We start from the raw sequence: 144,179 nt of genomic DNA on the forward strand, positions 1-144,179 counted from the left end.
AAGGAAGAGGGACTGTCCTTTACTAGGCCAGAAGGACTTGTCTGGGTGCTGCAAAGGTGGGAAGGTTGTTTACAGAACAGGTAGGAGACAACAACAGGTAGGCTGTTTACAGACAGGTAGGAAGTACGAGGAAGTTGGTCGTAAGAAACAAAGAACGGGGAACTAAAGCTTTTTGAAGATTAATTATCTTTGACATTGGGACAACTGGGTGTAGGGTGGGAATTTCCAGGTCACAGGTAGACAAGAGACAAAGGATTGCACTCCTTTGAGTCTCTGATTAGCCTTTCACTGAATATGCAGTTTACATGTGAGAGGATGGTAGAGGAATAGTCACTTACGGTTTAGTGAAACAATAGGGCAGAGGAAGCAGTCAGATAGGCATTTGTCTCAAGTGACAATTACTTGAGACAAATGCCTATCTGACTGCTTTGTGTCCTGTGTCCACAAGTAATTTCCTTCTCGGTAAATTGTGAGGGAGGTATGTAGCTTTTTTTTGTTGTTGCTGTTGTTCTTAAATCTTTGTAGTTATGTCATTTAGAAATAAAATGGGAGGCAGGTTTGCCTGACATAGTTCCCAGCTTGACTTTTCCCTTTAGCTTAGTGATTTTTGGGGTTCTGAGATTTAGTTTCCTTTCACACAGTTATCACTATAAATAGAGTCTGAGGGCAGAATCTATCAGATTGGACTGAAATAAACAAACTGTAAAGGAGACCATATGAACCTCACCCAACTCTACCAAAGTAAGAGCTCCCAGATTCTTCCAGCTCTGATATAACTTGTGTGTTTTTGATTTTTTTTTTTTTTTTTGAGATGGAGTCTTGCTCTGTTGCCCAGGCTGGAGTGCAGTGGCACAATCTCGGCTTACTGCTGTAACCTCCGCCTCCCGGGTTCAAGCAATTCTCCTATCTCAGCCTCCTGAGTAGCTGGGACTACAGGTGTCCACGACCATGCATGCCTGGCTAATTTTTGTATTTTTTGTAGAGATGGAGTTTCACCATGTTGGCCAGGCTGGTCTTAAACTCCTGACCTCAGGTGATTCACCACCCCGGCTAATGTTTTGTATTTTTAGTAGTGACGGGGTTTCACCTTGTTAGCAAGAATGGTCTCGATCTCCTGACCTTGTGATCCACCTGCCTCGGCCTCCCAAGGTGCTAGGATTACAGGCGTGAGCCACTGCGCCTGGCTGTGTGTTTTGGATTTTTTTGAGGGTCTGAACTAAAAGAGACTTTGGAGATCTAAATCCTCTCATTGTAGTTGAGGAAACCGATTTAAGAAGGGAAAGCTACTTATTCAGGGTTACATATTAAACGAGAGCCAGGGAAACCAGAAACCAGAATCTCCTTCCAATCCAACAATTTTTCCTATTCACCTGAGATTCCTGATTCGTCAAATGCAGGACATAAGATTAGTCTAGAGCAGATGTCACTGGTAAGGGGTCCCAATCCAGACCCCAAGACAGGATTCTTGGACCTGGTGTAAAAAAGAAGTGAGAGCAAGTTTATTAGAGAAGGAATAAAATATGACTACTCTGGCTGGGTGCAGTGGCTCACATCTGTAATCCCAGCACCTTAGGAGGCTGAGGCAGGTGGATCACAAGGTCAGGAGTTTGAGACCAGCCTGGCCAATATGGTGAAACCCCATCTCTACTAAAAATACAAAAATTAGCCAGGCATGGTGGTGGGTGCCTGGAGTCCCAGCTACTCAGGAGGCTGAGACAGGAGAATTGCTTGAACCTGGGAGGCAGAGGTTGCAGTGAGTTGAGATCACGCCACTGTGCTCCAGCCTGGGTGAGAGAGCGAGACTGTCTCAATTAAAAGAAAATAAAAAAAAAAGAATGACTACCCCATAGGCAGAGCAGTGGCACGGGTTGCTCAAATGAGTATATTTATAGTTATTTCTCAGTTATATGCTAAACAAGGGGTAGACTATTCATGAGTTTTCTGAGAATTCCTGAAACTGAGCATTTCTTCCCCTTTTAGACCATATAGGGTAATTCCTTGGCGTTGCCATGGCATTTGGAAACTGTCGTGGTGTTAGTGGAGTGTCTTTTGGCATGCTAATGTATTATAATTAGTGCATAATAAGTGGTGAGGGTGACCAGAGGCCACTTTCATGGTCTTCTTGGTTCTGGTGGGGTTTTGGCCAGTTTCTGTAGCGCATGCTGTTTTATCAGCCAGGTCTTTGTGACCTGTATCTTGTGCTGACCTATCTCATCCTGTGAGTAAGAATGCCTTTATCTCCTGGGAATGCAGCCTAGTAGGTCTCAGTCTCATTTTACCCAGCCCCTGTTCAAGATGGAGTTGCTGTGGTTCAAATATCTCTGACACAGACACAGAATTTCCTCAGATTTAAAATTTTGCCTCACTTTATTGACAATAAAAAACCAATGATGGGGAGGGCATACTCCATTCTCTGTTGAAAGTGCGGAGTGGTGAAACCTTGAAAGCAATCTGTCAGGATTCTACACAGATAAGTGCCCTGAAAAGCCTGGAAGAAAATATACCCAACTGGTGAGAGTAGTTACCTCCTCAACAGAAGTGTTCCCGCACCAAACAGAGGGTCGGGCTGCTTATTCTTGTGGCCCAATAACAAGATGCGGATGAACTGGGAAAGAAGGGAATTTTTATTTGGGTAACTGGTTACAGGGAGAAGGCCTGGAAAATATCACCAGACTAACTCAAAATTAGAAAGTTTTCCAGAGTTTATATACCTTCTAAGCTGTATTGTTATGCCCAGACCGTTTGTTCCCCAAAGACCACCAGAGTCCAGAGTCAAAGCCAAGCGGCAAGGATCTTTACTGCAAGTTCGAACTTGGTCCCTCCATTCCACAGCATACAAGAGGGCCTCGAACAATGCGAGTGCTTGCTTTTTATAGCCCGATGTAAACAGGATATGCAAAGTTACAGGGAACAAGGTAATTCTCTCGGTTACAGCATTACAATTGGTTAACATTCTACATTTAGCATTCCTTATCGGAGATCTCCCAGGTGATGTTTTTCTGAAGTTTGAAAGAAATATGGAGGAATGTGTTTGTGCTGGGCTCAGGAAGTTGGGAGATATATGGGGGATGTGCCTCATTCCTTTCATTCCCCCCTTCTTTTCAGGTAACTCTAGAGCCAATCTTGGGTCTTAGAAGTCTGACTCTGTTTCAGCGTCTACAGGTTGGTATTGGGCTCTGAGGACCATGAGCTGAACGGTGTCAAACCTTTCTCTGACAAACTGCAAAATTCTGTTAACAACACAAGGTCCTACGGTTAGCAGAAATAGTAGACTTAGCAGGGGTCCAAGGAAGGGGGCTAACAGAGAAAACATAGAGGAATTCCACCATTGGTCTGCAGCTGAAGCAAACTGCCGTGTTTTTACTTCAGTGCTTAGCTTGCGTAACTGTTGGACCCGGTCTTCTACAAGCCCTGATTCATTTATGTAGAAACAACAGTCTTCTTTTAGAAACATACATGTACCACCTTTTTCAGCAGTGAGTAGGTCTAGGGCCCTCCGGTTCTGCAAGGTTACCTGAGCTAGGGACGTGAGCTGCTGCTGAAGGGATGCAAGGGACTCAGCTGACTCCTCCATAGCAACGGCAAATTGTTGGTACAACTTGTTGCTTTCTATGAGGGTGTGACCTAGGGCTCCCCCCGCCGTCCCGGCCACAATGAGGGATGCGGTGAGGGAGATTCCTGCAATGAGGGGGAGAAATATGGCTTGTGCAGGTCTCGGTCTAGGGACTGGGTGAATAGCAGTACTAGTCCAGTTACCGGTGTACCCTAGGAACTCGCCAGCAGTTAGTAGAGTCAACCGGGGAACCAATGTGACAGGAAGACACAGTAGGTTGCTAACAGAGGGACTAGATAGGTCCTTAGATAATGTCCCATTACACCAGAAGAATATGCCCGGCAGAGCCCTTAGGGTGATATTAGGGGGCACTGCAGTGATGCTGCAGAGGCTGGAATTGGTTCCTGAGAAGCAGTAGGGAAACTTTTCCTGACTGGGGTTTAGGTATAGTGGTACGTTTAGGATAGGGGCATATGAGAGGTTTCGGAGGTTGTTAGCTTGGGCAGAGGTAGAGGATCCCCATGGCAGAGGGACAGTGGTTAGCGGTGGACCCCCTAGGGTGGCACACAGAAAGCAGCCAGACAGGCTGTGAAGTCCTGTAAGGTTAGCAAGCTCTAGTCCTTCTTGTAATAATTTTAACCAGGAGAAAGGACATAAGTCTTGTGTTAGTCTGTTTTCCTGTTGTTGGATATCCCCATGGACCAGGGGCAGTACTTGCACTAGGCCTCGCCACAGATAGAGGTGACTGCTAGGCCATGTGGAGGAGGGGGAGTAGTATACAGCCCCATGTTGAGGCATGGTCCAGTGGGAGTTCCAGGGGTCTCTAACTATCCATGTATATGAAAAGTCTCCATCCCGTCTACGATGGAAGGGCCACTTAGGGTCTAACTGTTCTTCCTCTCCCCAGTAACGGGACCTATGGATGTTACAATAGTTATAAGGACAGCCGGCATTTTGGTGCCACCAATAGTGTTTACAATTGTATTCAGTCTGATCAAACTCAAAACATATTATTGGTGTCACTGGTTTGGCTATTTGAAAGCCAGTAAAATTTAGTAAGATTGGGCTATTGCACCCTGAGGAGGGGCAATCAGCACTGGCCAATAATTTCCCGGGCTTATGAGGTTGTCCAGGGTGGGTTTGGTCATTAGTATCAGTCCACCACCCCTTCTGGATCTGTTTCAGGGGAAGTTTGTCAATCCACTGGAGATCTTGTTCTGAATAATCAGGGGAATATGGCAAGTCCCGGGGGCCCGGGTCAGGGAGCTGGAGTGCAAGGAGTCGGCTGGGAGCCTTTGCCACATTTCTTGCAGTTTGGTCTGCCAGAAAGTTGCCTTGAGCAGTTGGAGTGGTTGGTTTCTGATGCCCTGGGCAATGCACAATGGCTAACTTTTCTGGCTTCCATAGCGCTGTTAACAGGGCTAGGATCTCTTGCTTGTTTTTTATCTCTTTTCCTTCAGCCGTTAGTAACCCTCGCTCCCTGTAAATGGCCCCATGTATGTGCGCCGTAGCAAAAGCATATCGGCTGTCTGTATATACTGTCAGCTTTTTCCCTGCCCCTAAGATAAGAGCTTAGGTGAGCGCTATCAGTTTGGCCTTCTGGGCCGATGTCCCCGGGGGCAGGGGTTCCGCCCAGATTACCTCAGTCTCTGAAGTCACTGCCGCTCCAGCGTACCTCTGGCCTTGATGCATGAAGCTGCTCCCATCAGTGAACCAGACAAGGTCAGCGTCAGGGAGTGGGCGGTCCTGCAGGTTCTCTCGAACTCCGTATCTCGGTGCAATCATGGAGTGGCGCGTCCAGGTCCGGGTTGGGCAGCAGCGAGGCAGGATTTAAGGTCGTTGGGGGCAGGAAGGTTATTCTGATAGGATTTAGTAGTAGTCCTTGGTAGTGGGTGAGCCGGGCGTTACTTATCCATCGACTAGGTGGCTGTTTGAGTACACCTTCGATGGCATGTGGGGTAACGACCCGCAATTCTTGACCTATGACAAGTTTATCAGCATCTTGTACCATCAGAGCCGTGGCCGCAATTGTTCGGAGACAAGGGGGCCACCCGGCAGCCACTGGGTCTAACTTCTTTGACAGGTAGGCAACCAGCCTCCGCCAGGGGCCTAAGTTCTGAGTTATTACCGCCTTGGCGACACCCTTACTCTCATCCACGTATAAGTGGAAGGGCTTGGTGACATCAGGTAGTCCCAGTGCAGGCGCGGAGAGTAGGGCGGTTTTAATCTGTTGGAAAGCCGACTCGGCTTCGTCTGTCCAATTAAATGGCTGCTGCCCCCATGTTGCCTGATACAAGGGTTTAGCCAGTTCTGCGAACCCAGGTATCCATAGTCTACAAAATCCCGCCGACCCCAGGAATTCCCTCACTTGTCGCGTGGATTGTGGCCTGGGGATCTGCAGAACAGTCTGCTTCTGAGCGTCTGTTAACCAGTGCTGCCCTCCTTTTAGCAGGTACCCCAGATATGTTACTTCTGATTTACAGATTTGAGCTTTCTTTGCCGAGGCTCGGTAGCCTAGATTTCCTAGAGCTTGTAAGAGACTTTTGGTCCCTTGAATACAAGCTTCTTGGGTCTCAGCAGCAATCAGGAGGTCATCAACATACTGTAGTAAAGTTATTTCAGGGTGTTTACGTCGGTACTCACCCAGGTCTTCATGGAGGGCCTCATCGAACAGGGTAGGAGAGTTTTTGAATCCCTGCGGCAGCCTGGTCCATGTCAGTTGGCCACTTATGCCCCTTCCAGGGTCATTCCACTCGAAGGCGAAGAGCTTTTGGCTCTGAGGGGCTAAAGGCAAACTGAAGAAAGCGTCTTTCAAATCTAAAACAGTGTACCATTGATGTTTAGGGTTTAGGGTACTCAGGAGGGTATACGGGTTAGGCACAGTTGGGTGTATGTCCACAACCCTCTTATTGATTTCTCTTAAGTCTTGTACAGGTCTGTATTCTCCACTATTAGGTTTTCGTACTGGCAACAATGGAGTATTCCAGGGCGAGTGACATGGGCGAAGGACCCCTTGGTCAAGGAGCCGGCGAATATGCGGGGCAATTCCTTTCTTGGCCTCTAGGGGCATCGGGTATTGGCGTACCCACACAGGGTCTGTCCCAGGCTTAAGTTCGACAAACAAGGCAGGCCGGTGTTTTGCTAGTCCTAAGCCCCCCGTTTCCGCCCAAGCTTCTGGATATTGCTGGAGCCAGGTTGCTATGTCCTGGTCAGGGGCCGCTTGCTCCTGGTGGAGCCGGTACTCATCTTCTAGGGTTATAGTCAGGACGGACATGACGGGCCCCTCAGGGAGGAAATGGATCTGTGCTCCTATTTTAGTTAGCAGGTCTCTCCCTAACAGGGGACAGGGGCTCTCAGGGATGACCAGGAAAGAATGGGTTACATTCCTGGCTCCGAGGTTTACTGTTCTTTGTGTTGTCCATGGGTATTTCTTAACTCCTGTGGCTCCTTGTACCCACGAGGACTTGGAGGATAATTTTCCATTAGTTTTAACTAGGACTGAGTGCTGTGCTCCTGTATCAACCAAGAACTGGACTGGGGACCCCTCCACTTGCAAAGTTACCCTAGGTTCGGGGAGGGGGTCCGAACCCCGTCTTCCCTAGTCTTCGTCTTGAGTGACTAGTACGGGTGTAGACCTAGGGGGTCCCTGTCCTTGTTGTTTCTTTTTGGGGCAGTCTCTTACCCAATGGCCAGCTTCCTTACAGTAGGCACATTGGTCTTTGCTCAGATTATTATACCTGGGAGGCCGCCTAGGTTGGGTGTTCTCTGGCTGTAGATGCTCTTTCTGTACTACTGCTGCCAGGACCTTGGTCATTTTTTCAGTGGCCTTTATTTGCTTTTCCTCTGGGGTATCTCTGTTATTATAAACCTGCTGGGCTATCTGAAGGAGGTCCTGAATCCGCTTTCCCTCTAAGTCTTCTAATTTCTGGAGTTTCCTTTTAATGTCTGGGGCTGCCTGATTTACGAAAGACATTACAACAGCTGCCTAACTTCCTGGAGCCTCTGGGTCTACGGGAGTATACTGTCTGAAAGCTTCCATTAATCTTTCTAAGTAGGTAGCTGCGCTCTCTGTCTTTCCCTGCAGAACAGAGTATACTTTAGCCAAATTAGTGGGCTTGCGAGCAGCTGCCCGGAGACCCGCCATTAGAGTCTGGCGATAAAGGCGTAGCCGTCCCCTACCTTCTGCCGTGTTGTAGTCCCACGCCGGCCCGGTCAGAGGAAAAGTCGCATTTATGAGGTTGGGGTTGGCAGTCGGTTGACCGTCGTCCCCCGGGACCAGCTTTCTAGCTTCTACCTGTATTCTCTCTTGCTCCTCCGTTGTGAACAAGATTCGGAGGAGCTGCTGACAATCATCCCAAGTGGGCTGGTGGGTGAACATGACACTATCCAGTAAAGCCATTAAATCTTTGGGGTTGTCTGAAAACCGAGCACTCTGGGTCTTCCAGTTATACAGATCACTGGTGGAGAATGGCCAGTACTGGAGCCTGGGGATTCCTGTGTCATCTGGGGGTCCTATTTCCCAAAGGGGTAGAGCCACTGTGGAGTCAGGTGGCTGGGGGGGGGCTAGCCTGTGAAGTGCGCCCTCGCGTCCGCCCCGCCGGCCCTTCAGAGTTACTTTCACTCTCAGCGGGTCCGTGTGTGCCGGCCGCCTCCCGTCCGCCTGCTTCCTCCCGTGGCTCAGCTTGGGGGGTGGGTCCGGGTGCGTCAGCCGCCTCCTGTCTGCCTGCTCCTTCCCTTAGCTCAGCCCGGGGGGCTGGGGCCTGGGGCCCGGAGGGGTACGGAGGGGGTTCTGTGAACAGTGGGTCCCCGCTATCAGGTAGAACAGGATGGGGGGGGCAGTTGGTTGCTTGGATTTTAGCGGCCGAGCAACCAGTGCCTTACAAGGTTCAGGGGCTAAATGGAAAGGTGACAGCCAAGGAGGCGGGTTCTCAACAAGGTCCTGCCATATGAGGATATATGGGATTTGATCAAAGTGGCCCGCGCGCCCAGGTAGGAAAATCTTGGACTTTACTCTAGTGATGACAGCAAGTCGGAACGTCCCTTCAGGTGGCCACCCCACATCAAAGGCAGGCCATTCGGAGCGGCATAGGGTAATGAGCCTTCCCCTCCTGATTTCCAAACTAAGATTATGGCCCCTTGCTCTTACATCTTTGAAATTACTTGTAAGGAGAGATAGGGGAGTGCTCTGGGTATTACCCATGCTGTACTAATTTGTAGTCTCTTCCTGTAAAGGAATATGGGTTAGAATCCCTGTAAAGGAAATCTGGCTTATTAATAATATCTAGTCGCAAGTGCGCTCCGGCAGTCCGGGTCAGAGTCAGCTGCTCGGATTACAACTGTGCTCCGGCAGCACCGGTTGCAAGCGGCTCCGGCAGCCCAGACCGCAAGCGTGCTCCAGGAGCACAGACTGCAAGCAGCTCCGGCAGCCCAGACCACAAGCGTGCACGGTAGCCCGGGTCAGAGTTAGCTGCTCGGACCGCGATCGCGCTCCGGCAGCCCAGACCGCAAGCGCGCACCGGTAGCCCCGGTCAGAGTTAGCTGCTCGGACCGCGATCGCTCTCCGGCAGCCCAGATCGCAATTTAGATCAGACGAGAGCCAGGGGACGTCTGCCACCGGTCTCCGCTGGCTGTCCTATAGCGCGTCTGCCAGGACGGCGCCAGCTCCAGTTTCAGACCTCGCGAGTCACAGATTCAGATTCAGAACAGACACAGACAAACGGAGACGAGCCGGCTCACCTATCAGTAGATCGATCCTAGTAGATCCGTTGACCAGGGGTCTGGTGGGCTTGGGGAATCCCGGACGAGCCCCCAGATGTTATGCCCAGACCGTTTGTTCCCCAAAGAAGACCACCAGAGTCCAGAGTCAAAGTCAAGCGGCAAGGATCTTTACTACAAATTCGAACTTGGTCCCTCCATTCCACAGCATACAAGAGGGCCTCGAACAATGCGAGTGCTTGCCCTTTATAGCCCGATGTAAATAGGATATGTAAAGTTACAGGGAACAAGGTAATTCTCTCGGTTACGGCATTACAATTGGTTAACATTATACATTGAGCATTCCTTATCGGAGATCTCCCAGGTGATGTTTTTCTGAAGTTTGAAAGAAATATGGAGGAATGTGATTGTGCTGGGCTCAGGAAGTTGGGACATATATGGGGGATGTGCCTCATTCCTTTCAGTATGTCTACATGTAAGTGTGTATTTATCTAAAGATATAAGTGATTAACTTTTTTTTCTTTTTTTGAGATGGAGTCTTGTTCTGTTGTCCAGGCTGGAGTATGGTAGCACTATCTTGGCTCACTGCAACCTCTGCCTCCTGGGTTCAAGTGATTCTCCTTGCCTCAGCCACCCAAGTAGCTGGGATTACAGGTACGTGCCCCCACGCCCAGCTAATTTTTGTATTTTTAGTAGAGACAGGGTTTCACCATGTTGGTCAGGCTGGTCTCGAACTCCTGACCTCAGGTGATGCACACACCTCAGCCTCCCAAAGTGCTGGGATTACAGGCTGGAGCCACCACACCGGGTTAACTTCTTTTAGTCTGTAACTAAGATCTCAATCCTGAAGACCTTCCTCTGTAAATTTACTTAATCTAAATGGCTCCAGGTGCTGGGGTGATTACCCTTATCTTGTCTCCTGCTAAATCATGGAGGTTTGGGGATTTCCTTAGTCTTGATAGGACAAGAGTACCACCATCTTAACAAGACTCCACCACCTTAAAGTATCAAGTTTCCATTTCTCAGAACTGTCCATTGCCACCTGACCAAACCGCAAAAGTCAGCCCCACCTATATCTTCTACAGAGCATAACAACCCTAACCAAGCATATCAAAGTCCCCAGCAGTCTCCAACCAGCCAGCACTCCCCTAACCCTTCCCCAGTAGGACCACACCCAGAGCACACTTCCCCCACTGGGCCCTTTTTAAACTCCTCATGCTGTAAGAGAAGTTTGCCCTTGATCCTGCTAGCCAGAAGCCCTTCTCAGGTTTACTCTCAATAAACCTGTCTCAAGTGTTTGAGCCACTCTCTTGTTTCGTTTTCCTTCTCGTCTCTCCCTCTGCTCTAATAGGACCCCCAGTAAACTTCTTTTTGAAGGCCTGGGGAGTTTTTTCAGACCTCCCAATAAAACTTGTTTAATCCTAAACAGGTCCCATTAAGAATTCCTTCGTTATTTTGTCATGCTTTATAAGGCCCAGGAAAGGCCTAGGCAAAACTCTTGATGGGCTTTTGTTACATTCTAGCCTTTCAGTGCTGAAACAGTTGTTATGGAGGCCTGTGTTAGTGAGACCTGGCCTGCCATGGAAAGACTGAGTTGGGAGTGAGTGGTGCTAAAATGAGACTTTTGATTTTTTTTAAGTGCTGTATTTATAATTTTCTATTGGGAATATGATCACATATTGTGATTTTTTTAAAAGAGGCTGCCGGGCGCAGTGGCTCACGCCTGTAATCCTAGCACTTTGGGAGGCTGAGGTGGGCGGATCACAGGCCAGGAGATCGAGACTATCCTGGCTAATTCGGTGAAACCCCGTCTCTAATAAAAATGCAAAAAAATTAGCTGGGCGTGGTGGCAGGCACCCGTAGTCCCAGCTACTCAGGAGGCTGAGGCAGGAGAATGGTGTGAACCCGGGAGGCGGAGCTTGCAGTGAGCCGAGGTCCACAGCACTCTAGTCTGGGTGACAGACTGAGACTCCATCAAAAAAAAAAAAAAAAAAAGAAAGAAAAGAGGCCAAGCACACCTGTCATCCCAGAAAATCAGGAGTCCAAGGCAGGTGGATTGCTTGAGCTCAGGAGTTCAAGATCAGCCTGGCCAACATGATGAAACCCCATCTCTACAAAAAAATACAAAAATTAGCCGGGCATGGTGGCACACATCTGTAATTCCAGCTACTTGGGGGGTGAAAGTCTTGCTTGAACCTGGGAGGTCAAAGCTACAGTGAGCCAAGATTGTACCACTGCACTCCAGCTGGGGCAACAGAGTGAAACACCCTGTCTCAAAAACCAAATAAAATATATTTATATTTTAATATATGTATCTTTATATTTTATATATATAATATTTAACATATATCAATAGGAGATGGCAAATCACTTAGAAGTAGTCATGGAGGTAAATATATATATCAGTTATTTATATATATAATAAAAATAAAAAATATATACATTATATATAATATATAAAAATACACCAGGCGCGGTGACTCATGCCTGTAATCCCAGCACTTTGGGAGGCCAAGGCGGACGGATCACAAGGTCAGGAGATTGAGACCATCCTGGCTAACACGGTGAAATCCTGTCTCCACTAAAAATATAAAAAATTAGCCAGGCGTGGCGGTGGGCCCCTGCAGTCCCAGCTACTCGGGAGGCTGAGGCAGGAGAATGGTGTGAACCTGGGAAGCGGAGCTTGCAGTGAATCAAGATCGTGCCACTGCACTCCAGCCTGGGAGACAGCAAGACTCTGTCTCAAAAAAAAAACAACAGACTCAACGTATATAATATATATGTATTATCTATAATACATATTATATAAAAACCCAATATATATATTTATAATATATTAATATATATAAATATATAATATATAATTTAATGATATATAGCTTTTATGTAATTATATATTGTTATATATCTTTTTTATAAATAAAATAAAAGATATATATTATGTAATATTATGTAATATATATCTTTTATTTATTTTTAGTATATATAAAATAAATAAGATATATAATAAAGTGCTATATAAAATAAATGATAATTATATAATATATATCTTTTATTTATTTTTATTATACATAAAAATAAATATAAAAATAAGTGATATATATATTTATTTCCATGACTACTTCTGAGTGACTTGCTGTCTCCTGTTCACCTTCTTGTCTCAGTAAATTAGCAGTTAGGAAACAAGGTCTTTTTCATTCTCCCCCTCCCCTAGCCTTTTTGCCTTGTCCTGAGTATTTCACGTTATCTCATTGTTGGGATTTTGCTCTGACTTGGTCTTGAAGTCTCTCTCAGGCGAGGATGTATAAACTCTAGACCTGTCCTGATGGGGCTCCAGGGGAAGTGGGCATTTGGACAGTGCCTTTCATGGGATTCTTCTTTCTCTGGTAGACAACCTGAAGCCTGTGTCCAACTGGTTACCAGGTGTCCCTCTCCCAGGAGACTTATTTGTACTGGCAGGCACCCTTTTGCTCGTGTCTGACCTGTGTCCAGTTTGTTCTTACCAACACAGCCACTCTCTGGGAGGAGAGCCCTGACCAGGAGGAGAGTCAGGCTCAAGTGTGTGGGTCAGGTGACACAGAGGCAGCAGTGCAACAAAACACAGGAAATCACAGCAGTGCTTTCTTACTCACAGATTCAAGGAGAAGAGTGGTGACCACAGGGTTGATGGGATGTTCAGAGGCAGCTGGGAGCTCATCCAGTGGATGGGGAGCAAGAGAGAGAAGGATCTGCAGGACTAAAGCCTTTACTCAGGTCCAGAGCATCACCACAGCAGGTTTCCTGTGGGGAGTTCCCACTGGTGGCTTTAAAACAAGCTTGTCCAACTCACGGTCCACGGGCTGCATGTGGCCTAGGATGGCTTTGAATGTGGCCCAACACAAATTCATAAACTTTCTTAAGACACTATGAGATTTTTTTTGCATTTTTTTTGTGTTTTTTTTAAGCTTATCAGCTTTCATTAGCATTAGTGTATTTTATGTGTGGCCCAAGATGACTCCTCTTCTCATGTGGCCCAGAGAAGCCAAAAGGTTGAACAGCCCTGGTTTAAAGCAAGCAGGCACGGGTTGGGCTGTGACTGAAAGGTGGTCACTGCGGCATACCTGCACAGCACTTGCAGTCTGTGAGGTTTACTGGAGTGAGTCAGGAAGATTGTATCTAGCTATCCCATGGGGAGGTGGTCACCGGGATAGGGCAGACATCTGCATGGATGACACTGAGGAACTGGGAGGAGGTGGAGAACTGCAAATTGGAATTAAGCCCTGCTTCTGGTACAGGAAAGTGTAACTTGTATTCAAAATGGAACCATACAAATGCAAATTAAAACCACAATGAGATTCCACCTTATTTCTGCAAGAATGGCCGTAATTAGAGTCAAAAAACAATATATATTGGCATGGATGTGGTGAAAAGGGAACATGTTTACACTGCTGATGGCAATGTAAATTAGAACAAATACTTTGTAAAATAGTATGCCTCAAAGAACTAAAAGTAGACCTACCATTTGATCCAGCAATCCCACTACTAGGTATCTACACAAAGGAAAAAAAGTCATTTGAAAAAGACACATGCATTCATGTTTATAACAGCACAATTTGCAATTGCAAAGATATGAAACCGACCTACATGCCCATTGACCAAGGAGTAAATAAAGAAAATGTGGTATATATATACCATGGAATACTCAGTTATAAAAACGAACAAAACAATGTCTTTTGCAGCAACTTGGATGGATCTGGAGGCCATTACTCTAAGTGAAGTAGCAGGAATGGAAAACTAAATACTGTACATTCTCACTGTTTTGTTTTTTGTTTTTTGTTTTTTTTTTTGAGATAGAGTCTCACTCTGTCACCTGGGCTGGAGTGCAGTGGGGCAATCTCACTGCAACCTCTGCCTCCCGGCTTCAAGCAATTCTCCTGCCTCAGTCTGCCAAGTAGCTGGGATTACAGGTGTGCGCCATCAGGCTAGGCTGATTTTTATATTTTTAGTAGAGACAGGGTTTCACCATGTTGTTTAAGCTGGTCTTGAAACCCTGACCTCAAGCAATCCACCCACCTTGGCCTCCCAAACTGCTGGGATTTCAGGCATGAGCCACCATACCCAGCCAAAAAAATATGAAATGCTTCACGAATTTGAGTATCATTCTTGCACAGGCGCCATGCTAATCTTCTCTGTATCATTCCAATATTAGTATATATGCTACCAAAGCAAGCACTGTTTTTACTTTTAAGTGGAAGCTAAGTTATGAGGATGCAAAAACATATGGAGTGATATAATGAACTTTGGGGACTTGAGGTGGGCTGAGATTGGGAGTTGGGTGAGAGATAAAAGACTACATACTGGGTATAGTGTATACTGCTTGGATGACAGGTATAATAAAATCTCAGAATTCACCAGTAAAGAATTCATCCATGTAACCAAAAACTACCCATACCCCAAAAACTATTGAACTAAAAAAAGCAAACAGAACCATAAAACTGTAAGAATTTACCACACTGATTTATTCCTTACAATGGCACTGTATGTATCTATCAGGATTCTTAGTCTTACTTTTTTTAAATTTTTATTTTTTGAGACAGAGTTTTGCTCTTGTCACCCAGGCTGAAGTGCAGTGGCATGATCTCAGCTCATGCAACCTCTGCCTCCCAGGTTCAAGCACTTCTCCTGCCTCAGCCTCCTGAGTATCTGGGATTACAGTTGTGCGTCACCACACCTGGCTAATTTTTTTTTTTTTTTTTTTTTTTTCCAGTACAGGGGGTGTTTTGCCATGTTGGCCAGGTGGGTCTCAAACTTCTGACCTTAGGTGATCTGCCTGCCCCAGCTTCCCAAAGTGCTGGGATTACAGGCATGAGCCACCACACCTGGCTTAGTCTCACCTCTTAATAGAAGAAGAACCGATTAATTATGGAAAAAGAAATGGAGAAAAAGAGGGAGAAGGAAGGAGGAAAGAAGGGGGAAAGAGAAAAGAGAAGGGCAGAGAAGGAAAGGAAACTGTTACAAAATGTAGGCGGCCAGTACTGTCTACATTTTGCACATAGAGAAAAAGAAGGCTCAGAGACATAAAACATGTTGCCTAAATCAGTTAAGTGTTGGAACTGACTTTCAGACCCAAGGGTGTATTTGTGAAGTCCATATTCTAGCACACACCAGTGAATGAGATATGCTGCTTTCCAGGATAGGTTGGGAAGCTACTGCCCTCCTCAACTCCTCAGAGCAAGGTTGCTCTTCCTGTGTTCTGGGAGTCCCCATCATCTCAGGGAGGGAGCCATCGAGGCTATAGAAAGTTAGAAATAATTTTTTGGTGCCACAAAAGAAATAGCACTCGAACATACATTTAATTTTCTCAGCAAGGCAATTTTACTTCTATAGAAGGGTGTGACTCACGATGGAGCAATGAATGGCAAGAGCACACCTGAACAAGGGAGGGGAAGGGTTTTTTATTCATGATGTAGGTAGCCCCTACTGCCGTGTCCCCTATTGGCTAGGGTTGGACCACACAGTCTAAGCTAATTCTGAATGGCTGTTTTAAAGAGAGCAGGGGTATGAACTGGAGTGGTGGGGTGAATAGTTTGGCAGGAAGGGCGTTTACAGAACAGGTGACTCAGGATGACTCAGGACAGAGCAGGTGACCAGGGGTGACTCAGGACAGAGCAGGTGACCAGGGGAACAGATATGAACTACTGATTAGAACTGGTGGAAAAGGTTGTTTATTGAAACTAGGGGCAAGGAGAACGAGGAAGTTAAACTTTAAAATGGAGAACAAAGAACTGAACATACTGACATAATGATTCTTTGAAGAGAAATTTAGAATTCACTATATTCAACAACTCCATCCTCTTGAATTTTACAGTTCTTTCTCTTCAAACTTCCCTAACATGTCTTGTCTTAGTTGTTCTGCTTGATTCTCTAAAAGAAGAAGCTTCTCTGAATAAGGTGGAGGAGAGTTAAGGGAGGTTTTAGTAAGTGCTATCTCTATGAGTCTCTGCACCAGCCCATGGATGCATGGTACGACACAACACCCAACAAGAATGAGTACACCTATTACAGCTGCAAGAGGAGTAAGAATTGAGGCTATGATTTCTTTCCATTTACTGAACCACCTTTCTAGCCACCCTGAGAAAGTGTTATTTATTTCTGAGTTTTTGGCTAATTCATTGGACAGAACGGTTAGACTTTGCAATGCCTTGGTTATACTTCCATCAGGGGTGGTATTGTTTGGGATGAAGGTACAATACTGAGTTTTAATCATGATGCAAACTCCTACTCTTTCTGCTAATATCATGGCTAAGGTTATTCTATTTTCCCAAGCCATCTGGCTAGTAGCCCCTAATTGCTCAGCTATTCCTTTAACAGCATCTCTAGTGTAGTTAATAAACCGCTGTTGGTTGTAATAAGTGTAATTTATCCAATCTACATTCTTATTGTCACCCACCAAAATATTGACTCAAATCCTGCAGATATTTGATCTTGGGCTTTAAATTTATCTAGTGTTCCTCATGGGACTCTAGTTGAATCTAAATAAACATGAGGGTTGAAAGACCCTTAAAGGGCTTCCCTTGTTTTATGATGTTATATTTTCCCTCTCTCTGGTTGATGAAATGCCAAGGTGAAAGGGATAGCCAGTTGGACTAGAGCACAAGTGCTGCTCCAGTTACTTGGCAGAGTGTCCAGTAAAGGCCCACCACAATACTGCCACACATCTGCTCAGGGATGAACAAGGGCTGACTGGTAAGCTGCTGAAAAGTCTTAAGCTCAGTGCATCCTTTCAGGTCTCCAAGGAATGCTAAGTTCCCTCCTTGTCATGAGAGACACGAAATGAACTTAGTGTCAGGAGATAGAGGTTGGATGGCCCTCGTGGGCTGACCCACAGGGTATCAAACTTTGGGATATAGCAGAGAGACAGCTTGGCATGAATTGTTACCCCAGGCAGTGGGATCCTGGAAAAGAGCTACTGTATAGCCCATGCCTGGTCGACTGGAGGACCATCCTAGTGGTAAGGGGACAATCTGGGCCCCTGGCCTGCCGTGAGCACAGGCGTAACAATTGCTTTGTTTAGCATGCGAACAGAATATTGGATCCATTCCAACCAGGCATTTGCATCTCAATATCCTGTCTCTATTGCTAAAGTTTATTTTAAATGATTTACTTCCTCAACGTCTACTTTGGTCCTATCACTGCGTATATAACGAGAGAAGGTTTGGTTAGTGGAGAACTTAGGGGAGGGAGAAGGCAGTGCAGGAGGTGAGGAGGCAATGAAGCACATTTCTAAGGATCTTATGGGATCCTTCTCTGAGATTTCTGTTCCTATAGCATAGAAACAGCTTAATGAAGGGGAAGACCTCTGGGGAGAAGAGATGGTAACCTGTACTGGATTACACTGGTTCAGCTGACAATGGGGAGCGGTAACTCCTTTAGTAAAACAAATATATGGTTTCAAGAAGCTGCAAGTACTAGTTGGGGCGGTCCATCCTTGCTCTTTAGTATTTTGTAGAGCATTGGACCAACTTTGTCAGAGAACTTCTGCTCTAGGAGGACAAGATTCCCAGTTTATACTGGAATCTTTTTTTTTTTTTTTTTTTTTGAGACGGAGTCTCGCTGTGCTCCCAGGCTGGAGTGCAGTGGCGTGATCTCGGCTCACTGCAAGCTCCGCCTCCCGGGTTCACGCCATTCTCCCGCCTCAGCCTCCCAAGTAGCTGAGACTACAGGCGCCCACCACCACGCCCGGCTAGTTTTTTGTATTTTTAGTAGAGACGGGGTTTCACCATGTTAGCCAGGATAGTCTCGATCTCCTGACCTCGTGATCCACCCGCCTCAGCCTCCCAAAGTGCTGGGATTACAGGCTTGAGCCACCGCGCCCGGCCTATACTGGAATCTTCATCAAACTCTACCCAAACTAACTTATCCCAGTTAACAGACTTCTAGTCTGAGGAGAGCTAGGAAGGATAAAAATACTTTTCTGAGGTGGTGAGTTGCCTCTGGTTTGGCAAATCTCCACAGGGTATCACAAGGCAAGCATCAAAAGTAATAGTTTGGGGTGAACTTGACCTAGTTACATTAATAACGAGAGGACTAGCAATAGAAGGGGAAAAGAAAGAGATGCAATATAAGAAGATCAAACCCGTTTTAGCTGTAGCTTGGTTGGAATTGGCCCTGGAATAGCTATCCATGATTTTGGAAGGGGTGTTGCTCTTTTGACCCAGGTGTGATGAGTCACTTATTCGAACTGTGATCTTGGATGGTTAGAAGCACTAGATAGAGTCCTTCCCAAGCCAGTTTGAGTTTTCCTTCCACCCAACATTCGACGAGGTTGTGGTGAAGTGTGCAACTCGTGGGTGGAGCAATGGTGAGAGCCCACCTGAACAAGGGAGGGGAAAGGGGTTTTTATTCTGACACAGGTAGCCCCTACTGCTGTGTCATTCCCTTATTGGCTAGGGTTGGACGACACAGTGTAAGCTAATTCCGAGTGGCTATTTTAAAGACAGCAGGGATACGAGCTGGAGTGGTGGGGTGAGTAGTTTGGCGGGAAGGGCGGTTACAGAACAGGTGACTCAGGATGACTCAGGTCAGAGCAGGTGACCAGGGTGACTCAGGACAGAACAGGAGAACAGAGCTGAACTACTGATTAGAACTGGTGGAAAAGGTTGTTTACTGAAACTAGGGCTGAGGAGAATGAGGAAGTTAAGCTTTAAAATGGAGAACAAAGAACTGAATATACTGACATACTGATTGTTTGAAGAGAAATTTAGAACTCATGGTATTCAACAAGACATATCTCTCATGGAGTTAGATTTGTTCCTATGCATGAGAACTGGTAGAGAAGTCCACACAAACTGTTCCTTTTGTGTCTATTGTGAAGCCTGGAGTCACCATCAGTCAGCCAGGCAGGCTGTTGGGGAGGAAGGATGGATGTGGTTGGGACCAAGTACAAACTGGAACCTGTGTCACCAATCCCACCTTGACGCCATGGGAATAATGGGCTGTAGGAAAAACACACAGCAGCACCCATACGTGTCCTGTACTTGGATAGGCTAGAGATGGCTTTGATGGCAGCTGCAGGAGCTGCAGGTCCATCAACTCGCAGATCAGCAACAGCGCACATCAGCTGCCTCATTCTGATGTCCTGCACTGCCCTTCGGAACCTAAGACATGTAATGTCATTTCACTTCTGCTCTTCAAATCTCAGCATAATGTCTTGTGATCAATGCTAACCTTGAACCAGCCAGGGAAAGAAATTCTGGGTAGGTAGTTCTAGCTTAGCTACAGGACACAGTGCAGAACCACCACACTTACCTTGTGTACACCTCTCACTGAAGATTAGAAATACCAGAGATTTGCTTCTCCAATTCACCTTGCAACTTGAACGTATGCCCTAGGATAAGCCAATCAGATGCTGGGATTTCAATCTGGAGCCACAAGGCAGCAGAGTGTGAATTCTAACTGTTCCTTCAGTGTAGTTCCCACAGACAGCAGAGCATGGTGTACACAGCATGAATCAGAACCATGTAGCTGGTTTTGAATCCCGACTGTAGTTATTCCCTGGGCCTCTGTGACCTTGCACCAGTCTCCTAAGCTCTCTAGGCCTGTCTCTCCATCTTTAAAATGGGCATAAAATGTCCAACGTGTCATTATGTAGAATGTGAATTGCATAAACTGTATGAGGTTTGAAACTTGGTTGGGTTGTTGCAAAGTATTTTTTTCCTTGAGTCTCTAGGATTCCTGGTAATTCCTTGGGCCACTCCATAGCCTTTTCTCAATGTATTCAATTTTCAGTCATTACTCAGTTTGATTCTGTTACCTAACGAAGGTATAAAGGTTTCCCACTGGAAGTATAGGAAGCATTTCATAGGGTGGGGTCAGGGTGTGGGTTCTCTGTACTGTGTGACTATGTTATTGGCAGGACTTTTTCGTCCTTAGGCTGGCTAGCTCCTTCCTGGTGTCACTGATGTGTTAACAGTTGAGGATTTGCCTATAATCCAAGCACTTTAGGAGGCTGAGGCGGAAGGATCCCTTGAGCTCAAGACCAAGCTGGGCAATATAGTGAGACCTCAGCAATACTAAAATTCAAACAAATTAGCCATGCATGGTGGTGCACACCTGTAGTCTCAGCTACTTGAAAGGCTAAGGTGGGAGGATCACTTGAGCTCAAGAAGTCGAGGCTGCAGGGACGCTGATGGTGGTGCCACTGCACTCCGGCCTGGGTAACAGAGATCCTATCTCAAAAACAAATGAACGAACAGTTGATCTTGCCCCTGCCTCTCCAAAAGGCAAAACAGTAATGCTTTCTGAGGTACCACCTCTAAGATGTTTGCTGTCAGCCTTTCTCTCTCCTCCTTTGATCATAAAGGCTCATTTGCTAGAGACTTGAGCATCGTTCATCTTTCCAGATGGCCCAGTAGTTGCAGATGTAGGTTCACTTGGTGATGGGTACCAAAATCTTGTTTATGGGCTGCGTCTTTGGGCTTCACAGTGAGTGAATGTCTAGTCCATGACAATCCCAGGGTGAAATCTTCACCCAGGGTGGCTCTGAGCAGGAAATGGGAACCCACAGGGCAGTTCCTCTCATGAATCAGTAATTTTCTTAAAAATAAAGACATAGAAGACTGCAGAAAATAACAGCTTTATTACTGCAGATGTGAGAGCATTTACAAAATGCCAAGGAAAACCGTTCCCTGTTTTGAGCCTCTGGAGCCTGAACTTTCACCATGTACCAGGAAAGAACGCCCCTCTTTCGAACTTTCAAACAGTTGGGATTTTTTTTATTTTTTATCATCCCAGTTATTTTCCCAAGTTTGCCTCCATTGGGTCCTGTTCAGAGTTTCTTGGGCTGCTTGTACTAGTCACAGCTCCACTTCTTCTCAGGAAGAGGTGGGCACAAGACACATCTGAGCCCCTTAGTATTGGGATGGCAGCCAGGAAATGATCAAAGGGTAGCATTTAGGAAATCAGCAAACTAAAGCCTCACATCTAAGGTGGACAAATCCATTCTCAACTCAAACAGCAGGTTGGGTAATGCTTTCATGAGAGATACTATTATGTTTTTGTGTACACAGCACACATTTTATTATGTCTACGAACAGATTCAGGAAAGACCTCCAGGCTTTTTCCCCAAATGACTGACATAGTGCAAAACAAAACAAAAAAGAGGAGGGGCACAAATGAATAGCCCACTTAGAAGCTGAATAGAATGCGAAGCCATTTCTTTTCATAAAATCTTTTAGTTTTTGGCCAGGTGTGGTGGCTCATGCCTGTAATCCCAGCACTTTGGGAGGCCGAGGTGGGTGGATCCCCTGAGGTCAGGAGTTTGAGACCAGCCTGACCAACAAGGTGAAACCTCATCTCCACTAAAAATAAATTAGCTGGGCGTGGTGGCAAGCTACTGTAGTCCCAGCTACTCAGGAGGCTGATACCGGAGAATTGCTTGAACCTGGGAGATGGAGGTTGCAGTGAGCTGATATTGTGCCAGTGTACTCTACCCTGGGCAATGGAACAAGATTCCATCTCAAAAAAAAAAAAATTTAATTTTTATATTAATTTGTATTATGCAGTCCAACATGTCATCTTTTCATAAAATCTTGGTAGAGGTGCACTCCAGGGATGATCTGGCCCTCAGTCAAGGGCTGACTTTTCCTGTAGCTATGCTGACCATAGCAGGTCACTAAAAGCTGATTGTTAATGCAGGAAACAGTGGCTGCTTGTATCCTAGGTCTTCTCATAGAAGCAGCAGTTTCACAGTCAAAGGTATTGTTCACAACACACCTCAGCAACACGCGACCAAGACAGCATATGTTTTAGAACTTATCCATTGGAAGGACATATTTAATACAAACCAGAAATTCATCAAAGTACTGGCCACTTACAACATATAGAAGAGGACTGTCCCAATAGAAAGGGCTCACAATCTGAGCTGGCCTTTTACAACGGCAAATAGTATTACAGTAACATTATAAACAAACAAACAAATATGAAAAAAAAGTACTATAATATGTAATTATTAAAGACCTCTCTTTTAGGTAAGATTTTCAGAAAACCCAGGGACAGATTTTATGTCACAGAATGGTCCATATCGTCCAAAAATATCTTTTGACTGGACAGTAAAATAGTATCTGTTGGAAGCTAAAAACTGAGATAAAGTACAGGCCATGGGGAGTGGTAAAGCTTTAATTTCTCCAATCTTCTTCCAAATCAATTTATTATTAGAGTTCTCATGACACAGGAAGAGGTGGTAGCTTTCTACAGGAGCGCACTTGGGATTGATTTTGGTTATATTCCAAGTCAGGGCAATGCCATTTGGTCTGAAAACCCGTTTCACTTTGAGCTCAGGCTTCTGGGGAGGAAGTGTGTCTCGGGTTTTGTCTGCTAATTCAGGTAGTGGTGCTGGTGGTTCTGGGAGAGGTGGCAGGTGCTCAAAGGACTCAGGAACCTAAAAACACAATTGTAAGAAAGTATAGCTTTTAAAGTGGTCAATTGCAGTTGTAGAAATATATACTTCCCATTCTTCAATCCATTTATCAAAATAATAAAAGGGTATTTCAATAATATGTGAGGCTGGATCCAGTCCTTTAAGCATAATCCTCTTTTGGATTTAAGATTTCTACACCCTGGAATGTCAATAATCCAGAATGGGTTAGGTTCTAGACATGTGGGATAAATATTCCATCTCATTTCCAAATTGCGTTCTCAAACACTGTACTAATTTACATGAAAAGTGTCAGCGTGGCTGGGTGCGTTGCCTCACCTGAGGTCAGGAGTTTGAGACCAGCCTGGCCAACATCGCGAAACCCCGTCTCTACTAAAAATACAAAAATTAGCTGGGTGTGGTGGTGCACACCTGTAATCCCAGCTACTTGGGAGGCTGAGGCAGGGGACTCACTTGGACCCAGGAGGTAGATGTTGCAGTGAGCCACGATCACGCCACTGCACTATAGCCTGGGCGACAGGGCAAGATTCGGTATAGTCTGGGCAAGATGTGGTGTCAAAAAAAAGAAAAAAAGTGTCAGTGTATGAGAACACCCTTTTCCTCCCATCCTCATCAACAATGGCTATTGCTTCTTTTCCAATTTGTTCAATTTAAAAAAAGTATTTGTTTTAACTTCTGTAGCTTCTGTAAAACTCAATTGAATGATTTTAACTGTATAAATAAGTAGATTAACAACAGCATATTAAATTGTTTTCTAAGCTGAAATGTGACCCAAATGTTTCTTCAAGAGTAAGATAGGTACTTCCCACTCAATTTGGAATAAATATCCCTTACAGAGCACTCTGAATCAGTACCTGGGCTGCATTTTGTGCCAATGGGGTTGTTTCTTTTGAGTTTGAAACAGCTTTCGAATGTGACTCCAGGGGGGATACTGGACTTTCTGTGAACAACACAAGGTTTAAGAAGTAAATTTTATCTGCAAGAATCAATTCCATAGCCTTTAAGATATAGTTTACATCTTTGGTGATAATTAAATGTGAATTAAAATTATAAAACTGAATTATGAAGATACACTTTTAGTTAAAGTTCAAGATACAGAGGTACCAAAAATAGAAAATTTTTAGGGTGACAAAAATTCCGCTTAAGGTAAACACTTTAGACACTGTGTAGCTGGGAACCAGATATGTTTACACATGAGACACAGACCTCTGATCAACGATCTTAGAGGCAAATTTTCTCGTTAGGCCAACAAAGATGTTCAAACACAGAGCCATTTATAATCTATACCCAAGTTTTAGGAATTCAAACTAAAAATCATGTGGGTTGGGATTAAAAAAATCTCAACTAATGAGGTCTGTGCTCATCTGGAAGGAATTACATATAAAATGTGGAGTGGGGAAAAGAAGAGGGGGAGGAGGAGAAACGGAAAGGAAAATAGATGGTGAGAAGAAGAAAGGAGGCGAATAGGAAAAATGTGGGTGGGTGGGAGGGAAAGAAGGTACAAGTAGGTAAAAGAATGGATTGAAAACAACTGGGGAGGCTGGGTATAGAGGCTCATGCCTATCATCCCAGCACTTTAGGACACAGATGACTTGAGGTCAGAAGTTCCAAATCAGCCTGGGCAACATGGTGAAATCTCATCTCTACTGAAAATACAAAATTAGCCGGGCATGGTGGTGCATGCCTGTAGTCCCAGCTACTCGGGAGGCTGACACAGAAGAATTGCTTAAACCTGGGAGGCAGAGGTTGAAGTGAGCTGAGATCAAGCCACTGCATTCTAGCCTGGGTGACAGAGGACAGAGCGAGACTGTCTCAAAAAAAAAAAAAAGTATTTCCAGTTCTAAATCACTGAGACTGTCTTCCACAATGGTGGAACTAATTTACATTCCCACCAACAGTGTAAACGCATTCCTATTTCTCCATATCCTCACCAGCATCTGTTGTTTTTTGACTTTAATAATCGCCATTCTGACAGGCATGAGATGGTATCTCACTGTGGTTTTGATATGCATTTCTCTGACGATCAGTGATGTTGAGCTTTTTTTCATGTTTGTTGGCCAAATGTACGTCTTCTTTTGAGAAATGTCTGTTCGTGTCCTTTGCCCACTCTTTTTTTTTTTTGAGATGGAGTCTCACTCTGTCGCCCAGGCTGGAGTGCAGTGGCCGGATCTCAGCTCACTGCAAGCTCCGCCTCCCGGGTTTATGCCATTCTCCTGCCTCAGCCTCCCGAGTAGCTGGGACTACAGGCACCCGCCACCTCGCCAGGCTAGTTTTTTGTATTTTTTTTAGTAAAGACAGGGTTTCACCATGTTAGCCAGGATGGTCTCGATCTCCTGACCTCGTGATCCGCCCGTCTCGGCCTCCCAAAGTGCTGGGATTATAGGCTTGAGCCACCGCGCCCGGCCCTTTGCCCACTTTTTAATGGGGTTACTTTTCTTGTAAATTTCCTTAAGTTCCTTGTAGATTCTGGGTATTAGACCTTTGTCAGATAGACAGATTGCAAAAATTTTCTCCCATTCTGTAGGTTGTCTGTCTGCTGATGACAGTTTCTTCTGCGGTACAGAGGCTCTTTAATTAGATCCCATTTGTCAATATTTGCTTTTGTTGCAATTGCTTTTGACGATTTCATCATAAAATTGTCATTTGGCCTAGCAGTCTCATTACTGGGTATATACCCAAAGGAATATTAATCATTCTACTATAAAGATACATGCATGTATATGTTAATTGCAGCACTATTCACAATAGCAAAGACATGGAATCAACCCAAAAGCCCATCCATGATAGCCTAGATAGAGAAAATGTGGTACATATACACATGGAATACTATGCAGCCATAAAAAGAAATGAGATCCTATTCTTTGCAGGGACATGGATGGAGCTAGAAGCCATTATCCTCAGCAAAGTAATCCAGGAACAGAAAACTAAATACCACATGTTCTCACTTGTAAGTGGAAGCTAAACAATGAGAACACATGGACATAGGGAGGGGAATAACACACACTGGGCCTGTTGGGGGAGGGTGGGGGGTGGAGAGAACATCAGGAAAAATAGTTAATGCATGCCAGGCTTAACACATAGGTGATGGGTTGATAGGTGCAGCAAACCACCATGGCACACATTTACCTATGTAACAAATCTGCACGTCCTGTACATGTACACCAGAACATAAAGTTAAAACACACACACACACACACACACACAACTGGGGAGAGTAAATACAGGGATGGTTAAGAAAAGCGGGTTTATACTGGAAAGTATGAAAGCTGGGTAGCTAAAAATCCCAGAATTAAGCAGTAAAAACCATTTTAGATCCTTTATATCCTATGATATAACTAATACATTTTATGAATCCTCCAAATGAAATTTACTTGTATTTTTCTTTTGACAAAGATGAACAAGATTCTGTACTGTTGTTTCAGAGTTAGTCCCTTATTTACTGGTATTTTTACAAAAACCTTCCTAGAAGAATTAATGAGTTTATTATTTTAGAGAGTCTGTTGAGCTCTTTTGTACTAGCTTTAAGAGACAGATTTGTAAAATTATAATCTGTAGGTTAAGAACTAATACAAATAACCTTTAAATTTTTAGCCAACAGCTGAATATTTAAAATATCCTAGCAAATATAATTTCTTGTAAATAATATTCCTTCTTTCAAGGCAGTAAGTCAATAGGCCTTTAGCAAATTAAAACAGACTGCAATAGAAGCTCAACTTTATGATAATAAGAGACGAGACAGGACTTTCATTCCAACCCAATTAATGTTTATTTCCTTTTTAAAGTACATCTCTTGTAATCACAGTTGAGACTTGTATTGTTCTCCAGTCTAACAGTGCTTTTCAATGGAGTGTTTGGACCACTTATATTTATTATCAGTGTGGTCAGGTTTAAATTGATTCTTTTGCCTTTTGTTCTCTATTAGTCTTGTTTGTTCTTTCTCTGCTGTTTTTTTCTCTTATTTTTTATTTTTTTCTGGCTTCTTAGATTGGGTATTTTAAAAATTTCGTTTATCTCCACTACTGGTTTTTTAGCTTTACTTCTATGTAAAAGAAAAAAACTGTTGCTCTAGACATTACCATATATATCTCTAGCTTCAAACAACATGACACCACTCTACTTTAGAGCCTTATAACAGCATACTTTCAATCCTGTGACTATCTTTTGCACTACTGTTTTCATCTACTGACTTCTATATACATTCTATAATAGTTTTATTCCTTTGTGTAGATCTGCTTTCTATCTGGTATCTTTTACTATCACTTGAAGAACTTCCTTTATTTCTGATAGCAAAGGTCTGCTGGCAACGCATTTTGTTGATCTGAAAAATTTTAATTTTGATTTATTCTTATTTTTGTAGAGATGGGGTTTCGTTATGTTGCCTAGGCTGTTCTCAAACTCCTGGCCTCAAGCCATCCTCCTGACCTCAAGCCATCCTCCTGACCTGACCTCCCAAAGTTGCTTTCATTTTTGAAAGATATTTTCTAGATAAAGAATTACAGGTTGATAGTTATTTTCCTCCAGACTTTTAATGAAGTCATTCAATTGTCTTTTGGCTTGCATTGTTCTAGCCTAGAAACCTGTGAATTCTCTGTTCTTTCACCCACATTGTATCTTCACTTTTCTCCTTATCACTGGATTTCAGGAACTTGACTATGATATGTCTTGGTATGACTTCTTTTGCGTTTATCCTGGAGTTTATTAAACATCTTGGATATGTGGGTTTATACTTCTCATTAAATTTCAATGAGACCTTGTAAGTGATCCCCAGCCCCATGATTGTATTTCACTTGTTTTTCCTTAAATCTGTGAAAGACACTGTTGTCACTCTCCCTCTACATTTTCATGTTATACCCCAGTTTCTGTCTCTCCGTGCGTCCTCTCAGTAGCTATTGTTGTGGTTAGGGAAAAAAGTATGTACCACAGGAAGAAAAGAAATTTGTAAAAGTCCCCAACATGCCAGATGTCTTTCAGTGGGTTTATGAATAAACAAATTATGATGCATCCACACCACGGGCTACTCTTGCCAATAAAGAGGACCACACTACTGATACACAACAATGTGGATGACCCTCAGAATTATGCTGAGTGGAAGAAGTCAATCTCAGAAGAACACATATTGCATTACCTAATTTATATAAATTTGTGAAATAACAGTTATAGTACAGAACAGATTGGTGTTTGCCAGGGATTGGGGCAGAAACAAGCTGTGAGTATAAAGGGGTAGCATGAAGGAGCCTTGTGGCTACAGGTTCCGTACTTTGACTGTGATGGCAGTTACATGAATCTGCACATGTGCTAAAACTGCATAGAGATATAAACATCTGCACACTAACATATTAAAACAAACTTCATAAGTAAACCCAGTGCATTGTGAGTTGTTACCCTTCCCTCCTTTTTACAAAAGAAAGATCTAAAAAATCATTTTACCTGTATTGCAGTTGGATAGGCCTTCTTTTGTCAAATCAATTATAAAATCAAGTTTCTTCTGTACAGCCTAAAAAAATTGTAAATAATAAAGCTTTGCCTCAATAGCTGAAAATGTTTTTAAAAACTTCAACATTTGGTAATTTTAAATGGTAATTTTAAATTATTATTCAGAAAAATTTGGTAATTTTAAATGGTAATTTCAAATTACCATTCAGAAACTAGAGATGGAACATCTCTAAGTCTCCTGTGGTTTAACTCTACTATTAAAAAGTTCTTGTAAAATACTATATGGTTTCTGAGAATAAGACTAAGGAGAATGTAAATGAATTTGGTAAATGAGTATCGTTACGAATTATGCTTATCATTAGCTGTCTGCTTTTCAATGTGTAAGCTGGACTAAAACTAAATCATCCAACATGTAGCAAACACTAAAGTTCCTAGAACTAACATGTTTAAATGAACAATATTCAGTTAGTATTTCTTACTTACTGTAACTTCAGCATTAGGAGAACTGCTAGAATTTCCTGATGTAGTTTTTCTGGTATCTGAAAGAAATGAGACATTTGACAAATTGATTACACAATATTTATGGGCTTTGTGAAATATGAATGCTAAAACAAAATAATGGGGATGCTAATTAGCTGTTAATTATATAGTGATAAAAAGTAACTCAATTGCCTTTACCTATTCCAAAGACTGAATGAATTTTTTTTTAAAAATGTAACTTTGGGTCAAGCCATTTTTTCTTTCTGTAACTTTGCAACTATATTAGTAACTCTTTTTTTGAAAATCCTTCTACCTAGAAATTTGCATGAGAAAATACAGTTGGAAATGCACGCACTTTTAATTCACAGTATCTTTAGACTACAACTGCCTGACATGGCTGAGAAGCGCCCTTCCTGGAACCAGTAGGAAGCCTAAGATAAATGATTAACATCCTTTGTAATTCTCTGATTCACAATCTTAACAGCCCAAACTGTGGGGACAAGTAAGTAGCTATAAGTGGAGGCAAAGCTTTAAAATTACGATGCAAATACTCTAACATAGTAGAAAATGAAATGAAAATGGGGAATTTTGGATAAGAAATTATGAGCCAAACAAGATGGCTATTTTTGACAGAGAGAAAAATTTTTTTTTTTAGAAATGTTATCATTGGAAATGTAAGGTTAATTTTTTTTTTTTGAGACGGAGTCTTGCTCTGTTGCCCAGGCTGGAGAGCAGTAGCATGATCTCAGCTCACTGCAGTCTCTGCCTCCCAGGTTCAAGCAATTCTCCTGCCTCAGCCTCCCGAGTAGCTGGGATTACAGGTACATGCCACCACGCCTGGCTAATTTTTGTATTTTTAATACAGATGGGGTTTCACTTTGTTGGCCAGGCTGGTCTTGAACTCCTGACCTCAGGTGATCTGTCTGCCTCGGCCTCCCAAAATGCTGGGATTACAGGCATGAGCCACCACACCCAGACTGACAAGAAAAACTTTAAATCTTAAGTTGACTATAAGATAACTTAATAAATAAAAAATAAAAAGACAAAAAACAAACCATCACTACCATCAACAAAAGGCCAGGGCAAACGATTAAAAATAAGTAGTTTTACAACTTATAAAGTCATTAAACATATAAAAGAAACAAAAAGGCCATAAACTGATAAAACAGAAGGTTAAAATGAAATCTCAATTACATTAAGGAATCATTCATTTAGGTAATATTAACCATGATATAAGTTAGAACATTTGAGAGTACATTTAAATTTTTCATTTTATTAAAAGATATTATTCAATTTTTCACTTTTAAGCAAACACTGATTTAAGGCCTTCTAACTTGATAGATCATATTCTAATCAACTATAAGATACCTGTTGGATTTGATGTAATTGGAGTTGTCAAATTAGGCCTTTCCACAGAAATCAACATAACATCATCATTGTTACTAAAATGATAAAAAGAAATTAAAAACAAAAACTAAACATGCATTATCAGGCTTAAACATGCAATTAGTGGTTAAGAGTCCTCTAACTTAACGTTTCATAATGTTTTAATTGAACAATCGTGGGGGCAAATAGAAATGATAAAACCAAATACCCAAAAAAACTCCATTTATTACCAATTCAGTTATATGACCAAAGGTTCATCAAAATCCAGTAATTAGATCCCTACCACGTTTTATGGGTCCTTCACAATGACTCAAAATACATATAAATATACAATGGACATAAATGTATAAAACATGCAAATTCATTTGAGCATATATACTTGCTTCTATAAAAATGAAACATCATTTAATGATGGAAATCTATTAAGACCCATAAAGACACCTGGACTCCTAAAGGTAGAAAACTATAACAAAGAAAATTATTTTAAAAAGAACTGCTCCTGTATCTCTCCAGTAGCAATATTGACCACAAATTTAATTGAGGCAATGATGATAAATGATGCTGATTATGGTTATAGAATATTTCAAGCCATTTTGACCCTGTTCTTTTATGAGTGACTTTTTTGTTTTTTTGAGATGGAGTTTTGCTCTTGTCCCCCAGGCTGAAGCCCAATGGCGCAATCTTGGGCTCACTGAAACCTCTGCCTCCTGGGTTCAAGTGACTCTCCTGCCTCAGCCTCTTGAGTAGCTGGGATTATAGGCATATGCCACCACGCCCGGCTTTTATATTTTTAGTAGAGACAGGGTTTCACCATGTTGGTCAGGCTGCTCTTGAACTCCTGACCTCAGGTGATCCGCCCACCTTGGCCTCCCAAAGTGGTGGGATTACAGGCGTGAGCCACCGTGCCCAGTCCAATTATACCATTTTCTTGCAGACATCTTATATTTTTACTGTTTGTACTTAGGTGTATGATCCATTTTGAGTTAATTTTTGTTTATTGTATGAAGTAAGAGCTGAGGTTCACTTTTCCCTCTATTCCAGCAACATTTGTTGAAAAGAACATCTTTTCCTGTTAAACTACATTGGTACCTTTGTCGTAAACCAATGAACTGCATGTGTGTGTACTCTCTAGTGTGCCCATTGGTCAACATGCCTATCTCTATGCCAACAACACTGTCTTAATACTACAGCTTTATAGTTAAGTCTTGAACAAAGATAGTGTAGTCTTCTAACTTTATTCTTTCCCAACATTGTTTTCATCTTCTAGGTCTCTGCATTTTCAATGTATATAAAATTTTTTATTTTAAGAGACAAACTCTTGCTCTGTATCCCAGGCTGGAGTGCAGTGGTGCAAATGTATCTTGCTGAAGCCTAGACCTCCTGGGCTCAAAGGATCCTCTCACCTTGGCCTCCTAAGTAGCTGGGAAGACAGCATGTGTCACCAGGCCTGGCTAACTTTAAACAAAAAAAATTTTTTTTAATGTTTTTTATGTTGGCCAGGCTGGTTTTGAACTCCTGACCTCAAGTGATCCTCCTGCCCTGGCCTCCCAAGGTTCTGGGATTATAGGTGTAAGCCATCACACCTGGCCTTAAGTTTTTAACTAGTTTGTTACTTTCTACAAAAATGGCTGAGGCATTGATAGATATACAATTTGTGGTGAAGTAACATCTTAATGAATTCATGAAAGTTGCATATATATCTCACCACTTATTCAGGTCTCCTTTAATTTCTTCAGTAATACTTTGTAGTTTTAGGTTAGGTAGTTTTGGTTTATTCCTAAATATATTATGATCTCTGAAGTTATTGTAAATGGTATCCATTTTAAATTTCAAATTCCAATTGTTTCTTGCTTGTATGTGTGTGTATATATAATTTCTAAACTATGTATTGTACATATATAGGATGTAGTGTTTCCATATAGAGTGCGTGTGTGTATACACTATTTTAGAAACAAAAATATTTTCTATTTGCCTACATATTTACAATGTCTGTCAGTCTATATTACTTTGTACAGATCCAAATTTCTATTTAATACTATTTTCCTTTTGCCTGAAAAATCTCCAAAATTTCTTGTAGTGTAGGTCTGTTGATGTATTCTTCTCACCTTTTTTTGGCTTAAAATATCTGTTTTCCCCCTATACTTTGGAAACATATTTTCACTGCATATAGAATTCTGAATGGAATTTTTTTTTTTTTTTTTAACCTTTCAATACTTTAGAAGTATCTATGATCTCAATTTTAGAGATGTCTTCAGCTTACAGCATGAAGTCTGGTGCCATTCTACTTTTTGTTCCTTTTTTTTTTTTTGAGATGGTGTTTCACTCTTGTTGCCCAGGCCGGAGTGCAGTGGCACGACCTCGGCTCACCACAATCTCTGCCTCCTGCATTCAAACTGATTCTCCTGCCTCAGCCTCCTGAATAGCTGGGATTACAGGCATGCGCCACAATGCCAGGCTAATTTTGTATTTTTAGCAGAGATGTAGTTTCTCCATGTTGGTCAGACTTTCTGTTCCTTTCTATGTGATGTGTCTTTTGTGAGGCTACTTTTAAAAATTTTCCCTTCCTCATTGACTTTCAGCAATCTGATGATGTGGTTTTGTATGCTTTTATGTTTCTTCTGCTTGAATTTAAGTTTTTTTTCATTTATGGATAGAGAGTTTGCATCAACTATGGAAAATTTGCAGACATTGTATCTTCAAACATTTGCTCAGCCCCTGCCTTAGTGATACTCCAATAATATGTGTATTAGACTCCTTGATACTGTTCCATAGGTCTCTGATGCTCTGTTCATTGTTTTTTCGGTCTTTTTCCTCTCCATGCTTTAGGCTGAACATTTTCTATACCTATTTCACTGATATATTGGCAATAGCTCTTCTATGTCATCTGCTAAGTCCACATTATTTCTAGGTAGATCACTTCATTCTTCTCCTTGTTAATGGGCCATTTTTTTTTTTTTACTATGTTGCATGCCTGGGAATTTCTCATTAGATGTCAGACACTGTAAAATTTATGCTGTTGGGTAATGGATGTTGTTCCATTCCTTCAAAAGAGTGTTAGACTTTGTTCTGGCATGCAATTAAATTACTTAGGATTACCCTGATTCCTTTGAAGCTTGATTTTGGCTTTTCTGTGTATAGATTCTTTGCAATCTCTGGGACTAATTGAGCCCCACTAAAGCAATCCCCATCTGTGGACCCTACTTGTTACTTCTGATTACAAATTTTCTTCATTTTAGCCAAGGGGAAAGCAAAATGTTCCCAATCCTCCTAGCCAGAGGGAAAAGAAGATGTATGACTTCTAGGAATCAATCACTTGGCCTTCTTTCCAATAGTTCTTTCCCCAGTCTCTCGTAGTTTCATCTTTTGCATGCAGATCTGTATTCAGCCAATATTTCAAGGACCCTTTGCAGATCTTCAGAGCTCTGTCTAAATTTTTTTCTCTTCACTGTTCCACCTCATAACTTCTAGCCAACTCAGACTCTCCAATCTCTGACCTAAACTCAGCAAGACCACAAGGCTCTGTTTGGAATCCCTCCTCCATCCCTGCTCTTGACCTGGAAAATGCCTCCAGGCAGTAAGCTGGGACAATGGTAGAGTTCATTTCATTCGTTTTACCAGTCATGATCCTGAACTCCTGGTTGAACAGTATCTGAAAACAATTTTTTTTAGCCCGATTTGCCTTGTTTACAGCAAAATGTCAGTTCCTGTAGCTGTTGACTGCACGGGGAGAGGCAAGAATCATGTTCATTTTTCAGTTCATGCTCAACAGTTTTCCATGCAGATTTAAAAAAACACAAATTCAACAACTTTTTAAATATCACATTTCTCAGTGGGACTCTAACATTTGCCATTATTTCTAACTAAGAAACACAAATATTTAAATCTAAATTTTATTAAGAATATTTGATTTGGGCCAGGCGCGGTGGCTCAGCCTGTAATCCCAGCACTTTGGGAGGTGGCGGTGGGAGGATCACCTGAGGTCAGGAGGTCGAGACCAGCCTGACCAACATGGAGAAACCTCGTCTCTACTAAAAAATACAGAATTAGTTGGGCGTGGTGGCACAGGCCTTTAATCCCAGCTACTTGGGAGGCTGAGGCAGGAGAATCGCTTAAACCTGGGAGGCAGAGGTTGTGGTGAGCCGAGATCGTGACATTGCACTCTAGCCTGGGCAACTAGAGCAAAATTCCATCTCAAAAAAAAAAAAAGAATATTTGATTTTTGGCTGGGTGCCATGGCTCACGCCTGTAATCCCAGCACTTTGTGGGGTTGAGGTGGTTGGATCACCTGAGGTCAGGAGTTCGAGACCTGCCTGGACAACATGGCAAAACCCCGTCTCTGCTAAAAATACAAAAAATTACCAGGCGTGGTGGGAGCTCTACTCAGGAGGCTGAGGCAGGAGAATTGCTTGAACCCGTGAGGCACAGGTTGCAGTGAGCCAAGATTACATCAGTGCACTCCAGCCTGGGTGACAGAGAGAGAATCCACCTCAAAAAAGAAAAAAAAAAGAATATTTGATTTTCTATCCACTTTTACCCTCTAAATTGTCAAATTTCTTTTATATATATTTTTGTCTTCTAGTAATAGTCATAAATTGGATGAAAGACTGATAGCTGTATTTTTCATTGCTAATTTGTAAGAAAATTTTAAGTAATTCTTCTCAGATGTTCATTATATGACAGTCAAAATACTTTATCAATCTCAAAATCCTTCAGTTAATTTTTCTTTGGTTGAAGCTACAGTACTTCCAATTAATGCTATTTGAGAGTATAAGAAACTGAGCAAAAAGTCTTTAAAAAGGAAGAATTTTTGGCAGTCTCACTATATTTACGAGGTAAATAATAATATTTGGGACCCACCAAGGTGAAGGAGCCCTGGCAAACAGTCCAAACTTTCAGATGGGATCCATGGTAGGCTATGTCTTAGAGACCAGAATGAACTAGAGGTATAAGAAGCCTTACCAAGATTACCACAAGGCTTGTGATACCATTCCCCGAGTAGATTAGGTGATGAGACCCCTACTCTATTTGGCAAGCAGAGGATTAGCCTTGTCTTTTGGCAAGCAGAGGATTAGCCTTGTCTTATGGCAAGACATCACTTAGAGCCTCAACAATTTTTCAGAAACTATCAAGCATGCCAAAACAAACAAACAAAAAACCAGAAACTGACAGAAAAACAATAGGAACAGATGCACAGGTGATCCAAATACTGGAGTTAAAACAAGAGCATTAAAATAACTATGATTAATAATTTTAAAAATATGGAAGATGGAGCATTCATACAGTCTATGAAAAAAAGACTACACTGAAATTAAGTACAGTCGGTTCATAAAACAACATGACTTTGGGTCAGGAAAGTATTTATAATAAATGTATCTGTCAAAAAAACTTGAAAAGACAAAGCAAAAATCTTCATAAAAGAAGATATCCAAATGGCTAACATGTAAATTCGCTTAATTTTCATTATTAGAAGGAAATACAAATTAAAACCACAATGTGATGCTATACACCAGTATGGCTAAAAAGAAAGAGATACCACCAAGAGTTGGCAAGGATATGCAGCAACAAAAATCTGTACTTACAGTGGGAGTATAACTTGGTACAACTTCTTTGGTAAACTGGTTGGTGGTATCAGACCTCAAGATACACATACCTTATGACCTAGCAATTCCACTTCTAGGCATATGTCCAACAGAAGTGTATGTATGTACATTCACCAAAAGACATGTAAAAGAATGTTCACAGCAGCACCATTTATACTTTCCCCAACCTGCAAACAATCCAAATGGCCATGAACTAAACAGATTAACTGTGGCACATTCATATGATAGATACTACACAATTGTGGCATATTCATATGATAGATATTATATAGCAATGAATAAACTGCTGAATAGCAACAGCACGGATGGATCTCACAACGCATAATGTGGGATGAAAGAAGACATAAAAGGGCTCACTGAGTATGATTCCATTTCTATAAAGGCAAAAACAAAGCAAAAACAATTTACGGTGTTAGAAGACTGATGACTAGGAGAACAGGCATAAGGCAGGCTGGATGCCATTGGTGTTTCTTAATCTGGGTCGTTTGTCACTTTGTGAAAATTCATCAGGCTAACACACTGTTCATGCAGCTTTCAGTAGATATTACATGTCAACTAACTTTATTTTTAAAATTATGTCTGTATATAAAGCTGTTAATGCTTATCCTGAAAAATCCATTTGTAAAACGGCAAACTTATAGTCTAACTGGAATTCCACTAGATTTTGATGTAATGATATGAAACTATTCAATTAACTGCTACCAGTGAAAGCTCTTTTTTGTTTTTTGGCCAGAGTCTCGTTCTGTCGCCCAGGCTAGAGTGCAGTGGCGCGATCTCAGGTGACTCTAACCTCCACCTCCCGGGTTCAAGCAATTCTCCTGCCTCAGCCTCCTGAGTAGCTGGGACTACAGGCGCACACCACCACGCCCAGCTAATTCTTTGTGTTTTTAGTAGAGATGGGGTTTCACCATGTTGCCCAGGCTGGTGTCAAACTCCTGAGCTCAGGAGCCTCGGCCTCCCAAAATGCTGGGATTACAGGCATGAGCCACTGTGCCCAGCCCAGCTCTTTTTTAATGAACCACATCTGGGAGGAAAACTGAGGAAACTGGTAATTTTTATGGAAGCCTGAGTGTGACTAACATATGTTATCTACTTGTAGTTTACCTTGGAGAAACACTTCTATGTCTAAAATTAGTAATTCATTTCTCCAGGCATTGTTATTATGTAGTAGGTAAGAGCATAGGTTCTGAAGACAGAATGTTTAGATCCAAATCCAGGCTCTGCCATTTACTACTTGAGTGTTTTGGGGCAAGAAACTCTGCTTTGATTTCCTCATCTGTAAAAGAGGGATACATTTATTATTAGGATTAAATAAATTTTAATAAAGAATGAGTAGGATGGACAGGCGTGGTGGCTCACGCCTATAATTCCAGCACTTTGGGAGGCTGAGGCAGGCGGATCACCTGAGGTGACGAGTTCGAGAGCAGCCTGGCCAACAGGGTGAAACCCTATCTCTATTAAAAACACAAAATTAGCCGGGCGTGGCAACACATGTCTGTAATCCCACCTACTCAGGAGGCTGAGGCCGAAGAATCGCCTAAACCCGGGAGGTGAAGGTTGCAGTGAGCTGAGATCGTGCCACATTGCACTCCAGCCTGGGCAAAAAGAGCGAAACTCCGTCTCCCAAACATCAACAACATCAACAGCAGCAGCAACAAAAGAATGAGTATGGAGGAACACATGCAAAATAGTAGTAACTTTCTTAAGATACTGTGGCTCGTAACTCCTTCCTGTCCCCCTTTCTATCTCTGTAAACATTTCTTTATCACATGAAATTCAATGTGAGATTTTTTTAGGCCGTATTAATATTTTATTCAATCAGTATTGGTGAAATGGTCTGCTCTTGGGTGCCTTAGACCCTGCTGCTTACTCTTTGGAAGTAATTGCATATAAAGGCATTTTCTTCCAACTTAAGCAAGTTTCATTTTTGCCATGTGTTTTGGGCCATAAACTTTCTCTTCTATGAGCTTCTGCAGCTCAGTTGTTATTGCCTTTCCCATTTCCTCTTGACTCTAAAAACAAAAATGCTTAAACTTCTAAATCCAGCCATACTATAGACACAGACAACAGTGGCACTAATTCCTTCAATACCTGGGGCATGAGAAAAAACAATGATAAAATCCGGTTTTCTCTAGAGCCAGGATATTAACAGGGGTAACAATATATGTCTTTTTTCCTTTGTAAGGGTTCCTTTATTTCTTAAATGTTTTTAAAAATTTAAAAATAGATAATGTATACAAAAGTACATGAATGACATGTAGAACAGCTATGATGGAGCCCCACACTTAAGGAATCTGAAAAATTGGGGGAAAAAATATCTATTTGAAGACATTAGAAAGCTGTGCAGGCAGCCATAACCTGAGAGACCAATAACTAGAGAGACCAAGATCCAAGAGACGTGAGCTAGACACTTGGCCAGTGTTCTTCTCTCAAGGCATTTGTCAACTCAGGCACACAGGATGCTATGAAACCAGGCAAAAAGTGACTGAAATCACAGAGGGCTGGTATTGAGGAGCCAAGAATTGGAATATAAGACCAGCAATAGGAGGGGAGCCACAGACCATATCCCAGGCAAGAGGGCTGTAACACAAGAATGGGAGAAAAATAAGAAATCACCAAGTCTTATAAAATCTGCAGATCAGCCTCTGTTCTGCTCAATTTCTGAATAGATTGAAATGTTGTACTGTATCTCTATTGCCACATAATAATTTACTCCAAAACATAATGGCCTAGAAATCCAAACATTCATTATCTCAATTCCTGTGGGTAAATAAGTAGGAAGTCGTGGAGTCAAGGGTTCTGGCTCACGTTTTCTCATGAGGTTGCAGTCAGGATGCTGGCAGGTGCTGTAGTCACTTGCTCCGGAGCAAGTGATCTAAGAGAGAACAAGGAAGCTAATGTATTTTATGATCTACTAAAATAATGTCACTTGTGCCATATTCTATGCATTAGAAGTGAGTCACTAAGTATAGTCCAAGATGGAATTAGGCTCCACATTTTAAAGGAGGGGTACTGAAAATTTGTGGACATATCTAAAATCCAGCACAGGTGCTGTGTCTCTCTGCTGCTTTCCAGAGTACAGGGTGAGTCTAGTCTAGGGGAAGACATCATTCAGAGCCTTTACAATTTCCAATATACAATATCCAGTAATCAAACACAAAATTAGCAACTGTCCTAACAGACAGGACAAAGATGTAAAACAGCAAACACAAATAGAATTCAAAGTGACCCAGATAGGAGAGTTGTCAGAAATAGATCTGAAAATCTCAGTGACTAAAATGTTCAACACATGGATGGCAAGGTAAATAATTTCACCAGAGAATGTGAATCTGTAAAAAATAACCAAGAACTGAAAAATATACAAATTGAAATTAAGAATTCAATACATGAGTTTAATAGCTACTTGGATCAAGTAAAAGAAAGGATTAGGATTAATAAGCTGGAATACGATACAGGTTAGTTGAAGATACCCAGACAAAAGTATCTAGAGCAAAACAGATGCAGTATATAGAAAAGCACATAATTAGAAACCAGTAAGATAGAAGACATGGAACGCTCCAGAAGCAATATCTGAAGCAGTATCAATAATTTTCCCAAGACAATGAAAGGTATCAAGCTACAGATTCAAGAAGGGCCAAGTATACTCCCCACCACCTAACACCTTATATTAATAGTATACTGATGAAAACCAAAGTAGATTATCTTAAAAGCAGCTGGAGACATATCTTCGAAAAAGCAAAACTAAAACAAATGTTAAAACATTTCAACAGAAATAGAAGTCAGAAAGCAATGTGATGAAAATAACAATGCTCAAAGAAAATAGTTGCCAACCTATAATTCTATACCCAAGTTAACATACCCTTCAAAAATAAAGACAACATGAAGTCATTTCCGGATAAAAACTGACCGCATTTTTTTCTAAGCAGAATTAAAAGCAAAAGAAATAATAAATAGAGATCTTCATGTGGAAAAAAATAATGAGCCCAGATGGAAAGATGAAACTACAGGAAGAAATGGGCAAGAGAAAACATAAATATGTGGGTAACTCTAAATAAACAATGATGGTACATAGTAGTCATCCTCTGGGACTTAATGTAAAATTGAAGTGCACAAAAACACATAAGATGGGGAAAACAGTAAACAAAGCTGAAGTATTCTAAGATCAAGCATTGTCTATAAAAGAGCAGAAGTAGTACTCCAATGAGAAAAGAATACATATCATCAGGATAACTTCTAAGGGAATAATGAAAACGGTAAAATTAACAAGGTAATGGGGAATGGAAAAAAAGATTAATTCAAAAGACGGCTAAAACAGAGAGACAGATACATATGAGGAAAAGGACCATAAAACTGGGCAAATAGAAAACAGTAAGATTGTAATTATAAATCCACACACATCAGTCAGATTACACTAAGCATACATCACTTTGCTGATTAAATACAATGCTAGTGTCCATGCAGCCATATTCAGGTAAGTAAATTTTAAATTATCAGCACTTCAGAAATCCATATGCCTCTATCCTGTATCATAAACTTCCTCACCATAAATGGCATATGTGGTACTAATCTCCTTGTTTTACTCTCTAGATTTACTATGCAGCTTAGAATCCCTGAATCATACACTTTGCTTTATGGCTATTTTTGAACTTCATTTAAATGGAATCATACACGTCTTTTGTGTCTGCTTTCCAATCATACTTTGTGGGAATAATCCATACTGTTGCATGTGACTGCAGTTCCTTCATTTTCATTCATGCACAACATTCCACTGTACAGATTTACTGTAATTTCCTTTTCAACTGTAGATGGACACTTTCCTTTCAGTTTTTGGCCGTTATAAAAAATGCTGCTAATAAACATTCCTATACATATATTCTATGGCATATCAACATGCAATAGGCATACCTCTAACTAGGGAATATCAAGAGATGGGACTGCCAGGTCAAAGGATATTCATATCTTTGATATTTCCAGATAATGCCAATTTTCTTTTAGACTACTATACCAATTTACTCACCCAACAACAAAATATTAAATACAACTTCCTTTATTTCAAAACCTCACCAATACCCAGTAGTCAGATTTTTAAATGTATTTTTTCCTTACCTGATATGAAATGATATCTCATTGTGGTTTTAATTTGCATTTCCCTGATTACTAATGAACACCTTTTCATATGTTTATTGGCCATTTCGAACTCCTCTTTTGTGAAGTGGATGCACAAGTCTTTTGCCCATTTTTCTTTTGTATTATTTGGCTTTTACTCATTGACTTGTTGAAGTTCTTTATATATATTCTGCGTACTAGTCCTCTACAGGTATATGTGCTGCGAGTATCTTCAACTCGGATGGCCTGTCTTCTCACTATCTTTATAGTGCCTTTTGAGAAAAGAAGTTTCTAATTTTAATGTGGTAAAATTAATCCATTTTTCTTTTATGGCAAGGGCATTTATGTCTTAAGAAATCTTTCCCTACCCAAGTTCATGAAGACATTATATATTCTAAAAGCTCTATAATTATAATATTCTAATATTCTATTCTAATATAATTCTAATATCTAAAGCTTTATAATACATATTCTAAAAGCTTTATAATTTCCTTTAGATATTTTTAGTTCCTTAATCCACATGAGTTTGTTTTTATAGCTTTACATAGGGGTCCAATTTCATATTTCCCCCAACATAAACAGCAAACAAGATGGTACCATTTACTAAAAGTCAATCATTTCCCAAATGATTGACTGCCACACAGTCTCCACCACATATCACACGTACATACATACATGGATTTCTAGACTCTCTACTGTTACACGGATCTACTTGTCTAGCACATGCCCATCTCATACTCTGCTATTACTGTAGCTTTGTAATATCCTAACATCTGATGGCAAATTCCTTCCATTTTGTTTCTCTAAACAGTATCCTGAGCTCTGAACCCATTGCATTTTAGAATCACGTTAAGTTCTATAAAATTACACACTGAGATACTGACTGAAATTGTACTCTATGATGTGGACAAAGGAGTATTATATTTATATAGTATATCTTTTAAATTGCTTTTTCTTTAATATCTAACATTTTATATTTTCTTCAGCTATTGTTTGTCTTATTAAATGTATTCCCAGGTACCTGATAAGTTTTGGGGCTTCTATAATGGTATTACAGCTTTTCCAAAATTTTATTTCCTAATTGTTTCTATCTTGTATTCTCAACAGGAATACAAAAGATTTCTTAGATATTTGAATTCAGCAATCTTCTTTTACTCTTATTAATTTTAATAATCTGTAGGCTTCACTGGATTTCATACATACACACCCCAGTCACCCAAAAATAGTAATAATATTGTTCCTTCTTTACTATACTTTGTATTTTTCTTTTTCCCCCAATTTTTTGGCATTCTTGCATTAGCTAAGACATTCAGCATGTTATATAAAATGGTGACAGCAGGCGTCTTTCTTTTGTATCTCCAAGGAACACTTCCAATGTTTCACCATCAGATTTGTCTTAGGGTTTTTGTAGATAATTTTTGTCAGATTAAAGAAGTTACCTCTTATTCTGAGTTTGCCAAGAATTTATTTTAATCATAAATGGGTATTTTATCAAGTCCTGTATCTATAGTGAGTTGTGAGTTGATAATGGTTTTTCTCCAGGCAAATCACATTATTTATTTTATTTTTTGAGACAGTCTTACTCTGTTGCCCAGGCTGGAGTGCAGTGGCGTGATCTCAGCTCACTGCAACCTCTGCCTCCTGGGTTCAAGCGATTCTCCTGCATCAGCCTCCCGAGTAGCTGGGACTGCAGGTTCGTGCCACCATGCCTAGGTAATTTTTTTTTTTTTTTTTTTTTTGAGATGGAGTTTTGCTCTTGTTGCTCAGGCTAGAGTGCAATGGTGTGATCCTGGCTTACTGCAACCTCTGCCTCCTGGGTTCAAGCAATTCTCCTGCGTCAGCCTCCCGAATAGCTGGGATTACAGGCATGCACCACCATGCCCAGCTAATTTTGTATTTTTTTTTCTTTTTGAGATGGAGTCTAGCTCTGTCGCCCAGGCTGGAGCGCAGTGGCAAGATCCCGGCTCACTGCAAGCTCCGCCTCCCAGGTTCACGCCATTCTCCTGCCTCAGCCTCCTGAGTAGCTGGGACTATAGGTGCCCACCACCATGCCTGGCTAATTTTTTGTATTTTTGGTAGAGATGGGGTTTCACCGTGTTGGCCAGGATGGTCTCGATCTCCTGACCTCGTGATCCACCTTAGCCTCCTGAAGTGCTGGGATTACAGGCGTGAGCCACCGCACCCGGCCTAATTTTGTATTTTTAGTAGAGACAGGGTTTCTCCATGTTGGTCAGGCTAGTCTTGAACTCCTGACCTCAGGTGGTCTGCCCGCCTCGGCCTCCCAAAGAGCTGGGATTACAGGCATGAGCCACCGTGCCTGGCCAATTTTTTAATTTTTAATTTTTTTTTTTAGTAGAGATAGCGTTTCACCATGTTGGTCAGGCTGGTCTCAAACTCCTGACCTCAAGTGATCCACCTGCCTCAGCCTCCCAAAGTGCTGGGATTACAGGCATGAGCCACCACGCCCAGCCACATGAATTGATGTTTAATTGTTAAACCAAGGTTCCCATACTCTTGAGTCAAACTCAACTTTTGTAGACTATTGAACTTGGTTTACTAGTTATCTTGTTTAGGACACCTGCATCTATTTTGTGGTTTAAAGCAGGCGGTAATTTTCCATTTCTGTAAAATTTTAAAATTGATTTTATAATAGTATTAGGGTTATGCTAGTCTCATAAAATGAGCTGAAGAACGTTCCCTTTTTTTCTGTTCTTTGGAAGAGTTTGCTTAAAGCTGGCGTTATTTCTTGCTTAAATATTTTATAGAACTCACCATTAAAGCCATCAGATTCAAGTTACACATTTGTTACACCTATCTGCACATTCACCATGGGCTGAGAGTGCTGCCTCAGTTTTATAAATCCCAGGGTTCTTCCTTCAGAATAGAACATGAGATAGATTTGTTCATATAACAGACACAAACCACTGCTAAATTGGATATATTTTTCTATAAAGTGCTATTTTAATGGTGTCTTTTTCACTTCCATCACTACCACTTTTTATTTTTTGTTACTTCATGAGTTTCAGCACATGCATCAATAAGTCACACCACAAAGTGTCACTGAAATGCGGCTCTTGCCTTCATGAACTAAATGCCTCCTTCACAGAGGCTTCCTGGCTTAAAACAAAATGTGGTCACAACTGCATGTTAAATCCCCCAACACAAACATAAATGGTTTAGATCTGTAATGCTTCTCCTTTGTTTTAGAGCCTCCTTGTGTACGCATAGTTATTTGTGGGAGAGGGTGTTCTTCAAACAATGGCCATCATTCAATCTACTTATCTTTGATTTTATGTTTTCCTCTTTTTAAAAACTCAAGTATAGGGCCAGGTACAGTGGCTCATGCCTGTAATCCCGGCACTCTGGGAGGCAGAGGCAGAGGCAGGCAGATTGCCTGAGCCCAGGAGTTCCAGACCAGGCTGGGCAACATGGTGAAGCCCTGCCCCTACAAAAAAATACAAAAAATTAGCCCAGTATGGTGATTGCACACCTGTAGTCCCAGTTACCTGGGAGGCTGAGGTGGAAGATCACTTGAGCCCAGGAGGTTGAGGCTGCAGTGAGCCGTGATTGTACTAGTATACTCCAGCCCGGGCAACAAAGTGAGACCCTATCTCAAAAACACCCACAAAACCCTAAAACCAAAAAAAACCCCACAACTGAAGTATAATATGTAAAAGTAAAACTATAGGACATTTTAAGAGTCAATGTTAAGAATAATCAATATTATAAAGATCCAAAACTGTGATGAAGAAAAAATTCATTATTATAGATTTATATAAATTTATGCATGTTTGCAGAAACACCTACCTTTCAGAAACAGACTTATTTTGATCTGCTGACAAATTAATTTTTTTACTTCCTTTTTCTGAAGGGTTAGAAGGCTCATAATTCACAGAAGGCCTTTCAACTGGACTATTAACTGACTCCAGATTCTTATCCAAAATCATAGCCTCTGAATTTGCAACCTATTAAATACGTGAGAAAAAAGCAGTTGAGGGGAATTTTACCAATCGTATCCTTCCAAACAAAATAAGGATTTTCAAAGTATTCTTGCATACATATGGCAAAACATAAGTTAAATCACATGTATTTCGATGGCTGATGACCATGATTGTGATTTGCCTGCCAAAATGAATTTTTAAAAACTCTGAAGAAATAAAAATGATGGTATACATCAACTTCCTAGCTTGGATGGAAAGAAGGAAAAACAAATGTTCAGGTACTTAGACAACACTGTATTCCTGTTAGACTAAGTTTTAGGAACTAATAACTTAAGAAAATTTTACTTTTGTTATACTTCTAATAAGACTAAAAATAACTCAGATTGCTAACTTGCTCTTCCAATTGCTGAGTTTATTTAAAACTTGAAGCTGAAACATTCAGTGTTCTCAGCTTTGGTTAAGAATTTGCAGCATTTTATATATATGTAAATATATATGTACATTAATTCAAAAGGATCAAGGGACAGCATGAACAAAAATGTACTGGGTGCCATGGAAGCCGGGGCACCTGTCTGTTGCCCCAAACCCGTAGCAGTGGTGGCTAACCCCGCAATTCTATACTTGCAGGATCGGGGGCCCAGTTCACCACAGCAGCACTATCAGTTGGGTGCTCATCTGACATCTGGGGCAATGGCAGGCCCAATCCGTTGCAGTGGTAGTGACCATAGGCCAACTTTTCCTGAATTTCCCACCCAATAGCACTGGGGATTGAGGTGGCACCTGCAGGGGCTAAATGGGAGACCCTGTGGAGCCAGAAGAGTGAAGCTAAGCAGTATGGCACTGTAAGAGCTCTGAAAAGTAAACTGTCATTGAAACCGCAGCTTAAAAGAAGAGGCCAGGATCTATACACTAAAGCTAAACAGGGGAACTTCCTGCTGAAAGAGAGTCCTATGCTTAGTGTTTTCAAAGAGCCCTCCATGTGACTGGATACTGAGACATTTGATCCTTCCAAGGCAGTAGCAAAAGGGTGTCCAGCCAAAATCTTGACTTTCTCTGCATACTCTTCTGACAGTGAGCCTCCTAGAGTCTTCTGCAATCTGGACAGGTTGAGAATTGCCTAAATCATTAAGTCCTGATTCCTTTCTGCTAAACAGTTTCTTCTTCAGTTTTTCTTTTTCTCACATTGTAAAAAGAAGCAAGAGGAAATCAGGCCAAACCTTCAACACTTTGCTCAGAAAACTCACACGCCCCGTAATCCCAGCTACTCAGGAGGCTAAGGCATGAGAATTGATTGAATCCAGGAGGCAGATGTTGCAGTGAGCCGAGATTGTGCCACTGCACTCCAGCCTGGGCAACAGAGCCAGACTTTGACTCCAAAAAATAAAAAGAAGAAATAAAATCTCATAAGTCAAACAAAATCCAAATTCATTGTTTACAAGTTCTGCTTTCCATGTAACTGTAAGATTCAATGCAACTAAACTTCCTGCCACTATATAACACAAATCCCCTTTCCTCCTGTTTCCAATAACATGTTCCTCACTTCCTTTCAAGTCCTCACCAACAATGCTTTTAATGTCTATATTTCTACCAAAAGTTTGTTTATGATCTAGGTATTAAGTCCATGGTAGGTTTTCTCCACTGTGCTCCTCATTTCCTTTTAACCCCCACGGGCAGTCTTTAACTTCCAAATTTCTACTAAGAGTCTGTTCAAGTCAATCTAGCCTTTTTATAAAGCATGCTCCTCAAAACTCTTCTAGTCTCTAAGCACTACCCTACTCCAAAGCCACTTTCACATTTTTAGGTATTGGTTATAGCAGCATCCCATACTTCCCGATACCAAATTCTCTGTAAGTTTCCTGAAGTTACCTTAACAAATTACCACAAACTGCATGGCTTATTTTATCACAGTTTTAGAAGCCAAAAGTTTGAAATCAGTTTTACTAAGCTAAAATCAAGGTACTGGCCTTCCTTCTGGAGGCTACCTGTTTCTGGACTTGAGGCCCTCCTCCATCTTCAGTGTGCTTCATTCTCCATCCTTTGCTTCCATTGTCTCATTTCTTTTTTCTGCTTTTGACCTTGCCACATGTTTTGTAAGAACCCTTTTGATTAAAATGAGCCCACACAGATAATCCAGGATTAACTACCCATCATCTCAAGGTACTTAATAATACCTACAAAGACTCTTTTCACCATGTAAGGTAACATATTCACAAGTTCTGAGAATTAGGTCATGGACATCTTGCAGGGACCATTTTTTCCATCTACCACAGCTGTAGAAGGTCGAAAAAACACTATCAACTATCTTGGCACGATTAACTCAAACATGACATTTACAGAACATTACAGCCAACATTCTGTACATGGAACATTCATCAAGTGAATATGCTGGCCTATAAAATAAGTTCAACTTTCAAAATTTAAGGTTTACATAGTATGTTCTCTGACTAAATGAAATCAGGTATTAGAAAAATAAAATACCTAGAAGTCACAAATATTTTGAAATTAAACACACACTTCCAAATAATTCACAGGTCAAAGAATACAAGGAACATTATAAATCATTTTGAACTGATGGAAAACAAAGATATGACAGAACCCATGACAAAAACCACATGATTATCTCAAAAGATGCAGAAAAGGCCTTTGACAAAATTCAACACTTCATGCTAAAAATCTCAATAAACTAGGTATTGATGGAACGTATCTCAAAATAATAAGAGCTATTTATGACAAACCCACAGCCAATATCATACTGAATGGGCAAAAACTGGAAGCATTCCCTATGAAAACTAGCACAAGAGAAGGATGCCCTCTCTCTCACTACTATTCAACATAGTATTGGAAGTTCTGGCCAGGGCAATCAGGCAAGAGAAAGAAATATGGGGTATTCAAATAAGAAGAGAGGAAATCAAATTATTTTTCTTTGTAGATAACATGACTGTATATTTAGAAAACCCCATCATCTCAGCCCCAAATCTCCTTAAGCTGATAAGCAACTTAAGCAAAGTCTCAGGATACAAAATCAAAGTGCGAAAATCACAAGCATTCCTATACACCAATAACAGACAGAACCAAATCATGAGTGAACTCCCATTCACAATTGCTACAAAGAGAATACCTAGGAATCCAACTTACAAGGGATGTGAAGGGCCTCTTCAAGGAGAACTACAAACCACTGCTCAAGGAAGTAAGAGAGGACACAAATAAATGGAAAAACATTCCATGCTAATGGATAGGAAGAATCAATACTGTGAAAATGGCCATACCGCCCAAAGTAATTTATAGATTCAATGCTATCCCCATCAAGCTACTATTGACTTTCTTCACAGAATTGGAAAAAAATACTTAAAATTTAATATGGAACCAAAAAAGAGTCCACATAGCCAAGACAATCCTAAGCAAATAGAACAAAGCTGGAGGCATCACGCTACCTGACTTCAAACTATACTACAAGGCTACAGTAACCAAAACAGCATGGTACTGGTACCAAAACAGATATATAGACCAATGGAACAGAACAGAGGCCTCAGAAATACCACCACCTATCTACAACCATCTGACCTTTGACAAACCTGACAAAAACAAGCAATGGGGAAAGGATTCCCTATTTAATAAACGGTGTTGGGAAACCTGGCTAGCCATATACAGAAAACTGAAACTGGACCCCTTCCTTACACCTTATACAAAAATTAACTCAAGATGGATTAAAGACTTAATCGTAAGACCTAAAACCATAAAAGCCCTAGAAGAAAACCTAGTTGTTAGGAACAGTTTCTCTTCAAAGGGTTTGACCCCCCTTGTTCTTTGTTCTATTTTATAAGTAATCTTTCCTGCCTTTAACATGCCCAGGCATGCCTCCATCCACCAAGATTGTAGCCGACCCACACTGCCTTAAAGTTAATAGGTACAAACAATAAACTTCCTGGTTCTCTGTCCTATTCTAAATGCTAAATCTAGTCAATCAGGATCAGTTTAGATTGTGAGGTCTGACCCCAATTAATGGGGAAAGTGGGGGGGAGGCAGGGAGGACACAGAAACGGTAACAACATTAGGAATAAAAACCCTTGCTTTCCTTTGTTTGGTGTGCTCTTGTGATTGTGACTGACACAGGCAGCACCCTTCTCAGAAGTAAATCTGCCTTGGTGAGAAGTCTTTTGAGTGTTCGTTTTCTTTGCGACTCCCAGCTCATTTCTAACAATTTGGGGGCCCTGCCCAGGATCCCATTCTCCTCCAGGGAAGGGTCTCTAGTCATCTTCTGGGAGGGGATGCATCCCACTGACTCAGTGCAGTGGCCTCAAAGGCTGGAGATCGAGACCCACCCGCTGTGACGAATAAACCTGGAATCTCAGCAATGAGAAAAGAGAAGGCCTACAAATACCATGGCGACCAGGTAACTCTGTGCACAGACCAAGGTAAGAAAAGCCACTGGGGCAGTGAAGTGCTTCCTTGATGGTCTGGATATCTTGGAGGTTAAAAGCGCGTGAATGGTAACAAGCACTACTGCTGTGCGGAGTGAGTGAGTCCAATCTATGGTTCCGTGGTCAACTCATATGGCTTATGGTGGCCCTTCAGAGGTCCCATAAGGGGTTTATACTGATCCACCAATGTTAAGAGGTACCTAAATTTCCTCTGGGGAAGTGGCCAGAGAAGATGAAGCAAAAGGAGAAGAGTGCAAGAAACCTCCAGTGGTGGGGGTCCGTGGAGGCTCTAGGAAAGGAAAGGCAAAAAATCTCCAGTAGGGGGCACTGAGCCTCACACAAACCTCCAATAGTCGGGAAGGCAAGAAATTTCCAACAGGGAAAATTAAGCCTCACCACAAAACCCCCAAGATGGGAACTACCCCAAATAAGGTAGGGCATAAAAAGGATAATGCTAGCAGGAATAACATTCCCCGATTGCTCCCTAGGGCTTATGTTAAAATATTGGAAAGATAATGAAAGGACTAAACACAAGAAAAAGCAACAGATGACAAAATATTTTTGTTACATCTAGACTCAGGAACCAATCCTCGAACCCTCCGTTTTCTGGCCAAAGTTTGGGTCATATGAGGAATGGCTCTGTCAGCTTTCAATAGGACATATTAATTGTAAGAGCCCTACCTCCCAAGAGGAAATAGGTTATGCCATATGTTGGTGGCAAGGACCTGTACACTCCTTTACCCCTGAAAGACTGGAGGGAACAAGTCAAAAACTAATTTTCAGTGGAAAGTTGGTTGTAATCACACCTCATCAAGTTAGAACCATCTTAAAAGGCAGGAAGGTGGCTTACCAACTTACTTAACATATGAAGCTATCCTGTTAGAAAGAGATTATTTAACACTATCCAGTGATAATTCACTTAACCCAGCAGATTTCTTGACTGGAGATTCAAATCTAAAGAGACATGAACATGAGTGTTTAGATTTAATTAATTACCATACAAAAGTTAGGCCTAATTTAAGAGAGACCCCTTTCAAAACAGGGCAGCACTTATTTATAGATGGCTCTTCCCAAGTAATTGAAGGAAAAAGATATAATGGGTACTCAGTAGTCAATCGTTGGGGAAGCCCTTGAAGAAGTAGAGTCAGGAAGACTGCCCAATAATGGTCTGCCCAAACATGTGAATTGTTTGCATTATATCAAGCCTAAAGCACTTGCAGAACCAAGAAGGGACTACTTATACTGATTCCAACTACACTTTCGGGGTAGCTCACACTTTTGGAAAAATTTGGACCAAACAAGGCCTTATTAATAGCAAAGGTCAAGACCTAGTTCACAAAGAGTTAATCACCCATGTATTGAATAATCTCCAGGGCCAGGCGCGGGGGCTCATGCCTGTAATCCCAGTACTTTGGGAGGCCGAAGTGGGTGGATCACCCGAGATCGGGAGTTCGAGACCAGCCTGACCAACAAACAAACCCTGTCTCTACTAAAAATACAAAAAAATCAGACGGGCAGGGTGGCACATGCCTGTAATCCCAGCTACTTGGGAGGCTGAGGCAGGAGAATTGCTTGAACCCGGGAGGCAGATATTGCTGTGAGCCAAGATCACGCCATTGCACTCCAGCCTGGGCAACAAGAGTAAAACCCTGTCTCAAGATAAATAAATAAATAAATAAATAAATAAATAAATAAATAATCTCCAGTTGACAGAATAAATAGCTATTGTCCATGTCCCAGGACACCAGAAAAGCCTTTCTTTTGAAAGTCGGGGAAATAACCTTGCAGATCAAATAGCCAAACAAGTGGCTGTTTCCTCTGAGAGACCTGTTTTTCACTTAACTCCTTGCCTTCCTCCCCCTACCGCATTCCCCATTTTCTCTTCTACTGAAAAAGAAAAATTAATAAAAACAGGGGCTAAAGAAAACTCAGAAGGGCAATGGGTATTAACAGACCAAAGAGAAATGTTATCCAAACCCCTCATGAGGGAGGTCTTGTCTCAGCTGCATCAAGGAGCCCACTGGGGACCCCAAGCTATGTGTGATGCAGTTCTCAGAGTTTATGGGTGTATAGGAGTATATACCCTAGCCAAACAAGTTACAGATAGTTGCTTATTATGTAAGAATACTAATAAGCAAAAGCTAAAAAAATCACCCCTTGGGGGAAGACGTCCAGGACTAAGACCATTCCATAGTATCCACACTGATTATACAGAAATGCCTCAATTGGTTGCCTAAAATACCTATTAGTAATAGTAGATCACCTCACTCGCTGGGTAGAAGGTATTCCCTTTTCAAACACAACTGCTAATAATCTAGTTAAGGCATTAATTGAAAATATTGTACCCAGGTTTGAAATAATAAAAAACATTGATTCACATAATGGAACTCATTTTACTGCAAATATTGTTAAAGGGCTTACTCAAACTCTAGGAATAAATTGTGAATAACATATTCCATGGCATCCACCTTCATCAAGGAAGGTAGAAAAAAATGAACCAAACTTTAAAGAATCATTTAAATTGATTTTGAAAACTTGATTGCCTTGGACCACCTGTCTCCCCATTGCCTTGCTCGGAATTCGAACTGCCCCTCAAAAAGACATTATATATTTGGTTTATCTTCTACTTTGTCTTCTCTTAGGACCCAGGGTCTCTTAGCACAAACACCACCTCTTGAGTTCCCAGTGCATCCATGTCGATCTGGAGATTATGTCCTCATCAAAAGCCAGAAAGAAGAAAAACTCAAACCAACCTGGGAGGGACCTTATCTAGTGCTCCTAGCCACTGAGACAGCAGTCTGGACCGTTAAGAAAGGGTAGACCCACCACACTCAGGTGAAAAAGGCATCACCCCCTTTGGAGTCATGGGTCATCACTCCTGGGCCAACACCTTCCAAACTAATATTCAGAAAAGCTTAACCTGTCTAATTTGCTTCCTCTTTCTTCTGTTAGCTACCCAGGAACATTTTATTATCAATGTAACCCGATCATCATTTCCTCAAACAATTACATTTGATGCTTGTCTTGTTATGCCCTGTGGGGACCTACAAACCCAAAGGTAACTAGCCTCTTTAGGGAAGTACCTTTGCCCTGGTCCTCTAGAACACACAGAACCCACCCCTAATTTTCACCGTTGTGACCATCTAGCATAGTACTTGAAATCCTGTAGCTCTTGGGAACATTTTTATTGGAGCACCCAGTACCAAGGCTGGACTTTCACGGAAGGTCCCTGTGCCGCCCTAAAGCCTTATCTCCACATCGCTAAATGAACCACCCCTTCTAATTGTCAATCCTACCAATGTAACCCAGTCCTCATCTCCACTACTGCTTCTACTTCCATTGACCCTAAGCCCACCTTAGGCTCTCTCTACGGTTTAGGAGCAAATGTTGCTGGAAGGGACCCTATAGCCTCCTTGAAATACATTTTTGTCCACCATTCTCCACCTCCTACCACTTCACCTTCCCTAAATCCACCAAATCAAATAGTGGGTGCCACTCCTCACCCCCTTCCCAATGACAAAACTAAAGTAGCTATTGTAAAAGTAAAAGATTTAGAACAGACTTTAGCAATTGAGACTCGATACCAAGAAGCAAATGCCTGCATGGAATGAACTGAATATTCTGTTAACACTCTAAACAAAAGCAGTTGTTACACTTGTGCACATGGTAGGCCAGAGGCCCAGGTTGTCCCCTTTCTACTCGCATGGCCTTCAAATCAACCGGGCATGGACTGTATGGTAGCTCTCTTCTAGCACCCCACAGCCTGGGGTAATAAGTCATGCCAAGCTCTTTCTCTGTTATTCCCCGAAGTCCAGCACCCTGTAGGTCAGTCCCTGAGGGCCACCCAGCTTCCATCTTCTGATGCCAATTTTACTTTGTGTCTCTCATGACAGGGAGAAAATTGAGCCTTCCTTGGAGACCTAAAGGGATGCAGTGAGCTTAAGCCTTTCCAAGAGCTTACCAATCAGTCTGCCCTTACTCATCCTTGAGTGGATGTATGGTGGTACTGTGGTGGACCCTTACTGGACACTGCCAAACAACTGGAGCAGTACTTGCACTCTAATTCAATTGGCCATCCCTTTCACCCTGGCATTCCATCAACCAGAAAAAGGAAAAACAACACCATAAAACAAGAGAGGCCCCTCATGGATCTTTTGATTCTCACGTTTATACAGATACCATTGGAGTCCCACAAGGGGTACCAGATAAATTAAAACATGAAACTAAACAGCTGCAAGGTTTGAATCCTTGTTCTGGTGGGTAACTGTTAATAAAAACGTGGATTTGATAAATTATATCTACTATAACCAACAACAATTTGTCAATTATACTAAGGATGCCATTAAAGGAATAGCTAAGCAATTAGGGCCTACTAGCCAAATGGCCTGTGAAAATAGGATGGCACTAGATATGATACTAGCAGAAAAAGATGGAGTCTGTATCATGATAGGAACCCAATGTTGTACCTTCATCCCTAACAATACAGCCCCTGATAGAACAATCAATAAACCTCTACAAGGTCTTACCTCCTTATCTAATGAGTTAAACCAGGAATTCTGGGGTAAATGACCCTTTACAGGATGATTAGAAAGGTGGTTTGGTAAATGGAAAGGACTCACGGCTTCTATTTTTACTTCCCTCGCAATTATAGTTAGGGTACTCATTCCCACTGGCTGCTCTATCATACCCTCTATTCATGGATTAGTTCAATAAAACAATAACTTATAAAAACAGCCCCTACTGGCTGGGCACGGTGGCTCAAGCCTGTAATCCCAGCACTTTGGGAGGCCGAGGCGGGTGGATCACAAGGTCAGGAGTTTGAGAACTGCCTGGCCAAGATGTTGAAACCCTGTCTCTACTAAAAATACAAAAATTAGCAGGGCATGGCGGTGTGTGCCTGTAATCCCAGCTACTGGGGAGGCTGAGGCAGGAGAATGGCTTGAACCCAAGAGGTGGAGGTTGCAATAAACTGAGATCATGCCACTGCACTACAGCCTGGGAGACAGAGCAAGGCTCCATCTCAAAAAACAAAAACAAAACAGACCCTACTAAAACTTCATTTCTTTTCCACCCTATTCTGACAAGCTTTTACTTCTAGACAATCAAAAAGAACAGCAAAGTCAAGACATGTTAAATAAGTTTGAAGAAGAAAATGTATAAATTCTCAGAGGGGGAAAAGTATTAGGAACAGTTTCTCTTCAAAGGGTTTCACCCCCCTAGTCCTTCATTCTATTTTGTAAGTAAGCTTTCCTGCCTTTAACACGTCCAGGCATGCCTCCATTTACCATGGTTGTAGCTGACCCACACCACCTTACTTGAAGTTGTTAGGTACAAATAATAAACTTCCTGGTTCTTTGTCCTATTCTAAATGCTAAATCTAGTCAATTGGGATCAGTTTGGATTGTACAATCTGACCCCAATTAATGGCGGGAGGACACAGAAACAGGAATGACGTTAGGAATAAAAACCCCTGCTTTCCTTTGTTCAGTGTGCTCTTGCGATCATCACTGATGCAGGCAGCACCTTTCTGTGGAAGTAAATTTACCTTGCTGAGAAATCTTTTGTTTGAGTGCTCATTTTCTTTGCGACTCCGAGCTCTTGTTTTTAACATAGGCAATAACATTCAGGACATAGGCATGGGCAGAGATTTCATGACTAAAACACCAAACGCAACAGCAACAAAAGCCAAACTTGACAAATGGGATCTAATTAAACTAAAGAGATTCTGCACAGCAAAGGAAACTATCATCAGAGTGAACAGGCAACCTACAGAATGGGAGAAAATTTTTGCAATCTATCCATCTGACAAAGGGCTAATATCCACAATCTATAAAGAACTTAAATTTACAAGAAAAAAACAACCCCATCAAAAAGTGGGTGAAGGATATGAACAGACACTTCTCAAAAGAAGACATTCATGTAGCCAACAAACATATGAAAAATAGCTCATCACTGGTCATTACAGAAATGCAAATCAAAACCACAGTAAGATACTATCTCATGCCAGTTAGAATGGCGATCATTAAAAAGTCGGGAAACATATGCTGGACAGGATGTGGAGAAATAGGAATGCTTTTTATACTGTTGGTGAAAGTGTAAATTAGTTCAACCATTGTGGAAGACAGTGTGGTGATTCCTTAAGGATCTACAGAACCAGAACTACCATATGATCCAGCAATCCCATTACTGGGTATATACCCAAAGGATTATAAATCATTCTAATATAAAGACACATGCACATGTACATTTACTGCAGCACTATTTACAATAGCAAAGACTAGGAATCAACCCAAATGCCCATCAATGATAGACTGGATAAAGACAAAGTGGCATGTATATAACTTGGACTACTATGCAGTCAAAAAAAAAAAAAAAAGGAATTTGTGTACTTTGCAGTGACATGAAGCTAAAAACCATCATTCTCAGCAAACTAACACAAGAACAGAAAACTAAACACATGTTCTCACTCATAAGTAGGAGATGAACAATAAGAACATCTGGAAACAGGGAGGGGAACATCACACACCAGGGGCTGTTGGGCGGTGGGGGGCTAGGGGAGGGATAGCATTAGGAGAAATACCTAATGTAGATGACAGGTGCAACAAACCACCATGGCATGTGTATACCTATGTAATGCAACTGCACATTTTGCACATGTACCCCAGAACTTAAACTATAATTAAAAATAAGTAATTTCAACTTCGCTGTACATATTTGACACTTTTCATGATAAAATGGGGGTGGGGGAAGACAATCTTGGCAATCACCAATCCTCTTTCTGCTCCCTTTACTACAGAAATACAAGTGGCATTTACTACCTAAGGGTGTCTTCTCCAGAGACAGATTCATGGGAACACTCTAAGTAAAAACTTACTTACCTTTACACCTTCTGTCCTAGCTTGGAAATATATTCATTTCTTATAATCAAACCGCTTATATGAGTCAACTAAATTACTAAAATTCCTGTGTGTTTATACGAACCTTACAGGCTCCATTACTGGTTAACATGTTTGGTTTCAAACAATTCCTTTGAAATAATAATACTGTTTTAATACGTCTTTGAAGTTTTGCTATTTTTGCCTAGAAGAAAAAAAGAAAAGAAATAAATACTAAGCCAGAGTGCTATATATCATATAGAGATGGAGCGTCAATTATTTGCCAAAGTAGTTGTGTAAGACTTACACATCTATCCAAATGAGAAATTCTAATATATGCAAAAGCTTGAAATAACATTTTATGCTATATATATATATATATATATATATATTTTTTTTTTTTTTTTTGAGACAGAGTTTCGCTCTTGTTGCTCAGGCTGGAATGCAATGGTGTGATCTCGACTCACTGCAACTTCCGCCTCCCAGGTTCAAGCCATTCTCCTGCCTCAGCCTCCCAAGTAGCTGGGATTACAGGCATGTGCCATCACACCTGGCTAATTTTGTATTTTTAGTAGAGACAGGGTTTCTCCATGTAGGTCAGGCTGGTTTTGAACTCCCGACCTCAGGTGATCCACCTGCCTCTGCCTCCAACGGTGCTGGGATTACAGGCATGAGCCGCCATGCCCAGCCTATGCTTCTATAATATTAAAGTTAAGGAAGACAAAAATTTCAAACTTCGGCCGGGCGCAGTGGCTCACGCCTGTAATCCCAGCACTTTCGGAGGCCAAGGCGGGCGGATCACTTGAGGTCAGGAGTTTGAAACCAGCCAGACCAACATGGAGAAACTCCATCTCTACTAAAAATACAAAAAATTAGCTGGATGTAGTGGCAGGGGCCTGTAATCCCAGCTACTCGGGAGGCTGAGGCACGACACCTGCTTGAACCTGGGAGGTGGAGGCTGCAGTGAGCCGAGATCACGCCACTGCACTCCAGCCCGGGTGACAGAGTGAGACTCTGTTTTTTTTTAAAAAAAAAAAAGGCCCCGGGCAGTAGCTCACGTCTGGAATCCCAGCACTTTGGGAGGCCAAGGCAGGTAGATCACGAGGTCAGGAGATTGAGACCATCATGGCTAACACAGTGAAACCCGTCTCTACTAAAAATACAAAAAAATTAGCCAGGCGTGGTGGCAGGCGCCTGTAGTCCCAGCTACTGGGACTTGCAGTCCAGAGCTTGCAGTGAGCTGAGATCGCACCAGTACACTCCAGCCTGGGAGACTGAGCAAGACTCCATCTCAAACAAACAAACAAAACAAAACTTCTAACTGGTCTACAATAAAATTAATGTGGGTAAAAATATCAGTTAGCAAGTAATCCTAGAAGAGGAAAACAAAAAGTAAAAAAAAGCTTGAAACAGGTTATATGAGTTCTAATAAAGGATATATTTAGATTTAAAAGAAACTGCCTATGTAATTTTTTTGTTTTGTTTTTTGAGATGGAGTCTTGCTGTCAACAGACTGGAGTGCAGTGGTGCAATCTCAGGTCACTGCAACATCTGCCTCCCGGGTTCAAGCAATTCTCCTGCCTCAGCCTCCCAAGTAGCTGGGACTACAGGCACATGCCACCATGCCCAACTAATTTTTGTATTTTTAGTAGAGACTGGGTTTCACCATGTTGTCCAGGATGGTCTCGATCTCTTGACCTTGTGATCCACCCGCCTTGGCCTCCCAAAGTGCTGGCATTACAGGCATGAGCCACTGCGCCCGGCCAAAATTGCCTAAGTATTAAGCCTGTCAATTGACACAGAATGCCTAACAGTTCTATGAATATTTCTCAAAAGCCAATATTGCTAAGCTATAATAAATTACATTGTCTATGATATGTTCTTACATTAGGCTAATGGCCAAGAATCAGGTATGTCTTCCCTTACTATTTTCCTTTACGAATATGAAAAATACCACCAAATTCTTCCTTTTAAAAGGACTCAAATCGGCCAGGTGTGGTGACTCACACCTGTAGTCACAGCACTCTGCGGGGCTGAGGCTAGAGAATCACCTGAGCTCAGGAGTTCGAGGGCAGCCTGGGCAACTGGTAAAACCTCATTTCTACAAAAAAATCCCCAAAATTAGCAGGGCATGGTGCTTTGCGCCTGTAGTCCCAGCTACTCTGGAGACTGAGGTGGGAGGACTGCTTGAGCTCAGGAGGCAGAGGCTGCAGTGAGCCACCGTACTGCAGCCTGAGCAACAGAGCAAGAACACCCCCCACTCCCCTAAAAAGGACTAAAATGAAATCAAAACTTACCAAGAGTTTATCAGCTATTCCTTCATGTTTATTTCTGCACTCTGTCTTCCCAATGCGTTGGTTCAATTCTTTCAGTTTCTTATCAAATAGTTCGTAATTTATACTATAGATCTCCTGTTGAATCAAATGTCTGACCTAGAATTTTAAAATAAAAACCAAAACACCCCACGTTTCAAATTTAAAAGCAATTTTACTTTCTACTTAAAAAAAAAAGCCATGCTCTTTTCCAGATTTACTATAACCAATTATAGTTTATTTATTTATATTTGTATGTTTATATAACTATACCAGTAAGTTTTATAAAACTTGAATATTAAACTCAGAACACACCCAATATTTAAGTATACCTGACATGTTAGAAATTAAATTTATTCTCATAATGCTAACTTTAGTTTCCTAGAGTTCCACTTGAATTCCATATTATACATTATAGAAACAATTAAAAGACTACATACCATTTATATTTTTTAATGTCTATAACTCCTAGTTAGTATTCCATATAAAGGAACTCTACTTATCTGAAAACCAGAGCCTGATGAAAATGGTTGGTCTGTAGTAGATATAAAACAAATTACACAAGTGTGAGACTGGACATTACCACTAATGAGCTACCTTTAGTCAGTCGCATTATTTTTGAGCTTCATTTTCCTTCTTGACAAATGAGTAGATAATATAATAAATGTTGAACAAGCGATACTCAAAGGATTTTTATAGGAACATAAAGTAATACGCAAAAGAGTACCATAAAATAAAAAACACTGAATTGATATGAAAGAAATAAATATGCAAGATAATCACCACTACTTCCATAACTTTTTAGGGCGTGGCTTTCTTATTGTTAAAATTTAAATATCAATCGGCTGGTTAGCTCAGCTAGTTAGAGCATGGTGCTAAAACTGAAAGAAGGGTACAATAGCTCATGCCTGTAATCCCAACACTCTGGGAGGCCGAGGTGGGCAGATCACGAGGTCAGGAGTTGAAGACCAGCCTGACCAACAGGGTGAAACCCCGACTCTACTAAAAATACAAAAATTAGCCAGGCATTGTGGCAGGCGACTATAGTCCTAGCTACTCGGGAGGCTGAGACCGGGAGAACTGCTTGAACCAGGAGGTGGAGAGTTTCAGGAGCCAGGAATCAACCTCACTGTACTCAAACTGCGGTGACTAGGCAAAGACTCATCTCAAAAAAAAAAAAAAAAAAAAAAAAAAAAAAAAAAAAGTAGGGGGGAAGCCAAGGACAATTATGTAGTTACCAATGTTATCTGGCATCATGCATGCCGTTCTAACAAATCATAGTAGTTATAATATGAAAAATTAACAAACTTCATTATCTTTTTTTTTTGAAAACAGACTGGCCCATTTTCAGGGAGAATAATTTCAATGCCACTGATAAGACCAGCTCTGCTGAGCCATACATTGAAAATAACTTCAATGCCACTGATATGAGCAGCTCTGCTGAACCATACATTCAGAAACATTCACTGTAGTTTTTTACTCAGTGTGTATCCTTCTGGTAAGCAATTTTCATCACAGTGTATGTAGTCTTTGTTAATATGACCTGCTATGCTACATTTAAAGTATTTAAAATATTTACATATTTTTTCCTCCAGTATCTTGCTTCATGATGCTCAAAACAGAACACATAGTTCCCACGTTAAACTCTTATATTGATGTCACCTGGATGATTATATTCTTTAATTTTGATCATTCCCAAGGCTCTTCCTTCCTGTTTCCAAGCGTTCTTACTCTTCAACATAGTCTACTTGATCTCTTCTCTAATGCTTGCTTCACTAACATTTCTTCCATGGTTTCTCTACATTATTAGACATGATTGTCACTTTACTTTCACAACTTTTAAACAGGTGAGCAAATGAATGTGCTCAAAATGTATTATGTTTAAAAAAAGGCTTAGAAACATATACTATTATTATTATTATTTTTTTTTTTGAGACAGAGTCTTACTCTGTTGCTCAGGCTACAATGCAGTGGCGTGATCCCAGCTCACTGCAACCTTCACCCACCAGGTTCAAGTGATTCTCCTGCCTCAGCCTCCCTAGTAGCTGAGACTACAGGCATGCTCCACCATGCCCAGCTAATTTTTATATTTAGCTGAGACAGAGTTTCGCCATTGTTGGCCAGGTTGGTCTTGAACTCCTGACCTCAAGTGATCCACCCGCCTTGGCCTCCCAAAGTGCTAGGATTACAGGCATGAGCCACCATGTCCGGCCAATACTATTATTTTTACCAATGACCATTACCTATTATTCGTGTGGTGTTTTATGATCACATGTTTGTTAGTTCACTGGCTGGGTTCAATATGTGAAGCTCATACCCACATGAATCTTGGAGAAACAGATCTAAATGTTTTGAACGTGGAGACACTGTTTTGTACAGTGTTTCTCTAACAGTGTTCCTCATCCTTGGTGAGGAACAATCACAGGGAATGGTTGTTAAAATCAAATTCCTAGGCCCCATCCTGGATCCACCAAACACAATCTTTTGGAAAGGAGCCTGGAAAGTTGTATACTAAACAGTTACTACAAATTGTTTTTATCAGGTACGTTTGAGAAAGCAGTAGCCTAAAACAACAGTCTTCAACTATGAGTTCAAGAAACCACAATTTAAACAAGTACTCCCTGGTGGTTCAGATTGGGACAGGTCCTTAAATTTGATCATTTTAGACTAAGTACCCACCATGGGGTAACTCCTGTCGGTTAGACTATACATTTGTTCTAATTTAATGGTAATGTTCCTTATACAGAAGGAAGACACAATAACCTCCATCAAATACCTCATAAATGTTTTTACCAATGGTAATGTGCCCATCAACAGGGAATCAAATTGAAGTCTTGGTTTCAAAGCGGAGATGGCAGCCAAACTGGCCTGAAGTTTGGAGAAAGTATAAACTTATCTCCAATCTGTGCCAACTTTCTGAGATAGTGGGTAGAGTGAATAACTTAAGACTGTAAAGGAAAAACCCTTCCTCTTCAGTAATTTAACTGGAATTAACCAGGCCATGCTCCTTATGAAACTCCAAAAGGCTAAGAAACGATCACTGTAGGACTCTTTCAGTAGGGGAGAACAATGTCAGAATGATGGGGAGGGCTATCTCATTGAGATTCAAACAAAGTAAACATATAGATATGGTTTAGAGAGATAACTGTTTGGACAGGAATAAGAAGTGAGGAAAAGCTAGCTATTTAGAGATGGTTATGTACACATCAGAACTTACTTCTGGCTGGGTGCGGGGGCTCACACCTGTAATCCCAGCACTTTGGGAGGCCGAGGCGGGCGGATCACTTGAGATCAGCAGTTCAAGACCAGCCTGGCCAACATGGCAAAACCTGTCTCTACTAAAAATACACACAAAAAATTAGCTGGGCATGCTAGTGCACACCTGTAGTCCCAACTACTCAGGAGGGGGAGGGAGCACTGAGCCAAGACTGTGCCACTGCACTCCAGTCTGGGTGACAAAGTGAGATTCTGCCTCAAACAAATGAGCAAACAGAAACTTCTCACTTCAGCTACTAATGACTGGAAACAAGACACAGCTGGAATCCCCAACCTTCTTCTTGAATAACATGGTCCTTAGGGCTAGGATCTATGCTTACCATACTTCTACCCTTTCCCTGCCAACAACAGAACACTTACATATTTTTTATTGTGTCTCCTTTGCTCTTCTTTGAAGAAAACCAAAAGGTAGACCAGGAAAAACTGCCGACTCACCCTTTAAGCTGGTTCTGCATAAGTCTTTCTCTTTATTTTCCCTTACTATTAGGTGAAGAATACACATTCATAGTATATGTAACTATGTAATTGTAATGGTCTGTTTTCAAAAGTAGTGTTTCTGTTTCTGAAACAGTTGCAGGGCAGTTTGGATGGGGACATTTTGGTCCATTACAGCTGGGAGACATTAGTCTACCACATAATGATTTATAGTGGTGGCATTCTAGTGGTAGTGAAATAGGAAAACATGGTCATCAAAACGCGTCCTGAGTATAGCCATTCTACTAGAACTGAAACATGCTACACTTCAGCTAAAAATTGATCAGACACATATTGAGACTGTAGTACAATGAGGTAAAATGAGGCCACAATGAAAGCAAGAAGTGTATTTAATGATGCTATAAAGCAAAATGTCAGATAATGCACCATATCCGTTTAAGTTTGGAAAATAGGGCAAGGAAACCTGAATGCAGAGGGACTTTGCAATGGACTTTCAGGTTGAGTCTTCTGGGTTGTGGTGAGATCTACAAACGGATATAGCTGCAGATCTAAGAACCACATGACTAGTACAAAAGACACTGGATTGTTTAACAAAGCTGAAGGTCATGCAGTGTCTGACTTACAGACAAATCTGAGTGTAATACTGACTGAAAGCCCATTCTCTTTTTGCAACAGGACTCTACCTACACATGATCCCTAGGTTATTCTGCATGAGAGCATTTTCAAGAAACCAGAGCTGTTTGGTGATGTAAATAATTCTCTCTCCCCAGTCTGTCTGATAACTTGGCTTTCACATACCAGCTTTGCATCAAGTCAAAGTTGTCTGTGTTATGTCATTGTGGAGACCAGATAATTAACTTTTACCATGTTTTACTAATCAAAAGTAAAAGTTTTATTTAAGCCCCAATATTTTACCTGTTCCAGGAATGCTGTTTGCCTTTCCAAACTTACACAAATATTTTCAGTAATTTGCTCTGAAGTTTTCATGCGTTTAACATTTTCTTTGGTTTCTGAAAACATTCTCTTCTTTTGATAATGGCCTTGAGGAGATGGAAAAATTAGAAAGATATTTTAAAGAAAAAAACAAGTTCATCGTGGTGGCTCATGTCTGTAATCCCAGCACTCTGGGAGGCTAAGGAGGGACGATGGCTTAAGGCCAGGAGTTCAAAACCAGCCTGGGCAACATAGTGAAAATTCATCTCTACAGAAAATTTAAAATTAGCTGGGTATGGTGGGACATGCCTGTAGTCTCAGCTACTCAGGAGGCTCAGGTGAGAGGATTGCTTGAGCCTGGGAAGTTGAGGTGGCAGTGAGCACCTCCACCACTGCACTCCAGCCTGGGCAACACAGTGAGACCCCGTTTCAAGGAAGAAAAAAAGAGAAGGAAATAGGAATTCTCTAACTTAGAGACCCTCTGAGCAAATGGAAAAACTAAAATGTGACACTGCAGCATTTTTTAGAATGTTCAATTGAATAAAAACATACCCACAAACTAATCTTAAAAAAAAATGAGTTATCTTAGGTAGGGTTCTGGTCTCAGACACACTGTCCCTTCAATTTTACTTAATAATTCAATACAAATATACGAACAAAAACTTAACAAATTATGGCATTTAATTCTCTATTTATAGTGACTTAAGTGGTTCTACGTTATTTTATATAAAGGTACTCTTTTCATTTTGAGAAGGAGTCTCGCTCTTGTCGCCCACACTACAGTGAAGTGGCACGATCTCCGCTCAATGAAACTTCCACCCCTCCAGGTTCAAGCAATTCTCCTGTCTCAGTCTCCCGAGTAGCTGGGATAATAGGTGCCCCCCACCATGCCTGGCTAATTTTTTTCGTATTTTTAGTAGAGACGGGGTTTCGCCATGTTGGCCAGGTTGATCTTGAACTGCTGACCTCAGATGATCCACCTGCCTTGTCCTCCCAAAGTGCTGGGATTATAGTTGCTAGGCACAGTGCGTGGGTTTTTTTTTTTTTTTTTTTTTTTTAAGAGACAAGGTCTTGGATCTGTTGCCTAGGCTGGTCTGGAGAGCTTAAGCGATCCTCCTGCCTTGGCCTTCCAAAGTGCTGCGATTATAGGCATGAGCCATCGCACCCAGCCAGTCGTATTATACATATTTTAAATAGATGATACTGTTATTATTTTTAAGTAATTTTAAATTCATCTTGTTAAAAGACCATTCTGTAATCTAGACAAGAACACAACATTTATAGCATTAAATCAGTTTTTTTCTATTTCATTAACAAAACACCCTACTTCAAATGAAATTCACTTTTGCTATTTTAATGATGTTATAACCCAAGGACTTCATTTTACTATTTGGGGTGCTTCTCTTTCTCTACACACACATATATACACATGTGAATATATTATCTATCATCTTATACTTAGCATGTGATTTACAGGTCAATTCTACAGAAAGAAATAGGGTTGGCTGGGTGCAGTGGCTCATGCCTGTAATCCCAGCACTTTGGGAGGCAAAGGCGGGTGGATCACGAGGTCAGGAGTTCGAGACCAGCATGACCAACACGGTGAAACCCCATCTCTACTAAAAATACAAAACAAAAAAAAAAAAACAAAAAAAAAAACACTTAGACAGGCGTAGTGGTGCCCACCTGTAAACCCAGCTACTCAGGAGGCTGAGGCAGGAGAATCACTTGAACCTGGGAGGTGGGGGTTGCAGTGAGCCGAGACTGCGCCATTGCACTCCAGCCTGGGCGACAGAGCAAGACTCCGTCTCAAAAAAGAAAAAAAAAAAGAAAAAAAAGAAAGAAACAGGGTTACCAACAATTTTTAAAACCCACTCTCCTTAAACTAGCCTCCTTCTTAATCTAATAAAACTTCAAAATAAGAAGAGATGTATATGAAATGAACCAAATAATTGCTATAAACCACCTTTTGATATTTTGTACTTAAGGAAAAGTGATTGATTCCTTCTTTGCAATAATTACCCTTTTAATATAGTGGATACCTGTCCCCCACCTCACCAAGAATGGTTCAGAAACAAGATACTGTGATATTGTTGTCATCATTTACCTTTTTCCTGTCTATATTCTACTTGTTCGTATATTTGAGACTTTAAAATACCCCAAGGAAAACTGACTATTTTAATTTTTCTAAAAGGTGCATAAGTATATACTTACTGTTGTTATTAGTGTCAAGTGATGACTGCCATGTTGAGTCTGCACTTTCACAATTTGAAATACTGGAAGGACAGGTTCTACTACACTCATTGGTTTTCAAAATGTCATCAGCACAGTGCTTAGAAGTGACTGAATTCACTAAATTAGGTGTTTTCTCAACAGGCACAAAACCTGACTCTTCTGAACATAAAATGTTGTCACCTTGCCTTTTACCATGTGATTCTGAATTGGAGTTTGTTTCTAAATGGAAAACCATCTGGTCAGTTTTATCATCCACGGTACTGGTTACTGTAGACTCTGGCATCTGAACACCACCACTCAATACACTGGGTGGACAGCAACTGGACTTCAGACTACAAGCCCCTTCATGCTCAAAAAGGGATCTTGTTACATTTGTCTGACACTCAGAATCATTTTCAGAAGTGTTCAGTGAATCTTTTGCCTCTTCTATGAAGATTTTGCTGGGGGAATCTGTTGTTTTACTTGGCTTTTGGTCCGAACAAACAACTTGTTCCAATTTTGTTTCTGAATGAATGATTTCTTCTACTGGTTTTATGCAATTCTGAGAGAATACGTTACTTTTCTCTGATATTGAATTTTTATTAGAGTCCAATGAGGATGCACCATTTTCAGAAGTGCTACATTTGGTAGTTATGACACTAGGACTGAAACGCTGATTACCACTTGGAACATTACTCCCAATTGCTGCTGTTTTCAGTGCTTCAACATTCCTGGACTTATTCAGCATCTCTACTTGCTTCCGGCAACTTAGGGGCATTGTTTTTTTTGCTTTTAATATCTTCCGTTTAATTCTATCTGGACTTGCCATCTTTCATATCCTGGAATTCAAGACATCATATTTAAGTGCATTCCTCTAGCGAATAAAAGTTATTTACTACTGAAATAAAGTTATTTATTTAGAATATTAAAATAACATTGATACTGTCTCTCCAGATAATCACCTTAATGAAAATTATATCCATTTTCATGTCACTGAAAACAGAAATCATTTCTATTGTTTCTATAAATCAAAACTACATGAATTCAAAATCTGTATTGCTAGTAAGCCTCTACCTGATAGTTTTATCTAGCCACTTCTTGTTGTATCACCTCAGTGCCATAACCATTCACTATTTACTCATCAAGGTAAGTCAGAGTTTAAATAATCTAAAGATTAAATTGTACTAATTCATAAAAACAAAAAAAAAAGTTTTGTATAAAACATTCCATTTTCTATACATAATGGCATCTGTTTAAGATTTCCTAATGTTCAAGTTTCTAAAATAAATGTGGCCGGGTGTGGTGGCTCATGCCTGTAATCCCAGCACTTTGGGAGGCCGAGGCGGAAGAATTATTTGCAGTCAGGAGTTCGAGACCAGTCTGGCCAACGTGATGAAACCCTGTCTCTACTAAAAATACAAAAATTAGCCAGGCATGGTGGCATGCACCTGTAATCCCAAGCTACTCGGGAGGCTGAGGCACAAGAATCACTTGAACCTGGGAGGTGGACGTTGCAGTGAGCCAACATCGCCCCACTGTACTCCAGCCTGGGCAACAGGGTGAGATGGTCTCAAAAAAAATAAAATAAAATAAAATAAGCACTAAGATACCTAACATTCCAGCTTAAATAAACAAGCCAACTAACCGGGCGCAGTGGCTCACGCCTGTAATCCTAGCACTTTGCGATGCTAAGGTAGGTGGATCACCTGAGGTCTGGAGTTCAGGCCAGCCTGGCCAACAGGGCAAAACACCATCTCTATTAAAAATACAAAACTTAGCCAGGCGTGGTGGCACATGCCTGTAATCCCACCTTCTGGGAGGCTGAGGCAAGTGAATCACTTGAACTCAGGAGGCAGAGGTTGCAGTGAGCCAAGATAGTGCCACTGTACCCCAGCCTGGGCTACAGAGCGAGACTCTGTCTTAAACAAACAAACAAACCTGATATGTATACTAAATAAATCCAGAAAAACAGAAGAACACTCTTCATTAAGACCCTAATGTGCCTATATAATTATATTTTTCCTATAGGACTGTATATTATTTGATTGTCTCTTCGTGAATACAATTCTTGCATTATTTTCCAAAGAAAATGAACAAATCAAATCTTTTCTCTAGCATGGTTTAATGATGTATTTGCTAAAACTGATAATCATGATGCATAAAACTAGCAGCTTTGCCTGAAGACACTGCTACAGTTTTGTGCCCTACAAATAAAAACATTCTTATATTATTTTAAAGGGAGAATTCAACCAGGTGTGGCACATGCCTGTGGTCCCAGCTACTGAGGAAGCTGATGCAGGAGGTTCACTTGAGCCCAGGAATTAGACACTGCCGTGATCTGTGATTGCACCACTGCACTCCAGCATGGGTGACAGAGCGAGACCTTGTCTCAAAGAAAGAAAAAGAAAAAAAAAAAAAGCAGGATTCCTATAAAAAAAAGAAAATAAAAATATGGTGAATTTATAATTGAATGTGGTATGTTGTTATTTCTGACAGGAGAAAAGTGCTGTTTTGACTGGAAATTGATGAGAACGAAATCCTATACTTAAAATTTTAAACATCAGATAATTGGGAATTTTTTCCTGATTACCTTCTGGTTTCATAAATTTCAAACTTTGGCTTCTCTAATACTCACATATTACAGGTGCCAGGCACCAGAGACCACATTCCCAACACAATCAGGCTGACAGGCTATAATTACCTACATCCAGAAATGACTCTGAATCACAAACACATCCCACTAAACACAAACAAAGCCACCAATCACAAAATGCCTGAAACCACTCTACTGCCAGCTGACACAAAGAAGAAATCAAGGTGAAGAGAGACAGGGGTCTCAAATGACTATACTTAAAATATCTTACTATTGTAAATCTGATGAAAACGTCCAACCACGCGAACATATTGTTACTATGGCCCTTCTAAGGGCCTTTGGAAAAGGCCCAAACCAGTAAAAAGTGCTGGAATTTAAGCTCTAGAGTAAAAAAGTACCTCTACATTTGATGCATACAAAAGACTTGTAATATGTGTTGATTACAAAGTATAATAAAGTGAACGTCTTTGAAACACCCACAACAAATAAGTAGAATACTATCAGTAACCTGCATTTACTCATGTTTCTCCAAACAATGCCCCTTGCACCTCTTCTCCATCCTGATGAAGTTTCCTAAACTTAGTTTATAATTCTATTACTTTTTCTACAGTTTCATCATAAATGTCATATGTAAACAAATATACTGTTTAATTTTGTTGAGCAAATTATAGCTAATACTTGTTTTTTCAGTTATATGTATGTATAAAATTCATCCATGTGCTTCTGTATAGCAATAATTCATGTTCTTCTTTGCACTGTAATAATTCATTGGGCAGATATTCCAAAATTTGTTTATCTGATCATTTGTGAAAGATCTTTGGGTCACCTCCAGTTGCTTTTTTTTTTTTTTTTTTTTTTTGAGATAGGGTCTTGCTGCTCTGTTACCCAGGCTGGAGTGCAGCATGGCTCATGGCAGCTTCAACCTCCCAGGCTCAAGCTATCCTCCCACCTCAGCCTCCTAAGAGGCTGGGATTACAGGCATGCACCACCACACTTGGCTAATTTGTAAAAAAAATTTTGTGGATATTGGGTCTTACTATGTTGCCCAGGCTAGTCTGAAACTCCTGGACTCAAGTGATCCTCATGCCTCAGCCTCCCAAAGTGCTGGGATTACATCTCCAGTTCTTGTTGATGTTCTGACACAACAACACTATTCTGAACACTTCTGTCTCAAGGTGCTTATGTGTAAGCATTTCCTGGGTGAATTTCTGGATGTTAATAAGGTATCTATGTTCAACTTTTCAAGAAAGCCAAATTATTTCCTGGAGCAGTTCTACCAGTTTGCATCTATACAGTCAATATATAAGAGTTACCACTGAGCCACATCCTCTTGAACCCTTGGTACTGCCAGACTTGATTTTACTCAATCTACTTGGATAAAGAATTAGCTCTCATCGTCTTAATTTGCCTTTCCCTAATTACTGTCATCTTTTCCTATGTTTATTAGCTATGTTTACTTGTCTGTAAAAATTCCTGGTTATTTCCTGCTCATGACTTCTTGGGTGTTTTTCCTCTCTCATTTTTAAAGCATACTTAACATATTATAAACCATATTCCAGCCAGGTGTGGTGGCTCACGCCTGTAATCCCAGCACTTTGGCAGGCTGAGGTGAACGGATCACCTGAGGCGAGTTCGAGACCACCCTAGCCAACAGGGTGAAACCCTGTCTCTACTAAAAACTACAAAAATTTGCTGGGCGTGGTGGCACACGCCTGTATTCCCAGCTACTTGGGAGGATGAGGCAAGAGAACCACTTGAACCCAGGAGGTGGAGGTTGTAGTGAGCTGAGATCACATCATTGTACTTTAGCCAGGGCAACAGAGTTGGACGTTGTCTTAAAAAAACAAAAACCAAAAACAATAACATATTCCTTCGTCAATCCTTTGTTATATGAGTTACAGGTGTCTTATCAGGCTCTTCCTAATTTTCATATAGTCAAATTAAATATATTTTTTTCTTTTATGGTTAAAGTTTCATCTCTCTTCCTTGTGACATCCTTCTCTACCCCATGATGTTGTGTGAAATAGTGAAGCCTACTGGTGGTAAAGAAGCCTTTCACTGATGTAAATTATTTAAGGACATGGTGCTATACCACGGCTGTGCAATTATTACAATATACACTAGGATTGCAGAGTGCCAGCTCAGAGTACATTATTGTTAAACTTCATAAAGAACATGAACTAAATGGTCATTAACATTACATACTTCACAACTGGTTAAACTTACGGCTCTGAGGAGAGGTATTTCACCTGGAAAACGTCTGCATGAGAATGCTTAGGGGAGACAAGCAAAACTGCCAATAAAAGGTGTAAGTAAGTTAAATATTTCTAACTATATAGTTTGCCTATCATTGAAACTGTTTAGTGAAGTTGAATTCATTGCTGAGAATAAAAAATAACCACCCAAACTAATTGGGGATCCCTACCATCACCAGAACTCCTCTCTTCAGCCAACTTGAATTCTTTGCTGTCACATAAACCAAAACTCACAGATCTTTGAGATGGAAACACTGTCCTATAAACACACTGCAAAAGATGAATTATATTTTCTCAAGTTTTAATTATATTTTCTCAAGTCTTTTACAATTTAAGTCCTTAATCCATCTAGAATTTATTTTAGCACATAGAGGAAAGGACTTATTTTCATTTTTCCCTCAGATGTACAATTGCTTGGCTGTATTCTCACTGTTAACTTCATTTTAAAATCATAAAATAATCTAATCTATACTTTTCATCTGTTTTATGATGATGTAAATTCTACTGAATATGATGTTGACCATCCTTTACCTTTAACTTTTTTTTTTTTTGAGACGGAGTTTCACTCTTGTTGCCTAGGCTGGAGTGCAATGGTGCGATCTCGGCTCATCACAACCTCTGCCTCCAGGGTTCAAGTGATTCTCCTGCCTCTCGAGTGGCTGGGATTACAGGCGTGTGGCACCACGCCTGGCTAGTTTTGTATTTTTAATACAGATAGGGTTCCTCAATGCTGGTCAGGCTGGTCTCAAACTCCCGATCTCAGGTGATTTGCCCACTTTAGCCTCCCAAAGTGCTGGGATTACAGATGTGAGCCACCACACCCGGCCTACCTTTAACATTTTTTAATCAATTTGTTTCTTGTTAATACCCAAAAATTTTCACCTAATGTCTTTCAACAGAATTTAATCCATTTACATTAGTTATACATATTAAAACCCTAATTTACATTATTGTTTCTATATTATTTAATATTAAGGTGTCTTTTTTTTTTTTTTTTAAAAAGATCTGACTCTGCTTCACAATTGCATGGAACTGACTACCTTTAAAGATTTCTGGCTAGGCACTGTGGCTCACGCCTGTAATCCCAGCAGTTTGGGAGGCCGAGGCGGGTGGATCACTTGAGGTCAGGAGTTCAAGACCAGCCTGGCCAACATGGTGAAACCTCGTCTCTACTAAAAATACCAAAAAAAAAAAAAAAAAAATTAGCCGGGCATGGTGATAGGCACCTGTAATCTCAGCTACTCAGGAGGCTGAGGTGGGATAATCACTTGAACCCGGGAGGCAGAGGTTGCAGTGAGCCAAGACTGAGCCATTGCACGCTAGCCTGGGCAACAGGAGCGAAACAGTCGCAAAAAAAAAAAAAAAAAAAAATTGATATAAACATTCATGTACAAGTTTTTATGTGTACATAATGTTTTCATGTTTCTTTGTTCTATATACCTAGCAGCAGAATTATTTGGTCATGTGGTAACTCTAGATTTAAACTTCTGAGGAACTACCAAGACTGTTTTCCAAAATGTCTGGAACAACTTACACTCAAACCAGCAGTGAATGAGAGTTCCAATTTTAACACCCTTTTCACCAACACTTCTTATCTGTTTGTCTTAGTATAGTTATCCTGTTGCAACTGATGTGGTGCCTTATTGCCATTCTGATTTGCATTTACCTGATGGCTAATGATGTTGAGCATCTTTTCACATACTTCTTGGAGGCTTGTGCATCTTCTTTAGATAAATGTCTATGCAGATTCTTTGAGAATTTAAAAACTGTGTTATTTGCCTTTTTATTACTGGCTTGTAAGAGTTCCTCATATATTTTAGATTAAGTCCCTTATAAGATATAATTTACAAACTTTCCCTCATATTCTATGGATTGTCTTTCCCATTCCTTGATGGCATGCTTAGAAAACAGTGTAAAATTTTCATAAAGCATAATTTCTAAAGATTTGAAAACACATTTACATGTGTTTTTAGCAAAGATATCACAGCCTAATCCAAGGTTCTAAGAATTTTGAAGTTTTGTAAGTGCTTATATTTAGGTTTTTGATTCATTTTCGTTAAGTTTTGCATATGGTGAGAGATAGGGGTCTGTTGGAAACAGGCCCCCAAATCTGGCCATAAACAGGTCCCAAAACTGGACATAAACAAAATCTCTGCAGCACTGTGACATGATTGTGATGGCTATGACGCCCATGCTGAACGTTGTTGGTTTACCAGAATAAGGGCAAGGAACGCCTGGCCCATCCAGGGCGGAAAATCCCTTAAGGTGTTCCAGAACCGTGAACAACAGCATGAGCCATCTGTGCCTTAAAGACATGTTCCTGCTGCAGATAACTAGCCAGAGCCCACCCCTTTGTTTCCCATTTTAGTTAAATTATAATCTATAGAAACAATGCTTATCACTGGCTTGCTGTAAATAAATATGTGGATAAAACTGTGTGTGTGGCACTCAGCTAGGAAGGCTGTCAGCCCCAATTCCCACTCTGCACTCTATATTTCTATGTGTCTTTAATTCCTTTAGTGTCGCTGGGTTAGGGTCTCCATGACTGAGCTGGTCTCAGCAAGTGGTGCCCATATGTGGGGCTTGAACCCAGGTCGAAGGGTCGCCAGAGCGATGATTGGAGAACGTGGAACTACGCTGGAGGACACCCGAGTACTCTTAAGCAATCCCTGTGGTGAGTAAGAAGGGGAGCTTAGAAGCATCAGGATAACACAGTGGGACAAGTGTGGGCTCTGGTTCGTTCCACCTTGGAACCTTTTCACACTGATGAGGAGGAAGGAGGGTATAACAAAGTAACATAAGGGGTGACAGAGCAGGTCTGTTGATCAGCTAAAGCTAAAGCAGCAAAGGAGGGAGAGGTTTGTCCCTACCCTTCTGTAACCCCTCATTATTTTGAAGAAAAAGAGTGGCCTGACCCTCCAGATCTTTCTTTTCCAGAGGACAGTGGGTAAAAAGTAGTTGCCGCAGTAACTGTTCAGGCAGCGCCTCAAGCGACCACTCTCAGTTCTATTCAGGAATTCAGTAAGCTAGACAAGAGGGTGATATAGAGGCTTCGCAGTTCCCTGTTAGAATACACCACCCAGATCAACAGGGAAATACTACAGCTACTTTTGAGCCTTTTCTTTTTAAAATACTTAAAGAATTTAAACAAGTTATTAATCAATATGGACCAGGTTCTCCTTTTGTAATAGGACTGTTAAAGAATGTTGCTGTCTCCAGTTAGATGATGCCAGCAGTCAGGACGGTAGGATTACTTCTAGGTAGGTCTAGTTTAAATTTATTTACTTATTTGACGAAGTTGCGCTCTGTCACCCAGGCTGGAGTGCAGTGGCAAGGTCTCGGCTTACTGACAGCTCCGCCTCCCGGGTTCACGCCATTCTCCTGCCTCAGCCTCCTGAGTAGCTGGGACTACAGATGCCCACCACCACGCCCGGCTAATTTTTTGTATTTCTAGTAGAGATGGAGTTCTACTAGTAGATCTCTAGTAGAGATCAAGACCATGTTAGCCAGGATGGTCTTGATCTCCTGACCTCATGACCCGCCCAACTCAGCCTCCCAAAGTGTTGAGATTACAGGCGTGAGCCACTGTGCCCGGCCTCTGGTTTAAATTTAAAAGGAGTGCAAGTACATACAGGAGTCATTAACTCAGATTACAATGGGGAAATTCAGATTGTTATATCTACTTCTGTTCCCTGGAAAGCAGAGCCAGGAGAGCATATAGCACAGCTCCTGATTGTGCCGTATGTGGAAATGGGGAAAAGTGAAACTAAACGAACAGGAGGATTTGGAAACACAAATAAACAAGGCAAAGCAGCTTACTGGGTGAATCAAATTACTGACAAATGTCCTATCTGTGAAGTAACTATTCAGGGAAAGATGTTCAAAGGTTTGGTAGACACAGGAAGGGACATTTCATTTCATTCATTTCTCTACAGCACTGGCTGTCTGCGTGGCCAATTCAACCTGCTCAATTTAACACAGTTGAAGCTGGTAAAGCACCGGAAGTATATCAAAGTAGTTGTATCTTACATTGTGAAGGGCCCAATGGACAACCTGGGACTATTCAACCAATTGTAACTTCTATACCTATAAATTTATGGGGGAGAGATTTATTACAACAATGGGGAGCACAAATTCTAATTCCAGAGCAATTATACAGCCCTTAAAGTCAACATATGATGCATGAAACGGAGTATGTCCCTGGTATGGGGCTGGAAAAATTTTGCAAGGTTTGAAGGAACCGCTTCAAGCAGAAAGAAAGTTTCTGCCAAGGTTTAGGATATCATTTTTGATGGCGGCCATTGTTAAGCCTCCAGAACCTATACTTTAAAATGGTTAACAGATAAGCCAATTTGGAGAGAACAATGACAGCTGAGCAAAGAGAAACTGGAGGCTTTACAGGACTTAGTTACTGAACAATTAGAAAAAGGACACATAGCTCCAACAATCTCCCCTTGGAATTCTCCAGTTTTCATAATTAAGAAAAAATCAGGTAAATGGAGAATGTTAACTGACTTCAAGGCCATTAAATCAGTTATACAACCTATGGGGGCATTAAAGCCAGAATTGCCTTCTCCTGCTATGATTCTGGAAAACTGGCCTTTAACAGTCATAGATTTAAGACTGTTTCTTTACTATCCCCTTAGCTGAGCAAGACTTTGAATGGTTTGCATTTACAATTCCTGCACTAAACAACCTGCAGCCTGCTAAGCGTTTTCATTAGAAAGTGTTGCCACAAGGCATGTTAAACAGTCCAACAATTTGCCAAAAGTATGTAGGGCAAGCAGTTGAATCTACTCATAAAAAATGTTCACAGTGTTACATTATTCATTATATGGATGATATACTTTGTGCTGACCCCACTCGAGAATTATTACTCCAATCTTATGATCACGTCCAAATTGCGATTGCTTACGCTGGTTTAATTATAACTCCTGACAGAATTCAGACTACTGCTCCTTACTCCTACTTGGGGACCTTAGTAAATGACACAATAGTGCCACAGAAAGTAACCATATGTAGAGATCAATTGAAAACATTAAATGTTTCAAAAATTACTTTCAAAAATTACTAGGGGACATTAACTGGATATAACCTGCTCTAGGCATTTCTACCTATGCCATGAGTAATCTGTTTTCTATCCTTAGAGGAGATCCTAGTCTCAGTAGCCCTCAGCAATTAACAAAGGAGGCTGAGACAGTTACAGCTAATTGAGAAGCACGTGCATAAGGCTCAAATAAGTAGAAAAGACCCAGAGAAGACTCTAGATTTGCTAATTTTTTCAACTCAGATTCACCTACTGGTGTTACTGTTTAAGAGCACAATCTTGCAGAGTGGTTTTTTCTTCCACATACTAATTCACGGACTCTAACTTCTCATTTAGATCAAATCGCTATTACGATAGGAAATGAGAGAACTCGGATTGTTAAATTACATGGATATAATCCTGGAAAAATTACTGCCCCTCTTATGAAGGCACAAATACAGCAAGCTTTTATAAATAGTCCTACTTGGCAAACCCATTTAGCTAACTTTGTGGGTATTCTCAATAACCACTTTCCTAAAACAAAACTGTTCCAATTTTTGAAAATTTTAAAATTTAATTGGATTCTCCCTAAAATAACTAAATTTAAATCAACGGAGGGTGCTCAAAATGTCTTCACAGATGGGTCTAGTAATGGTAAATTTCTTATTCTGGCTTGAAAGGTAAAGTTTTTCAGACGCCCTATACTTCAGCTCAAAAAGCAGAGCTTGTAGCTATAATTGAGGTATTGACTGCTTTTGATATACTTATTAATGTGATTTCTGATTCTTCATAGGTGGTTCATTCCACACAATTAATTGAAAATGCTCAGTTATGATTTCATATAGATGAACAACTGATTATTTTCCCAACTGCAAACAGCAGTTAGGAGTAGAATGCACCCTTTTACATCACTCACATTAGCACTCATATACCTCTTCCAGGACCTTTGACTGCAGGGAATCAAATGGCTGATTGCCTAGTTGCTACTGCAATATCTAATGCCAGACACTTTCACAATTTAACCCATGTGAATGCCTCTGGTCTCAAACGCAGATATAGCATTACCTGGAAAGAAGCTAAAGCTATTATCCAGCGATGCCCAACTTGCCAAATGGTACATTCCTCATCTTTTACAGGAGGAGTTAATCCTTACAGATTGGAACCTAATTGTCTTTGGCAAATTGATGTCACCCATGTTCTCATTTGGGAGACTAGCTTATGTGCATGTATGTGTAGATACCTTTTCTCACTTTGTCTGGGCTACATGCCAATCAGGACAGTCTTCTGCCTGTGTTAAATGTCACCTTTGCAGTGTTTTGCGGTGACGGGCATCCCAGTCTCTATTAAAATGGAAAATGCCCCAGGCTACACTAACCAAGCTCTAGCTACATTTTTCTCTATATGGAATATTAAACACATTACTGGCATCCCATGTAACTCTCAAGGACAACCCACTGTGGAATGAATGAATCTGTCCCTGAAACAGCAGTTGCAAAAGCAAAAGTGGGGAAACAGGGACTACAGGACACCACATATGCAATTGAATCTAGCATTATCAACTAAATTTTTTGAGCCTTCCTAAAGGCCAGATGCTATCAGCAGCTGAAGAGCACTTACAGAACCCAGCTGCAAAGACAGAAGCAGAACAACTGGTTTGGTGGAGAGATCCGATAACAAAAAATTGGGAAACTAATTATTTTACCCCAAGTAAATTAATAACTTGGGGTAGAGGTTATGCTTGTGTTTTGCCAGGACCAAATCAACAGCCAATCTGGGTGCCACTGAGACACCTAAAGCCTTACTATGAGCCAGATACTCAGGAAGAGGTTTTGGGAGGATCCCAAAGACCCACCAGTTGCAGTCATGTTGAGACTGACACTTAGGAGGACCCCAACTGTCACAAGCAACACCTGTTGAATGCAGCCACCTACCTGGGGACAGATCAAGAAGCTGTCACAGATGGCGGAAGAAAACCTGAGAAAAGTGGGACAACCAGTCACAATGAGTAATTTAATGATAGCTATGACAGCAGTGATCACCACTGCCCTGAGTATTCCTTTAGCAAGGGCTGACACAGACAACAATTATAGTCATTGGGCATATTTACCTTTTCCACCATTTTTACAGCCTGTAACTTGGCTGGACCCCCCAGTGGAGGTATACACTAATGATAGCTCTTGGATGCTTGGTCCTACAGATGATAGAGGCCCGTCTCACCCACATGAGGAAGGAGCTGTTACGAATATTTCTTTAGGATTTGAACATTCACCTATCTGTTTGGGAAAGGCCACTAGTTGCCTACCCCCTCGCTATCAATCTTGGCTGGCAATAGTGCCTAGACATAATTACTAGATGACAGAGTTACATGTGCCTTCTGGTCCTATTTGTAAACAGAATTGGACCTGGCCCAAAAAAATGAACGTACTTGTTTGGGACAATTGCATTGCAGAACAGGCAGAGGTGCTGCGCAATGATTCCCATGGAATCATTATTGATTGGTCCCTGAAGGGGATGTTTAGCATGAATTGTACCTCTCAGTCAGCATGCCATGGTCACACTATGTTCAGCTGGTCTGAACAAAGTGGTCAGATGGCAGAAATGGTAGAATGACAAGAGTGCCTATTATCTGGAAACATGGCAGTATAGTGGCACCTCAACCTCAAATGATATGGCCTGCTCTAGGAGCTAAACACAAGGATTTGTGGAAACTATTAATGGCTCTTAATAGGATCAAAATTTGGGAAAGAATAAAAAGGCATCTAGAAGGACCCTCTACAAACTTGTTTTTGGATATTGCAAAATTAAAAGAACAAATATTTAAAGCATCCCAGGCACACCTAACCTTAATACCAGGAGCTAGAGTGCTTGAAGGAGCTGCAGACAGATTAGCAGCTATTAACCCATTAAAATGGATAAAAACACTTGGAGGCTCTGTGATTTCAATAATGATTGTGCCTTTAATCTGTGTTGTCTTTGTATAGTCTGCAGATGCAGATCCTGACTCCTGAGAGAAGCAGCTCACCGTGATAAAGCCACCTTTGCTTTCATCGTCTTGCAAAAACAAAAAAGGGGGACATGTTGGGAACAGGCCCCCAAATCTGGCCATAAACAGGCCCCAAAACTGGACATAAACAAAATCTCTGTAGCAGTGTGACATGTTCGTGATAGCTATGATGCCCACGCTGAAGGCTGTTGGTTTACCAGAATGAGGGCAAGGAACACCTGGCTCACTCAGGGCAGAAAACCACTTAAGTGATACCTGAACCATAAACAATAGTATGAGCAATCTGTACCTTAAGGACATGTTCCTGCTGCAGATAACTAGCCAGAGCCCATCCCTTTGTTTCCTGTTTTAATCTATAATCTATAGAAACAATGCTTATCACTGGCTTGCTGTCAGTAAATAACTCTGTTCGTGGCTCTCAGCTCTGAAGGCTGTCAGCCCCCTGATGCCCACTCCACACTCTGTATTTCTATGTATGTGTCTTTAATTCCTCTAGTGCCACAGGGTTAGGGTCTCTATGACTGATGTGGACATCCAATTGTTCCAGCACAATTTTAAAACACCGTTACTTTCCTTTCTTATGACACCTTTATACAAAACAATTGACTTTAAACGAGAAGGTATATTTCTGGGTTCACAATTATTACATTTGTGTATAGGTCTGTATCACACTATCTTGATTACTATCATTTGTGGGAAGTTTGGAATTCAGGATGTGTAAGTCCTCCAACTTTGTTATTCTTGGAGAAGACTGTTTTGGCTATTGTGGGTCCCTTGAATTTCCATATAAATTTTAGGATCAGATTATCAGTTTCTGTCTAGTATGAGTGTGGTGTTGTTCCCTACCATTATAGTTCAGCTGTCTATCTCTTTCTTTAACTACAGTAATATTTAATGAATTTGGGTGGCCCAGTGTTGAGTGCATGCATATTTAGGATTGCTGTATCCCCTTTTTGAAATGATCCCAAATAATGATGTTTGTCTTTCTTTACTGCTTTTGATTCAAAGCTAATTGTATGTGAGATATGTATAGCTGCTCCTGCTCAATTTTGGTTTCCATTGCACAGAGTATCTTTTTCTGCCCCTCCAACTTGAGTCTAAATGTGTCTTAACATGTAAGATGAGTTTCTGGTAAGCAGCATATACTTGGTTGACGGGTTTTGAAAATCCATTCCATCAGTTTCTCTTTTCAGTGGAGTATTTCATCCATTCATGTTCAATGTTAATATCAATATGAGAGGTTTTGATCCTGTCACATTATTATTACCTAGTTGTTTTATAAATTCTTTCCTTGTCTTCCTCTGTATTTGTGGTATAATTGAATTGTACTGTGTTGCCATTTGATTCCTTTCTCTTCTTACTTTATGTGATTGTTTTATATGACCTCTGATTCTTAGACTTTCATGAGGTTTTCTTTTTATTTCCAGTTTTAATTTGTAACTTTTGTGGGTACGTAAGACACTTTAATATAGAAATGCAATGTGTAATAATCACACTGGTAAATGGGGTATCTACCCCCTCAAGCATTTATCCTTTGTGTTACAAACAATCCAATTATAGTCTTAGTTATTTTTAACTGTACAATTAGGTTATTGATGACTATAGTCACCCAGTTGTGCAATTAAATACTAGGTTACTAGGTCTTAATTCATTCTAAATACTTTTTTTTTTTTTTTTTTTTTTTGAGACAGAGTCTTGCTCTGTCACCCAGGTTGGAGTGCAGCAGTGTGATCTTGGCTCACTGCAACCTCTGCCTACTGGGTTCAAGTGATTCTGCTGTCTCAGCCTCCTGAGTAGCTGGGATTACAGGTGCCCACCACTACCACACCAGGCTAACTTTTGTGTTTTTTAGTAGAGAGGTGGTTTCGCCATGTTGGCCAGGCTGGTCTCAAACTCCTGGCCTCAGGTGATCCACCCGCCTTGGCCTCCCAAACTGCTGGGATTACAAGTGTAAGCCACTGTGCCTGGCTCATTCTAACTACTTTTTATACCCATTAACCACCCCCACCTTCCTCCCCAACACCAAATACCTTTCCCAGTATATGGTAACCATCCTTCTACTCTCATAAATTCAAATGTTTTAATTTTTAGCTCCCACAAATAAGTGAGAACATAAGTGTGTATTTCTGTGCCTGGCTAATTTCACTGAAGATAATGACCTCTAGATCCATCTACATTGTTGTAAATGACAGATCTCATTCTTTTTCATGGTTGAATAGTACTCTGTTGTGTATATGTGCCATATTTTCTTTATCCATTTATCTGCTAATGAGCACTTAGGTTGCTTCCAAATCTTGGCTATTGTGAACAGTGCTGCAATAAACATGAAACTGCAGATATCCCTTTGATAAACTGATTTCCTTTCATTTGGGTATATATTCAGCAGCAGGATTGCTGGATTGCATGGTAGCTCTATTTTTAGATTTTAAGGAACCTCCTAACTGGTCTCCATACTGGTTGTACAAATTTACATCCCCACCAACAATGTACAAGGATTCCCTTGTCTACACATCCTCACCAGCATTTCACATTACCTGTCTTTTGAATAAAAGCTATTTTAAATGAGGTAAGATGATATTTCACTGTTGCTTTGATTTGCATTTTGTTGATGATCAATGACGTTAGGCAGCTATTCACATGTCTGTTTTCGATTTGTATCTCTCCTTTTGAGAAATGTCTATTCAGGTATTACCATTGTATAATTGGATTATTAGACTCTTTCCTACAGAGCTGTATGAGCTTCTTATATTCTGGTTATTAATGCCATGTCAAACATGTAGTTTACAAATATTTTCTCCCATTCTGTGCCTTGTCTCTTTACTTTGTAGATTGTTTCCTTTGCTGTGCAGAAGCTTTTCAACTTGAAGTGATCCAATTTGTCAATTTTTCATTTGGTTACCAATGCTTATAAAATTTTTTTGCCCAGAACAACAACCTAGAGAGTTTCCCCAATGATTTTTTTCTAGCACTTTCATAGTTTGGGAACTTAGATTTAAGTAATCCATTTTGCCTTTTTATATACAGTGAGAGATAACAGATCTAATTTCATTCTTCTGTATGTGAATATCCAGTTTTCCCAGCACCATTTATTGAAGAGACCGTCTTCTCGCAAATGTTTCACCTTTGTCAAACTGAGTTCACCCACTGTAGGTATATGGATTTGTTTCTGGGATACGTATTCTGTTCTACTGTTCGGTCTGTTTTTATGCTAGTACCATGCTGTTTTGGTTACTATAGCTCTTACTTGAAGTTGTAACGTGATTCCTTTAGTTTTGTTCTTTTTGTTCAGAATACTGTTGGCTATTCTCAGTCTTCTGTGGTTCCATACTAGTTTTAGGATTGTTTTCTCTATTTCTGTGAAGAATGTCATCCATACTTTGATAGGGACTGCACTGAATCTGCAGACTGCTTTAACTAGTATGAACATTTTAACAATATCAATTCTTCTAATCCATAAACATGAAATATATTTCAATTTTTTTGTGTCCTCTTCAATTTCTTTCATCAGGGTTTTACAGTCTTTATTGTAGGTATCTTTCACATCTTCGGTTAGTTAGTAGGTATTTAATTTTAAAGAGAGACAACAATCACTACAGCTTGGCTCTCAGAAAGCCACATTCCTAGGAAAAGGTGAAGAGTACTACACTGAGGGAACACCCCATGGGACAAAAGAATCTGAACAACAGTCTTGACCCCTAAACCTTTCCTCTGACAGAGCCTACCCAAATGGGAAGGAACCAGAAAACCAATTCTGGCAATATGACAAAACAAGGTTCCTTAACTTCCCCTCCCCTGCTCCGCCTGCGCACACACACACACACACACACACACAATCACACTAGCTCACTAGCAGTGGATCCAAACCAAGAAGAAATCCCTGATTTACCTGAAAAAGAATTCAGACGGTCAGTTATTAAGCTAATCAAGGAGGCACCAGAGAAAGGTGAAGCCCAAATTTAAGGAAATCAAAAAAATACAAGAAATAAGGGGAGAAATCTTCAGTGAAATAGATAGCATAAATAAAAAACAATCAAAACTTCAGGAAATAATGGACACATTTATAGAAATGCAAAATGCTCTGGAAAGTCTCAGCAATAGAACGGAACAAGCAGAAGAAAACTTTAAAGCTCGAAGACAAGGTTTTCGAATTAACCCAATCCAACAAAGACAAAGAAAAAAAAAGAATAAGAAAATATGAACAAAGCCTTCAAGAAGTCTGAGATTATGTTAAACAACCAAACCTAAGAATAATCAGCATTCCTGAGGAAGAAGAGAAAGCTAAAAGTTTAGAAAATGTATTTGGGAGAATAATCAAGGAAAACTTCCCAGGCCTTGTTAAAAACCTAGACATCCAAATACAATAAGCTCAAAGAACACCTGGGAAATTCATCGCAAAAAGATCATCACCTAGGCACACTGTCATCAGATTATCTAAAGTTAAGATAAAGGAAAGAATCTTATGAGCTGTAAGGCAAAAGCAACAGGTAATCTAACAGCAGATTTCTTGGCAGAAACCCTTCAAGCTAGAAGGATTTGGGGCCTTATCTTCAGCCTCCTTAACAAAACAATTATCAGCTAAGAGTTTTGTATCCGGTGAAACTAAGCTTCAAAAATTAAGGAAACACAGTCTTTTTCAGACAAATAAATGCTGCGCGAATTCATCACTACCAAGCTAGCACTGTAAGAACTGCTATAAGGAGCTCTAAATCTTGAAACAGATCTTGGAAACACATCAAAACAGAACCTCTTTAAAGCATAAATCTCATAGGACCTATAAAGCAAAAATACAATAAGCAAACAAACAAACAAAAAACCAAGGTATAAAGGCAACAAATAGCATGATGAACGGAATAGTACCTCACAACTAAATACTAACTGTATTAGTCCATTTTCATGTGCTGATAAAGACATACCTGAGACTGGGAAGAAAAAGAGTTTTAATTGGACTTACATTTCCACATGGCTGGGGATGTCTCAGAACCATGGCAGGAGGCGAAAGGCACTCCTCACATGGCGGTGGCAAGAGAAAAATGAGGAAGAAGCAAAACGGAAACCCCTGATAAACCCATCAGATCTCCTGAGAGTTATTCACTATCACGAGAATAGCATGGGAAAGACCAGCCCCCATGTTTCAGTTACCTCCCCCTGGGTCCCTCCCACAAGACATGGGAATTCTGGGAGATACAATTCAAGTTGAGATTTGAGTGGGGACACAGCCAAACCATATCATTAACATTAAATGTAAATGGCCTAAATGCTGCACTTAAAGGATACAGAATTGCAGAATGGATAAGAATTCACAAACCAACTATCTTCTGCCTTGAAGAGACTCACCTAACACATAAGACTCACATAAGCTTAAGGTAAAGGGGTGGAAAAATACATTCTATGCAAATGAATATCAAAAACGAGCAGGAGTAGCTATTCTTAAATTAGATAAAACAAACTTTAAAGCAACAGCACTTAAAAAAGACCAAAGACGGACATTATATAATGATAAAAAGCATTATCCAACAGAAAAATATCACAATCATAAATATGGAAGTACCTAACACTGGAGCTCCCAAATTGATAAAACAATTACTACTAAACTTAAGAAACAAGATAGATAGCAACACAATAATAATGGGGGACTTCAATACTCCACTGACAGCACTAGACAGGTCATTAAGACAGAAAGTCAACAAAGAAACAATGGATTTAAACTACACCCTGAAACAAATGGACTCAACAGATATTTAAAGAACATTCTACCCAACAACTGCAGAATATACATTCTATTCATTACACATGGAACTTTCTCCAAGATAGACCATATGATAGGCCACAAAACAAGCCTCAATAAATAAAATTGAAATTATATCAAGCACTCTCTCAGACCATAGTGGAAAAAAACAGGAAATCAACTCCAAAAGGAACCTTCAAAACCATGCAAACACATAGAAATTAAATAACCTGCTCCTGAATGATCATTGGGTCAACAATGAAATCAAGATGGAAATTAAAAAGTTCATCAAACTGAATGACAATAGAGATACAACCTATTAAAACCTCTGGGATATAGCAAAGGCGGTGCTAGGAGGAAAGTTCATAGCCCTAAATGCCTACATCAGAAAGTCTGAAAGAGCACAGACAATCTAAGGTCACACCTCAAGGAACCAGAGAAACCAGAAAAAACCAAACCCAAACACAGCAGAAGAAAGAATATAACTAAGATCACAGCAGAGCTAAATGAAATTGAAACAAAAAAAAAATACAAAAGAAAAATGAGACGAGTTAATGGGTGCAGCAAACATGTCACATGTATACCTATGTAACAAACCTGCGCATTGTGCACATGTACCCTAGAACTTAGAAGTATAATAATAAAAACAAACAACAACAACAAAAAAGAAAAATGAAACAAAAAGCTGGTTCTTTGAAAAGGTTAGTAAAATTGATAGACCATTAGCAAGATTAACCAAGAAAAGCTGAGAAAAAAACAAAAAACAAAAAAGCTCAATTAGAAACAAAACAGGAGATATGACAACTGACACCAAAGAAATATAAAAGACCATTGAAGGCTAATTCCACACCTTTACGCGTGTGAACTAGAAAACCTAGAGTAGATAGATAAATTCTTGAAAGATACAACCCTCCTAGCTTAAATCAGGAAGTAGATACCCTGAAAGACCAATAACTTGCAGCGAGATTGACATGGCAATTAAAAAATTATCAACATAGGCCAGGCGCAGTGGCTCACACCTGTAATCCCAGCACTTTGAGAGACCAAGGTGGGTGAATCACCAGAGGTCAGGAGTTCAAGCCAGCCTGGCCAACATGGTGAAACCACATCTCTACTAAAAATACAAACTAGCCGAGAATGGTGGCACACGCCTGTAATCCCAGCTACTCTGGAGGCCGAGGCAGGAGAATCGCTTGAGCCAAGATTGTACCACTGCACTCCAGCCTGGGCAAGACGGTGAGACTCTGTCTCAAAGAAAAAAAAAAAAAGCCCAGTACCAGACAGATTCACAGCTGAATTATACCAGGCATTCAAAGAAAGATCGGTACCAATCCTGACTCTATTTCAAAAGATAGAGAAAGAGGGAATCCACCCTAAATCATTCTATGAAGCCAGTATCACCCTAATACCAAAACCAGCAAAGGACATAATCAAAAAAGAAAACTACAGACCAACATCCCTGATGAACATAGATGCAAAAATCCTCAACAAAATACTAGCTAACTGAATCCAACAACATATCAAAAAGATAACCCACCATGATCAAGTGGGTTTCATACCAGAAATGCAGGGGTGGTTTCACACATGCAATTCAATAAATGTGATACATCACATAACAAGAATTACAAACAAAAATTATACACTCATCTCTAAATAAACACAGAAAAAGGATTCAACAAAATCCAGCATCCCTTTATGATTAAAACGTTCAGCAAAATTGGCATACAAAGGACATACCTCAATGTAATAAAAGCCATCTATGACAAATCCACAGCCAACATAATACTAAACGGGGAAAGTTGAAAGCATTCCCTCTGAGAACTGAAACAAGACCAGGATGCTCACTCTCACCACTTCTCTTCCTAGCCAGAGCAATCAGACAAGAGAAAGAAATAAAGGGCATCCAAATCAATAAAGAGGAAGTCAAACTGTCGCTGTGTGCTGATGATGTGACTGTATACCTAGAAAACCCTAAAGACTCCTCCAAAAAGCTCCCAAACAAAGAATTCAGCAAAGTTTCTGGATACAAAATTGCTGTACACAAATCAGTAGCTCTCCTATATACCAGCAGCAACCAAGCTGAGAAACAAATCCAGAACTCAACGCCTTTTACAACAGCTGGCGGGGCGGGGGGGGAGACAACAACTTAGGAATATACCTAACCAAGGAGTCAAAAGATCTCTACAAGGAAAACTACAAAACACTGCTGAAATAAATCAGAGATGACACAAACAAATGGAAACACATCCCATGCTCATGGATGGGTAGAGACAATACTGTGAAAATGACCACACTGCTAAGAACAATCTAAAAATTCAATGCAATTCCCATCAAAATACTACCATCTTCTTCACAAAACTAGAAAAAAGAATCCTAAATTCACGTGGAACCAAAAAAGACCCTGTATAGCCAAAGCAAGACTAAGCAAAAAGAACAAATCCGGAGGCATTACATTACCGGATTTCAAACTACTTTATAAGGCCATAGTGACCAAAACAGCCTGCTACTGGTATAAAAATAGACACAAAGACCAATGGAACACGATAGAGAACGGAGAAAATCAAATACTTAAAGTCAACTGAGCTTTGACAAAGCAAACAAAAACATAAAGTTGGGAAAGGGCACTCTACTCAACAAATGGAGTTGGGATAACTGGCAAGCCACATGTAGGAGAATGAAACTGGATCCTCATCTCTCACCTTAGACAAAAATCAACTCAAGATGGATCAAGGACTTAAAACTAAGACCTGAAAGTATAAAAATTCTAGAAGATAACATCAGAAAAACCCTTCTAGATGTAGGATATAATATATTCCTCTTCAAAGGTTTAGCCTGTTAACTTCCTTGTTCTTTGTTCTCAAACTCAGCCTTCTTGTTCTACATGCCTCCTTGCCCCTAATTACTGTAAACAACCTTCCTATCAGCTCTAATCAATAACTCACATCTGCTCCCTTGGATGCTCACTCTGCGCCCATTCCACCCTTTAAAACCGCATGTCCCACCACTGTAACTCACATCCCCCTTCCCTTCCTTATTTGGGAAAATATTCACAAATAGCCAATCAGGTCAACTTAGAATGTGCAGTCCGACCCACCTACCCCCCACCCATGGGGGATTGACACAGATGCAGGGGCCATGTTAGGAGTAAAAACCCTTTCCCTTCTATGTTCAGTGTGCTCTTGAGATCGTGATTGACACAAGCGCCCTTCTGCAGAACTAAATTGCCTTGCTGAGAAAACTTTTGCCTGAGAGCTGCTTTCACTTTGTGACACCAGGCATTTATCTCCAGCATAGACACTGACATGCAAGAATTTCATGACCAAAAACCCAAAGGCAAATGCAACAACAACAAAGATGAATAGGTGGGACTTAATTAAACAGCTTCTGCAGAGAAAAACGAAGAGTCAGCAGACTAAACAGATAACCCACAGAGTGGGAGAAAATCTTTATTACCTATACATCCAACAAAGCACTAATATCTACAATCTACAAGGCACTCAAACAAATTAGCAAGAAAAACAAATAATCCCATCAAAAAGTGGGCTAAGGAAATAGGCAATTCTCAAAAGAAGATATACAAATGGCCAACAAACATATGAAAAAATGCTCATCACCACTAATGATCAGGGAAATGCAAATCAAAACCACAATGAGATACCACCTTACTCCTCCAAGAATCGCCATAATCAAAAAGTCAAAAAATAATAGATGTTGGTGTGGATGTGCTATAAATAGAACATTTCTATGCTCCTGGTGGGAATGTAAACCAGTACAACCATCATGGAAAACAGTGTGGCAACTCCTTAAAGAACTAAAAGTAGAACTACCATTTGATCCGGCAATCCCACTACTGGGTATCTACCTAGAGGAAAAGTAGTCATTATACAAAAAAGACACTTTCACAGACATGTTTATAGCAGCACAATTCGTAATTGCAGAAATATGGAACCAGCCGAAATGCCTATTAATGAACGAGTGGATAAAGAAATTGTGGTATAAGCTGGGCGTGGCGGCTCACACCTGTAATCCCAGCACTTTGGGAGGCCAAGGCAGGTGGATCATGAGGTCAGGAGATCGAGATCATCCTGGCCGACATGGTGAAACCCCATCTCTACTAAAAAATACAAAAATTAGCTGGGCATGGTGGCGCATGCCTGTAGTCCCAGCTACTAGGGAAGCTGAGGCTGGAGAATCACTTGAACCCAGGAGGCAGAGGTTGCAGTGAGCCAAGATCACACCACTGCACTCCAGCCTGGTGACAGAGCAAGACTCCATCTCAAAAAGAAAAAAAAAAAAAAAAAAAAAGAAAGAAAAGAAGGAACTCAAGAGTAGAAAACCAAGCATTGCATGTTCTCACTCACAAGTGGGAGCTAAGCTATGAGAATGTAAAGGCATTAAGAATGATACAATGAACTGTGGGGACTCAGGGGAAAGAGTGATGAGGGATAAAAGACCACAAATTGGGTTCCGTATATAGTGCTTGGGTTATGGGTGCACCAAAATCTCACAAGTCACCACTAAAGAACTTACTCATGTAACCAAGTAACACCTGTTCCTGATATAAATAAAAAATTTTTTAAATAATCTTATTTGTGGGTATTATAAATGAGACTATTTTGATTTCCTTTACATATCATTTACTGTTAGTGTATAGAAATGTTACTGAATTTTGTATGGTGATTTTGTATACTGCAACTTTACTCAATTTATCAGTATTACTAGTTTTGGTGAATTGTTTAGGATTTTCCAAATATGAGATCTTATTATCTGTAAATAAGCACAATTTGACTTCTTCCTTCTCAATTTGTATGCCCCTCATTTCTCCTCTGATTCATTGAGCTAGGACTTCTAGTACTATGTTCAGTAACTGTGGTGAAAATGGGCATCCTTGTTGTGTTACAGATCTCAAACCAAAGGTTTCTAGTTTTTTTGTATTTTTTCCCCATTCAGTATGATACTGTGGTCTGTCATATATGGCTTTTATTACATTGAGATACATTCCTTCTATACCCAGTTTCTTGAGGGTTTTTATCATGTAGGGAAGTTGAATGTTATCAAATGCATTTTCAGCATCAAATGAAACGACCATATTTTTGTCCTTCATTTTGTTGATATAATGTATCACATTGATAGCTAGCATATGTTGAAGCTGAGTGAAATCCTACTTAGTTATGATCAATAATCTTTTTAATGCATTGTTAAATTCAGTTTTCTACCTACCATTTTGCTGATTTTTATATCAATACTAATCAGAGATATTGGTCTGTAGTTTTATTTATTTAATGTGTCTTTGTCTGGTTTTGGTATTGGGTAATCTCATGGAATGAGTTTGGAAGTATTCCCTCCTCACCTACTTTTCAAAATGGTTTCAGTAGGATTGGTATTACTTCTTTAAATGTTCAGTAGAATTCGGCAGTGAAGCAATTGGGGCGCAGGCTTTTCTTTGCTGGGCAACATTTTATTACAGCTTTTATGTCATTACTTGTTACTGGTCAGTTCAGGTTTTGGATTTCTTAATGGTTCAATCTTCGTAGGATGTATGCGCTCAGGAATGTATCCATTTCCTCTAGATTTTCCAATTTATTGGCTTAAAGTTGCTCACAGTAGCCACAAATGATGCTTTGAATGTCTGAGGTATTATTTTTCATAGTCTGCATAAACATTTGCTTTATCTTTAAAAAAAACTAACTTTTAATTTCATTGATCTTTTGTTCCTTCTGCAATGATCTTTATTACTTCTTTTCTTCTACTACTTTTATGTTTGGTTTGCTCTTGCTTTTCTAGTTCTTTAAGATGCATCATTAGGTTAATTAGTTTAAGTTGGCTGGGCATGGTGGTTCAGGCCTGTAATCTCAGCACTTTGGGAGGCCGAGGCAAGTGAATAGCTTGAGCCCAGGAGATCAAGACCAGCCCAAGCAACATGGCAAAACCTCATCTCTACAAAATATAAAAATTTAGTCAAGGGTGGTGGTGCAAGCCTGTAGTCCCAGCTACTCGAGAGGCTGAGCTAGGAGGATTGCTTGATCTTGTAGAGGTCAAGGCTATAGCAACATGGCAAAACCTCATCTCTACAAAATATAAAAAATTAGTCAAGGGTGGTGGTGCAAGCCTGTAGTCCCAGCTACTCGAGAGGCTGAGCTAGGAGGATTGCTTGATCTTGTAGAGGTCAAGGCTATGGTGGGCCGTGATTGCGCCACTGCACTCCAGCCTGAGTGACAGAGCAAAATAGTCTATGAAAAAGAATTACTTGAAGCTTTTCTTTTCTTTTTTGAGGCATTCTTGCTCTGTCACCCCGGCTGGAGTGCAGTGGCGTGATCTTGGCTCACTGCAACCTCCGCCTCCTGGGTTCAAGCGATTCTCCTGCTTCAGCCTCCTGAGTAGCTGGGATTACAGGCACGTGCCACCACACCCAGCTAGTTTATTTTTAGTAGAGATGGGGTTTTACCATGTTGGCCAGGCTGGTCACGAACTCCTGACTTCAAGTGAAAGCTTCTGTTAGATTTGAAGGAAAGTCAAGGGTTAAGAACAGAGAGTTGGCAGCTCAACAGCAACACAGGTTTATTGTCAGTAGAAACCTACATAGGGGGACCAACTTAGTGTCAAGGCCCACTGCCACTTACAGGCTGGGGTAATTATAGGTCTGGGCAGGAGGGATCTAGGTGGTATGGCTTGCTGCCTGGGAGGATGTTGATAGATATTCCTGTGGTCAGGTGATTTGGCCTTTTTGTCCGGCAGGATGTGATAAGAATGCTCCTTGGGCCTTTGTCCAGCAGGATGTGATAAGAATGTTTCTGTAGTCAGGTGGTTAGGCAGGATGTTTCTCACAGCCCAAGCCCCTGTGGAATGTTTCACTCTGAGCAAGGTCTGTAAAATGGTGGCAGGCTTACAAAATGATGCAGCTTGGACTAACAGCTTCCATTCAGCCACCTTGCTCTACCCCTTCCAGGTGTCTTCATGATAATGAATATTGACTTTTTTTTTTTTTTTTTTTTTTTTTTGAGATGGAGTTTTGCTGTTGTCCCCCAGGCTGGACTACAATGGTGTGATCTCGGCTCACTGGAACCTCAGCCTCCTGGGTTCAAGCAATTCTCTTGCCTCAGGTCTCCCGAGTAGCTGGATTACTGGCACCCACCACCACACTCAGCTAATTTTTTGTATTTTTTTTAGTAGAAACCAGGTTTCACCATGTTGGCCAGCCTGGTCTTGAACTCCTGACCTCAGGCAATCCACCCACCTCAGCCTCCCAAAGTGCTGGGATTATAGGCATGAGCCATGGCACCCAGCCAAATATTGACCTTTCATTAAGATGCTCAGGATTTCTTTGAGGATTTATTGTAGGGAGGGTCTACTTACTGGTGATCAATTCCCTCACCATTTGCTTCTGTAAGAAAAACTATTTCTCCTTCATTTATGAAACTTAATCTAGTTGGATACAAAATTCCTGGTTCACCAGTTTTTTTCTTTCAGCACTTTGACAATCCCATCCCATCCCATCTCATCCCTTTCTGACTTATAAGGTTACTTTTGGTTGGGCCCAGTGGTTCACACCTGTAAAACCAGCACCTTGGGAGGCCAAAGTGGGTGGTTTACTTGAGTCCAGGAGTTTGAGACCAGCCTGGCCAATGTGGGGAAATCCTGTCACTACTAAAAATACAAAAAAATTATCTGGGCATGGTGGCACATGCTTGTAGTCCCAGCTGGAGGCAGTGGCATGAGAATTGCTTGAACCTGGGGGCAGAGGTTGCAGTAAGCTATGATTTTGCCATTGTACACTATCCTGGGCAACAGAGTGAGACACTGTCTCAAAAAATAAAAAAAAGGCTGGGCACAGGGCTCACGCCTGTAATCCCAGCACCTTGGGAGGCTGAGGTGGGTGGATCACTTAAGGTCAGGAGTTCGAGACCGGCCTGGCCAACATGGTGAAACGCCATCTCCACTAAAAATCAGCTGAGTGTGGGGGCACACAGCTGTAATACCAGCTACTCGGGAGGCTGAGGGAGAAGAATCGCTAGAACCCGGGAGGCGGAAGTTGCAGTGAGCCGAGATCACACCACTTCACTCCGGCCTGGGTGACAGAGCAAGACTGTCCCAAAAAGGAAAAAACAAAAGATTACTGTTGACAAGTACACTATTTGTCTAATGAGGTTTCTTTTATGTGATTAGACACTTTTCTCTTGCTGATTTTATAATTCTTTCCTTCACCTTGACTTGAGACAGTCTGATGACTATATGGCATTAAACCCATGTTGCCACATATTTTCCTAGGAATCATTAGGCCTCCTATATCTAAGATGTCTAAATCTCTTGCTAGACTAGGGAGGTCTTCACTAATTATTTCCTGAAAAAGGTTCCCTAAATATTTGCTTTTTCTTTCCCTTTGGAAATACTGTTAATTCATTAGTTCTGCGGCTTTATGTAGTCTCGTATGTTTCAAAGGCCTTCTTCATTCTTACATATTCTTTATTTTTCTCTGACTAGGTTAATTCAAAAACATTATTTCTTCTGCTTTGTCTAGTCTATACTTGAGACTTTCAAATGCATTTCAAAATTCCTTCAAAGAATTTTTCATTGCCATAAAGTTGTTTGGTTTTATGAAAACATATCTAATTTCCTTGGTAAATTTCTCATTTATAACCTAAATTGATTTTCCAACTTCTTTGTATGGGTTTTCAGATTTCCCTTGCATTTCATTAAGTTTCCTTTAAAACATTTTGAGCTTCTCAGCATTTCAATTATTATTTTTGGTTAGAATCCGTTGCTAAGGAACTCCTATGTTCCTTTGAGAGTGTGTTATAATACCTTACTTTTTCATGCTTCCTGTAACTTTATGCTTATTTCTGCACATCCAGAGACGTATTTGCTTCTTGCTATTATTAAACTTACTTTTGCTAGGACAGAAGTTTTTTTTCTTGAGGTTGTGACTTTGCTTCTGGACGAGTTCAGTGGTGAAAACTCTATTATTACCTTGGTTCTAAAAAGCCTTAGTGTGGTAGTTTTCTCAAATGCCAGTAGTAGTAGCTGTGTAACAGGTAGGTGAGCAGGTTCACAATCTCCTGAGTAGCCAGCATGGAACTCACCTCACACTCCTGAGCTCTGTGCACTGTGTCACATGTTGTAATAAGCTATGTGGGCTGACTTCCAGGCCAGTAGGGTGGCACTTACAGTTAAGAGCCAGCTGCAGTGGTAGCAGTAGGGTTTATACCTGACATCCATTAACCTGGAAAATCTCTCATCTCCACACAAACACCACTAGACAGATGGAAACAGAAAAATCAAATATTGGACTGAAATTGAACTTTAAATCAAATGAACCTAACTTTCATTCATAGAACATTCTACCTGCAGAACATACATTCTTCTCATTAGCACATGGAACATTCTCCAAGCCAGACCATTAGACCACGAAACAAGACAACTTTTTTTTTTCTTTTTTTTAAGAAAGGGTTCACTGTGTTGAGAGGCTGGTCTCGAACTCACCTCAAGCAATCCTGCTGCCTCAGCCTCCCAAAATGCTAGGACTACAGGGGGAGCCACTGTACCTGGCTATGAACATATTTTTTAAAAGAACAAAACCAGGCCAGACATAGTCACACATGCCTGTAATCCCAGCACTCTGTGAGGCTGAGGTGGGAGGATCATTTGAGCTCAGGAGTTTGAGACCAGTCTGGCAACATGGTGAAACTCTGTCTCTACAAAAAAGTACAAAAATTAGCCAAGCATAGCGGCACATGCCTATAGTCCCAGCTACTTGGGAGGCTGAGGTGGAAGAATTGCTTGAGCTCGGGAGGTTAAGGCTGCAGTAAATCAAAAATCATGCCACTGCACTCCAGCCTGGGTGACAGAGTAAGACCTTGTCTCAAAACGAAACAAAACAAAAATCAAAATCATATCAAGTATCTTCTCAGACTGCAGCAGAATAAAACTAGAAATCAATGCCAAGAGAATCTCTGGAACTATAAAAATATATGGAAATTCAACATGCTTCTGAACTATCACTGAGTCATTGAAAAAATGAATATGGGTATTAAGAATATTTGAGACAAACAAAAATAGAAAGATGACATACTAAAACCTCTGGGATATAGCAAAGGCAGTCCTTAGAGAGAACTTCATGGCATTCAACGTCTCCATCAAAAAAAAAAGTTCAAAAATTAAGAATCTTACACTGTACCTCAAAAGACTAGAAAAATAATCAAACCAAAAATTTGCAGAAGAAATAAAGGTCACAGCAGAACTAAATGAAATACAGACCAAAAAGAAGAATAAATAAAACAAAAAGTTAGTTTTTTGAAAATGTAAACAAAATTGGGAAACTACTACCTACACCAACCAAGAATAGGTAAGGTCCAAATAAACAAAATCAAATTAAGAAGGACACATTACAGCTGATACCACAGAAATACAAAACAACAACAGAGACTATTATGAACAGGTATATACTGACAAACAAGAAACCCTATGGGAAATGGATAAATTACTGGAAACATACAATCTCCCAAGCCTTAACCAGGAAGAAACAGAAATCCTAAATAATAGATGAATAATTAGTGAGATTGAATCAATTAAAAAAAAAAAAAAAAGGATTCTCCCAACAACAAAGAAGCCCAGAACCAGATGGATTCACAGCTGAATTCTACCATACAAAGCTAAACTAACACCAATCCTCTTGGAACTATTCAAAAAAGAGAGGAAAAAAAAGAGGAGGGAATTCTTCTTAACACATTCCATGAAGGTGGTATCACTTTGATATCAAAACCAAACAACGACACAGCAAAAAAAGAAAACTACAGACCAATATCCCTGATAAACATAAATGAAATAATCCTAAACAACATACTAGCACACTGAATCCAACAGCACGTCAAAAAGACAATAGGTCAGGGGCAGTGGTTCATGCCTGTAATCCCAGACTTTGGGAGGTTGAGGTGGGCGGATCACGAGGTCAGGAGTTCGAGACCAGCCTGGCCAACATGGTGAAACACCGTCTCTACTAAAAATACAAAAAAATTAGCTGGGCATGGTAGTGTGCCTGTAATCCCAGGTAACTGGGATGCTGAGGCAGGAGAATTGCTTGAACCTGGGAGGTGGAGGTTGCACTGAGCCAAGATCACACCATTGCACTCCAGCCTGGGCAACAAGAACAAGAGCCAAACTCCAACTCAAAAATAAATAAATAAATAAATAAAAATAAACCATAATCAAATGGGTTTTACACTAAGGATGCAAGGATGGTTCAACACATGCAAATCAATAAATGTGATATATCACAACTAAGAACAAACACCATATGATCATCTCAATACATGCACAAAAAGCATTTCATAAAATTTAGCATCACTTCATGATAAAACCCCCAATAAACTAGGCATAGAATGAACATAGCTAAGGCCAGGTGCAGTGGCTCATGCCTATAATCTCAGCACTTTGGGAGGCTGAGGCGGGTGGATCACCTGAGGTCAAGAGTTCGAGACCAGCCTGGCCACAAAATGGCAAAACCCCATCTCTACTGAAAATACAAAATTTAGTTGGGCATGGTGGCAGGCACCTGTAATCTCAGCTACTCGGGAGGCTGAGGTACGAGAATCACCTGAACCTGGGAGATGGAGGTTGCAGTGAGCCAAGATCGTGCCACTGCACTCCAACCTGGCAACACAGTGACACTGTATCTCAAAAACAAAATAAAACAAAACAAAAAGGAATGAACATAGCTAAAAATAATAAAGGCCATAAGGCCATATACAACAAACCCACAGCCAAAATCATACTAAATCAAGAAAGGTTGAAAGAACCCCCTCTAAGGACTTGAACAAAACAAAGATGCCCACTTTCACCACTTCTATTCAACATACTACTATATATATCCTGGCCATAGCAATCAGGTAAGAGAAAGAAAGAAAAAGGAAATAGGATATCAATGTATCTGTTTGCTGATGATACATGATCTTATGTCTAGAAAACCCTAAAGACTCTACCAAAAAACTCTTAATTTGATAAACAAACTAAGTTTCAAGATGCAAAAATCAACAAATAGCTGGAAGCAGTGGCTAACGCCTATAATCCCAAAATTGTGGGAGGCCGAGGCAGGTGGATTACCTGAGATCAGGAGTTCAAGACCAGCCTGGCCAACATGGTGAAACCCTATGTCTACTAAAAACACAAAAATTAGCCGGCCGTGCTGTCACATGCCTGTAATCCCAGCTACTTGGGAGGCTGAGGCAGGAGAATTGCTTGAGCCTGGGAGACGGAAGTTGCAGTGAGCCGACATCATGCCACTGCACTCCAGCCTGGCCAACAGAGTAAGACTCTTGTCTCAAAAAATAAATAAATAAAATAATCAACAAATAAAAATGCGTAGCATTTCTATACACCAATAACAATCAAACTGAGAGCCAAATCAAGAAAGCAATCCCATTTACCATAGCTACAAAACATAAAATAAAATGCTCAGGAATATTTTCAACCAAGGAGGTCAAAGACCTCCTATATAAGAAAAACTACAAAACACTGACAAAAGGAACTGCAGCTGACACAAATGGAAAAATATCCCATGCTCACTGATCAGGAAAATTAATATTATTAAAAAGGCCATACTGCCCAAAGCAATCTACAAATTCAATGCATTCACTATCAAAGTACCAATGTCATTCTTCACTGAATTACAAAAAACAGTCTTGACATTCACATGGAACCAAAAGAGAGCCCAAATAGCCAAAGCAATCCTAAGCTAAAACAATAAAGCTGAAGATAATTGCATTACCTGACTTCTAACAATATTATAATACAAAGTTGATGGTAATCAAAACAGCAATGTATAGAAATAGACATACAGATCAACTGAACAGAGAACCCAGAAATAAAGCCACATATCTATAGCCAAGTGATCTTTGACAAAGTTAACAAGAATATATGCTGCGGAAAGGACAGACTCTTTTCAATAAATGGTGCTGTGAAAACTGGATTGACCTATGTGTAAGAATGAAACCGAATCCCTATCTCTCACAATACTTAAAAATAAACTCACCTTAAATATACACAGAAAAGAAAAATCATAAATTTCTCCCAAGCCAGTTGCAATTTTCATAAGCATTGTGTTGAATTTGTAATCAGTTTAGTATTACTATTTTCATTTAAGATTGCAGTTATTATTTATGAATTTTGACATTACTGCTGTATAATTTTCTAAGTATACAGCATATTGTTCCTGACTAGTCAGGTTTTGCACAATAGATCTCTCTTTTTTCTTTAAGTCGGAATTTCATTGTTTCCCAGGCACAATCTCAGCTTGTTGCAAACTCCGCCTCCTGGGTTCAAACGATTCTCCTGCCTCAGCCTCCCGAGTAGCTGCGATTACAGGCATGCACCACCACACCCAGCTAATTTTGTATTTTTAGTAGAGATGGGGTTTCTCCATGTTGGTCAAGCTGGTCTTGAACTCCAGACCTCAGGTGATCTGCCCGCCTTGGCCTCCCAAAGTGCTGGGATTACAGGCATGAGCCACCTCGCCCCACCAGATCTCTTGAATATACTTCCCTAACTGAAATTCTATATCCTTTGACCAATTATCTATTCAATACCACCCCCTAGCTGTATAATCACCTTTCTACTTCTTCCTTAAATGAGTCTTAGATTCCAAAAATGAGAGATATCATACAGTATTTGTCTGTGTCTAGACTATTTCACTTAACACAATGTACAGGCTTATTCATGTTCTTGCAAATGACAGGCAAAATATTCCGTTACGTACATACACCACATTTTCTTCGTTCATTCCTTGACAGACAGGTTGATTCTGTATCTACTGTGAATAATGCTGCAATAAACATGTGAGTCCAAGTATCTCTTCAATATAGTGATTTAATATCCCTTAGATATATATCCAATAATAAGATTCCTGGATCATAGTTATATTTTTAATTTTTTGAACTTCTAAAAAATGATAATGGCTGTACTAATTCATGTTTCCATGAACTGTGTGCAACAGTTCCTTTTTCTCTACATCTTTGCCAACATTTGTTATTGTTTTTGTTTTTTTGAGATGGAGTCTTGCTCAGTTGCCCAGACTAGAGCGCAGTGGTGTGATCTTGGCTCACTGTAACCTCTGCCTCCTGGGTTCAAGCAATTCTCCTGCCTCAGCTTCCCGAGTCACTGGGATTACAGGTGCCCACCACTAAACCCAGCTAATTTTTGTATTTTTAGTAGAGATGGGGTTTCGCCATCTTGGCCAGGCTGGTCTCAAACTCCTGACCTCATGATCCACCTGCCTCAGCCTCCCCAAGTGCTGGGATTACAGGCGTGAGCCACCACGCCTGGTCTTATCTTTTATTTTTGATAAGTCATTCCAACAGGTGTGAAATATTTCATAGTAGTTTTAATTTACATTTCCATGAATATTAGTAATGTGCACTTTAGCCATTTGCATGTCTTCTTTTGAAAAATGTCTCTTCAGGTCCTTTGCCTTTTTTTTTTTGAGATGAGGTCTCACTCTGTCACCCAGGTTGCAGTGCAGTGGCACGATCTCAGCTCACTACAACTTCCACCTCTCAGGCTCATGAGATCCTCTCACCTCAGCCTCCTGAGTAGCTGAAACCACTGGCGTGCACCACCACACCTAATTTCCTGTAGAGACGGGGTTTTGCAATGTTGCCCAGGCTGGTCTCAAACTCCTAAGCTCAAACGATTCATCCGCTTTGGCCTTCCAAAGTGCTGGGATTACAGGCATAAGCCACCACGCCCAGCCCATTTTCTTTTGAGGTTCGGTCTCTCTGTGGTCCAGGCTGGAATGCAACTGCGCGATCATAGCTCACCATAATCTCAAACTCTGGAATTCATTTTTTAATTGGCTTATTTGTTTTCTTGTTATTTGAGTTCCTCATATATTTTAGAAGAATTAATATTGCTAAAATGACTATACTACCCAAAACACCTTAAAGAGACAATGTAATCCCTATAAAAATTCCAATGTCACTTTTCATAGAAATCGAAAATATAATCCTAAAATGGATAATTAATGTGGAATCACAGGAGGGCCCAAATAGCCAAAGCAATCTTAAGCAAAAAGAATAAAGCTGGAGGGATCATGCTAGACAATTTCAGAATATACCACAAAGCTACAGTAAACAAAACACTACAGTATTGGGATAAAAACAGATATAGCCAATGGAACAGAATAGAGAACCCAGATATAAAATCCACATATTTATATTAAACTGATTTTGAACCAAAAGGCAAAACGTACAATTTGGAAAGAACAGCTGCTATGATAAATGGTGCTGGGTAAACAGAATATCTACATGCAGAAGAAACTAGGCAGTATCTCACACCACATAACAAAAGTCAACTTTAAATGCATTACTACAAAGTTAAATGTAGGCTGGGCGTGGTGGCTCATGCCTGTAATCCCAGCACTTTGGGAGGTCAAAAAAGCAGGAGGACTGCTTGAGCCCAGGAGTTTGAGACCAACCTGGGCAATACATGGAAACCCTGTCACTACAAAAACCTTTAAAAAAAATTTTTGTTTTAATTAGGTATGGTGTCATGTGCCTCTTGTCTTCCTGTGAGACACTGTCTCAATTAAAACAACAACAACAACAACAAAACAGGCTGAGGCACAACAATCGTTTCAATCCAGGAGGTAGAGGCTGCAGTGAGCCGAGATCATGACACTGCACTCCAGCCTCGGCCACAGGGCGAGACTCCATCTCAAAAAAAGAAAACAAACTTAAATGTAAGACCCAAAACTACAAAACTACTGGAAACATAGGGAAAAACTTGATGACACTGGTCGGCACAATGACCTTTTTTAGATATGATCCCAACAGCATAGGGAACAAAGGCAAAAATAGAGCACTGGAATTACATATGAAACTAAAAACCTTCTGTACAGGAAGAGATCTACAGAATGAAGAGACAATGTATGAAATGGGAGAAAATATTTGCAAACCATACATCTGATCAGGGGTTAATATTCAAAATATGAGTCCTCTGGTTAGATGAGCATGGGATTTTGCAGTTCTCAGAGTATATGTTTTGTACTTCTTTTCGATGCTATTATATATGCTTTCCTCAATTTCAGTTTTGGATTCCTCTTTGCAAGTATATGGAAATAAAATAGATTTATGTATGCTGATCTTCCATCCTGCAACTTTGTTGCACTGACTTTTATCTTTAATGGTTTGTGAATCTCTTAGAATTTTCTACATATTAAATCACATTATGTGTGTATGTTTTACTTCTCCCTTTCCAATGTGATGCTTTTATTATTTGAAAAAAAAAATTGGCTTCATTTTCCTGACTAGATCCTCCAGTACAATGATGAATAGAAATGCAGAGAGGGGTCATCTTGTTCCTGAATTAGCAGGAAAACCTCCAATCCTCCACCACGATGTTAGCTGTGGGTTTTGCTTCGCTTTTTTTGTTTTTTTGTTTTTTGTTTTGAGACGGAATCTCGCTCTGTCGCACAGACTGGAGTGCAACGGCGTGATCTTGGCTCACTGCAAGTTCTGCCTCCTGGGTTCACGTCATTCTCCTGCCTCAGCCTCCCAAGTAGCTGGGACTACAGGCGCCTGCCACCAAACCCGGCTAATTTCTTTTTTGTATTTTTAGTAGAGACGGGGTTTCATCGTGTTAGCCAGGATGGTCTCGATCTCCTGACCTCATGATCTGCCCACCTCGGCCTCCCAAAGTGCTGGGATTACAGGCCTGAGCCACCGTGCCCGGCCTGCTGTGTGGGTTTTTTACAGATGCTTTTTAACAAGTTAAGAAAGTTCCAAACTTTCCCTGCTGTTTAATGTTTTTATCATGAAGGGACATTGGATTTTATCAATGCTTTTCACTATCTCTTAAAAAGATCATGTAGCTTTGTTCTCTTTGATATGGCACATAACGAGAAATTTACTTTGCTTTCCTGAGACAAATCTCACTTGGTCATGGTGTATAATCCTTTTATGTTAGTTTCAAATTACTAGCATTTGGTTAAGGGTTTTCACACCTACATACTTTAAAAAAATATCATTCTTCAGTTTTCTTTTCCTATAGTGTTGGGGTCTGCTTTTGGTATTCAAATAATAGTAGCCTTAAAGAATTATTTGAGAAATGTTCCATCCTCTTCTATTTCTTGGAAGAATTGAAGAACTGTACCTTTAAATGTTTCGTAGAGTTTACTAATAAAACCATCTGATTTGAGGCTTTTCATTTTGTCCTAATTTCACTGCTTTACTTGTTTATGTTTCTTCAGACTTTCCTCTTCTTCAGTGAGTTCTGGTAGTTTTGCGTCTTTTTAGGAATTTGTCTGTTTCATCTATTAAATGGAGTATCATACAATTGGAATTATTCTACAGTATTCCCTTATATATTTTAACTACTAGAAGGTCTGTAGTAATGTCCCCTCATTCATTCCTGATTTTAGTAATTCGAGTCTTCTCTCCCTTTTTCGTGCTCAGTTTACTGAATGTTTAATTTTGTTGATCGTTCAAAAAAAGGTTTCCCTTTTCTATTTTTGCCTATTCTCTATTAATTTCCACACTAATTTTTTCTTACATTCTACTGACTTTAGGTTCAGTTTGCTCTTCTAGTTCCAGTTTCTTAAAAGGTCTAGGTTACTGATTTGAGGTCTTTTTAAATATAGCATTTATCACTATAAATTTTCCAAGAATTGCTGTAATTGCACCCTCCAAAACATTTGATATGTTTGTCTTCATTTTCTTTCACCTCAAAGTATTTTCTAATTAACCTCATGATTTCTTCTTTGACTCATTTAGAAGTGTTAATTTCAACGTATTTGTAAATTTCTCAAATTTCTTTTTAGTACTGATTTCTGATTTTATTCACCGGTCAGATAATGCTTTTTCATAATTTTAATCCTTTTAAATGTGTTCGTTTGCTTCATGGCCTAATGTGACTATACTGATGAATGTTCTATATACACTCAAAAAGAAAGTCTATTCTGCTGTTGTTGGGTGGACTGTTCAAAGATGTCTCTTCAGTCTAGTTGGTTTAGTGTCGCTCAAGTCTTCTCTTGTCTTGCTGATTTCCTCAGTTTTCTATCCATTATGACAGTGTTGTATTGAATTCTCCAATTATTACTGAATTGTGCACTTCTTCCTTCAATTCTGTCAATAGTCGCTTTATATATTTTGCTGTTCTCTTATTAGGTGCATATGTTTATGATATGTATGCCTTTCTGAGGCACCGACTCTTTTGTCATTATAGAATGTCCCTCTTTATCGCCAGCAATACTGTTTCAGTATATTTTGTCTGAAATCAGTACAGGCACGCTAGATTTACTATGGTTGCTATTTGCATGTTGTATCTTCATCTACCCTTTTACTTTCAGCCTATTTGCATCTTTGAATCCAAAGTCTGTCTCCTGTCAACAGCCTATAGGCCAAGGCTATTTTTCCCTTTAGTCTGGAAATCTCTGTCATTACACTGGATTGTTTAATCCTTTCACACCTGACATTACTTGGTTGTTTTTGTTTGTTTAGAGACAGGTCTCTCTATCATGCACAGTGCTTAGATCAAAGCTCACTGCAGCCTTGAACTCCTGGGCTCAAATAGCCTGCCAAGCAGCTGGGACTACAGGTATGCGCCATCACACTCAGCTAATTTTAAAATGTTTTTGTAGAGACAAGGTCTTACTATGGTGCCTAAGCTCATCTCAAACTCCTGCCTCAAATGATCCTCGGCCTACAAAGGTGCTAGGATTCCAGACATGAGCCACCGTACCTGGCCTTTATATTACTATTGATATACAGATGCTGTGTGACTTGCAATAGTATTACATCCCAATAAACCTATCAGAAATTGAAATTGAAAATATCCTAGGTCAAAGAGGCAGTAAATACAGGTACAACTAACCTACCAAGCATCATAGGTAAGCTTAAGCCTATCTTAAACATATTCAGAACACTGATATTAGCCTACAATCGAGCAAAATAATTTAACCCAAAGTTGATGTTATACTAATGTCTTGAATTTCTCATGTAATTTATTTATATTCTACTGAGTGCCTATCACTTTCCATAGCATCATAAACTAAAAATCATGTCAAATCATAATTCAGGATCCACTTGTAGCTTGATTTATGTCGGCCTTTCACTTTTTAGTTTACATCTCATGCCTTTTGTTCTATTCCTTTACTGCCATAGAACTTTTCTAATGGTGTCTTTTTTTTGAGACAGAGTCTCACTCTGTCACCCAGCCTGGAGTATACTGGCATTGAGGCAACCTCGGCTCACTGCAACCTCCATCTCCCGGGTTCAAGCGATTCTCCTGCCTCAGCCTCCTGAGTAGGTGGGATTACAGGTGCCCACCACCATGCCCAGCTAATGTTGGTATTTTTAGTAGAGAAGGGGTTTCACCATGTTGGCCAGGCTGGTCTCAAACTCCTGACCTCAAGTGATCCATCCACCTCAGCCTCCCAAAGTGTTGAAATTACAGGTGTGAACCATCATGTCTGGCCTAATAGTTTCATTTTTAAAACTTCATTTTTCTTTTCTTTTGGAGACAGGGATTCACGTTGTTGCTCAGGCTAAAGTACAGTGGGCACGAACACAACTTACTGAAGCCTCAATCTCCTGGACTCAAACGAGACTCTCACCTGACCCTTCAAGTAGCAGGGACATCAGGGGCGCCCATCACACGCAGTTAATTTTTTTTTAAAGACAGTCTCACTAAGTTGCCCAGGCTGGTCTTAAACTCTTGGGCTCAAGAAATCCTCCTGCCTTGGCCTCCCAAAGTGCTGAGATTAGAAATTTACAGGCCTGTGCCTGGCCTATAAACGGCTAAAATTATGTTTATAATTTTTATATCAATGTTAATGAGAAATGGGTCTGTTTTTATAGGGTGTTGATATCAAAGGTTTGTTGGCCTCATATAAACTACAGTCTTTCTAGTCTCTGAACAATTTGTGTGTGAATGGTGTTATTTTTCCTTAAATATTAGAATAATTCACCACTAAGGTCATCTTGGCCTGGGGTTAACTTAGTGGTAAAAGTTTTCAATTAAAATTGAGGTAGAACCAGCTGGGAGCAGTGGCTCACACCTGTAATCCTAGCACTCTGGGAGGTCAAGACTCAAACAGCCCAGGAGTTCAAAACCATCCTGGGCAATAGTGAGACATCATCTCCAGTTAAAAAAAAAAAAAAAAAAAGCCAGGTGCAGCGGCTCATGCCTGTAATCCCAGCACTTTGGGAGGCCAAGGCAGGTGGATCACCTGAGGTCAGGAGTTCAAGACTAGCCTGACCAACATGGCGAAACCCCATCTCTACTAAGTACAAAAATTAGCCGGGCATGGCGGCAGGCGCTACTTGGAAGGCTGAGGCAGGAGAATCACTTGAACCTGGGGGATAGGGGTTGCACTGAGCTGAGATCTTGCCACTTCACTCCAGCCAGGGGAAAAGAGTGAAAACCTGTCCAAAAAAAAAAAAAAAAGAAGAAGATATATACAACCATTCATACTTTTTATATCTTTTGGTGTCAATTTTACCTATTTTTCCATTTCAACACAATTTCAAATTTGTCAACACAAAGTTCTTACAGTATTCTCTAATTGTATTTGTAATACCTGTAGTGCTGTCCCTCTTTTCATTTTTTTTTTTTTTTCTCATTTTTTTTTTAAACAGAGTCTTGCTCTGTCACCCGGGCTGGAAGGCAGTGGCACGATCTCAGCTCACTGCAACCTCCACCTCCTGGGTTCAAGCAATTCTCCTGCTTCAGCCTCTCCAGCAGCTGGAACTACAGGCATGTGCCACCACACCCAGCTAATTTTTTTATTTTAGTAGAGATGGGGTTTCTCCATGTTGGCCAGGCTGGACTTGAACTCCTGACCTCAGGTGATCCTCCTGCCTCAGCCCCCCAAAGTGCTGGGATTACAGGCACGAGCCACTGCACCTGGCCTCATTCTTGATATTAGTGATGTGTTTTTCTTTTTACTTGATCATTTTTATTAAACATGTATCAAGATTGTCAAAGTAAACTACAAAAAAAAGACAAAAAGATTGCCAAAATATTTTAAGTTTGCTAGCTTGCTATTATACAGTGTTCCATTTCATTATTTCCCGCCATATTCCTTTTCCTTTTTTATTTGACACAGAGTTTCACTCTTGTTGTCCAGGCTGGAGTGCAGTGGCACGATCTCGGCTCACTGCAACGTCTGCCTCCTGGGTTCAAGTGATTCTCCCACAGCTAGCAGTCACAGTGCCTGGCCTTTTTTTTTTATTTTTATTGCCCAGGTTGCTCTTCAACTTCTGGGCTCCAGCAATCCACCCACCTCAGCCTCCCAAAGTACTGGGATTACAGGTGTGAGCCATCATGCCTGGCACATTTTCTTTTTTTTTTGAGACAGGGTCTCTCCGTGGCCCAGGCTGGAACGCAATGGCGCAATTATAGCTCACTGTAACCTTGAACTCTTGGGCTCAACAATTCTCCCATCTCGTTCTCCAGAGTAGCTAGGACTACCCGTGCGTGCTACTGCACCCAGCTAATTTTTTTTTCATAGCGATGGGGTCTCATTATGCTGCCCAGGCTGGATTGTAATTCCTGGGCTCAAGTAATCCTCCGGTCTTGGCCTCCCAAACCATTGGGATTACACATGTGAGCTACCATGCCCTATCCTCCTTCCGCTTTCTTTGCATTTGCTTTGCTGTTCTTGCTCCAGCTTCAAGTAAAAACTCAGATATTTTTCAGTCTTTTTCCTTTTCTATTGTTAGAGTCTCACTTTGTCACCCAGCTGGAGTGCAGTGGCATGAACATAGCTCACTGCAACCTCAAAATCCTGGGCTCAAGTAATCCTACTGCCTCCCAAGTAGCTAGGACTACAAGTGTGTGCCTCCATGGCTGGCTAACTTTACAAAACATTTTTTTTGTAGAGACAGGGTCCTGTAATGTTACCCCGGTGGGTCTCAAACTCCTGACCTCAAGTTATCCTCTACTTTGGCCTCACAAAGTGGTGGGATTACAGGCATGAGTCAGCATGCCCAGCCTTTTTTTCTAATTTCTCATTTAAAGCTGTAAATTTTCCTCTAAGCCCTACTTTAGTTGGGCCCCCAAGTTTTGAAAAATTCTACCTTATAATTTGATACTTATCCAATATTTTCTAAGACGCACTGTAATTTCTTAACCTGTAAATTATTCAAAAGTATGTTACTTTCCAAGCAATAGCATATTTCCTGTATCTTTGTGGTTAAAAGTTAGCTTAGTCTTTTTTCCTTTTACAGTTCAAAGCTATGGGTGCATGTTGATTTAGTTGGTTTTTTCCCTGCTTCATTGGGTTTCTCCATTATAAAACATCTCTGTTCTCCAATGATGTTCTACAAGATAGTATACATTTTAAAAGAGCAATTCTCATTAAAAAATAAAAAACTACTGAACTGAATTTTTACTGTTACTGTTTTTAAAAAGTAAAAATTTAGAAAAAAAACCCATTTAACTAAACTTGTTCAAAGTCAGATACTTCAGCCAATATTTGAACGGAGGGTCTCAAGGCTCAAAGAAATCTATCATAAACACAAAACAGGTACGTTACTATGAAGCAACACGGCTGCTTTAACAGTTATATAGTGGTTAACAAAATGACAAAACTCAGGCCAGGTGGCAGTTAATCTCATAATGACCATGAAATAATCCCAAGTGTGGTTCATAGACCAGTAGCATCCGCATCAACTGAATGCTAATAGAATTGTGACATTACTTTTTCCAAGTTTTATCAATGTAATAGTACAAAATGTTCATTATGAAACAAAGCAGTTGTTTGCCAGCACTCCCAAATATCTAATGGCAATCACTTTAACAACCCGTTTTTAAAATCTCAGTATTTCGTAAATTTTAGCCATGTCAATTTCCTGTAATTGAAGATGAAGATTTAACTCATACAATTTTTTTGAAGGTGGGGAGGAAACATTTTAATCGGATGGTAGGGAATGGTAACACTGGACAGGGAGCACTCACAGTTCCAAGAGTTTCCCTCCAAATTATAAAGACGTTCTTGTAATTAGCTAGATTTCCTACAGCCAGGTCTTCTGCCCATGGGAAGCAGGGGAGGATGCGAAAAGCATTGTGGTCTGCCCTTCTGTGCACTCATAGATCCAGTTCTGTAGTTCACACGACTCTTACAGCTCATCATATTTTCAGTTAAATCAATATTTAAGTTGTTATAAATATTCTCTATATAGCCAGATAGACTACCATGACTACATTATCTTTAACAGTAGTTTGTCTTTTCCTGGAGATATCAACTGAACCTTCTTATAAACCTAACCTTCACTTGCCAAATTGACCAGAACTGTCATATTATCAACCTTTCCCCCTAGTCTACGCTCTTTCAAGATCAAGCTTAAAGATCACCTCTTCTTTATCTAAATTTCCTACTACAAGTATTTTTTATATCTTCAGTGATATAGCCTTTCTTACAGTAGTTTTAATAAATGCTGTTTAATGAATATTCACTTAAAAACAAACCTCTGGAAAGCCACCCAAAATTATTCTCTCCTTAGTAACAAGTACTGAAAAGCCTCCCAAAGTCACTGTCTCCTTAATAAAGAGTACTAAAAAGGCGTCGGCAACTTTTGCCATGGCTATCTGGTAAGCTATTTCAAATCAGCATACTGTATACACTAGAGCCTCAGAGTTATACCAATGGAAATTACCACATTTAGTAGACACATACAATGCCTCTAAATAATTAATGGCTAACTTTAGTAACACCTCTCTAAACATTTCATAACTTAATCAGGAGTTCAAAAAAATCCAATACATTCTCTCTCTGTCCTCCAAAAAGTCATGAGATTATTTCTCTCTAGATACTGGCTGACTTCAATCTGTCCCACAATTGGTAAAAATGAAGATAAAGAACTCTCCTAGTCTACTGTAATGTAGAATAACTATCTAAATGATATATGAACATGAGATACCGGAGGCGGGCGGATCACCTGAGGTCAGGAATTTGAGACCAGCCTGGCCAACATGGTGAAACCCTGTCTCTACTAAAAATACAAAAATTAGTCGGGCGCCTATAATCCCAGCTACTTGCAAGGCTGAGGCAGGAGAATTGCTTGAACCCAGAGGCCGGAGGTTGCAGTGAGCCGAGATCGTGCCACTTCACTCCAGCCTGAGTCAAAGAGCGAACCTCTGCCTCAAAATAAAATAAAATAAAAGAGATAGATAAGTCACTGCAGTGTGTGTGTGGGGCGGGGGGGGAAGTAAAATAAATAGACTATGACATAGAATGAGAGAATACGGTTTTTTGTATTTTGTATTATCTCACTGAACAATGAGAACTAGTACTCTTGTGCATTTAAAGTTATATTTTATTTTTAACTATCCAATATATTATTTAAACTTTGATTACATAAAATGAAATAGATTGTGCACACTCACTGTAAGAGAACTATGATATATGCACAAGCAAAGATGCAGGGATCATGCAATAGTTTCGTACCAGATTTCAAGATATCAAGTAGCAAGGAAACACAATGGAATTGAAGGCTGAGGTGAAGTACAGGCATAAGGCAAGGAAAGCACAACATTCAAGATGTACCTATATACACCAGTTCTTAAAACACGCAAATCATTTCCAATAAGGCACTGGCTCATGTATTTCTGTTGAGGCAGAAGTCAATCTTAGGATGTGGTCTGTACATATCTGCAGATAAGACTGAGAGTGAAGTAAATTTGATTAAGATCGGAGTCAACACTTCTACAAACATATTGCAGAATAAACAAGCTAAGAAGAAAGGCATACTTCACAAAAGCTGAATTCAGTGTTATTAGTCCTTCATTCTGATGCTTCATTTTTGCATTTTTCAATTGCTTTCCTGTGATATAACTTATCTTTATCTTGGTCTTCCCCATTTGTTTTGCAAATAGTTATGTCGCAGGTCATTTACTGGCTACAATAAATACGACAAAATCATAATAAAAACAGTATTAAGTCGCAATCTAGAATAACAATTTAAGTGAATATGACAGTTTTTCTAATGTGGACTATTCAGTACAACTGTCCTCTTCTTCTATACATATTAACCATATACAAGTCTTCAGAGCAGAAAAAGCCATTGTGTCGTAAAGGAAGCAACACGTGGTTAGAAACTTCATTTTCAACATAGGAACATGGAAAGGTAGAAGTCCGTTTCCCTAAATGCGGTAAGGTTTTAACAGAAATAAAGCAAAAATAATTACTGCTTCCTCTCTTTCTTAAACCTGCTTGCCAAACTTGGAGAAAGGTGGTTACAGAAGGGCGATAAGATGGAATTTTCTTTAAAAAAATCATAAAAACGAACTTCTACCGTAAAGAAGTCGTCTTCCTTAAATCCTACCATCCCTACACCGGCAAGCTCAGAGGTACGGGATTTCGGCATTTTACTCAGAATTTTGTATTTTTTCCTGATGCTCTGGTCCCCACTTTTTAACAAACTTCAAGGCCGCCTGGCAAGATCCAGTTGCCTTCTGGCACCTGGCTTCATTAGATGATTAAAACGACTCAAGAAAACTTGGCAATGGGACACTAAAGTTGGTGGAAGTGGAGATTGATCCATTAATTTCTAAAAGCATTCCGGACAAGAGCGAGCTTTTAGTTACCCCTCAGAACAAAAAACACGGACCACTTCCCTCCGCAGTCCCCAACCCCAGTGCCGCCCGGACCTGGGGCCGCACACCACTCCCGCTTCACCAGCACCCCTCTCCGAAAACTGTGCAGACGCGCCCGTCAGCCCCTCAGGGGCCCCTTGCCGGCCGGGTCAGACGGCCCCGCGGGCGCTTTTCAGTCAGGGCAGCCTCGCCGCAAACGTCCGGTCGGCCCGGCGCTCCGAGGCCTCCGAGACCTGCCCTCAGAGAGGCGACCGACGCCCCCAGAGCCGCCACCCCGCCAATCGCCGCTCCCGCAGGACACTCGCCCGGGCCCAACGTACCTAGAGCGGCACCGCGCCAACCGCAGCAATACCCAAAGCCACTTCGAACCGCAGCCGCTAACAATGGTGGTCCGGCCAAGACCTGCTGAAGTAGGTCTCCCAACGCCCACCCCCAGCTGATTATGGACCAATGGCGGCGCGAATGTGCGGCAGCCCAGCCCAATCAGGCACAGCCAGCTAGAGTGGGCGGGGCGAAGGGCCGCGAGGGGAAATGGAAGTAAGCTGAGGGTTGCCTAGGGTTCGCCTCCGTGAGCGCTTCTTCCGGTCAGTCACCGGGGCTTTCCCGCCATAGCGCAGATGGAGGCGCCTGAGCTGGGCCTTTCTTTTCAGTGACTAGTGTGAAGATTTAGACTTTCGAAACTTATTGGGAATAAAACCGTATTTACAAAAACAACTCCTCATCCTGATCGGTAGTTTGCGATTTGAATTTTTTAAATATTGTTTGAAAATACTTTATCTTATTTACTTTTTTTGACGACTCCTTAAATTTTGCGACTCAGGAGATTGGTCCTAGCACCATACTATTTTTTTTTTTTCTTTTTATGAGACGGAGTTTTGCTCTTGTCGCCCGGGGTGGAGTTCAGTGGCGTGATCTCAGCTCACTGCAATCCCCATTTCCCATCTCCCAGGTTCAAGCGAGTCTCCCGCCTTAGCCTTCCGAGTAACTGGGACCGCAGGTGTGTGCCACCATGCCCGGCTAATTTTTCTACTTTTAATATACATGGGGGTTCACTGTGTTGGCCAGGCTGGTCTCGAACTCCTGACCTCAGGTGATCCGCCCTCCTCTGCCTCCCAAAGTATTGGGATTACAAGCATGAGCCACCGCACCAGCCTGCACCAGATCCTTGAATTCGCTAAATTGTCCCAGGAACCTGCCAGCCTTGGCTGCCTGTGATTTCATGAGACCCGATGCCTTAGGTGGCTGCCCACTTGGATGCCATGAACTCACTCAACAGGTGGTTACTGAATGCCCACTGTGTAGAAAATACAGGAAATACAACAGTAGATTAGGTCCATAATGCCCTCTTTTATTTATTTATTTATTAGAGTTTCGCTCTTGTTTCCTAGGCTGGAGTGCAATGGCGTGATCTCGGCTCACCACTACCTCCGCCTCCCAGATTCAAGTGCTTCTCCTACCTCAGCCTCCCGAGTAGCTGGGATTATAGGCATGCACCACCATGCCTGGCTAAGTTTTTTTTGTATTTTTAGTAGAGACGGGGTTTCTCCATGTTAGGCTGGTCATGAACTCCCGACCTCAGGTGATCCACCCGCCTCGGCCTCCCAAAGTGCTGGGATTACAGGCGTGAGCCAGCCACGCTTGTGATGAGGTTAGAGCTGCCTGCCTTGTCACTTCCGGTTAGGAGAAAAATGAGGAGTCCAGACAATCTAGGTTAGGTCATCAACAGAATAACATATTCCAACCAGCCAGTTCCCCGAATATGCTCCAGGGATCTAGGGGTAATCTTTAATGTCAATCCTATTTTTATAATTATACTATTTTTATAATATAAAGATGTTTTTGCTTTTTTCATTCTCTGAGTCAGAAGAGTCAATGGAATTTTCTAGAAGCCTCTGGAAAATTGATGTGTGATATTGCTACAGATTGAATATAGAAGCAGACATGAGAATTTAACTACCAACCTGGGCAACAAAGTGAGATCTCCACTTTTCTACAGAAGTAAAAATAAAAAGCTGCATCCTTCTAGCTACATGGGAGGCTGAGAGGAAGGGAGGATCACTTAAGCTCAGGAGTTAGGGGCTGCAGTGAGCTGTGATAGTGCCACTGCACTCCACCCTGGGTGATACAGCAAGAGACTGTCTTAGAAAAGAGAGAGAGAGACCAAGCACGGTGGCTCACATCTGTAATCCCAGCACTTTGGGAGGCTGAGGTAGGAGGATCATGAGGTCAGTAGTTTAAGACCAGACTGGCCAACATAGTGAAACCCTATTTCTACTAAAAATACAAAAATTAGCTGGGCATGGTGGCACATGCCTGTAATCCCAGCTACTTGGGAGGCTGAAGCAGGAGAATAGACTGAACCTGGGAGGTGGAGGTTGTGGTAAGCCGAGATCGCGCTACTGCACCCCACATGGGCAACAAAATGAGACTCCATCTCAAAAAAAAAAACAGAGAGAGAGAGTCTTACTGTATTAAGTCAGACATTAAGGATATTAGTAAAATGTAAAACAATCCTAATCTTTGCACATTTTTTGTTGTTCTGGAACATGATTTTGAAAATAATTATAGGGTTGCTAAGAGAGATAGTGTGGGAGGGAGTGGAAGGTAGTAAGTTGCAGTCAGATAAGGAATTTGGACTTAATTCAGTTAACAGTGAGTAACTAGCCTTTAGAAATGTTATGTCTATTTAAGGTACTAGGATATCTTGTATGTCATTTTAACAATAGTAATAAAACAGACCAGGCATACTCCTGTAATCCTAGCATTTTGTTATGTCTATTTAAGGTACTAGGATATCTTGTATTTCATTTTAATAATAGTAATATAATAGGCCATGTGCACACCTGTAATCCTAGCATTTTGGGAGGCCAAGACCCACAGATAGCTTGAGCCCAGGAGTTTGAGACCAGCTTGGGCAATATAGCGAGATCCCATCTCTATAAAAAAAAAATAATTGATATTTACTGGACATTATGTTAATAAAGTTTATTATTGTTGGCCGGATGTGGTGGCTCACGCCGGTAATCCCAGCACTTTGGGAGGCCAAGGTGGGCAGATCACTTGAGGTCAAGAGATCAAGACCATCCTGGCCAACGTGGTGAAACCCCATCTCTACTAAAAAAACAAAAATCAGCTGGGCATGATGGTGCGCACCTGTCGTCCCAGCTACTTGGAAGGCTGAGGCGGGAGAATCGCTTGAACCCCAGAGAAGGAGGTTGCAATGAGCCAAGATCACGCCACTGCACTCCAGCCTGGTGACAGAGTGAGACTCAGTCTCAATAAATAAATAAATAAATTCATTCATTCACATAATGTGCTACATGAAGTACTATGAAGTCTCTCAATTTGCTATTTGACTTTTTAAAATAAATAATGCTTAACATAATAACAGATACAGTTTCTTGTACATTTCCTGACTTATAGTAGACACTTGATGTATAGTAACTATTACTAAAATTAATGAAGCTGAGACTATCAATGATCTTGAGTAAATTCTTTAGATTTTTGTGTTGGAATGCTTTCTTGTTTGTTCGTTTTCTTCCATTGAGGATTGTGGTGGGCAGAATTTGTACTCCCATGATCTTTGTCTCCTAGTATGCCTCTTACAGTTACCTTACATGGCAAAAGGGACTTTGCAAATATGATTAAGGTTATAATCAGCTGACCTTAAGATGGAGGACTTAACCTAGATTTTCCTGGTGAGTACAGTGTAATCATGTGAATCCCTAAAGGCAAAAGACAAGTCACATAGATGCAGCAGAAAGGAAATTCATAGATTTTCAAAGCACAGGCAGAACTCAACCCATGGTTCCTGGCTTGAAGATGAGAGGGACCACATGCAAATCTTGAGAATGAAAGTAGTTCTGCCAACAACCTGAATGAACCCAGAAGCAGATTCTTCTGCATAGCCTTAGCTGACTGACAGCCTATTGAGACCCTAAGCAGAGTTCCCACCTGAGTCCACTGTACTTCTGACTTACAGAATTGTGAGATAAGTGTGTAGTGTTTTAAGCCATTATGTTTGTGGTAACTTTTCATGGCAATAGAAAACAAATGCAAGCATTCATTCCACACTCTTCTCGGCACTCCCTAAGGCAAGGCGGAAACCCTATGAACTACATTTCCCAGGAGCCCTTGCCTCCTGTGTTCTGGATTCTATTGTGTTTTACCCAATGGAATACACTTCCTGAAATTTGGAAAGTGGCAGAGATACATGTTGTTGTGGGTTTTTACTTAGGCTTTGGCTCTCTTTCGCACCAGTCCCTGTCTCAGTTACTTAAAAGCAGCTGTGACAACAGTGGTTTTCTGAACTTTTCTGCCCTTTGGGCAGCAGAAGCAGCACCCTTCTTATTCTCTGGACCACAGAGGCAGCGGCACAAATGAAAACCAATGAGGCTGGGCATAGTGGCTCACGCTTGTAATTCCAGCACTATGGGAGGCCGAGGCAGGTGGATCACCTGAGGTCAGGAGTTCAAGGCCAGCCTGACCAACATGGTGAAACCCTGTCTCTACTAAAAATACAAAAATTAGCTGAGTATGGTGGCGGGCACCTGTAATCCCAGCTACTCAGGAGACTGAGGCAGGATAATTGCTTGAACCCAGAGGCAGAGGTTGCAGTGAGCTGAAATCACACCATTGCACTCCAGCCTAGGCGACAACAGTGAAACTCCGTCTAAAAAAAAAAAGAAAGAAAATCAATGTGACGGTAGCTCCTCCAGCCCTTACAAACTTATGAGCATCTAATTCTTTGTACTAAATACCATTATGTTTGAAATATACGAAGTGGTTTCGTTTTTCCATGACTGAACCCTAATTAATAGACTTCTCCATGCCTGAGTTTCCTGACATATGAAATGAAATTACTAACAATACATAACACATAGTAAAAATGTAACCACTTAGAATTATTGCATGAATTAAATTACATTGACTCAATTCATGTGAAGTGTTCAATAGAGTACTTAACCAACAGTAAGTGTTCGATAAACGATTGTTACTATTTTATTTTCTAAAGGGTTATTACTGTGATTACCAAATTGGCACTAAAAAAATGCCAGTTTATTCTACCTTTTCTCTAACCTATCTTGAACATTCCTAACTTGAAAACAAACATACACCAGCCTAAGCAACATAGAGAGACCCTGTCTCTACAGTTTTTTGTTTTTTTTGGGGGGGGGAGGTTAGCCAGGTGTAGTGGTGTGTGCCAATATTCCTAGCTACTCAGGAAGCTGAAGTGGGAGGACTATTTCAGCCCAGGAGTTCCAGGCTGCAGTGAGCTTTGATTGTTCCACTGCACTCTAGCCTGGGTGACAGAGCAAGACCAAAAAAAAAAAAAAAAAGAAAGAAAAAAAAGGGGGGCCGGGCATGGCAGCTCATGCCTGTAATCCCAGAGCTTTGGGAGGCCAAGGCAGGTATATCATGAGGTCAGGAGTTTGAGATCAGTGTGGCCAACATGGTGAAACCCTGTCTGGATGGTGAGGGGGCAGGCACCTGTAATCCCACATAGTCGGGAGGCTGAGGCAGGAGAATCGCTTGAACCTGGGAGGCCACATCTGACCGCACCCGGCCCAGATTGATTCTCTTTCAAAAGCCATATGAGGCCAGGCACGGTGACTCACGCCTGTAATCCCAGCACTTTGGGAGGCCAAGGCAGGCAGATCAACTGAGGTCAGGAGTTTGAGATCAGCCTGGCCAAGATGGTGAAACCCCATCTCTACTAAAAATACAAAAATTATCTGGGTATGGTGGCGCATGCCTGTAATCCCAGCTACTTGGTAGGCTGAGGCAGGAGAATCGCTTGAACCCGGGAGGTGGAGGCTGGGGTGAGCCGAGATTGCACCATTGCACTCCTGCCTGGGCAACAAGAGTGAAACTCCATATCCAAAAAAAAAAAAAAAAAAGGGAATACAATCTGTAACAGATTAAATTGTTAAATTCGTCTTATATAGAAAACGTTATAATCCTCAGGCCGGGCTTGGTGGCTTACGCCTGTAATCCCAGCACTTTGGGAGGCCGAGGTGGGTGTATCATGAGGTCAGTAGTTCGAGACCAGCCTGGTCAACATGGTGAAACCCCTTCTCTACTAAAAATATAAATTAGCCAGGTGTGGTTGTGGGCACCTGTAATCCCAGCTACTCCTTAAATCTGGGAGGTGGAGGTTGCAGTGAACTGAGATCTGGCCATTGCACTCCAGCCTGGGCAACAAGAGCAAAAAACTCCATCTCAAAAAAAAAAAAAAAAAAAAAGGAAAGAAAATAAAACATAATCCTATTAATTTCCTTTGTTTTCTGCATATGTGAGCTAGAACTTAACTTTTAACTTGAGTACACTGATTCCATTTTTTCTGGTGCTCATGTCTCCAAACAAGAAAATGACTGCCCTGTTGGGTTTCAGACTTTAATAGGGTGTGTAGCCCTTTTATTTTGGCCAATTTCTCCCATTTGGAACGGGAACAATTAACGAATGTCTGTACTCCCATGGCATCTTGGAAATAACTAACTTGCTTTTGATTTTACAGGCTCCTAGACAGAAGGGACTTGCCTTGTCTCCAATGAGACTTTTGGGTTAATGCTAGAATGAGGTAAGACTTTGAGGGACTGTTTCCTTTCCATGGTTTTTTTTTTTTTTTCCCCTCAAGATGTCGCCCAGGGTAGAGTGCAGTGGTGTGATCTCGGCTCACTGCAACCTCTGCCTCCCGGGTTCAAGCAATTCTCCTGCCTCAGCCTCCCGAGTAGTTGGGATTACAGGCGTGTGCTACCACATTTGGCTAATTTTTATATTTTTAGTAGAGACGGGGTTTCACCATATTGGCCAAACTGGTCTTGAACTCCTGACCTCAGGTGATCTGCCTGCCTCAGCCTCCCAAAGTGCTGGGATTACAGGCGTGAGCCACCTTGCCTGGCTTCCTTTCCAATTTAAAAGAGTACATTTAACATTCCATCTTAGACATTGTGATAGCTGTGAAGTCTTTGTGTGAGAAAGGTTTATTCAGGTGAAAAGCTTTCCCAGATTTTCACTTGAATAAACTCTTTAAAACTGGATTTTGAGCCTTTCAATTATTTCAGGTTGACATAACTAAAATAGAATGAGCTTATATACTCTTAGAATGCACTCACTCTGTGAACTGTAAAATTGTTCCATTCTTGTTAAAGCTTTAGTTTTGGGGAATTCACATCAATGGGTATCAGAGCTAGGCACAGTGATGTGGTTAAAAGAAAGGTGCCTTGGCTGGGCACAGTGACTCACACCTGTAATCCCAACACTTTGGGAGGCCGAGGTGGGCAGATCACTTGAGGTCAGAACTTTGAGACCAGCCTGGCCAATGTGATGAAACCCTGTCTCTCCTAAAAATACAAAAATTAGCCGGGTTTGGTGGCGGAAGCCTATAATACCAGCTACTCGAGAGACTGAAGCAGGAGAATTGCTTAAACCTGGGGTTGGGGGCAGAGGTTGCAGTGAGCTGAGATCGAGCCATTGCACTCCAGTCTGGGTGACAGAGGAAGACTCCGTCTCAAAAAGAAAAGAAAAGAAAAGAACAATAAAGAAAGATGCCTCATCACAGATAGTGTTGCACCTATGTCTTTGATAACATAGTTTAAGGAAATACTTACAAAGTGAAAATTATGCAAACGGGTAAAGGTACCAGGTTCCTAGCTCCCTGGACTCCCCACATGACTGTGAGAGAGAAGACAGGGACTGGTTAGGCAGATAGAGAGGGAGGACCTCAGAAGAAAGATAATGCCTACAGGAATGCACCCGCACCACCCCTGTTATGCAGCTAGCAGATGGAAATGTGGTTAAGAACTTCCTCTTTTACCAGAATTTTTGATCAAAAGGATATTTGTCCCAACTTAGACACAGGCACAATAAATCAACTAAATGTCCTTAGCCTGACCCAAGCTCATTATAATATCATTAACATGAGATCTGCAGTGCAGTTTTACCCCCAAGTGGGCTTTTCTGTGGTGCTTATGGCTAATAACTAAGATGGAGTAACTATAGACAAGAACGCACCTGCGCACTAACAACTGGGACCAGGAAGCAGCCAGGAAGCAGAGGTTTGTGTAGGATGCAAATGAGAAAAACACCCCTAGAAAGGAAGGATAAAAACCCCTGGGGAGGCCGGGCATGGTGGCTCACACCTGTAATTCCAGCACTTTGGGTGGCCGAGGCAGGCAGATCACTTGAGGTCGGGAGTTCAAGACCAGCCTGGCCAACATGGTGAAATCCTGTCTCTACCAAAGATACAAAAATTAGCTGGGCATGGTGGTGCATGTCTGTAATCCCAGCTACTTGGGAGGCTGAGGCAGGAGAATCGCTTGAACCTGGGATATGGAGATTGCAATGAGCTGAGATTGTGACATTGCACTCCAGCCTGGGCAACAGAGCAAGACTCCATCTCAAAAAACAAAACAAAACACAACACCCTGGGGATGACCAACCCACTTTCAGGAGCCCTGTCTTTACTGAGAACTTTCTGTTGCTTAATAAAACTCTACTCTGGGCCAGGCACGGTGGCTCATGCCTGGAATCCCAGTAATTTGGGAGGCCAAGGCGGGTGGATCACCTAAAGTCAGGAGTTCGAGACCAGCCTGGCCAACATGGTGAAATCCTGTCTCTACTAAAAACACAAAAATTAGCTGGGCATGGTGGCAGTTGCCTGTAATTCCAGCTACTTAGAAGGCTGAGGCAGGAGAATCATTTGAACTCGGGAAGCAGAGGTTGCAGTGAGCTGAGATCATGTCATTGCTCTCCAGCCTGGGTGACAAGAGTGAAACTGTTTCAAAAAAAAAAAAACCCAAAAACAAAAAAACAAAAAAAACTCTACTCTGCCCTACCCTCCTGTGTCCAATAAGGAAACTGCGACAATGGTATCAGTACCGAAGATAAGGCCCAAGCAGAGTGATCAGTCCAGCAGGAGACCACTGCTTTTCCCCCTTGTATTACTCCATTCTCACACGGCTATGAAGATACTAATACTACCCAAGACTGGGTAATTTATAAAGAAAGGAGGTTTAATTGACTTACAGTTCTGCATGTCTGGAAGGGCTCAGGAAACACACAATCATGGCGGAATGTGAAGGGGAAGCAAGGCACGTCTTACATGGTGTCAGGAAAGAGAGAGAGTGCAGGGGAAACTGCCACTTTTTTTTTTTTTTTTTAGACAGAGTCTTGCTCTGTCACCTAGGCTGGAGTACAGTGGTGCGATCTTGGTTCACTGTCACCTCCACCTCCTGGGTTCAAAGGATTCTCCTGCCTCAGTCTCCCAAGTAGCTGGGACTACAGGCATTTGCCACCACGCCCAACTAATTTTTTGTATTTTTAGTAAAGATGGTGTTTCACCTTGTTAGCCAGGATGGTCTCGATCTGGTGACCTTGTGATCTGCCCACCTCAGCCTCCCAAAGTGCTGGGATTACAGGCGTGAGCCACTGCACCTGGCCAAAACTGCCACTTTTAAAGCATCAGATCTCATGAGAACTCTCTATCATAAGAACAGCATGGGGGAAACCATCCCCACAATCCAATCACCTCCCACCAAATCCCTCTCTCAACACGTGGGGATTACAATTTGAGAAGAGATTTGAGTGGGGACACAGAGCCAAACCATATCACCCCTCCAGATTTGGGAGAGTTTTTGTACATTTATGGTCCCTCCCTGGAGGGAATAGACTTAGGTTATCTGTCTGCCTGATTACCATATGCTTGTTATCAGTCTCCTGTCTACAGTGTGTTGATGGGAAATGCTGACATGACTTCATGCTCATCAGTCTAGTAGCCAGCACAAACAAACCCAGCATATTCCTGACCATTTACTTAAAGGGATCAAAGGCTAGTCTCCAAGATGTTTACATCAGAAGTAGGTTCTGCATCTGAGGTCCATTTCTGCATAGATTATTTCAAATATTTTACTAAAGTGAGACTTTGCTTGGATATTTGTTTCCACTGTATGAGTTTAAGTTTGAGTCATTCCAAAATTTTTTTCTTTCTTTTTTTACTGAAGTCAACTTTACGGATGTAAAAATTACATAAAACAAAAGGCACATGTTTTAAGTGCACAACGAGTTTGGAGAAGTATAGATATTGTCGTACCAAAGATGAACACTTCCATCACCACCCCAAATTCCCTTATGCCCTTTGCAGTCATCCTCCAACCACTGATCCCCAACGCCATAAAACTCCTCACCTTCTTTCAATTAAAATGTATTAGTTGCACTTGTTTTAGAATTTATTCTAAGTTGGATTACGCAGTACTGTATGTTAATATTTATTATTCTTTTCTTCAGCATAACTTTTTTTTTTTCTTTTTAAGAGTTGGGATCTCACTCTGTCATCCAGAGTGCAGTGGTGCAATCATAACTCACTGCAGTCTCCAACTCTGGGGCTCAAGCGATTCTCCCTCAGCCTCCCATGTAGCTGGGAATACAGGCACTCCCCACTGTGCCTGGCTTCTTTTTTACTTTTCAGTATCAAAAATATCATTTTAAAAATATTTAGCTAAACCCAAAAAAGATACTAATTTTGGTCATGCAACAGCTCAATTTAGTTTGGATAATTCAGAGACAAGTAACTACATTAGAAAAAGAGAGGATAATTATTTTTCCCTTTTCAACTAACATGGAAAATTCATCACCAAAAGAAAACATTGGATGGTGTGTACTTGACAACTAAGTTTCTCAAAGGAAATTGAGAAAAGGAGAACAGGGAACCTAACATTCATCTATATCAGGAAAGCACCTTTATCCAAATAACTCTTTCATACACTGAACTCATGATCTATTTACTCTTTTGAAAGCAAAAACAATATGCATTTCGTAGCTTTCCACACTGAAAAACCCAGGAACAATGACTGACCTAATGGCTATGAACTCCCCCAGTGTTCAGTTAAAATGTTATTTCCCACTCCACCAAACCAGAGCTTCCTGAAGAAATAGTTGACTGCAGGTCTCAGACAGGAAAGTACAATTTAACCTGGAACATCCCACATTCAAAGGGTTGGGGAATTGAGTTTCATCACTTAAATGGAGGAGTATCTTAGAATTTGTGAACATATTTTGAAACCACCACAAATTCATTAAATGATTTTGATTTTTTAAAAGATATTCCATCTGTAGACATCCTTATAAAACTCAAACAATATAAAAGCATGTTCCATACAGCAGAAATTGAAATGACGTCTTCACAACAAAACCTACTCACACCTCCACTCCAACCTTCCTTGCATAAGTTCACAGACTTCCCTAAATACATACACACACACACACACACACACACACACACACACACACACACACGAGACAGAGAGAGAGAGGTTTGGGGTTTTGATTATTATATGAATGGGCTTGTCCTACTATGCCATTTATCAATCAAAACATCATGTCTTGACTGGGTGTGGTGGCTCACACCTGTAATCCCAGCACTTTGGGAGGCTGAGTCGGGCGGATCACCTGAGGTCGGGAGTTCAAGACCAGCCTGGCCAACATGGTGAAAATCCATTTCTACTAAAACTACAAAAAAATTAGTCCCCTGGTGGTAGTGGGCACCTGTAATCCTAGCTACTCGAGAGGCTGAGGCAAAAGAATCACTTGAACCCGGGAGGCAGAGGTTGCAGTGAGCTGATTTCATAGCACTGTACTCCAGCCTGGGCGACAAAGCAAGATTCTGTCTCAAAAACAAACAAACAATCCCCCCCCCCCCAAAAAAAATCATGTCTTGAAGATCTTTCCATGTGCGCATAGAGCTAAGTCATTCTTCTTGAAAACTGCACCACATTTCATTGTATTGATGCACAGTAATTTACTTAATCAATTCCCAGTAGGCAGGCATAGATAATGTACCTTTTTGCCTTTTTTTCTATTGTACACATTGTTGCAGTGAAATCTTTTCAGTCTTGCCCTTCTAGTTCTAGAAATTGTGAGACCTTGGAATGAAAAAAGTGCTGCATTAAAGGGTACATGTATATTAAAGTTTAACAGTAATTGTCAAATGGCAAGTTGGGGGAAATTCTCTGAAAGAGAAGTTGTTCCAGGAAAAAGGACAGAATCTTTACCAGTTAGCCTGTTGGCAAGTAACAAAAAACAACCCAAAGTGACTCACAGGAAAAGAAAAGATATTTATTAAAAGACAGAGGAATGCAGCCAGGCTTTGGTAGCATAAGGGAATGTAGAATTGATAAGCCATCCGGACTCTCTCTCATCTGTGCTTCTTTCCCTAGTCCAATTTTCCTGGCTTCTCCATCCATAAAATAGACAGAATATTACAATCTCAAAGCTTCCATATTTACATCTCTGTCCAAGAGATCCATCTAGACTAACTGGAACCCCAGATTCCAGAAGGAGAGGGCCTCCTTGGTTCAGACTGGGCCTATTAAGTTGAAGATGATCAAGCATCCTGCACTACAAACATGGGACATCCCACTACCAGGACACATCCTTCCACTCTTAATAAAACACCAGGTTTGAGAGTAAACTGCTTCCAGAGTAGAGACAACATCATGGGAAAAGAGACAGCATGCATATGTTAAATATACTGCTCTAGGCTGACTCTGGGTGCACTGCCTATGAGTTCTTGAACTCTTGGGCTAAAGCAATCTTCCTGCCTCAGCCTCTCAAAGTGCTGGGAGTATAGGAGTAAGCCACCTTGCCTAGCCAGTACCATTTATAAAAATACTTAAAAACAAAAAACATTTACTGCTCTAAGAACTAATGAGAGAAAAAGTTAAGCAGTTAGGGTGGGTCCTTGGTAAAACTCCTTTAAACAGAGAAACAGCCTGAAAAATCAGGCTGAAGGCACAGATAAGGAAACTTGCACAAATCTATGGCCCACTCAGATAAAGGAACAAGGCCCAACATAGAAATGCCTTTGTCGTTTGTGTCGTAAGACATGCCCACAGCTACACTGATATGGGAACAAGACCCAACATAGAAATGCCTTTTTCCTTTGTATAATCAGCAGGCTTCCAGGAAACAGCCTGTTCTCCTTTTGGGGGCATGTACACGGTGGGCTCCAGTGGGTTCTGGTGGGTAATTTCCTTTTCTTTTTTGGACATGCTTTGGACTGTGAGCCAAGCCTCTGTGAATCATCACTTCAGCCCCTGATTGGTCCCAGGCCAACCTGAGTAGGGCTTTCTCCAAGACCAGTCAGCACATTTCTTCCCTTCCCAGTCCATAAAACCCCCTGGACCCAGCTTCATACTTGGCAACCCATTCACCTGTCTCTGCTGTGGAGAGCTTTCTTCTTTCGCATATTAAACTTTTGCTCCAACCTCACCCTTTGTATCCATGGTCCTTAATTATCTTGGTCATGAGACAAAGGACTCCAGGTTATACCTCGCAATGAGAGACTGTGCTGTATTGGTGAGGACTCTAACACTAAGCACCTGACTTAATGATTAAAAAAAAAATTATACTACTTCTGTAGTTAGTGATTGCAAACTATCGTTTCCTGTCACCTCCTCAGTGCAGGGACTAAGATCCTGTGTATTCAGAGTAATTGAAAATGTGGGGCCCGCAGGGCGGCTCATGTCTTTAATCCTAGCACTTTGGGAAGCCCAGGTGAGAGGATCACTTGCGCCCAGGAGGTTGAGACTAGCCTGGGTAACGTAGTGAAACCCATCTCTGTGCAAAAAATACAAAAATTAGCTGGGCATGGTGGTATGCACTCACACCTGCAGTCCCAGGTACTTGGGGGGCTGAGGTGGGAGGATCACTTGAGCCCAGAGTCAGAGGCAACAGTGAGCTGAGACTGTGCCACTGTGCTCAAGCCTGGTCTCAAAAATGTGGGGTAGAAACACAGCGTTATGCCGGGCACGGTGGCTCGTGCCTGTAATTCCAGCACTTTGGGAGACGAAGGCAGGTGGATCACGAGGTCAAGAGATCGAGACCATCCTGGCCAACATGGTGAAACCCCGTCTCTACTAAATATATAACAATAAGCCGGGCGTGGTGGCAGCCCCTGTAGTCCCAGCTACTCAGGAGGCTGGGGCAGGAGAATGGCGTGAACCCGGGAAGCAGAGCTTGCAGTGGGCCGAGATCGCACCACCGCACTCCAGCCTGGCAGAGCGAGACTCCCCTCTCAAAAAAAAAAAAAAAAAAGTATAGAAAAGAAACACAGGGTTATACAGTGCTAGCAACTTCAGCCTGATAGTGTTAGTTTTGCTGGCATTTATTAAAAACAAGAAAAAATGACATAATTGCTGCAGAGAGCTCCAGAGGGGGCAAGGACTGTGCCTCAGGAACCTGTGTCAGCTGAGGCCCAGGGACGGCTGCACCCACCGGCCAGGTCCAGGCCTAGAAGCAACAGACCCTGCAGGCCCTGCGACCTGATGGCCCCAGTGGCCTCCTCGAGTCTGGACTCTTCGACTCATATTGGTTGGACGGCAGCAAACACCCGCCAGGCCACCTAGGACGTGGAATCTTTGGGCAATGGACAAGGCAGGGTGACAAAAATGGCGGCACCGGAAGGCCCGACTGAGACCTCCGGCCCAGAAGGCGAAGCTGTGTGGAGCAGCGACTGGCCAAGGAGCCGCGCGGATGCGGGACTTGGGGCGGCTGCTTAGTGCCCCTGAGATGGAACAATAACGAAAAAGGCCTTCCAGGCCAGGAAACGAGCGGCCCAGCGACGGTTAGAACCGTTAAAACCGTTAGCAACTTTCCTGCGCATGGTCCTGGCAGTGGAAGCCAGAAACGGCAGAAAAACTTAACAGCGCTGGGTCAAGAAAAAGAAGTGCCCAGCATCCTTCGGGGAGATTTAGGAGGCAGTGTAGAAGTCCTGTGCATATGAGAAGAACAAGTTGATCTCCATTCTCCACATCCCACTTTTTTTTTTCTTTTTTTGAGACAGGGTCTCCCAGACTGCAGTGCAGTGGTGCAATCACTGCTGAGGTTCACAGCAGCCTCAAATTCCTAGATTCAAGTGAACCTCCCATCTCAGCCTCTCGATTAGGTGGGGCAATAGGTATGCCCCACCACCCCAGGCTTTTTTTTTTTTTTTTTAAATAGAGACAGCATCCTATGTTTCCCAGGCTGGTCTCCAACTCCTGGGCTCAAGCAGTCCTCCCACTATGGCCTCCCAAAGTGCTGGGATTACAGGCTCGACCCACCACACCCTCGCCTACATTTATCTTTTTCTAGAGACGTGGTCTCACTCTGTCACCCAGGCTAGTGTGCAGTGGTGTGATTAATATTTTGTTTTTTGTAGAGATTGGGGTCTTGCTATGTTGCCCAGAGTGGTCTCAAACTCCTATCCAAAAGCAATCCTCCTGCTTCAGACCCAGAATAGCTTGGATTACAGGAGTAATCCACCACGGCTGCCTCTCACACCTTTTAAAAGAAAACTTTTTTTTCTATTTTTCCCCCTGACAGGGGCTCACTTTGTTACTCAGGCTGGAGTGCTGTGGTGTGAACATGGCTCACTGCAGCCTTGATCTCCCAGGCTCAGGTGATCCTCCCATCTCAGTCTCCTGAGTAGCTGGGACTGCAGGTGGGGCGTGCCACCATGCCCAGCTAGTTTTTGTATTTTTTTGTAGAGATCAGATTTCACAATGTTGCCCAGGCTGGTCTTGGAGTCCTGAGCTCAGTTGATCCCTCTGCCTGGGCCTCCCAAAGTGCCAGATTACAGGTGTGAGGCACTGTGCCCGGCCTAAAAGGTTTTTTTGTAAAATTTTTGTACATTAGAAAAAAAAAACATTTGCTGAAGTGGGAGGATCGCTTGAGGCCAGACGTTTGAGACCAGCCTGGAAAATAAATGACATCCCCGTCTCTATAAAAATATAAACAAATAAAATGCTTGCTATATCTAGGCCTTCTAGATAGAAAGGTTGCTGACATGATAAAGTAGACCTAGAAAATCACATAACTTGTAAATGGCCATTTATTTTTTTTTTTAATTGTAGAAAAGAAATGTCTTTTGGAAACAACCTTTTGAAATGGAATTGTTAGACCACCAGTAGAAGCAACACATGTCCACTTTTGTTCAATGATTTAGAAGACATGGGACAGGGTGGCTCATGCCTGTAATCCCACCTCTTTGGGAGGCCAAGGTGGGTGGATCACCTGATGTTGCAAGTTTGAAAGCAGCCTGGTCAACATGGTGAAAGCCTGTCTCTACTGAAGAAAACAAAAATTAGCTGGGAGTGGTGGCATGCACTTATAGTCCCAGCTACTGGGGAGGCTGAGGCAGGAGAATCGCTTGAACCCAGGAGGTGGAGGTTGCAAAAAGCTGAGATCACGCCACTGTACTCTAGCCTGGATGACAGCACAAGACTCAGTCTCAAAAAAAAAAAAAAAAAAAAAAAAAAAAGGCCTGAGGAGAAAGAGAAGAAGCTTCTGTGACAGCAGTCTGGTCATATTTAGAAGTCATCTTCATATTATAACTGTGCTCTCTGTGTGAATTTTATTTCTCCCTGTATATACAATTGATGAGTATTTTTTGAAATATCTATGCCAAAATGTTCATATTTAGAAGATACCTTATTATAACTATTGCTATGTGTGTACAGTTTTATTTAGCAGTATTATATATCTAGTGGACAGGTAAGTAAGCTCTTATTTGAAATATCTAGTCTTTCCAGATATTTTCAAGTATTTGATGTATCTAAAATTAGAGATATCCGTTAGGTTGATAGGTCCCTAAATTTTTTTAAAAAAAGAAATTAGAGGTAGTAGTAAAACACTTTGTAGACAGTTTTTAAAAATTGCTGGGACTGACTGGGCATGGTGGGTCACACCTGTAATCCCAGCACTTTGGGAGGCCAAGGTGGGTGGATCACCTGAGGTCAGGAGTTCGAGACCAACTTGGCCAACATGGTGAAATCTCATCTCTACTAAACATAAAAAAATTAGCCGGTGTCCTAGTAGACACCTGTAATCCCAGGTAGTGGGGAGGCTGAAGCAGGAGAATCACTTGAATCCAGGAGAGGGAGGTTGCGGTGAGCCAAGATTGTACCACCACACTCCAACCTGGGTGACAGAGCGAGATTCTGTCTCAATTAAAAAAAAAAAATTGATGTGACTATTTTATGATTCCACTTATATGAGGTATTTACAATAGTTAGATTCACAGAGACAGAAAGTAGAACAGTGGTTATCAGAGGCCAAGGGGATGGAGGAGCTGCTCACGGGGAGTTATTGCTAAGAGAGTACAGAGTTTCAGTTTGGGATGATAAAAAATTCTGGAGCTGTTGGGAGTGATGATTGCACAACAGTGTGAATATACTTAATGCCACTGAACTGCATGCCTAAAATGCTTAAATAGTAAATTTTATGTCAAATATATTTTACCATAACAACATTTTTAAAAATTGATGGGAAATACTGTCTTTGCAATGGAATAGTTGCAAGTAGTTTGTTAATTGTTCAAACCGCCTTTGTACTTGATCATTTGCTTGAGGGAGATTGGAGGGAAGAAATCGCAAAAGGTGTTTTGCTAGTGCATACTACAAGATTTCAGATTACTCGTTGCCTGGTATAGTAGCTGCACTTCTTTAAACTTTGCTATACTGTGTATAAAGCCAGGAATGCTTTTCTCAAGGACATGGCAGCTGCCTCTTTGAAATATAATCTTCCATGGGGATAGTTTTCCTAACTCTTACTTTTGTGGGAGGGTAGGAGTCTAACTTCAGTGGGTGACTTACTCCAAGTTGCAAAACTGCCTACTGTCTTAGAGATATGAAACATCTGTTTCTTCTTTGGATAAAGTCGACGAGCAAACAAAGACCACCCCCAATCAACAGACAAATTTAAAATGGACTATATGTGATGAATGATGCTGTCGACTCCTCTTACTTGGGGACAAGTTATCATTTATCATGAGAATATGTATGTTATAGGTTGTATCTGCTTGACATCACAAAAGATGCCAGGAAAAAAGGGTGAAATTTATCCCTTCCTTGGTTGGGTGCAGTGACTCATGCCTGTAATCCCAGCACTTTGGGAGGCAAAGGTGGGTGGATTACCTGAGCCCAGGAGTTCCAGACCAGCCTGGGCAACATGGCAAGACCCCCGTCTCTACAAAAAATACAAAAATTAGCTGGGTGTGATGGCACGCCCCCTGCACTCCCAGCTACTTGGGAGGCTGAGGTAGGAGGATGGATTGAGCCCGAGAGGTCAAGACTGCAGTGAGCTGTGATTGTACCACTGCATTCCAGCCTGGGTGACAGAGTGAGACCCTTTCTTAAAACAAAAAAACAAAAACAAAAACAGGTCGGGTGCGGTGGCTCATGCCTGTAATCCCAGCACGTTGGGAAGCCAAGGCGGGTGGATTACCTGAGGTCAGGAGGTCGAGACAAGTCTCGCCAACACGGTGAAACCCCATCTCTACTAAAAATACATAAATTAGCTGCGTGTGGTGGCGCGCGCCAGTATTCCCAGCTACTCGGAGGCTGAGGCACGAGAATCACTTGAACCAGGGAGGCAGAGGTTGCAGTGAGCTGAGATCACACCACCACACTCCAGCCTGGGCCAGACTCCATTTTGAAAACAAAACAAAAAAAATATTTCTATCTTTGCAATCTCTTTATGGATTGCCAGTGACGCAGATCATGTTATTTCTTAATGTATATTCAATAATAATAGTGATAAAATTATTTTTCTTTCTTTACTACTTTTGTGGAGGGGATTTCTGGGAGATTACTTTTGTGGGAGAAGATTTTGTTTTTAATTCTATTTCTCCAATAATGACAAAAATAGTGGTAGTAGACTAACACATTTTGTTCATTTTGCGTTAAAGTACTTAGGTTGTCTCTTGACAGAGACTTTTGGAAATGAACTTGTAAAAACACATCTCATTCATTGGATTGGTTTCAGAAAGAAGGAATTGGGAGAAATGAATTATAGACCAGACTGTTCCTGATTAGAAGCCACTTTCAGATATAACCATGGTTATATGTGAAGTTGATTCCATACTACTGTGTATATAGTAGGCAAAATTAAGTCATTGTTTAAAACATTAAGCCTTTCTAGAATTTTTTTTTTTTTTTTTTTTTTTTTTTTGAGACAGGATGTCATTCTGTCACCCAGTGGCTTGATCAGAGATCACTGCAGCCTCAAACTACTGGTCTCAAAGGATCCTCCTGTCTTAGCCTCCCAAGTAGCTGGGACCACAGGCATATATCACTACACCTGGCTAATTTTAAAATTTCTCCAGAGATGGGGTCTCACTGTGTTGCCCAGGCTGGTTTCCAATTCCTGGACTCAAGCAATCCTCCTGCCTTGACCTCCCAAAATGCTGGGATTACAGGTGTGGGCCACCGCACCCAGCCTGTAGATCTTTAGAAGTACATGAAGTGTGTTAAAAGTAGAGGTAGTAAAATAATACTGTATTAGTGCATTTTCACACTGCTGTAAAGAACTACCTGAAACTGGGTAACTTATAACCAAAAGAAATCTAATTGACTCACAGTTCCACATGTTTGGGAGGCTCAGGAAACTTAACAATTATGGTGGCAGGAGAAGGGGACAGGCACAGTCTTCAAATGTCAGGACTAGAAGTGCAGGCAACTATGCCAGCTAATTTTGGTATTTTTAGTAGAGGCAGGGTTTCACAACTTTGGCCAGGCTGGTCTCAAACTCCTAAAATCAAGCAATCTGCCTGCCTCAGCCTCCCAAAGTGCTGGGATGACAGGCACGACACCCAGCCCTGCCTGTTTTAAGTCCCACCAACTGGGAGGCTTCAAACAACAGAAATGTATTGTCTCACAGTTTTGGAGGTCAGGAGTTGGAATTGAATTTTCGGCAGGGCAGGTTCTTTCGGGGTGCCCTAAGGGAGGATCTGTTCCTTGCCTCTCTGCTAGCTTCTGCTGGTTTGCGCAGTCTTTGGAGTTCTTAGCTGCATCACTCTAGTCTCTGCCTCCATTGTCACATGGCCTTCTTGACTACGTGTCTCCATGTGTTCTCCCTTCTTGTAAGGTCACCAGTCATATGAGATCTAAAACCTACCTTAGTCCAGTATGACTTCATATTCTAACTTAATTATAACTGCAAATACCTTATCTTCAAACAAGGTCACATTCACAGGTACCTGGGATAGGAATTGAATGTACCTTTTTTAGGGGACACAGTGCAACCCACAACAGTTGCAGGTCAGTCATGGCTCTTATTCTGCCAGATGCTTCTTTCCATTGCTGGATGTAGTTGGACGTAGACTGACGAAGTGGCCCCTACTTATCATGTGCTATTCTTGTGATAGAACCAACTATAGCTCTTAAAACATCCATTCAGATGAGTCATGTATCAAGTTCTACTGCATAACAGTTTTCATCACATGTCATAACTCACTCTGTGCTAGGGATTTCTGCCTCAGGGTCATGTTTGTACAGAACCTGCATTGTCTCATGATGATAGAATTCCTGTTAAGAATCAATCTGGGGCTGGGCATAATGGCTCACGCTTGTAACCCCAGCACTTTGGGAGGCCGAGGCGGGCTGATCACCTGAGGTCAGGAGTTCGAGACCAGCCTGACCAACATGGAGAAACCCCATCTCTACTAAAAATACAAAATTAGCCAGTCTTGATGGCGCATGCCTGTAATCCCTGCTACTCGGGAGGCTGAGGCAGGAGAATCGCTTGAACTCAGGAGGCAGATATTGCAGTAAGCTGAGATCACACCATTGCACTCCAGCCTGGGCAACAAGAGCAAAACTCCATCTCAAAAAAAAAAAAAAAAAAATTTATCTGGGCTGGGCACAGCAGCTCACATGTGTAATCCCAGCACTTTGGGAGGCCGAGGCAGGCGGATCACTTGAGGTCAGGAGTTTGAGACCAGACCAGCCTTTTTAGTAGAAACAAAACCCTGTCTTTATGGTGGAGGTTGCAGGGAACTGAGACTGAGCCACTGCACTCCAGCCTGGGCAACAGAGTGAGACTCCACTCAAAAAAGAAAACAAAAATCAATCTGGCTGGGCATGGTGGCTCATGCCTGTAATGCCAGCACTTTGGGAGGCTTAGATGGGTGGATCACCTGAGGTTGGGAGTTTGAGACCAGCCTGGCCAGAATGGTGAAACCCTGTCTCTACTAAAAATACAAAAATTAGCCAGGCATGGTGGCACATGCCTGTAATCCAAGCTACTCAGGAACCTGAGACCGGAGAACCATTTAAACCCGGCAAGTGGAGGCTGCAGTGAGTTGCAATTGAGTCACTGCAATCCAAATTGGGCGACAGAGTAAGACTCTGTCTTGAAAAAAAAAAAAAAAGGTCAATAAAAAAATGAATCAATCTGTTTCTAAGAGAAAACATGTGCATGTCATATATTGGATAAGGGACTCATATATAAAATATACAAGGAACTTAAACTACTCAATAACAAGAAAACAAGAAATCCAATTTAAAAATAGGTAAAGGACTTGAATAGACATTTCTCAAAAGAAGAAATACAGAGGCTGGGTGCGGTGGCTCGTGCCTGTAATCACAGCACTTTGGGAGGTTGAGGCGGGCAGATTACTTGAGGACAGGAATTAAACAATAGCCTGGTCAACATGGCAAAACCTCATCTCAACCAAAAATACAAAAAATTAGCCAGGCATGGTGCCATGCACTTATGGCCCCAACTACTCAGGAGGCTGAGGTGGAGGATCACTTGAGCCAGGAGGCAGAGGTTGCAGTGAGCCAAGATCTCACCATAGCACTCCAGCCTGGACAACATAGCAAGACCTCATTTCAAAAAATACACACACACACACACACACACATATATAATACAAATAGATACACATTCACACACACATATATATGCACACATATATATACACACACGTACACACAATGGCCAAAAGATATATGAAAAAATACTCAACGTCTCTAATCACCAGAGAAATGCAAATTAAAAACACAATGAGATATCACCTCACACGTGTTAGATTGGCTATTGTTAAAAAGATTAAAGACAAGTTTTGTCAAGAATGTGGAGAAAAGGAAACCAATATACACTATTGGCCGTATTTGTAAATTAGTAAAGCCATTTTGGAAAACAGGATGGAGGTGCCTTCAAAAACTAAGCTAGAATTACCATATGATCCAGCAATCTTACTGCTGGATATATACCCAAAATAAATGAAAACAGTATGCCAAAGAGATGTCTGCACTCTCATATTTCTTGGGAGCATTATTCACAATAGCTGATACGCAGAGAAAACCTAAATGTCTAAAAGTACATGGATGGATTTTTTCTTTTTCTTTTTTGAGGTGGAGTCTCGTCGTGTCTCCCAGGCTGGAGTGTAGTGGCGCGATCTCGGCTCACTGCAACCTCTGCCTCCCAGGTTCAAGCAATTCTCCTGCCTCAGCCTCCCGAGTAGCTGGGACAACAGGGGCCTGCCACCACGCCCAGTTAATTTTTGTATTTTTAGTAGAGATGGGGTTTCACTATGTTGGCCAGGTTGGTCTTGAACTCCTGATCTTTTGATCCGCCTGCCTCAGCCTCCCAAAGTGCTGGGATTACAGGCGTGAGTCACCGCGCCCAGCCTGCATAGTCTTTTCTATAAACTAGGGATGCTAGGATAGGTTTCACCACACCTCTGGACATCAGGAAGTAGACACAACTATCCAGTAGAGGCATGCATCCTTTAATCCATTGCCTGGAGATCCTGGGGCACAAGTTGGAAGCTTGTGACCTTTTCAAAATTTGGTTACTGATATGGTTTGGATTTGTGTCCCTGCCCAAATATCATGTCAAATTGTAATTCCCAGTGTTGGAGGAGGGGTATGATGGGAGGTGATTGGATCATGGGGGCAAACTTCCCCTTTGCTGTTCTCATGATAGTGAGTGAGTTCTCACAAAATCTGGTTGTTTAAAAGTGGGTGGCACCTCTTCCTTCTCTCTCTTCCTCCTTCTTCAGCCATGTAAGATGTACCTGCTTCCCCTTTGACTTCTGCCATGACCTTAAGTTTCCTGAGGCCTCCCCAGCCATGTTTCTTGTACGGCCTGCAGAACCATGAGCCAATTAAATCTCTTTTCTTTACAAATTATCCAGTCTCAGGTAGTTCTTTATAGCAATGCAAGAACAGACTAATAAAGTTGTTTTTTGCCTTTGTATTTAAGTTAACTTATTCATTACCTAGGAATGACTTATAATGACATGAAAGGTGCTCAACATAGTCCTCTAGTCATCAGAGAAATTCCATATAAACCATGATATGATGCCTTTACACATCCTCTAGAGGCAACAATTAAGCGACTGGCAGTAACAAGTGTTGGGGAGGATGTACCATGCCAGTTCTTTTTTTTTTTTTTTTTTTTTTTTGAGGCAGAGTCTGGCTCTGTGGCCCAGGCCTGGGGTACGATGGCGATCTCGGCTCACTGCAAGCGCTGCGCCTGCCTCCCGGGTTTACGCCATTCTCCTGCCTCAGCTCGGTAATACGGGACTGGCGCCACCAGCCCGGCCTTTTGTATTTTCGTGAGTTCACTATCGATGCTCAGGATGGTCTGAATCTTGACCTCGTCGATCACCGTCTGAGCCTCCCAAAGTGCTGGATGAAGCAATGCAGCCGGCTAAGTGGACTTCTTTTTTGAGGCGGAGACTGTCTGTCACGCCGAGCTGGGGTGCGGTGGCAGGATCTCAGCTCACTGCAGCTCCGCCTCCCGAGGTTACGCTGCCTCAGCTCCAGGTGCTTCTGGGTTACAGCGCCCACCTGGTTTTGTATTTTTGAGATGAGGGAGACGGGGTTTCACCGTGTTAGCCAGGATGGTCTCGATCTCCTGACCTCGTGATCCGCCCGTCTGGGCCTCCCAAAGTGCTGGGATTACAGGCTTGAGCCACCGCGCCCGGCCCATACCCGGATTCTTATGCACTGCTGATGGAAACATAAAATGGTGCAACCACTTTGGAAAACAGTTTGGCAGCTTTTCTGTTTTGTTTTTAAATAAAATTAAACATACATTTACCATACCACTCAGTCATTTCTTTTTTTCTTTCTTTTTAAAAATACTTTCAACTTTTGTTTTAGATTCAGGGGTACACGTGCAGGTTTGTTACCTGGGCATATTGTGTGATGTTGAGGTTTGGGGTCCGATTGATCCCACCACCCAGGTACTGAGCATAATACACAATAGAGAGTTTTTTAGCCCTTGCCTCCTCTTCTCCCTCCCCTCTCTAGGAGTCTCCAGTGTCTACTGTTGGCATCTTTATGTCCATAAGTAACCAGTGTTTAGCTCCCACTCAAAAGTGAGAACATATGGTATTTGGTTTTCTGTTCCTGCATTAATTCCCTTAGGATAATGGCCTCCAACTGCATCCATGTTGCTGCAAAGAACATGATTTTGTTCTTCTTTATAGCTGAATACTCAGTATTTTTATATCTAGGTATCTATCCCAGAGAGCTACATTCACAAAAAATGTTTGAGATGGATATTATTAGCAGATTTATTCTGGAAACAATTTTAATATCCACAACACAAAATTGGATAAATTTACACACATTCTTGAATGGAATTCTACTGAGCAATGAAAAGGAACAATACAAAAACATGGATGAATCTCGAAGACATTACATAGGCCAGGTGTGGTGGTTCGTGCCTGTAATCCCAGCACTTTGGGAGGCCGAGGCTGGCGATCACCAGGTCAGGAGATCGAGACCATCCTGGCTAACATGATGAAACCCTGTCTCTACTAAAAACATAAAAAATTAGTCAGGCGTGGTGGCACATACCTGTAGTCCCAGGTACTTGGGAGACTGAGGCAGGTGAATCCTTTGAACATGGGAGGCAGATGTTGCAGTAAGCCCAGATTGCACCTCTGCACTACAGCCTCGGTGACAGAGTGAGACTCCATCTCAAAAAAATAAAATAAAATAAAGTTTACTAAACAGATCCAGGACTTAACAAACCCAAGAAATGTCCCAGTACCCCGATATCTTAAAGATAAAAGCATTCTTTTCGAGAATAAGTTTCATTTTAAAGATAAGATTTTAGTCTGGCCGCAGTGACTCATGCCTGTTATCCTAGCACTTTGGGAAGCCACGGCAGGCAGATCACTTGAGCTTGGGAGTTCGAGACCAGCCTGGCCAACATAGTGAAACCCTGATTCTACTAAAAACACAAAAATTAGCCAGGTGTGGTGGTACACACCTGTAGTCCCAGCTACTGGGGAGGCTGAGACATAAGACTCACTTGAACTTGGGAGGTGGAAGTTGCAGTGAACTGCGATTGCACCACTGCACTCCAGCGTGGGTGACAAAGCAAGAATGTGTCTTAAATAAATAAATAAATAAAAATAATAGATTCTTGCAAAAGTCTATAGTTACACAAAGGTTAACAATTCTTTGTCACAAGAGCTTGTGTTAGAGAAAATCTCCCCCTTAATTTTTTGGCTTGTTATCTTATATATAAACAGGCATTGTACCTAAGGTGGTCACCTTCCTTCTCTTGCTTTTGGGAATACCCTGTTCTGTCTAGGGAGTAGCCATTCTTATATTCTTTTAGTGTTTTTTTTTTTTTTTTTTTTTTTTTTTTTTTTTTTTGAGACAAGGTCTCACTTGATCACCCACACTGGAGTGCAGTGGCACAATCTCGGTTCACTGCAACCTCTGCCTCTCAAGTTCAAGTGATTCTCCTGCCTCAGCACCCAGAGTAGCTGGGATTACAGGCTCCTGCTACCATGCCTGGCTAATTTTTGTGTTTCAGTAGAGAGAGGGTTTCACCATGTTGGCCAGGCTAGTCTCAAACTCCTGAGCTCAAGCAATCCAACCACCTTGGCCTCCCAAAATGCTGGGATTACAGCATGAACCACCGTGCTGGGACTATTCTCTTATTTAGTTAATAAACATGTTTCACTTTACTCTGTGGACTCACCCCAAATTCCTTCTTGCTCAAGATCCGTGAAGCCTCTCTTGGGGTCTGGATCAGGACCTTCTTCTGGTAACATATTCATTTCCTAGGGTAACCATAACAAATTACTACAAACAGGGTGACTTGAAAAAACAAAAATGTATTATCTTACAGTTTAGAAGGCTTGGAGTCTGAATTCAAGGTGTTGGTCAGGCCATGCTTGCTCTGAAGGCCTCCGGGGAGGATCCTTCCTCACCCCTTCTAGAAAGATGGCTCCAGGTGTTCCTTGGCACTCCTTGACCTGCAGCTGTATCACTCCAAGGCCAAGGCACTTGGCTCCTTAAAGGTTTGCTGAAAAATCTGACATGAGGTTGTTTAAGTGGGAGAAAAGGCATACAAATTTATTTAACACATATACAAGGCAGCCTTCTTTTTCTTTTTCTTTTTTTTTTTTAATGAAATTTCACTCTTGTTGCTCACGTTGGAGTGCAATGGTACAATCTCGGCTCACTGCAACCTCTGTATCCTGGGTTCAAGCGATTGTCCCGCCTCAGCTTTCTGAGTAGTTGGAATTACAGGTGCACACCACCATGCCAGTCTAATTTTTGTATTTTTAGTAGAGACAGTGTTTCACCATGTTGTCCAGGCTGGTCTCAAATTCCTGGCCTCAGGTGATCCACCCGCCTTGGCCTCACAAAGTGCTGGAATTACAGGTGTGAGCCACCGTGCCTAGCCTTGTTGTAGGAATCAGGAGACCAGAGAGACCAACAGGTGGGACAGGAGGATTTTATTAAGGTGTGCACCAACTCAGTGGATTTGCATCCAAAAGGCTGAGCTGTGAACAAAGATGGCTTGACTTTTATACATGCATCTGAAGACTGGTTGGTTAGTTTGAAACAAGCTTACAGTGGTGCAAAACGCAGTGGTGTGAAAGCAAGTTTACAGAAACAGAACAAAGACAGTTTATCAAACAGTAACAGGCTTGCAACTCAGGCTCACTTAGGCATGTCATGTGACCCTTGCTGTATGGCCTCTATGGCTGTAATTTAGGTTTGCTCAAGCATATCTTGGGACCTTCACTGTGGTGCCCAGATGGCTGCACTCTAGGCTTGCTCAAGCTTATCTTGTGACCTTCGCTGTGCTGCCTTGATGGAGAACAGGTACTTAAAGAAACCAGCTGCAGAGCACATGAATTTACAAGCCTACAGAACTTGCAGAACAGGGTGCAATAGCATGGAGTGGGTGGGGAGCTGCCTAAAGGAAAAATTCATGTTTTCTTTTTATATCTCCTGCTTCAGCCTTACATGAGAGCTTTCAAAATGAAGATCTGACACCTCAGTGAAGTAAAAAGGCTTCTATTTCATCTTGAGGTTACAGAGAGAATGGGAGCTTGGATCCTGGTAAAACAGGTGATGGGAAGGAAGAAAGGAGGAATTTGGTGGAGTTGTTGCTAGGAAGAATGAGTGGAGCAGAGATTAACTTGTAAACAATTATCTTTATGATTTAAATGATCCTTGGAGACAGTCATTATACTGTTCAGGTGTGGCTAAATTATTAGCCTTATAGGCAGTGAAAGAAAAAACAATTGTTCTCTGTGGTAGGTCTAGATCTTAAGCAGATGGAGGAACTTCAGCTTCTATGGAAGAGACCGTGCGGCAGTGGAGGTGTTACAGGACAGGGTCCCGATTCAGACCCCAAGAGAGGGTTCTTGGATCTCACGCAAGAAGGAATTCAGGGTGAGTCTGCAGTGCAAAGTAAAAACAAATGTATTAAGAAAGTAAAGGAATAAAAGAATGGCTACTCCATAGAGCAGCTGTGAGGGCTGCTGATTGTCCATTTATGGTAATTTCTTGATAATATGCTACACAAGGGGTGGATTATTAATGCCTCCCCTTTTTAGACCATATAGGGTAACTTCCTGATGTTACCATGACATTTGTAAACTGTCATGGTGCTAGTGGGAGTGTAGCAGTGAGGACAACCAGAGGTCACTTGTCACCATTTTGGTTTGCTGGGTTTTGGCCAGCTCCTTTACTGCAAACTGTTTTATTAGCAAAGTCTTTATGACCTGTATTTTGTGTTGAGCTCCTATCTCATCCTGTGACTTAGAATGTCTTAACCATCTGGGAATGCAGCCCAGTGATTATGAGTCAAATCAGCCTTCCTGAGAACTCAGAGGTTGGGTTTTAATGGATAATTCGGTGGGCAGCAGGGCTAGGGAATGGATGTTGTTGACTGGTGGGGGATGAAATCATAGCGGTATGAAAAACGGTCCTCATGCACTCAGTCTGCCTCTGGCTGAGGGCCACAGGACTGGTTGAGTCATGAGTCACAGGTCCAGGTAGGGTCAATTGGTTGCCAGAATGCAAAAGTATGAAAAACATTCACAATCTTAGGCATTATAATAGTGATGTTATCTCCGGGTGTGGTGGCTTATGCCTATAATCCCAGCACTTTGGGAGGCCGAAGCAGGTGGATCACCTGAGGTCAGGAGTTTGAGACCAGCCTGGTCAACATGGAGAAACCCTGTCACTACTAAAAATACAAATATTAGCTGGGCGTAGTGGCGGGTGCCTGTAATCCCAGCTACTCAGGAGGCTGAGACAGGAGAATCGCTTGAACCCAGAAGGCAGAGGTTGCAGTGAGCCAAGATTGCATTATTGCACTCTAGCCTGGGCAACAGAGCTAAAAATAATTTGCTGGGTGTGGTGGCACTTGTCTGTAATCCCAGCTACTTGGGAGGCTGAGGCAGGAGAATCACTTGAACCTGGGAGGTGGAGGTTTCGGTGAGCCAAGTTTGCGCCATTGCACTCCAGCCTGAGCAACAAGAGTGAAAAAAAGAATTAAAAAAAAAAAAAAGAATTTTTTAAAAAAGACATAAGACGTTTCCTATAGGGCCTGAGATAACTTTCTGGGGTAATAGAAATAGTCTATATCTTGATTGTGGTGGCTATCACACAGGTATAAACATTTGTCAAACCCATGAAACAGTACACTTTTGGTTTTTTTGAGACAGAGTCTCATTCTGTTGTCCAGGCTGGAGTGCAGTGGTGTGATCTTAGCTCACTGAAACCTCCACCTCCCAGGTTCAAGCAATTCTCCTGCCTCAGCCTCCCAAGTAGCTGGGACTACAGGCATGCACCACCATGCCTGGCTAATATTTTGTTGGTAATTTTTAGTAGAGATGGGGTTTCACCATGTGGGCCAGTCTGGTCTTGAACTCCTGACGTCAAGTGATCCACCTACCTTGGCATCCCAAAGTGCTGGGATTCCAGGTGTGAGCCACCACACCTGACTTGTATACTTTTAAAAATAGGGATTATTTTTGTGTGTGTGACAGAGTCTTGCTCTGTTGCCTAGTCTGGAGTGCAGTGGCATGATCTTGGCTCACTGTAACCTCCGCCTCCCAGGTTCAAATGATTCTTGTGCCTCAGCCTCCTGAGTAGCTGGGACTACAGGTGCCTGCCACCACACTAGGCTAAGTTTTGTATGTTAGCAGAGATGGGGTTTCACCATGTTGGCCAGGCTGGTTTCAAACTCCTCACCTCAGGTGACCTACCCACCTCAGCCTCCCAAAGTGCTGGGATTACAGGCATGAGTCACTGTGCCCAGCCAAAATAGGGGAATTTTATTATAAGTTATATTGTTGTAGGAATCAAGGGGCAGGAGAGACCAATGAGTGGGATAGGAGGATTTTATTAGGTGTGCACCTGCCCAGTGGATTAACATCCAAAGACTGAGACCTGAACAAAGAGAGGGCTTGACTTTTATACATGCATCTGAAATGCGGTTGGCCAGTTTGATGGTGCAAAACCTGTAGAGCGGGCAAGCGAGCTTACAGAAGCAGAACAAAGGCAATTTGTCAAACAGTGACAGGTTTTACAACTCATACCTTGTGACCTTGCCGTGCTGCACAGAAGGGAAACACAGGAACTTACAAAACTTGCAAAAATAATTATGAGAACAGAACAAGGAACAATGGTAAGGGGGAAGAATCAGAAGGGGGAAGCTGAAAGAGAAAAACTTGTTTTCTTCATCCCTGCTCTGGAATGGGAGGGAGAGGCTCTGGATCCCATCCGTTCTGGGCCCAGGCTCTGTAGATAGTGCTATCAAAGTTCCAACAGAGCCCTGCCCATCACTGGGCATAAGAGTGAGTCAGCCTAGTACAGGAAAACTTGTTTTTCTTTTTATGTCTTCTGCTTCAATACCTCCTTAAAGTTAATTTTTAAAAGTAAGGTTCTCTATGTATAAGGTCCTCTGAATGGGCTATACCGTGGTCAAACCACTGTGACCCCTGTGACCCACACATACAGGCCTCCTGGAGTCACAAAGCCTGGAGCAACAAGAGAACCACTAAAGAAGAAGAAACAGCTAGTTCCTGCCTAACTGATTAACCGACTTTGCAACATTCCACCATTGTGATCCATTCCTGCCCTACCCTAACTCATCAATTGACCTTGTGATATTGTGCCTTGTGACCTCTCCCCACCTCATGACTATGCACCTTATGACATTCTTCCCCTGCCCGAAAAAACTGCCCCTAACTGTAACTTTCCACTACCTACCCCAAACCTATAAAACCAGTTCCACTCCCACCACCTTTCACAGACTCCTTTCTTGGACTCAGCCCACTTGCACCCAAGTGAATGAACAGCCTTGTTGCTCACACTAATCCTGCTCAGGTGGTCTCTTATACAGACGTGTGTAACACTATGCACTGCAGGTAAACACAAAGGAGTACTTCGCACTTTTTCAGAAGAATGGTTTTTTTTTTTTTGAGAGACAAGGTCTCACTCTACCACCCAAGCTGGAGTATGATCATAGCACACTGCAGCCTCAAACTCCTGGGCTAAGCAATCCTCTCACTTCAGCCTCCTGAGTAGCTAGGACTACAGGTGTACAAAATTAGCCTGACTAAGTTTTACTTTTCATTTTTTGTAGAGACAGGGTCTCGCCATGTTCCCTAGACTGGTATCAAACTCCCGGCCTCAAGCAATCCTCCTACCTCAGCCTCCCTAAGTGCTGCGATTACAGTTATAAGCCACTGTGCTCAGTCACATGCACTCTTTCAAGAGTGTAGGAAACGTTTTGGAAGGGCTGGTATTGGAACTTGTACTTGAAGAATGAGTAGGGTAGTATGGCTATTTAAAACCAGATCCTGAAATTCTATGGCCCTGCTCCCATCATGATCTGTGACTGCTGATCTTTTTTTTTTTTTTTGAGATGGAGTCTTGCTCTGTCACCCAGCCTGGAGTGCAGTGGCGCAATCTCGGCTCACCGCAACCTCTACCTCCTGGGTTCAAGCAATTCTCCTGCCTCAGCCTCCCGCGTAGCTGGGACTACAGGTGCGCACCACCACACCCAGCTAATTTTTGTATTTTTGGTAGAGACGGGGTTTCACCATGTTGGCCAGATGGTCTCGATCTCTTGACCTCGTGCTCTCCCCACCTCGGCCTCCCAAAGTGCTGGGATTACAGGCGTGAGCCACCACAGCAGGCCTGTGGTACTCATATTTAATGATTCAACCACTAGAATGAAGTAGAATTGATGCTGTGCTAGTTTCTGGGACCACCTTTAGACAGGGGCAGCTTCTGCTTCTTGTCCCTTGGACACTCTCTAGGAACCCAGCCACCATGCCTTGAGGAAGCCCGAATAGCCTGCAGAGAGCTCGTGTGGAAAGGAACTGAACTCCCTCCCTCCCAGCCCTGGCTGGGTTCCCAGCTGACAGCCAGCCCTAGCTTGCTTATTATTTTAAGCTGAAGACATTTGAGATTCAACAGATGTGGAAAGAAGCCTTCTGGGAGCTGCCTTCATTTGACTAAAAGCAGCATCTTCTGGGAAATAAGGCTACCATAAACCCTCTCTCTTTCAGAGCGTCATAGCCAAGAACAAGAAAGACACTTGCACCTGCATAAACAAACATTACTGCAGACTTTACTTCTCATTTTTTTTCTCCTAAAATCCTATTTATCTTTCCTAAAGAAACTTATTTGTTCTTCTCATAAGAGCCTTTTCTCTCCCCTCCCTTTTCCCTTAGGTGTATAAGCCTTCAACTCTAATCATTAAACGAACAAGCTACTTTTTGTTTTGTTTGAGACAGTCTCACTCTGTCGTCCAGACTGGAGTGCAGTGGTACGATCATGGCTCACTGCAGCCTCGACCTCCCAGGCTCAACAATCTTTTCACCCCTCAGCCTTCTCGGCAGTTGATGCAGGTGTATGCCACCACACCCAGTTAATTTTTTTTTTTTTTACTTTTTGTAAAGACGGGGTCTCACCATGTTGCCTGGGCTGGTCTCAAACTTCTGAGCTCACGCAATTCCTCGCTTCAGCCTCCCAAAGTTCTAGATTGTAGGCGTGAGCCACTGCACCCGGTCAGCAAGCTACTGCTTTTTTTTTTTTTTTGATGGAATCTCACTCTGTCACGTAGACTGGAGTGCGGTGGCATGATCCTGGCTCACTGCAACCTCTGCCTCCTGGGTTGGAACAGTCCTCCTGCCACAGTCTCCCAAGTAGCTGGGATTACAGGTGTGTGCCACCACACCCAGCTAACTTTTGTATTTGTAGTAGAGATGGGATTTCACCATGTTGGCCAGGCTGGCCTTGAACTCCTGACCTCAGGTGATTCACCCACCTCAGCCACCTAAAGTGCTGGGATTACAGGCATGAGCCACCATGCCGGCCTGCAAGCTACTTCTTTTGTTGGCTCCTGTATGCATACATATAAGCCTTTTTTCTCTTGTTAATCTAGCTTTCTTCAGCTTAATTAACAGCCTGCCCCACCCCCCACCACCAAAAAGAACCTAAAAGGGTAGGGGAAAAGATTTTCCTCCTTCACACCATAAATAGTCACAAGTCAGGCTTTGCTACCAAATGAATTTGCTGGAAAAAAAAATCAATTTAGTTTTAAAACTATTTTGGATGTGAATTTTGGAAGTGCACTCAAGAGGAAGTGCACTTAAAATATAATGAACTTGGGTCGGGTGCAGTGGCTCAGGCCTGTAATCCCAGCCCTTTGGGAGGCTAAGGCGGGCAGATCACTTGAGGTCAGGAGTTTGAGACCAGCATGGCCAACATGGTGAAACCCCATCTCTACCAAAAATACAAAAAGTTAGCTGGGTGTGGTGGTGCGTGCCTGTAATCCCAGCTACTGGGGAGGCTAAGGCAGGAGAATTGCTTGAACCCAGGAGACAGAGGTTGCAGTGAGCCTAGATCATGACACTGCACTCTAGGCCAGACGACAGAACAAGACTCTGTCTCAAAAAAAAAAAAAAAAAGAAAGAAAGAAAGAATAGCGGGGGTGGAGGGTGGGTTGTGGGTGGGGAAGTTTTGAAAAATGTTACTGGAATATACTTACCCATTGCTTCTGTGAATATATAAAGACGTATGGCATATAAGACCTTCTGGTGCTGGGCATGGTGGCTCACACTTCTAATCCCAGCACTTGGGAGGTTAGCTTGAGCCCAGGAATTTGAGACCAGCCTGAACAACAAGGCGAAATCCTCTGTCTACAAAAATTATAAAAATTCGCAGGACATGGTGGCACTCACGCAGTCCAGCTACTCAGGAGTCTAAGGTGGGAGGATCACTTGAGCCTGGAAGGTGGAGGCTGCAGGGAATCCTGATCATGCCACTGCATTGCAGCCTGGGAGACAAAGTGAGACCCTGTCTCAAAAAAAAAAAAAAAAAAAGATGTTCTTGCAATTTGCCTGTGATTTGCTCTACACTGTGATGAATAACAGTTGCCATTGCGATAATTCCTGCTATATTTTGACACATAGTGCTGTGAAAAGAAATCCAACATGGAGGCCAGGCGTGGTGGCTCATGCCTGCAATCCCAGCACTTTGGGAGGCCGAGGCAGGCGGATCACCTGAGGTTGGGAGTGCAAGACCAGCCTGGCCAACATGGAGAAACCCTGTCTCTACTAAAAATACAAAATTAGCCGGGTGTGTAGGCGCAGTCTTGTAATCCCGGCTACTCATGAGGCTGAGGCAGGAGAATCGCTTGAACCTGGGAGGCAGAGGTTGCGGTGAGCTGAGATTGCGCCATTGCACTCCAGTCTGGGAAACAAGAGTGAAACTCTGTCTTAAAAAAAAAAAAAAAAAAAAAAGGAAGAAGAAGAAAGCCGACATGGAGAAGATTTGTTGGAGGTCTCTGTCAAGGAGCCAGGAGGGCAAAAGTTGGCCCTCAGTCATATATGGATCCAGAGGGATCTGACCTGTTTGAACTGGGCCAAATGCCAAGCGTTCTGGAGAAGCAGCTTCACTAGGTTTGAACTGCTCACACGGGGCAGATCACAAACCTCCTGAGGACACAGCTGTGAGAATTAAGCTGATCGTGGCCTAGAGACTTTCTAAGCTGTCAACTGGCCTATAGGGGGAGGAAAAAACAAACAAGAAGAAAAGAAGCGTTTTATCCAAGGAATACAAGCCCCTTTAAGCCATCAGGCCAAAGAGGCATTGAAATGAAACAGCAGTTAGGTTACTTCGCCTTCAATTAATAATCACCTTGTTTTTAATTTTTTTTTTTTTTTTCAGAGACAGGGTCTGCCTCTGTGGCCCAGGCTGGAGTGCAGTGGCTCACTGCAGCCTCAACCTCCTGGGCTCAAGTGATCCTCCCACCTCCGCCCCCTGAGTAGCTGGGACTACCAGCACACACCACCCTGCATGGCTAATTTTTACATTTTTTGTAGAGACAGGGTCTCTCTGTGTTGTCCAGGTTCGTCTCAAACTCTTAGGCCCAAGCAATCCTTCAGCTTTCACCTCTGAGTGGCTGGGGCTATAGGTGTGCACCACCACGCCGGCTAAATTTTTAAAAAGTTTTCGGTAGAGATATAGTCCCCCTGTGTTGCCCAGGCTGGTGTCACACTCCTGGGCTCAAGTAATCCTCCCACTTCAGCCTCCCAAAGTGCTGCGATTACAAGCGTGAGTCACTGCACCCAGCCAAATAAAATAATAATCACCTCTTGAAGCCACTTGCTATGTGGCTTCTACACTTAACCGAGGCCAAGTACCCCTAAAATGCCAAATGCTCTACAGTTCACCAATGTGTAGCCAATCACTAGCCAATGTTATTTCTGTAAACCAATGAGAATTCCTAACAATGTAATCACCCTCTCTCCTGATTGGTTATTTTTTCTTTAAAAACTTCAG

The 144,179-nt window shown here is 41.5% G+C and overlaps 1 protein-coding gene and 1 non-coding gene across 5 annotated transcripts; both read right to left on the reverse strand.

Moving 5' to 3' along the window:
• Positions 1–14,373: 14,373 nt before the first annotated feature.
• On the reverse strand, positions 14,374–14,480 carry LOC116271410. Its single transcript, XR_004179965.1, has one exon. It is a non-coding gene; the product is annotated as a U6 spliceosomal RNA (small nuclear RNA).
• A 6,386-nt stretch (positions 14,481–20,866) lies between these two features.
• ATF7IP2 (activating transcription factor 7 interacting protein 2) lies at positions 20,867–109,686 on the reverse strand. Of its 4 annotated transcripts, none has more exons than XM_017953172.3 (11): positions 109,596–109,686; positions 65,092–65,930; positions 62,860–62,984; positions 58,219–58,353; positions 56,028–56,126; positions 44,495–44,652; positions 29,964–30,037; positions 28,599–28,654; positions 28,110–28,176; positions 23,537–23,622; positions 20,867–22,685 (listed from the first exon to the last, which is right to left on the reverse strand). In XM_017953172.3, the coding sequence occupies exons 2-11, from the start codon at positions 65,918–65,920 to the stop codon at positions 22,272–22,274; spliced, it is 2,043 nt and encodes a 680-aa protein (XP_017808661.2). In that variant the 5' UTR covers positions 65,921–65,930; positions 109,596–109,686; the 3' UTR covers positions 20,867–22,271. The 4 variants fall into 4 exon arrangements, with proteins under 4 accessions (XP_017808661.2, XP_003916573.4, XP_021787429.2 ...); XM_003916524.5 differs by lacking the exon at positions 109,596–109,686 and adding an exon at positions 67,358–68,536; XM_021931737.2 differs by lacking the exons at positions 28,110–28,176; positions 109,596–109,686 and adding an exon at positions 67,358–68,538.
• Positions 109,687–144,179: the final 34,493 nt, after the last annotated feature.

This window comes from Papio anubis, chromosome 18, assembly GCF_008728515.1.
Source record: "Papio anubis isolate 15944 chromosome 18, Panubis1.0, whole genome shotgun sequence".
Lineage (NCBI taxonomy): Eukaryota > Metazoa > Chordata > Mammalia > Primates > Cercopithecidae > Papio > Papio anubis.

Excerpts from the sequence above, each read along its gene's own strand:
- ATF7IP2 (XM_017953172.3), bottom strand. The coding sequence starts at position 65,920 with ATGGCAAGTCCAGATAGAATTAAACGGAAGATATTAAAAGCAAAAAAA. Across the intron at positions 56,127-58,218 it reads GAATAGCTGATAAACTCTTG|GCAAAAATAGCAAAACTTCA; the intron begins GTAAGTTTTGAT and ends TTTTTCTTCTAG. Across the intron at positions 28,177-28,598 it reads CTCCTAATGCTGAAGTTACA|GCTGTACAGAAGAAACTTGA; the intron begins GTAAGTAAGAAA and ends CAATTTTTTTAG.